The 144179-nt window shown below is 44.8% G+C and overlaps 2 protein-coding genes across 5 annotated transcripts; both read left to right on the top strand.

Annotated features, from left to right (window-relative positions):
• The first annotated feature begins 79330 nt into the window (after positions 1-79330).
• Positions 79331-90158, top strand: CAV2 (caveolin 2). The gene is made up of 3 exons (XM_006265775.4): positions 79331-79540; positions 79669-79856; positions 88025-90158. Exons 1-3 carry the CDS (start codon positions 79403-79405, stop codon positions 88173-88175), a joined length of 477 nt encoding a protein of 158 aa, XP_006265837.1. The 5' UTR covers positions 79331-79402; the 3' UTR covers positions 88176-90158.
• A 9099-nt stretch (positions 90159-99257) lies between these two features.
• Positions 99258-138237, top strand: CAV1 (caveolin 1). 4 transcript variants are annotated; one of them, XM_059725951.1, is made up of 4 exons: positions 99268-99481; positions 99862-100026; positions 102487-102583; positions 135976-136064. In XM_059725951.1, exons 1-3 carry the CDS (start codon positions 99452-99454, stop codon positions 102538-102540), a joined length of 249 nt encoding a protein of 82 aa, XP_059581934.1. In that variant the 5' UTR covers positions 99268-99451; the 3' UTR covers positions 102541-102583; positions 135976-136064. The 4 variants fall into 4 exon arrangements, with proteins under 4 accessions (XP_059581933.1, XP_059581934.1, XP_059581935.1 ...); XM_059725952.1 differs by lacking the exon at positions 102487-102583 and adding an exon at positions 110531-110564 and having other exon boundaries at positions 99271-99481; positions 135976-136062; XM_059725950.1 differs by lacking the exons at positions 102487-102583; positions 135976-136064 and adding an exon at positions 116213-116398 and having other exon boundaries at positions 99258-99481.
• The last annotated feature ends 5942 nt before the right edge of the window (positions 138238-144179 follow it).

Raw genomic sequence — 144179 nt, 5'->3', positions numbered from 1 at the left:
TGTTTTCAGCAGAAAAGGAGTATTGAGCTTAAAAGCAAACAAACAAGCCCCTAACGTGCACACACACACACACACACACACACACACACACACACACACACACACACACACACACACCATCCCCTCCCACATTAGATTCTGAATTACATTATATTTGCCAGACCTGTAGATTTTTCTTAAAGGTCTAGATATTACTGTATATGTGTATTCAGAGTAATACTACTCAAGGTCTTCGCTCCATTGACATTTATACAACTCTGCTAGTAACATAAATCTGTGTTCTCAAAACAATATATATTTAAGAAATTGCAGTCTCATTTGCAACAGTTATTTGCAAAATATGAGTAAAAGGTGAGTAGCATACATGTAATCCACCAAGTACATCAACCACACATGCCACAATCCCTGATGGCATACACTTCAGACTTTCTCTCAGGTGAGAGCTTCAAGGAAATATTTTGAAAACAACCATAAAGTTTCCTGGGTCACTGAACAGTGTTTGTTTCATGTTGTATATGGAATGAATGCAGAAGGCTGTACCCTCTGTAGCTGAGCTCTAATTTTTTCCATTTTTCCTGGTTTCTGAGTTGAAAACTGGAAAATCTCTGAACTGCGCCATCTGTTTGACTCATACTGATGTACATTCCAACCTCTGTGGAGCAGGGGGCTGGCAGCAGCCCACCAATAAAACTATGAATTACGTGGGGCTGACGGATACTTGCAGAAAAGACCAAGATAAGCTCTTTTAATTTTTCATTTACTCTTCTCTCCCAAAGTAAATTATGGTTACACTTTCTGAGGCCTCAGTGAAGTTAAAAGAAAATGCAGCACAAAGAGATCTTTCATTTAATTATGGCTCACATTGGCAGTTCATGATGCTGGAATCCCTGAGTCACACAGAGCTAGGACAACAGACTAGCCCTTCATTTTCATTCATTTATGCAGCAATCATCGTTCTGCTCTGCACAAATATCTTATGATTTATAATGCTCTCTGAGAAATCGGAACCCAAGTCAAAGCAACATCATGTTCAATCCAGCTGGTCCCCTCGCCTTAATTCATCCAGGCACTACCTAGCTCTAGGGAGAAAAATAACTCTCTGCAATACCCCTCCTACAGTATTACTTATAAAAGAGTATCAGGAGTGCTCTTACAAGGCAGCTGATAGCATAAGCTCTACCAAAGAAATGTGTTGCATAAGAAGAAGAAGAAGAAGCAGCAGCAGCAAGACCATCTCATTTGTTATTTTTAATTGAGGAAGAATGTTTTGAGAGATGTTTTTAAATAAAACAATGATGCTGATGAGCCTTTAGCAAGGATTTTGACACCATCTCCCGTGACATTATCACTAATGAACTAAAGAATTCGAGGTTAGATGAAAGTATAGTAAAGTGAGTACGTAACTGTTTGGATCATCGTGCTTAGTGAGTAACCATCAATGGCTCAATATCTAAATTGGAAGGAAGTACCAAGTGGGGTTCCCAAGGGGTATGTCCTAGGTCTGTGTAACAAGAAACTACACACTAGCCTTGTTGCTACTAAAGGACAGAAAGGCAAGGAAAAAAGAGTGAGCCCCTTTAAGGACCACACTTCTGCGGCCCTGAACAATTGAGGCTCCTAGGCAGAGCAAGGCATAAGTTATACTCCCTGGGTCAAAAAACTGGGAAGCTGGACTGTCATAGTTAAGGCTGGAAGATCAGCAGCTAGAAGGATAAGCGAGCTGCAGGGGAAGGCCCTTTACTGTTGGGTTGTATTTTTGTCCTGGTTTGTGTTGACTGGTGACAAAGGAGCAGAGTTGAGGGCTCCCTGCCCTGTGGTACAGGTTCTGTACTAGGCCCCAGGAGTTTTTGTGTGAGCAGGTCACAAAATCCCCAGGACTTGATCTATAGGTGAGGGAGGTATTAAATAGGCTGGGAGGGGGAGCTACGAGGCCACCAGGCTACCAGACCACCAGGCCAGACAAGTACCTGGGCTGGTAGAACACCATCATTATATACCTATTCTCTGTGACTGGTCCATGAACCAGGAGGGCCACAGCCAGTTAAGGCCTGATTCAGCCTTGGGATAAGAATGAACTACAGTAGACCTGGGAATCCAAAAGGCAGCTGTCAGAATAGTCTATCACATCTGACACTGAGTGAACAAAACCAAGAAGGAGTATCCCTGTGAAGAACTGAAAGGATCCTTCAGATTATCCAAAGGTGGTATTAGCATCATCATCATCATCAAGGTGTGGAAGGTGAGAACAGGAGAGGTGGTCAATGAGGAACCACAGGGTTGAACAGGCCTCAACAGGCCATACAGAAGAGAAGAATGGAGGGGGAATTTGATAGTAGTCTTCAAATATTTAAAAGGCAGATATAAAAAGGATATAGACTCTTCTCAGTAGATGTAGGACTAGAAGTGATGGTCTCAAGCTGCTGTAGAGGCAATGTAGGTTGGAGATTGGGAGGAACTTTGTGACTATGAAGGTGGTCAAGCATTGGAAAAGGGTACCTAGAGAAGAGAAGCCATGAAATCTACATCCCTGTAAATTTTCAAAAGCAGGTTAGACAGACTGGGATGGTTTAGTCAGAAATGATCCTGCCTTGTGCAAGGGTTTGGACTTGATGACCATATAAGGTCCCTTCTAGCTCTGTTTTCCTAGGATCCTATGAATTGACCATTCATAGTCCAAGTTGTCATTATGTCACTCAAAAATATGACCAAATCTTGTAATATTATTGGGGACGATAAATGTCAGTCAAAATCTGAGTACACCAAGTAAGAGGGCCTTCCTCCCTGCCATAGCAGTTAATTTGGGACAGATGCATTTCATCTATGCAGGGACAACTCTAACCTAGTGTTTTGGTACATGGCAATATTCAGGCATAAACATTTGGCTATCACTGATAACAGAAGCAAAAAAAAAAAGTAATGCAGGGAGAGTTCTGACAGTTTAAACCAACATAGTATTAATTAAGTCTATCAATATCAAGAAAATGAATTTTTCCATGTCATTTATTAATTTTGCTTATCTTAACATGGAATATTTTTGAGACAAGGTTCTACAACAAGCAGTGCTGTCAATACTAAACTAAACTTCATTATTTGTGAAATTCTTTAGATATGTACTTTATATATCTGAACAGCAATGAAAGGACTAATAATCCTGATGCCCCTTGGGGGAAAGAAAACTTCACACTCTTATCTGCTCATATAAAACTGTCTTACTGTGTGGTTAAAGTGAATACTCAAAGATCCAAACTTCTCTCTCCCACCTATGATAACACAAACCACTGTGAATCATACCTGTCATATAACAGTTTAGAAAAATGCATGGATATGTTCACACACACACACACACACACAAAACATGTTACCAAAGGCATAATCCAGGCCTGATACTCAAGGGAGACTGCTGTAAGTAGCAGGATTTCTACAACAGCTGTGCATTTTCTTTGTGCTCTGCAATAACCTTAGGGCAGAGGGCGTTAGGTGTTGTGGCTTAGTTTCCATTGGAGTTTCTAAAGAAATCTCATTAAAAACAAATTTACTGGCCATAACTACAATGGAAAAAGGTTGCAGGCCAAATTTGATGCCTACCAGGAGACAGATTTCAAAACTGAACATTTTGACTCTGTGGACTCAATAGACGAGAGGTTCCAAACTGTGAGAAATCCACAAGAAGAAGTGTCTGCTCTTTTACTCATTTAATCTCTCTTAACAAGGGCAAATACCCCATTATGTAGAAAACCAAATACTGCAGAGAACAGTTCACTGTGCTTTTTGTTATTGGATAGTAAAAAATAAACCGAAGAACAGAATATGCAAGCAGCATTTTCAAATTAGTATTGGAAATCAAAGTTGACTCACTCTTTCAGCTAGAGAACATATCCTTCCCTCCTGGGATCCTCCTCACTGATGCTATTGCCACTGTTTCCTAATAATGTTTTCTGTGCTTTTGCAGATTCACCTCATGCTTTTTCTTTGATGTTTATCAGTATAGTCAGATTCTGGGCTAGCGTCAGGTGAGCAGAGAAGTGGTTCCAAAATATGAAATCCAGCCCTAGTCACTGAGGAAGATTCAGGTTTTCACAGTGCCTCAGTAAGGTAGCTTGATAAGCAGGTATTAGGAAAGCCTGTTGTCTGAGGAGGTGTTTATAAATACGGCAAGATCTGAAAACAGAGCAGTACCTAAGCTAAAAAGAGGATAGTGCCTATCTTTTCCCTTTCTCCCCCGTTACTCTTCTCTTCTGATGTATATTTTACTTGTTCTCCAGCTTTAAACCAAATTCAGCAGATTCACAATAAAACATTTCTTTAATTAGTATTGCTAAAAATGACACATTTGCTCAAAATGGTCTTTCAAGGAATCTTAAGGGACTTACTTGAAATGACTGATTATTGTAGGGATGCAAAAAAAAAAAGAAAGAGAAATCTGGATTCTTTCTATTAGAAGGGAAAACTATTGACTGAGAATTGATAATCTTTATTGACTGAGAGGAAAAAGTGCATTAACAGTTCAAGCTTTAAACACTTTCTAATTAAAATGCTAATACCTACAGCGTTGACAATTATGATGGTCTTTCTGTAAATCTTATCCAAACTGCTATTTGCATCTCACATTATTCCATTTTACAAATTCTCTGGAATGAAATCTAAAATGAAATCCAAAAGAAAGAATTTGAAAATTCCTTAGTCTAACAGGAAGAATAAAAGTCACCATATGAATCTGGGAAGATCCACTTGCTCATTGTGGTTTCTTCCACAGGGATTTGGTGTATTGGAAATACTTCCAACAACTACTATTATAGTGTGCTGTTTTATAGGAAACAAATGTTTTAATCATTGCCAGGAAACACATAAATGACAGGTTTTTTCCCCAGGAAGCTTTACAATGTAAAGGATGGATATCATAGGTAACATATGCCAGAAGCAAGGAATGGCATCGATTAGAAACAAGTAAAGAGATGGTTACACGGTGTAAGAATATATACATTGTGGTGTAGTCCCTGACGAGGTTAAAGGTATCCGTTTATTGAAGGAAAATACCCATTGGGTACAAAAAGATTTCTTCATCATAGTAGAAGAAAATGATAAAGGTTTTCAAAAATCTCTTTTGCCTTTGATATCCACATGAACACAAGCATACATAATTTAAACCCTCTTGACCATCACTCTAGTATGGAGTATCCTAGACAATCAGTAAATTTATAGGAAGCTAGTTCCCATTATTCATTTCCTGTGAGGAATGTTCATAACTCCACAGCTAAACTGTCAATGCCCATCTTTGTGTTTTATTGGCTTTCCAGTGAACTCCTAGGGTGAATAACATAATACTTATTTAGGCATTAACTTTAAAATAAAAGGAACCAAATGTATTTATTTGAGTAATTCATTTTTGAGACCATTTCAATAAAAGAAAATATTGTAAAAGCTCTGACTCCTCCCTTTAGTTAGGGTCATTTGTTCTGTCAGGAAGACTAATGTATTTCTGTATTAAAACTAATGGATTTTATAGTTTCATAGTTGGTAAGGTCGGAAGGGACCTGAGCAGATCATCAAGTCCAACCCCCTGCTATGGCAGGAAAGAATGCTGGGGTCAAACGACCCCAGCTAGGTGATTATCTAGCCTCCTTTTGAAGACCCCCAGGGTAGGAGCGAGCACCACTTCCCTTGGAAGTTGGTTCCAGATCCCAGCCACCCTGACTGTGAAGTAGTGCTTCCTGATGTCTAGCCTGAACCTACTCTCAATCAACTTGTGGCCGTTATTCCTAGTTACTCCTGGTAGTGCTTGGGGGAACAGGGACTCTACAGTTCCCCGCTGGTCCCCCCTGGTAAGTTTATAGACAGCCACCAGATCCCCTCTCAGCCTTCTTTTGTGGAGGCTGAACAGGTTCAGGTCCTGTAGCCTCTCCTCGTAGGGCCTGCCCTGCTGCCCCTTGACCATGTGAGTGGCCCTCCTTTGGACACTCTCCATGCTGTCCACATCCCTCCTGAAGTGCAGCGCCCAGAACTGGATGCAGTACTCCAACTGCGGCCTGCCCAATGTTGCATAGAGGGGGAGGATCACCTCCTTGGATCAGCTCATGATGCATCTGTGGATGCATGACAAGGTGCGGTTAGCCTTACTGACTGTGTCCTCACGTTGGCAACCTATGTTCATCTTGGAATCAATAATGACTCCAAGATCCTTTTCTGCCTCCATGCTGATAAGAAGGGAGTTCCCCAGCCTGTAGGTATGCTGCTGGTTCTTTCTCCCCAGGTACAATACCTTGCACTTTTCAGTATTGAATCCCATCCTATTCTCATCTGCCCACCCCTGTAACCTGTCCAGATCTAGTTGTAGCCTGTCCCTCCCTTCTAGCGTGCCCACCTCTCCCCACATCTTAGTGTCATTTTAAGCCTGGAAGAACCACTGTGATAGCCTAATCTGACTTCCTACATAACACAGGCTGTAGAACTTCATCAAGGAATTCCCTCATTAAAGCCAACAATTTGTGGTTGAACTAAAGCAAAATTTTAGAAAGGCAACTTTTCATTTAAAGGCTTCAAATGATGGAGAATCTACCCCCAAAAATACTAAATTTTAGCAATGATATGGCCATAAAAAGGTCACCTATTAATGAATACACCTAAGCCACCCATCTCTTTATATGATTCTCTTTTTCCTTGTTGACAATACACTTACACAAAGCAGGTACCTAACCTAAGCAACACGTGGTAGTTAGTCTTATTGTATTATTACTATTAATATTTTTCCCCAGTTATGGGCTTCCAGTTGGCATTTCAAATAGATGCACATAAATTAGAGGCTATCTATAGTCCTACAGACAATTACCAAGGATTTTTACATTAGAACAACATGCTTCCCTTTTTCCTTTGGTTATGTTTAGTCATATGGAATTACATTCCAGACATCTAAATTATTTCTTTTTCTCACTACCATATAAGCATGCTACTACTGAATATTGCTGACATTATTACTGAAATCAATACCAGGAAATGAGTTTCCATTTTTAATTCATTGCAGTCTTGCCTTGATTTGGATGTAGATATAGCCATAACACGCAATATTCTGAGACAAGAATTAAAATAGATTCATAGATGTTAGGAGCTAGAAAAGACCTCACAAGGTCATCAGCTCCAGACCCGTGCACTTGAGCAGGAAAAACTGCTGGGATCAGGTGACCCCAGCAAGATGCGCATCAAGTTGCTTTTTAAAGATCTCCAGGGTAGGTGATTTTACCACCTCTGGGTAGGATCTGTTCCAGATCTTTGCCACCCGAACCAAGAAATTTCTCCTTATGTCCATTGTTTCTTGTCTTCCCCTAGGGGGGGCCTTGGTGAATAGTTGCCCCTTCAGGCTCTGATACATGCCCTTTACATGAATACTGCATGCCCCCAGAGGCTGGGGGAGCATGGTGACTGCCCACAGATGGCAGCAGTGGCAGTGGTGGGGACGTGGCAGCAATGACCACAGTAGTGTTGGAGGTGGGGGGGGGGGAGTTGGCGAGCATATGCCAGCAGTTGGTGACCACCCACAGATGCTGATGGCAGTGTTGGCAGCAGGGGGCGGCAAGCAGTGACTGCCCGCAGGCGCCACTGGCAGTGTCAGTGGCGCTTTTTGCAGGGGGTGCACCGCCAAACTTAGGGGGTACATGTGCACCCACATGCACACCCTATGCATCACCAATGGCCCCTTTTATCCTTTTATACATATAGGGTGCTACCAAGTCTCATCTAGATCTTCTTTCCTCGAGACTAATTTGAAGATTCAGCCCAATTCAGTGGCTGAGTCTCCAAATCCAAATCAAATCAGGAGACCCTTTAATCTCTCTGAATCAAATCGGAACCCTCCAAATTGATTCGGAGAGATTCAGAAAGATTTGGCAATTCAGACATAGACACAGCTTTAAATGTTTTGTCTACATACCTCAAGGTACCAGGCGGTTCATGAATGCTGCAATGCTGGGATGGATGGAGTGTCCCACAGGAGTGTGGGGGCCTCCCCAGCACACTTGGCAGCAGACCCAGAAGTGGACCAGAAGCACTTCTAGTCCACTTCTGTGTCCACTGGGGAGTGTGCAGGGCCCCCCCCCCCCCCGTGCTTCCCCGGCTCAGTGACTGGTGCCTCCTGGGCACTTCTGGGTTTGCCACTGAGTATGCAGGGGGTGTCCCCATGCTCCTTTGGGATGCTCCATCCACCCCACCATCTCAGCATTCACGAGCTGCTCCTGGTACCTCGAGGTATGTTGAAAAAACATTTAAAGCTGTGTCTATGACTGAATCGCCAGGTCTCCGAATCAGCTTCAAATCTTCAGATTTGGATTCAGCCGAATCAAATCAGGGACAGTGATCTGAATCAACTAATCGAATCACTGTCCCCAATTTGGGCCAAATCCAAATCTGAATCAAATATGGCCTGTTTTGCACACCCCTACTAAACAGTCCCATGTCTTTCTGCCTCACCTTGTATGACCTTCTCTCTAAACCTCTAATCATGTGTGTGGTCCTCCTTTGGACTCTTTCAAGCTTCTCCATATCCTTCCTGAAGTTTGGTGCCCAGAACTGGATGCAGTACTCCAGCTGCAGTCTCACTAAGGCCAAGTAGAGCAGGAGGATGACATCCGTAGTTTTGCTTGAGATGCAGCAGTCAATGCATGCCAGTGTTTTATTTGCTCTACCAGCTACGGTATCACATTGGTGGCTCATGTTCATTCTATGGTCTATCACAACCCCCAGGTCTCTTTCAGTTGTGATGCTGCCAACTTTACCCAGACATCTGCTGGGAGACGCAGACAGCAAAGTCCCACCATTCACGCAGGTTCCTATCCTGTGTACAGGACCTCCACCTGACACAGGAGGTACACGGTCCCACTAGGGGGAATGCCTTACTGGATCTGGTATTGGCAATGGGGGATGATATGGTAGGGGACCTACAGATCAGTGGCCATCTGGGGGACAGTGATCACCTAATAATAGAATTCTTCATAAGACATTGAGTGGGTAAAGTAACTAGTAGGGTGAAAGTGCTAGACTTTAGGAAAGCTGATTTCAATGAACTCAGGCAATTAGTCAAGGACGCACTGCGGAGTAGGAGTTTTGAAGTGATGGGAGCCCAAGAAGGGTGGCTGTGCCTTAAGGAAATGATCCTTCGGGCACAAAGGGAGATGATCCCGATGCGAGGAAAAAGAGGGAAAGGGGCCAGGAGGCTTCCTTGGCTGACCAGAGAAATCCAGGGCAACCTACAGGCCAAAAGGGGGGCACATAAAAAGTGAAAACGGAGAGATCACCAAAGAGGAGTATACCTCCTCTGCTCGTGCTTGTAGGGAGGCAGTTAGATGGGCCAAAGCTACCATGGAGCTGAGGATGGCATCCCAAGTTAAGGATAACAAGCAATTGTTTTTTAGATATATAGGGAGTAAAAGGAAGGCCCAGGGAGGAATAGGACCCCTACTAAATGGGCATAAGCAATTGGTGACGGACAGGGGGGACAAGGCTGAACTCCTCAATGAGTTCTTTGCCTCAGTGTTCCTAAGAGAGGGGCAAGACGAGTCTCTCACTGGGATTGTAGAGAGGCAGCAGCAGGGCGCCAGACTACCATGCGTAGACCCTGAAATGGTGCAGAGTCACTTGGAGGAATTGGATGCCTTTAAGTCGGCAGGCCTGGATGAGCTCCATCCGAGGGTGCTGAAGGCACTGGCCGACATCATTGCACAGCCACTGGCGGGAATATTTGAACGCTCGTGGTGCACGGGCCAAGTCCTGGAGGACTGGAAAAGGGCCAATGTGGTCCCCATTTTCAAGAAGGGGAGGAAGGAGGACCCGGGCAACTATAGGCCAGTCAGTCTCACCTCCATCCTTGGCAGAGTCTTTGAAAAAATTATCAAGGCTCACATTTGCAAGAGCCCGGCAGGACAAATTATGCTGAGGGGAAACCGGCACGGGTTCGTAGCAGGCAGATCATGCCTGACTAATCTAGTCTCTTTTTATGACCAGGTTACGAAACACCTGGACACGGGAGGAGGGGTGGATGTCGTATACTTAGACTTCAGGAAGGCCTTCGATACGGTATCCCACCCCATACTGGTGAACAAGTTAAGAGGCTGTGACTTGGATGACTACACGGTCCGGTGGGTGGTGAATTGGCTAGAGGGTCACACCCAGAGAGTCGTGGTGAATGGGTCGGTTTCAACCTGGAAGGGTGGGGGCAGTGGGGTCCCGCAGGGCTCGATCCTTGGACCGATACTCTTTAATGTCTTCATCAGCGACTTGGACAAGGGAGTGAAGTGTACTCTGTCCAAGTTTGCGGATGACACAAAGCTGTGGGGAGAAGTGGACACGCCGGAGGGCAGGGAACAGCTGCAAGCAGACCTGGATAGGTTGGACAAGTGGGCAGAAAACAACAGAATGCAATTCAACAAGGAGAAATGAAAAGTGCTGCACCTAGGGAGGAAAAATGTCCAGCATACCTACTGCCTAGGAAATGACCTGCTGGGTGGCACAGAAGTAGAAAGGGAACTTGGAGTCGTAGTGGACTCCAAGATGAACATGAGTCGGCAGTGTGATGAAGCCATTAGAAAAGCTAATGGCACTTTATCGTGCATCAGCAGATGCATGATGAATAGATCCAAAGAAGTGATACTTCCCCTCTATCGGGCGCTGGTCAGACCACAGCTGGAGTACTGTGCGCAGTTCTGGGCACCACACTTCAAGAGGGATGTGGATAACCTGGAAAGGGTCCAGAGAAGGGCCACTCATATGGTTAAGGGCTTGCAGGCCAAGCCCTACAAGGAGAGACTAGCGAACCTGGACCTTTTCAGCCTCCGCAAGAGAAGGTTGAGAGGCGACCTTGTGGCTGCCTATAAGTTCATCACGGGGGCACAGAAGGGAATTGGTGAGTATTTATTCACCAAGGCACCCCCAGGGGTTACAGGAAATAATGGCCACAAGCTAGCAGAGAGCAGATTTAGATTGGACATTAGGAAGAACTTCTTCACAGTTCGAGTGGCCAAGGTCTGGAACGGGCTCCCAAGAGAGGTGGTGCTCTCCCCTACCCTGGGGGTCTTCAAGAGGAGGTTGGATATGCATCTAGCTGGGGTCATCTAGACCCAGCACTCTTTCCTGCCTATGCAGGGGGTCGGACTCGATGATCTATTGAGGTCCCTTCTGACCCTAACATCTATGAATCTATGAATCTATGAACTGTAGCACTGCTGAGCCCATCAGTGTGATGTGGATGATTTCTCCCCAGATGGAGAACTTTACATTTCTCCAGATTAAACATCATCAGGTTTTGATCTGCCCACCTTTGGTGTCATCCGCAAACTTTGCCAGTACACTTTTAACACCCAAATCCAACTAATTGATGGCCATGTTAAAAAGCACTGGTTCGAGTACTGAACCCTGAGGAATGCCACTGGTCACCTTCCGCCATGTTGACTTAGTTCCATCTATTAATACTCTCTGGGTCCTACCTCAGAGCCAATTTCCTAGCCATTGGACTGTAAAGTAGACAAGGACACATTTTCCCAATTTTACCATGAGCACATCGTGGGAGACTAAGTCAAAGACCTGTTTGAAATCCAAGTATATGTCATCAGCCTCATTTCCCTTATCCAGGTGGTGAGTTAGACACCCATAGTAGACATCCATCTTTGTCTGAATACATATATCCACCTAAAACTGGGGAACGAAAAATTGTTCCAACTTTTTATCTCATGTAAAATTGACTAGAGTTTTAACGACAACGTAGCCTGTATGATTCTGATATCCACAACAAGAAAAGAGGTTGCTGAGTCTGAGGAGATCCCAAGACTTCTTGGGTGGGGTCCATCTACTTATTTGAAATGGATCCATGCAGTTGCAATCATAAAAGTTTTATGCTCTGAAAATCCTGAATGCTAAACCTATATCTGGCATGCTTTTGGATGAAGAATACACTCTAATTTAGCTACAGAACTTTGCTTAACAAAGTTGCAGTGCTAATCTGTAAAACCTCTAGTAGACAGCTGTTGGACAAGGCAGAAAGTAAAGAGAGAAGAAAAAAATGCAAAATGGTATGGAATCTAAAATAGTTAATCACAGTAACATTTGTTGCTCTAAGGGCCTAAAATCATCCTATTGGCTACAGCTTCTTTAAGCATAACAACTTGAAAATAATAGCAGTTATAAATATTTAAGAGGCTCACATGCAAAGTCTGGCTCTTGGAAAAATCACAAATATCAAAATAAAGATACAGCTCTGAAGTCTGAAAGAGGAGTTTTAAGATTCTGTTATAAATAAGGTCACAGAGTCTTCAAACCAGCCATTGGTTTTTCAGTGTCAAGCTCATTTTTGTAAGTGTCACATATGAGGATGAGTTCTTGGCAGTAAGTGTTTGCTTGCTGATCACCTCAGTTCAAAATAGATTTTTGGCTACAATCCTAGTCCTACAGCAAGGTTCCCTTCTACTCAGGTGGGGAACAAATTAAAAATAGCAGCTGTTTAGTCTTTGCCTATTAAGATACTGAATAACAAGCATTAATATGTCTAAAGAGATGCTCACATAAAGCACAGTGAATGAAACTGTATATTACAGGAAAAAAGTGTGTGAATGTGAATAACTCCAAATTTTAACTTGGTTTGAAGCAAATTTGGAACAAATCTCTGTAACAGCCTGAGTATTATGGTCAAATCATTACCAAAACTATTGACACAAGGAGGATCAGGTGAGAGCTGAAGCATTTTTGTCTCCCTTTTTAGTTCTATCTAGAAAAAAACACGAGTCAATTTCTGTACTCTTTCAGTTCCACTGAGGTCACAGCATCACAGAAGGGCATACAAAATGCAGATTAGCCTGTTAAGGATCCTGTTGAGGATTTCTTGCTTTATTTTTGCGCATAGTTTTACTCATATTTAATAATAGGTCTACTTTATTTCTGTTTGTTATTCCTGCAAGTGGTTACTTATGCCTTTTTAAGAAGTAGGTTGACAGGTAAAATAAAGCTTGACTGAAAAGGTGTTATGATTTCCCCCTCCAAAAGCTTACTGCAGGAAAATGCTAAAATCTAAGGACAGGATTGAAAGTCAGTGGAAATACTTTCATTTCTAATTATTTTAGAGGGTGAGATCCCTGCATCTTTATTCCCCATGAATTCAGAGGGAATGACAGTTTTTCCAAGTAAAAACAACTCAAAAAAACCCCACAACCCCCTCCCCCCAGAAAGTGGCCCATGATGATTCTCATGTTTTTCCAGGATAAAGAGCAAGGATAAAGTACTCAGAAAATCAAGCCAGATACAAGTGATTGCTAACTTGAAAGGTGGGAAACATCATTTCTGGGTGCCAGCAAGGCCTTGCAAATGTATAGGCAGATGTTTGGTGTCTAAAAAAGAATATTCTCCTGAATAAGCAATTAGATGCTAATACTTTAGAATGCCAAAGCATAGTACATGGATATTTCCTCGTGTAGGCCAACATTTTTATTTTACTATAGAGATGATGAAAAACTCAACTGGTAGTCAGTTCATCATCTTAGGACATGAAGATAAAACAGATTGTTAGGGTGAAGCCTTGATAGTTAAAAATTGCTTTTTACCTCATTTTTTTATTTGACTTGAAATTGTTTGGAAATTATCCAATTACAGCATGCCTTACGTTAATAATGTGTATTGCTCAAGTGTATGCAATTACTCTATTAAAAGGAAAAGCATGTAAAAATGTGGAGAATATTTGCTGTGCCCTAGCTCTTGCCTAATGTATGTAAAAGTCTCCACACTGTTGCAACAAACAAAATATATTGCTCTAAAAATGGGTGACAACAACCATCCAGGAAACTCAAGGAACATAAGCTCAGGATACAGAAAGTAATGGATGGATGGAAAGAGGCTATTCAGCTACTGAATATTCACTAAGGGGGGGTTGAGGAATTTGCAAAAATAACTTAAAAGGGTGTAGTCCAAGTAAACCTGAAGAGAGAAAGGACCATTAACATGCATCTGTCTCCAGACTGCAATGGGTGTGGACATATTGCTATGATTTATGAACAGCATTTCTGTTAGTCCAGTAGACAATAGTCCAGCACAGAAGCAGTTGTGAATGTTTTAAGGAAGTGACAGTACAGATACATTTCCAAAGAATTAGTCCCACAGTTCCAGCTCAATATGGAATCCAAGGAACACCTAATCTGGGATAATTTACTGAGAATTCAGTCTAGCATGCAAACGCACACTGCTGCCAAATCCCAAGGATTTTACAGCCACATCCAAAAAAAGAGAAAAGACTCAGATGCTTAATATGGGACTTTGGTGGAATTTTATGACACTAAGTCCAACCTGCAGTCCTGAACTCCCCTGGTCAGCTGCTGCCTAACTAGATAGGAGGCCTTACTTTGACTTAAGGTTCTCTAGGCACTTATGCTTCTACACATGCCCAGAAATGCCTTGTTCTTTACAAAGGTGAACAGATCAGCACCTATTTTTAATCAGAATCCAGAAACAAAGTTTTTCCAGGGAAGTCCCCTAAGAAGTTCAACATGGTAGGAGCTCTCAAACCATGTTTAGCACACACTGATAGGATCAGTCTCCTCTCATAGTGCATTGGCAGCTACCTCCTTGCAGCAGCAGCCTCTTTCTCCTTTTATATCATAGCTTACTGGTTAGAGTACTTGCTCAAGTAGTAGAAAATCTATGCTTAATTCTGTGTCTAAGAGGATTCAAACTTACAGCTTCTTCATCTTTGAATCTAACAACCTGACTCTTCTCAGATTTGGGTGCTCCCTACCACTCCTGTTGAAACCATGTCTCTCTGTAGAAAAAGAATTTAAGATTCATTGGGTCAAAGAAACCCAGAATGAGCACGGTTAGTTCAGATTGAAAGGTCAACCTAGGTTCTGGTCCCTGAACCAAAGATGGTTTATGCATTTTATCCAATGACCATTTATTTCATGGAAAAGAAACAGCCCATCTTTGGAGAATGGACAGACAGGATAGTCACAGTTTTAAGAAACAGGCACTGAGGGAGATAGGTCAGGAAGTGATAGTCTCTGTTCAGGCAAGTAATTAAATACAATTTGAAATAGGACCTCAGAAATGAACCTGGCCAGAAACTGGACAGCAATGAAGTAAAATTATTGTCAGAGAAAGAAGGCCAGCGTGAAGGCCAGTATGCAAAGGCAAGGAAGGGAGCAGTACAGTCCAACAGCTTGACATTTGTCCAAAGGAGAAATGGCTAGAAGATAATTAGCTGACTGTGGACATGAGGGGAAATCTCCTTTCTGCTGTCATTGTTCTTTACCTGACACAAATATGTTTATGGTTGTGAGATGAGTATTGCTGGTGAAAGCTATTTGTCCTTCTGGTTTGTTTGTGGGCATCCTATAGAAACTATTGAGAAAGACAGTCGTTCAAAGTGATGTTAGATATGAAAGGAGGAACTCTGTAGGCAGATGTTGGTATGACGACTTCACCCTGGCTGATCACAGACACATTCAAAAGCTGAAACTTTCACATATATCGTAACTGAAAGGAGCATTCATTTATGGCCTCAAACACATGGCATATGTACCACAAAGCCTCCAGACACCATCTCTACAGATATGCATCCACAGTGATCCAACCATATACCAAAGCAGTGTGCAGCCTAAGGGAACATTAGTTCCGCCACCATTCTGAGGAAAGTATCAGCCAGGCAATAAAAAGTTGGGAAATATGTCTTCCTTCTCTGCTGCCTTGCCCATTCCCTGCAAATATGTGAACGATCAGTATTTGCATAGTCAGTGTAACTACCTACAAACACAGTGGGGTCCAGAAAAAACAGTTGCTAATACAAGATTCATTGTACACGTGATTATCACCAGATGCTCACCAAGCCACTCAACTTCAATGTATGCCATAGAGATACTGATGGAACATCTGTTAATAATAAATACATAGGGATGGATTCAGTAATGAACTTAGATACCTACAATGGAACTTAGATGAAATGATGCACCTAAGAAGAAAACTGCAATCCAAAAAAAACACCAAATCCCTCTACTCATCTGCCACCTAACTCACTAGGTATCGCATTTTATAATGTTAACATTCTCTAGGCACATAAAGGTCTGATTTTATCTAATAATAGCTGAATGAAAATTTAAAAAGCAGTAACTGGAACAGGAACTAGAACCCAGGATGCCAGCTTTCCAGGTGAGTGCTCTAATCATTATACTACATAGTCATGCCCATCTTACAGTGTATTTTCTTGGCTACATGAATGCAAGATTGCTTCAGTAGTACAGCATCAACAGGCAGAGTGAAAAATGCACTCACTTTGCCCCTCTCCCCCCAGCACACCTCAGCCAACATACAGTCTGATGGCTATGGCATTCTCTTGGAAGATGTAGGTTTGAAATGTCTCAGACAGAGGTGGAAATTAAACCTTGGTCTCCCACTTCCAAGTCCTTTAAGTGCTAGGATATTATAAAATCGGTGTGATAGCAGCAGCACCTCCTTCTGAGTCCATTAAGATTGGTGGGATTTTGGATATACCTTTTCCTGCACCATCTCCTATTGAATGGTGGTTCCCTAGGTGCTTCCCTGCTCGGCATGAAGTTTTTATAAATTGAGGCACCCAATTCTCCTTGGTTGTCTAACCAAAGTTTCTGGATTCCACTCGGGGGGGGCAGGTACCTAAAAGGGCATCTATGTTCCTTATTAGATTTAGCCTCTAGTTTTGATACAGAAGGTATACATTTCCCATGAAAACACCAACCAACAGGGAAGACAAAAAAGTGACCCTGTAATGAGGAAGGAACTGACCCTTTGGTAAGCTGGGTTTTGTTCATCATCAGGCCCTTGTAAATTTGCTGGCTCTTCATGGTCATCCAGAGGTTAGAGTGCCCTTGGCAGCGACTGCCCAATGTAATGGAATGTTGCAGAGCTCTGCAACATTTTTTGTGGGTCTGATAGTGGTTGCATATGCCAGAATAACTAACAGGCATGGAAGAAATCTAAATGAAGAGGAGACTGGTGGCACAATAAGAGGAGATTAATTGACACAATAAATAACACTTGCCATGGGGAGCAATGACATTCACAAGTTGTCTAAAAGGCACAAAACATTTTAATGGGATTTTGTTCACTTTTTAAGCATAAGATTAATGGAGTTTTTAGATAATGTATCAGGAAGGAGCTTGGCCCCTTTTCAAGTCCATACCCTTCCCTATAGTTCTGTTATGCTAAAATAAATATTGCCCTATTTTGCTCGTCACTTTTATTCTGTAGCATTGATCCCCTAGGTGTATAACACACCGATACTGCAATCATCTGTATATTTCTGTTAAATCCCAGATAATATACCCTTGTTCTACACTTTCAAATGCTTTGGGTCCATAGCAAAGCAATATTATTAGCCTTGCAAAAGTGTTTGACGTTCAGTTGAAAATAGCTCTGAAAAGGAGGCTTAGAACTGGAAGCTTGATAGTCATTTATGTGGACTTTTTTCTCCAAATACTTTAAAGATGTTGATGTTTTTGCTAAGGTTTTTACTTGGAATGAGTCATGGTTATGGCTTGATATTACAGAAGGGATTCCTTGCTGGACTCCTTACAAGGCACACACACTCTATTTACGTATGAAGCAGGAAGAGATTATCAGCTTCATTTAATTAATTGTAAACAACCCATGTCCTCCAAAATTCAAATTCAGTACATTTTTACAAATAAAGTTCTGTGGTCTGTACAAAACAATAAGGTGATCACTCCTGAAAAAAAAAAGAACTATTGATTCAGCACATGGGATTATTTCTGAAAAGTCAGGAGGAAATCCCAGGAACAAGAGTGAGCCTGTAATGACATGAAATAGGTCAAACATGCTGGGTGTGTTTCATTTTTCTGCTCTGGAGTCAAAGAAACAGTAAAAAGTCAACCCCACTGCTTATGATTGGAAGGAATGCCCCATTTACAATACCTAGTTTCCAAAATATTATCCAGTGAACTTTGCTCATGGTGGTCATACCACTAATAATAATAAAGAATAGAGGTAAACAGATTGTTAATTCATTTTTCAGATGATACAACAATGCACTGAGCATGAGGAAAAAACATGAAGAGACTTAGTAGAGCAAGTGGCCAGGAAATAAGATTCAATTCAGAATAACATAAGGCTGAAATAATGGAGGTTCTTTGGGATGCAGTAGAGCTGAAAGAAACCATGGGCTGACCTGAACTATGGCACAAAAGTAGCTACACACTTTTCTGATCATGAGAACATGCAAGACCAGTCTGGTGCCCAGCACAGAATGAGTGGGAATTTGGGTGATGACTAAATAAACTGCAAAGAATAAATATAAGCATTGGTGCTTTTTGCATGTATAGAAATTTTAATTAATTATACCTGTGTTCCTTTAAAATATAAATGTCTGGCATTGTATGGATTTATATTAAAAACAGGGATCAATTTTCCTTTTTCCCTATTGGAACATTTCCTAATTACTCAAGACCTGATTTTGATCTCATACTACCAAACATCAGTAGAGATATACCAATGTAAAATAGCTATTAATAACATTAGAATAAGCTTGTTATAAATTGTTCTCAGTAAAATATGTGTTTATCTATGACAGCCAGCAAGCTTTGCTCATAAAGCTAGCAAAGAAAAAAAGCAAACAAAACAATTTTATTTGAAAAATCTCCAAGTTATGCATTCCAGCAGTGTAAACAAGATTCTGATAACTGAAGTGCAATTTTGTGTCTCTACATGAGATCAACATGGAATTTCACTGAGTTTGTCATTCAATCCTCCCTGTTCCTTTACAGATCTTTTTGTCAATACCAATATTTATAATGCAGATATTGGGTTAATTTTATGTAGCGAGAGCTGGAACTGAAACAAGGTAGGCCTTATTCAGCAAGGCTTTTTATATGGCATAGCTGAGAAGGCATTTGCCAAAATTATTTCTCCAAACGCATTGGGTGGCTGAAGGCTGCCAGAAGGTCATGTTTGCATTTTAGTTAAGGTTGGATTGTTTTTTCCTTTGAAAGGAGGAGCAAAAAAAAAAAAAAAAAAAAAAAAAAAAAAAGCATAGGAAGGAAACAGAAGCTTGTAAGTAAGGCACTTAACCAGGGCATAGGAGATCTAGCCTCAGTTTTTAACTCTGATGCAGACTTCTGTGGCCTCTGGCAAAGAATTTACTTCAAGATCTAAAAAAGCATGTGGATACCTACAGTTTAAGCAGAGTTAACACACCTAAGTCCAAATGAACATTTCATGAAACCCCTGCCAAACTACCTATGTATCACAATCCTACCTAAACTCTTAGGCTTCTAGGGCATTTTTACATGTGCTTCAGGAGCCACAGGGGTGGGGAGTGGGAGGAGGGGGGATGCTTTAATTAGCGAGCCATGCTAATTAAAAGTGACTGAACGTCATGTGTATCAGGGTCCTCCACGCTGAAAAATGGCACCGGGGTGCTTTAAACTAAAGCTCATTGAACGAGTTACCGTAGGTAGGTAGGTAGGCGTCATGCCAGGTTGCCATTGCAGATCAAGTCATCAGGCCAAGGGTTGAGGTGGTATCATGGTCAAGATGAATAGTCAATCAGAGCTGGGAGGTCCAAACACAGCAGGGGCAGGGACTGGTGCAAGTCTGGGATCAGACGGGAGAAAGGTAAGCAGGACTGAGGCAGAGGTCCAAGAAGAATACACATGAGTGTTGTTGCTGGGACAAGACCCACAGGAAGTAGGAGGGGTTTTATAGTCCCCGTCAGGGGCTTGCAGTTCCCATAGATTCTTCCTAGTCACCTGACTTGTCATCAGTGTCTTAATGAGACAGACCAGGCTGGGCTGGGGCTGACATCTGACCAGCTGGCTGGTGGTACTCCAGACTTTACCTGCTGACTTGGCCACACTGGGTTTGAATCCCAGTAATCCTAACAATTATGTTAGGAGATGGAGGAAAACTCATCCCACTTATAAACATCTGCATTTTCTTAAGGGATATATGTTATAGCCGTGTTGGTCTAAGAAAGAGAGACAAACAAAGCTCTTGGGTCAGAGGTGTTATCTTTTTTTAGACCAACTAAATAGTAGCCAAAAAAAATCTTTTTTTGCAAGCTTTTGGGTCCAAACACCCTTCTTCAGGTTGAGAATTCAAAGATTGTAAAAGTTCTCTAGTTAGAAAAAAATTGCTAACCAAGAAAGAAGAAATTTTCACCTCCCTGACTGACATTGGACACCTCCAGGGAAGAAGCCTGCCTAATCTGCTCATCACACAACAAAAGGAGTTTGAGGAACCCAGGGGAATAAACTTCCACCCTCTACCTCCCCTTTGCAAAATGAAGTTTCTTTTTCCACCAAAGAGAACTTTTACAATCTTTGAATTCTCCTCAGCCTGAAGAAGGTTGTTTGGACCTGAAAGCTTGCAAAGAAAAAAATTATTTTTGCTACCATTTAGTTGGTCTGATAAAAGATACCACCTCTGATCCAAGAGGGATTTTTTTCTTACATTTTGCTTGGGTATTTTAGTGCAAACAAATAAATTATCTCCATAAAGCATCAGATTTCTGTTGCTTTATTTCTTAATTCTTGTCTCCTGAAATCTCCGAAAGAATCCTTCTCCATCCCTAGCCTATACCCAGGGGCAGATCTAGAGGGTTGCAGTGGTCTGGTGACTGTGCACTGCATGTGTAATGAGCTTTTTGCCAAGAACTCTGCATGTGCCGTGGGCTCTGAACTCACCATCTTGTGGGCACAAGATCTGGCCAAAACCCTGCTTTCACACAGCTCCGGAACCTAAGGGTGGAGCACCACTGGCGTTCACTCTCCCTCTTTCCCCACCATCTCTTCCTTTAATTCTACAGTAGGAGAAGAGGGCAAGTGATAGTAACAATTACCCACAGGGATCTGGAGGTGCATAAAAGCTGGGTCTTGAGTGCCACTACCGCTTTTTCCCTTTTTTCCTCTGCCACTGGACAGGGAGGGAGGAAGGAGGGCAAATGGTATCAGCATTCACCCCATGGGTGCTGGTGCCATGCAAAACCAGGAATCCTAGCTTAACCCTGCAACAACCAGCTGGTGAGCTCAGAGCTCACTGACATCTAGGATCAAGCTAAGGGGGTGTGGCCACACACCCTATTGTCATAATCCTGGATTTGCCCATGCCTATACACACCAATGAACTCATCAGCCTTCTCTGTGAGTTTAAGGGGGAAAAAAGCACATGGAGTTTTTTTCATTCTTTGTTCTTAAATCCTTAATGGCAAACCTGTTTTGTCTCTAGTACACTGAATGCTGGTTTTTAGTTGAAATACAGAGGCTTGGTGTGTTTCTCATCTCAGAAAATGAGTTATGACTGTTGATATCCTTGCCAAAATAAAATGTAATTCTTTAGTCTTGTCTTCCATTCTTCTTTATTTAGGACCAGATTGCAAATTGTTCTGTCCAGTTGTTCTGTATTCAGTTCAAGAAACACCCTTTTTATACTAAAGAATACCTGGTCTAGTTGTTTAGAACTTCAATTCCTTGCTTCATCACAGTCCTCCATTGTGAATTTGGCCCAATAATAGCCTAGCTTCAACCAGAAGGATGGAACAATACTTTATCCAACCTAATTATGAGGGCTTTTTCCTGGGAAGTGAGAACTGTAGATTGGAAAGACTCTTCGGCAAAAAATCTTCCTTGTTTTACACTAACTGGTGTGAAAGAGTTGAAAAACAGAAGTTTTATTTTCAATAGTCACTTAAATTCCAGATTTCTTCATAGTATTATTTATTATCTGATTAAAGGTAGAGAGGAGGCATGGAACTCCCCATAATCTGAATTGTATTAACATGCTAGATTAAAGGTTACTCTCAGATCTAGGGCTTGGTCAGATTTGGAATTTCCTTACCACAAAAAATTCATATGTCCAAAAATGTTTTGTATCAAACTGGAATGAAACATCAAAAATGGGAATTTTCCATGGGAAGAAAAGTACTCAAAAAAATTCTTGGCCAGCTGCGTTGTTGAGGAACTGGTAAGGAGGATGGGTAGCTGGAGGGGGGACATCTGCCTGCCAATCTGGTTTGCAACAAATGTTTCAAAAGAGTCAGCATGTTCTGGGAGACATTTCACTTCCAGCCCCGCAGTGTTTTTAAACAGAAAACTATTCTGCCTGAAACATTCCAACCAACTATCATCAGAACAAAAGAGAGCATCAAGCAGGATCTCCACAAAGCAATTGGCTTACAGTTGCTACTCCCTTTGAAAATGCATATGGAAAGCAAATGGGAGTTGGAAACCTTGATATTAAATTTACAAATTCAATAAAAAGGAAATAATTATTATGAACAATTTCCCTTTCCAGCGTTAATGAAAACATTTCTAAGATTCTTGTTATTTTCTATTGCACCAGGCTTTACAAAACCTATTTCCTAATAAGCCAGTGATTAAGTGTACAGAGCACTGACTCTCTGTTGCTGGTTTATTTCTCCTTGCAAAGAAATAAAACATGTCTTAATGTGTTGGGAGAGACAAACATTTCCCAAAATAATGTGCTAGAAGCAAAGGACTTGATCCTGCTCCACTGCTCTGTGAGTTTTGCCACTGATCTGAGGGACAGCAGGTCCAGGACTAAATTAAGGACAGTAGAATATGATTCTGTAAAATGTATTAGTCACACACTAGAGGTATTAACTTCCATGAATATGTTTCCCCTTTTATCTTTTCCATACACAGAGTTGTTTAGGACAGCAACCTTTACTGATTTAGTCAATAGGTGTGAACTGTGAATGGTATGTCCATTTTTTAATACATAAAACAGAATACATTGTTCCCAGTGAGTGATCAAAAATGTTTGCCTCCTAGGGCCACTTTTATAGTTGTCCCTGGAAAGTATGCCTCTCTTCACAGCTGCTACCTGGCCAAAAAACAATGTATAAGCATAGCCAACAAGTGGGAAGGGAAAAAGCTATTTATTTCCTTGGTATGATCCAAGGTGTTTTCAGATTACTGAATATCAAGTTTCCTGCTTATCAGACAGTTCTCAAAAGTAGACCTTTGGGAACCAAATTCTTCACACTAAACTGAGAGTTACAGCACTGACTTTCCTGGGGCTGTTCCTGGTTTGCATTCATGACACAGGGAGCCCTTTAGATTTTATGAACATATATTGTTCTCATCTTTGCCTAAATCCAAGCAAAAATCATGACTTAACTATTCTTCATCTCCTCCATATTCCAGTCTTAATATTATTGTTAACTTGTATTGAGGTACCGTGGAGAAGCTCCTGTGATTTTATTCTGCTAGATGAGATTTTTTTTTCCATTTCAGTTTTTTCAATTTCTAATTGTATGTTCCAACTTATAGAGCAAATAACAAATATCATCTACCAAAAGTTAGATCTTTCTACAATGCTTGGCTTCTCAGTTAGTAACCTCAATACCTCCAGTATATGGATTTTTATAGTGTATATCAAAGCTGTCCAACTGGCGGACTGTGAGCTGCATGCAGCCTACAAGAGGTTCATTTGCAGCCTCCAGGCTCCTACCCAGCTGCCACTCCCTCTACCTCTCCAGCTTTAGCAGCAGCCATGGTCTCCAGGCTCCCCCTCCCTCCTCTGGCTTCCATTTCTGCCCCAAGGGGCAGTGTGCTGTGGTGCAGCACAGCCTAGTACAGCTGGTGGTGCTAAGAGGTGGAGGGTAAGGCTGCAACGCCTGTGACAAAGGGGGGAGGAGGGAGGACCCAGGCAACTGTAGGCTGGTCAGTCTCACCTCCATCCTTGGTAAAGTATTTGAAAAAATTATCAAGGCTCACATTTGTGAGAGCCCGGCAGGACAAATTATGCTGAGGGGAAACCAGCATGGGTTTGTGGTGGGCAGATCGTGCCTGACCAACCTAGTCTTTTTCTATGACCAGGTTACGAAACGCCTGGACACAGGAGGAGGGGTGGATGTCGTATACTTAGACTTCAGGAAGGCCTTCGATACGGTATCCCACCCCCTACTGGTGAACAAGTTAAGAGGCTGTGATGTGGATGACTGCACAGTCCGGTGGGTGGCGAATTGGCTAGAGGGTCGCACCCAAAGAGTCGTGGTAGATGGGTCAGTCTCGACCTGGAAGGGTGTGGGCAGTGGGGTCCCGCAGGGTTCGGTCCTTGGACCGATACTCTTTAATGTCTTCATCAGCGACTTGGACGAGGGAGTGAAATGTACTCTGTCCAAGTTTGCAGATGACACAAAGCTATGGGGAGAAGTGGACACGCCGGAGGGCAGGGAACAGCTGCAGGCAGACCTGGATAGGTTCCACAAGTGGGCAGAAAACAACAGGATGCAGTTCAACAAAGAGAAATGCAAAGTGCTGCACCTAGGGAGGAAAAATGTCCAGCACACCTACAGCCTAGGGAATGACCTGCTGGGTGGCACAGAGGTGGAAAGGGATCCGGCACATGAGCCGGCAGTGTGACGAAGCCATCAGAAAAGCCAATGGCACTTTATCGTGCATCAGCAGATGCATGACAAATAGGTCCAGGGAGGTGATACTTCCCCTCTATAGGGTGTTGGTCAGACCGCAGTTGGAGTACTGCGTGCAATTCTGGGCGCCACACTTCAAGAAGGATGCGGATAACCTGGAGAGGGTACAGCGAAGGGCAACTCGTATGGTCAAGGGCCTGCAGACCAAGCCCTACGAGGAGAGACTAGAGAAACTGGACCTTTTCAGCCTCCGCAAGAGAAGGTTGAGAGGCGACCTTGTGGCTGCCTATAAGTTCATCACGGGGGCACAGAAGGGAATTGGTGGGGATTTATTCACCAAGGCGCCCCCGGGGGTTACAAGAAACAATGGCCACAAGCTAGTAGAGAGCAGATTTAGACTGGACATAAGGAAGAACTTCTTCACAGTTCGAGTGGGCAAGGTCTGGAACGGGCTCCCAAGGGAGGTGGTGCTCTCCCCTACCCTGGGGGTCTTCAAGAGGAGGTTAGACGAGTATCTAGCTGGGGTCATCTAGACCCAGCACTCTTTCCTGCTTATGCAGGGGGTCGGACTTGATGATCTATTGAGGTCCCTTCCGACCCTAACATCTATGAATCTATGAATCTATGAATCTATAAGCAGTGCAGCGGAGGAATGCCCACATGGTGTGCAGGCCAGGGAGCCTCTGGCTTGCACTGATGCAGCCCACAAAGCACGCAGCCCACATTGCCCACCACATGGGCCATGCAACCCACACTGCACACCCCATAGATTAACTACAGTGGGGTAAGTGAGGCACCCACCCTGGGCACTCACTAAGAAGGGGTGCTAGGACCCCCTCCATGCCCCACCAGGACTCTTCACTATGGCAGCAGCAGCCCTGCACAGCCCTTGCCTGGCCATAGGAGCCAGGTACAGCAGCACCACCCCGGGTGCATCTACACGTGCTATTATTGTGCATGAATAAGCTCCACAGTTTATTGGTTTGGAGTTTGTTGTTCCTGGGTATGCCATTTGAGCATGCACCCAGGAGCAATTAACTCTGGAGCAATAAGAGCAGCAGTTTATTCATATGTTGCACATGAAACTGGGTCGGAGGGACTTGGGGGGTCAGCCCACCAGCACTCGGCTGCTCTCCCACGGGCTTAACATGTTGCAGAGGGGCTGGCTGGGACATGAGAAAGCTTCTGTGTGGGGCTGGCTGGCAGGTAGCCCCCACAATGAAGCACCCTTGTGTCCCAGCCAGCCCCTCCATCATCTATATGTATGCTGCTCTGGAGTTTTTTACTTCGCAGCAGAATGTATTTATAAGTGCTATCCTGCTACAGAGTAAATTTGTTTACTCCCGCCTAATAGGGGCACATGTGTAGACACTGAGACATTTACTGCATGGCTAATTAGTCAACTGCACAGAAAATGTCTTGTGTAAACGTGCCCACTGAGTGTGTATCTGGGGCTGGGGGTGGGGCGGGCGAGTGGACCAAACAGAATAATGCTCCCCTCCTGCCCTGGGGAGCCTTGCAGCCCTACATTCAATATGTACATATGGGGCAGGAGTGGAGTGAATGGGTCATGGGCTCACAGGGAGCCCTGCCATGGGGCTGCTGCCACTAGAGTGGAAATGACACTGCTATAGCAGTAGCAGCAGCAGTACCCTGGAAGAGAGCCTTCTCTTCTCCTCACCCACATCTGTCCAATCCCAACCCCCTCAGGTCTACAGCACACAGAATTGCCCTCTTTTCAGTTCTGGATACTCAGTGAGCTGACTATGCCTCTGCCATGAGGCATATAGGCCACAGCCACTTAGAAACTGGAACTCTTGATCAAATGCAATGAATTTAAAGACCAGAAAAAAAGTGATTGGGTAGGAGAGAGAGACAAAGAGGAGGAATGGAGAAGCAATGCATGAATGTGTCTCCTACCTGTCTTGCAAGCCTCCTGCAAAGATCCATATTTGATCAATTCTTGGAACTGTCCCAAAAGCACTCACATTTTTTCGAGGATTTGCCTTCTGTCACATGTGAGCTTTTCCTCTGCAAATGAGTCAGCCCATCCAGGAAACCAGTCTTGTCCATAATACCAATAGTTGATTTTTCACAACCAGGAAAGCTCTATTTAGCCATATCCTTTGGTAGAGCAATTGCTTCCTTCTGCAAGATACAAAATAACCCCACCTGCATATTTCTGCTGTAAGCAGAAATCTTTCCGTAGGCCTGCTTACAGTCTCAAACTCCTTTGTCACCATCCACACTCAGGATCATGCCTTCTCATGCTGTCTCTCTTTCCCTGCCTTTAGGATCATGTTAATTCTGATTTTAGTACCATGCTAAAAACTTCAAACAATGGAGCATGACCAAATTACCTGTGCATGTGCCATTCCCCCTGCTTAATCTCCAGCAGCAACAATTTAGAGCAGGTTTAATTTTGTAAAATCCTAGAAGTGACACTGTACCCTAAAGATAATTTTTCCTAGATGTAATCAGAGATTAGGGGCTGCTGCTTGAAATTACTCTTAATGCTCCACTCCGCACTTCTTTTTTTATGTCCTTGTGACAAGGTATTTAGCAGAACTTGCAGATTTGTTGGAATCTGACAGACCACACTGTAAGCACTTCTGTTATGGCCTCAAACTTGTGACCTCTGGGCTGTCAACCACACACCTTAGCACCCAAGCCTCTGAGTCCACGTAGGGAAAGAGATATTAACAGTTCTTTGTTCCCAAACTTCTTTAATGCACTCTTATAGTGGAGCTGCTTGCCTGGGCACATAATATAACTCTACAAAATGTGAGGAGCTTTGCCACTTCACAGAGCACAAGCACTTCCATGCCAAATGCTGAGATGACAGGTCAGAACATGCTGCCATACTGCACTGTGAGCAGAGCCAGTGCCTACTTGGGCTGAGATATTTGTGGGGCCCTCCCCCTCAGTCAGTCTCATGCCACCTTCCCTGCTTGTCTCACTTGTCATGTCTTATTGCTTTGTCAGTGATTGGGAGAGGGAATCTTGCTCTTTGGGCTGAGGTACATTGGCTGAGGTACATTGGTTGGCTCTCCCTGGCCCTAGCAGCCTGAGCTGGGTTCCTCCAAATGCTGGCCTTTCCGTAGGCTGGCTTATAGTCTCGTGCCCCTTTGTCTCCCTCCACATTCAGGGTCATGCCTTTTCTAGCAAGGTCTCCTCTCTCTTCCCTGCTGTCTCCCTCTCTTACATACCTGAAAGGGAAAGGCCTCCCAGCCTGAATTATCTTTATTAAAGGGACCTTAACAATTTTCCCTTTCTACTTTTTAATGGGGGAACAAAACCAGCACCCTATTACACATAACAGGCATGTCTACATATGCATTTACTCCAGCCTAGATTTACTCTGGTATATGTTAAGCTGGAGTAAGGGTTTTTCAGTAGGTGTCTACATGTGCAAGGATTAGGGAGTAGATTTGCTCCCAGTTTCCTGCACCCCTGCAATGGGCCTCTGCTGCCACCAGAGGGATCTTCAGGCTCCCCCTGGGTGCTAGCCCAGGGGATGGCAGGGAGTACCCCAGAGGGCTGCCTACTGCTGGAGCAGGGACAGGCCCCAGCAGCAGGGAGCTCCTGGCCCTGACTCCCCAGTCAAGGTCATAGGGCTTAAGATGAGCTGCAGGGGAGGGGCAGGTCCCAGCCCCAATCCACTGCTCACTGCTAGGTGCCACACCAGTAAATCAGGGGAGGGAGCTAGGACCTACCCCACCCCCACAGCTCGTTCCAAGCCCTGTGCCTCAATCACCTGATTGGGGCATGGGGCTGGGACCTACCCCTGACCAGGACAGTTCCCAGCCAGCTCCTGTGATTGTGGTGATGGATATTGTAACAGCAAAGCCACTGCTGGGAGATAGGGTCTCCCAAGCCCCATGACTGCTGAGCTCGTGTAGACTTACACATGCACATATAGACTTACATGCTTACTTCACAGTAAACTGCTAATGAGAAGTTAAGTGTCTTGTGTAGATGCGCCCAATATGTGGTAACCTACTGTGTATACACATGTAGAGAAACAATCCTATTACACCCAAGGTTTCCACAATGCTATGTTCCATAGTTTGTACCATGGCATGTCCTCTGGTTCAGGGTTTCAATATAAGTCCCTTCAAAAAAGGAGGGACTTGTCTTAGTGTGCTAAACTGGCCTAAATCTCACGGACCATAAGGAGGGCTGCTGCTGCCATGGCTGCTGCAGCTGTAGAGCTGCTGCTGCTGCCATGGCAGAGAGTCCTAGTGGGGGTGAGAAGGGGGTCCTGGAGGTGGGGAACCACACCCAAGAGGTAGATGGTAGGGAATCAGATCTTCATGCATCTACATTACCCAGGACCCAATATATTCATAATTTCATCTCAGAAATTCAAAAAAATACTGGACAGGTATCAGAATCAGTGTCTTTGAAATTCTACTCCTGCTGGCCCAGCCTCACAACAAAAACTCATGTGAAAAATCCTTTCTTTTGTGGATGTGAATTAAAGATAGCTACATGTGTATCTGTAGACTAGGGTGACCACCTTTTCAAAAAGGGAAGGTAGGACACATGCCTGCCTTTCCCCACTACATCCCCACCGCTGCCACTGCCACCACAGCTAGATGAGAGCCAAGCCAAGCAGAGCAGAGCAGGGAGGCCTGTTGTGGGCTTGGGGCACCCCACCCTGCTGTCTTTCCCTTGAGAGTCCTGCACAGGCCATGTATACTGTGCTGGCCAGGCACCAGCAGTGCGCACAACTCCAAGCTGCTGCCACCCCCACTGCTGCCAGGTGGGAAGGGGCACCTCGCCACGGCAGTGCAGCCAGCACAGTGCCCCCAGGGGCAGAGCAGCAAGGCAGGGAGCCCTGAGCTCACAGCAGGCAGCCCACATCTGCCCCTGCCCCGCACAAATACCTGGGAGGGGCACGTGCCCCCCATGCCACCCACTGCTTGGACAAGCCACCTGCAGCTCCATCTCACTCCCCACCCTGTCCCCATGCACCACTCTGGCCGGAAAGCATGCCCAGGCCCTGCCCCACTCCTTCCCTCACCATGGGGGCCTAGATCTGTCCCCCTCCTGCCTCCCCTATCCTCCTTCCCCCCCATAGACTTACTTACAGGGAGCTGCTTACTTACAGGGAACACTGCCAGCCTGCAAAAGGAAACCCGCTGTTTCCCAATCTCTGTAGATGTTGCAAATCTGGGACAAATGCTGTCTTGGAGTCACGCAGCCCGGGACTGGGACCTGAGATTCCCATTGCAGGACTGTTCCGCCCAATTAGGGATGGGTGGTCACCCTACTGTAGATACGTTTAGTGCATTCTTTTATTTGGCAATAGCCATTTCTAATTTTATATGATAATCAAGGAATCTATCTAATCAGTAATGTCATGAAACACTTTACAGTGTTTTAATAGAAAAAATAAAAAAACATGAACAATTCATTTAACATTAATATTAAGCGTATATTCTTTTGTACTACCAATCCTATTTTTGCCATCCTTAAAAGGAATTTATATTATGTGATGATAATTTCAGAATAACATTATAACGATGCATTTAACTTTTCCATACTCTCACTCTGAACTTCTCAAAACACTTTGAAATGCAAATGAACATCTAATGCAAGATAAATTAGAAAGACAAAAGCAATGTGGAGATCAGCAACATGAATGGCATAACATTTCTAAAAGGGAATATATAGTATATACTATTCTTTCAATGGAATCATATTAATATTGTTTTATTTTCTTATTATTTTATCATGGTACAATAAAAAAATGTATATATACTGCATACTCTGAAGAAATGATACAACTTCCTGTTCATTCACGTATAGAACATTTGCCAGCTGGAAATCCAAAAAAACAGCTAAATAATTGACTATGCTGTTTATTCCAAAGGGCCCCTTCCAGAATCAAAGGAAATTAATGTGCACATTTCTGCAGGCATTGTTCCTTCAGCCTGTGATGTTCATCATTAAATGTTGCTCCTTTTGTTCTGCACTTTAAATAAATATAGTAAGGTTTGGAACTTAATTGTTATCTCAGTGGATTTTTCTACTAATATTGTGCAGGGATAAACAATAGGAAGCAAAGAATGACTAATTTCATGAACATCAGGCTATGAAAGCAAATAACATTTATACATTCATTAATTTTATTTCTTTTTTGAAAACCAATAAAATTCCATAATTTTATGTCTGTCATTACCAGTTTTATATAATGCTCTTTATTTGATTACATCCATTTGTTTTTCATTAATTTACAAACCTTCTACAGTATATGCTGCTGAAAGGATATTAGGGAAGAAATAACCACTAAAATATGGTAGTTGAGGTCTGAATAGTGTATCTACTTAGCCTAGAGGAGAAAAAGAATTATAAAAATAAAGGAGGTAATATAATCTAATGTTTGTAAATTTCCATAGTCTCCTGAATTGTTTTAAAAATGATATAATGCTGCAGAACAATTACTATTTCATATAGACATTATCTGATTCCATTATGTAACCAACCTGTCAAAGAGCTCTATAACTAACATGAATGCCCAAAGTCCCTTCAGAGAGACAATAATTCTGAATTGTGACTAGAACCACGAAGGTAGCAGAATTTGCACGTGGAGGAAATTCTACAATTTCAAACTTAAAAACAAAGAATTTAAAAATTTTCCATGAATCAAAATGATTTTTAATATCATTTGGGGTCAATTAAAATATTGTCTTTTGATGAAAAAAGTTAATACTATGTGTCCCAGGAGAGAATGGGAGGAAGGTCCCCAAATAAGAAAAGAAAGTTATGGGGAACAGAATAAATGAGAGGGAGAGGGGACAAACGGAAAAAGAAAAATAAGAAAAAACCACTTACCTGCAACAGGAGCCACGGCGCAGCGGGAAGAGAAACCCAAGCAGCTCATCAGCCATGTCTTTATTCAACTGAGGCTGGCCAGTGACGTCACCAGCAATCACTGGCCGGGGAGAATAAAAATCGTGGTCAACGGAAGGAAAGGAGAGGGGAGAACAGACTGGAGGAGCTTGTGGCCTCACGACCCACTCCGGGAAACCCTCAGGAGGGGAGGAGCATCGGACGAGGAGTCAGAAGAGGCTCCTGATCTGAGGCTTGGCAGCAGCAGCAGGGAACAGGGCACCAGCACCGAGAGCAAGCCAGAAGCAGCCCCTGTGAGCTGCGACAGTGGTAGCAGCAGGAGCAGCGGGGAAAGATCTGCAAGCTGCGATGGCGGTAGCAACAGGAGCAGCGGGGAAAGACCTGCGAAGCCTCACCGTACCGCAGGTGGGAGTATTGGGAAAGATTGGGAGGAGGAGGAGGTGGCCCCAGCAAAGAAATCCTGACAAGAGCAACAGGGAGGGCTGAGGATGAGCTGGGCACCTATACTGTATACAAAGAGGAATGAACCATACATAAAAGGACTACGAGACTCTTGGACAGGGATGCTCCAGGAGGGAGAGAAGTGGTGTGGCCCAGGGCTCGCGAAAGGAGCCAAGAAGGCAGAGCGGACGACCCAAGTAGGAGGACACGTGTGTTCGATGCCAACAGAAGGCGTACCCCCTAGCTAGACTAGGGGAACCAGGCTCCCAGTGCTCGGTTGTAAGGAACTAGGGAGGGAAACTATCTAAGTTTCAGCGAAGCAACAGAGGTGTCTTGTGGTTTACTTCTGTGTTTTTCCTTTTTGTTTCCTCAGTTGAAGGGGCTGAGAGACAGGATGGGCCTAAGTATATAGAGTAAGTGTGGCACAGCCCTAGGGTGTCTTGGGGTGAGTTGGTCCTGAGAGCAGGAGTTTGCTCTGGACGAGGGTAGGTTTCATGAGCAGGACCACCGAACATAGAAGACCCACAAAGGGGTAAGTGAAGCAGGCTCCAGGGCTGATATCCCAGACAGGAAGAAACTCAAGAGGCACCGCAGCTACAGGAGAGAAGGGACGTGGCCGAAGATGTGGAGGGATCCATCAAGGTGGCATGAGGTTGGAGTGTGGGTGTGGTGGAGCCCCATGAGTGACCGTCGGGCAAACCATGTGCTGCAGAGGGGCCCCAGATAGTCAACCCCCACACTGGGAACATTCAAAGTCGTGGCAGGCGAGATAGGGTAAGACTACTCCTGGAGTGAACAGCTACGCGGCCAACTACGGGAGCCTGTAAGACATACCTCACCCGTCACTCAGACCAAGGCTGCACGTGACCAGGTGTTGGAAACTTGGCGGTCACAATATGAAATAAAAGTTTTTGTTTCAATTTTCACTTTTTAAAAGATTTTATATTTTGCAATATAATATAAGAGACACCTTAAAATTAAAGGTAATTTCAAAATGAAAAATCAAATGTTTTGTTCTATTTTTTTCTAAAGAAAGTTTCACTTAACACTGGCATTTTCCCACTAAAAAATCAGTTCAGAATTGCCCTCAAAACAATATGATTATAATCATGGAATTTAATTTGTATTTTGATATTGAAGTCACTGGGACCAGAATTTTACCTAAATCTATCTATCTATCTATCTATCTTTGTGTTAACTAGTTTAACATATATGGAACAATTAAAGGTGTTTCATCCTTAAAAAGGTTCTCATCACCTTTAAAAATCAGATGCTCATGCACAGACTTAGAAGGTTCTGAAAGATGTCTTTTCAAGCAAGAGGGTGAGCAAAGCAATAGCAACAGTTGCCGAGGAGACAGTCTTTATCCACAGGCATGAGGATGAAATTCCTTTCTTAGGCACATCATACAGGCTAGGGACAGACATTATACAGAAGCTAGTTTCATTGATCAGAAACTGGTTTAAACCTGTAACAAAACAGATGTTCAGTGCACATAAACCAATTTGAAAATGGCTGAAACTGGTGTGAGATAAACCTGGTTGAATGTAGTATCAGACTCAACTGATTTGGCTCAAACTGGTTTATGCAATGTCTGTCCTAGACCCCTTCCTGGTTTAAGTTAAATCAAAGTTCCCCAGCATCCCAGTTGCTTTGCAGTTCTGTGTGGAGTTCTGCTCTCTGCTCCAGCCCAGCAGGGCTGGCCCTGCCCCTCTGTTCCCTGGCTGCAGCTCTGGTAGAGAGTATAGGTACAACTGAGTCTGCTTGGCTTCCTCCTGCTCCCTCCCCTCATCACTCCTTGCTCAACTTCCCCTCTGCCTTATGCAGACACCTCTCAGCATTAGCTAGCATAGCACATGCTAGCTACAGTCTGTGCTGTGGGAGAGGGACAAAGGCAGGCAGGACAGTGTCAGCTTAGGGCTTTTTGGAGCTAATCAACAGGTAGCTGGTAATGTCCCTCTGTTCCTTCCTTGGAAAAAGTTGTTAAAGAAGAGGGTGAATTAATGAGAGAAGCTTTTGTTTTGTTTGATGGGATAATAAATGCTAACAACTCCCTGTGTAATTCCCTGCTATGTAACTCAATGCTCTGTTATCAACAACAAGGGGGGAACCCCTCCCTAATCAGAGCATCATGCTGGGGCCTGGCCATGCTCCCTTTCAGCTGAGCAATGTGGAATGGAAGGGAGGGTTACTCTAGTGCTCCCCAGCTTCTAGCCTGCATTTCTTCAGTCTAGAGGAGATGTCTGTACAGTTACAAACCAGTTTAGCCTGGCCAGGTTCAACTAACCTACAAAGACTGAATCAATTCAGGCTCAGGCTTTTTGAATGTCTATCCCTAGCCACAAGGATGTTTGTATCTGATGATCAGAAGATTTAGCTCACTATCTGCACTAAGTGTAATAGAAATTAAATTTAGTGGCCATTTGGTCTACAGTGAACTGACAAATTGAAAAATTCTGATTAGCTGAATTAAAGCCTAGTTTTGATCACAGTTATGACTATAAAATGGGCATAATTTAGATTATAGGAGAAAAGTTTGGAAGAAAAAGGGGAAAATCTTAACTGGAGTTACAGGTGGTGGTCAATAAAAGGGTACTGAGAAGAAGGGTGAGATTTTTCCATTTCCTTAAGATACTGTTTTAGCCATTGAACTTTGAACACTGAAATAGGCAACTGGAATAGTTAAGATGGGAAATGATTAAAGCATGAACATACTGCAGCTGGAAAGTGCTGCAATCTTCCATTAAGAAATAAAAGATTGCAGTGGATGTACCAAAGGGCCAAATATATTTTCTATTGACCCAGGCAGGCCCAAGATTTTTGTGTCCCAAAACACACAATTAACTGAAAATATGATGTTTGTTGTAGCTATGAATAAAATTCAAATATAGTGATATTATTTTACACACCTCTCCTGAATGCATGATATTATAGACAATCTTATACGGTACATCAATTCAAAATTGATTAATAATCAAGCAAACAGATTTTTCCTGCTGCACAGTAAAACTCTTGCCTGAATAAATACCAAGAGAGTGAGCCTTAACACCATCATCTGAGATAAGAGAAACGTATCAAAACTTTACTGGCAGAGCAGCAGTACAAAGAAAAACACCCTACCACATAAGAGGCTCTTTCCCAATATTCTCAAGTTAGTGCAATTCAAAATTTGGAAAGCTATTTTGATTAGAGACTGAGCAATCCTTTGACCAAGTGCCTTTCAAAGACATATTGTTTCTAAGTAAATCTGTACCAAAGGTTATGCAGATGTTCAGTTCTGAAGCAAGGCAATCATGTCACTCACAAAAGCAATGTATTTATTACAGAAATGAGCAGAATTTAAGGTTAATTTTTTAAAGGAGCCTGAGGAAGAGGAACCTGCTGAATTTTGTAAGGTAAAAGCATTTCTGACAAATGTTAGAAAAGATCTTTACAGGCTTCACTAAATATTTTCACCACTCAATGAGACCAGAGTAAGGTTTTGAACTATATTTTGGAACTACAATCAGACATTTTACCCATTCCACTATGATACCCCAGCACTAATGTACTAATGACTTCTCTTGTATGTTTTTTGTGGCTGTATTTCAAAATACTACAAAAATCAGGGCAAAACAGAGTACGCTCAGAAGTATTATCTGAAAATTTGCTAGATGGAAAGGCCTGCATATTCATCTGCTACCTTCAAGCTCCATTTTGTTAGGATAGTCTTACCTTTGGCCTTCCCATTACCTTAAACAGTAATGTCATTTAGGCTAGGTACAGATATTCAAAAAGCCCAAAGCGGTATTGATCTAAGTTACGTGTTTTTCTGTAAGCAGCGTAGTTTAGATTGGTAGCAAATAGAACACACATTCGCCTGGGGGGTGGGGGCACAGAACAGAACAGAACTTCTCTTCTGTTACAGGTATAGACCAGTTTCCAATAACTTATACCAGTAAAAGTGTGATGTCTGTACCTGGCCTCTAGAACCAAATCTTTCTCAGACAGAAATGGTTTTGCTTACCAAGTTGCTTACCAATTGTTAACTGCTTACCCCATTACTGGCACAATCTTATCTATTTGAGGCTGAGTATAGTGCAACCTTCGGATGTCTGTAGACAAAACAAGGGGCATTTAACACTTTAAAGCAGGTTAAATGCTTTTGCACCACTTTAATGGCTTTGGTGTTCGCATGCCTCGGTGACATATTGCGCATTAATTCCAGATGTAGTACATTCGGCAGTGTAATGCGCCTTAAATGACTTTGGGGTTCAGCAAATTAAAACACCTCTGCGGAGTTTTAGTTTGCTGCCCTACAGCTGCAAAGCGAAGCACCAGGCTCCGTCCAGCTCAGGGGCTGTGTGGGCATCCCATGCAGGCAGCCTGGCAGCAGCCTAGGAAAGCAGGCTGCACTGAAGAAAAAAAGAAGCAGCGAGCCTGATCTCCCCCTCACCCCCGGAGCCTGCCTGCCTGCCAGAGCTGCACAGAGACCCAGTCCTTTCCTCCGCAACTGTAGTGCCCCCAGGAACGCCCAAGCCTGTGGGTGGGTGCTGCCTGGGGGGGGCCATCGCTGCCACAGAGCACCAGAAGAGCCCAGGAACAGCTCCGCCCACTGGCAGCTCATCCTCCCCTTCCTGCTACTGGAGAGGCAGGTAAGACACAGATGTACACAACACAGAGGTTTACTTTGCCCTAAATTGTAGCGGTGTTTTTAAAAACCCACCGCTTCAATTTAGGGTGAAGTAAACACATTTCATCTACACACGCCCTTTGGTTCCAAATCTCTAAGCCATGGCTGTGCCATTTAGGCACAGCTATGTATTGTGTGCTATAGAGCCTCATTGTAGCATGGGGAGAACAGTGGAAGCAGCTTCCTTTTCTGTGCACCAGGAGCTTACAGGGAAGCAAGCAGGAAACAGCTAGAAGAGTAATTCAACCTAGCCCTTCTGAAGACTGTTTAGCAAGGAAGGGAGCCTCCTCAATTCCTTTCCTAACACTGTACAACCATGCAAAGTCCAGGAAGTAGCTTTCAAGGAATATGGGATCAGGCATTACGGGCATGTCCAGATGAGCAGGAACATGCGGTATGCAGTGCTGCAGACCTGCCAGCAGTGCCGCACACCACAAGCGCTGCACATACAGGCATTCTCCTCACTGCTAATTTGCAGCACGGGGAGGGAGAGGGAAGGGGTTGGCATAGGATGACCCCAGTGTCAAAAAACCCCCACACCTAAAAAAAGCATGGCAGAGCACGTGGCAGCAGTACTCACTGCCCAAAACTGGAGCCTAGCCAGCCGAAGCCATTCTTTGGATACTAGCCAGGCTTCCTGCTGGCAGATCTCAGTGGCTGCAGCCTCCAGTAGCCCCTAGGGCCCCAGTAAGGTGGCTGGGGCCAGCAGCCCCTACCCCACCACAGGCAACATGCTGAGCACCAGAGTGTGCATGGCACATACTATGCTGCTGCAATTTGTCCCAGGGGAAACACACATTCCTTCTCATGGGGACATGCACTACATCTCTGTTTCTGGCCCTTTTCCCCTTAATGGCATAAGTCCTGATGATCTGTGTGGTCCAAGATGCACCTTTCAGTGGTCACAGGAAAAAGAAAAATGAAAACTTTATTGAAACATACTAAATATCAATGAATAGTTTACATCTCATGATCAAGGTTGTCTGAATGAGAAATGAATAGGGGCAGGCAACTGATCTGGAATGTTTGCACTTGGGCTTCTGGTCAATTTGATCCTCATGGTCCTAATAGTTCTTTAACTTAATTCATCATCGTTAACAGATGGATACCTTTTGTGTAACACTGTAGCTGAACATACAACAGGGCACTAGGACTCTCAGCACGAATAAACAGGAATTTGTGTTTATACATGATAGAAAGACTTGCTGCAGAGAATTCTTATCATTAGAACAGTAAACTAAATCCAAGTTTTCTGGAGCACAGAAGCTGAAGGAAATCATGTTACTATCTTATCCTGTAGGGCACAAGGTGATTTCAAAAAGCAGCAGCGTGCCAGCTGTGTAATAAACAAAAAGGAGGAGTTTGAAATTTATCAATAGTGTTTTGGAAGCTTGAGATCTGCAAAGATTCTTCCAATTTCTATGATGCTATCCTGTATTTAATAAATATAAATAGAAGGGACAAATTCAGTTTTAGAAACCACCCTAAAAACATCTTGGGGCTACAGAATCCTCTCCAAATAATGCTGCCAAATTAGTGGCACCTCTTTGTTGAAGTTTGAGGCAGGGGATAAGGCAGGGGAACTTAAAAATATCTAGCACAAAAGATCTAGGCAGAAGTCCTAAAATGAAACACAGAGTGAACAGTGTTAGGAATAACAATGGTTTCATAATTCTAATAAGATGTTGGTGATAAGCAATTATTTCTGTGCATGTGTGTCCTTATCGTATGACACATGCGAAGTGTACTGGCAACAGACCTATTATAGTATCTGGCAGTAAAGAGTTTTGTCTAAAAAAAGCTACCTGATTGGGCATCTGAATATAGTAGTCAGTATGACCAACAACAGCTATTAAAAAATCCCAGTCAGACTGCAAAAAAATCAGGAAATTGTCTTAAAAATTGGAGGACTTGTCAAAATAACAACAAATGTGGAGTTTACCTCATCAAATCATCAAAATCATGGTTGGGAGTGTCAGCAGAATTTGCAGGTATTACCTGACAAGGGTTGTGAAGTGAATGCTTCTGCTCTGGCCCTCAAGTCCAGGAGCTTACAAACCACAGCAAAGGTGGTGATGTCTCAACTGCCTCTGCACTAGAGTCAGATGCTCCAAGGAGCTCATGAAGAAGTAAGGCTATACCACTGGTTCAACCACCTATGACTACAGCACAGACCCTTGTACTATATAGCACCTACTGCAATGCCTGCTGCTTGAAGGCATATGTAACCTGGGTACACACAAGGGCATGCCCTATTCTCAATTGAATGGGATGGGTAGGTAGGAGGGGGTGCTGTGAGAGGGATCCCAGAATTGCAAGCAGATCCCTCTTTCCCCTATAGAGTTAGCCCACGCCCAAAGTTCTTAACTATATACAATTTATTACATTATAATATACATAAACATAAAACTAAATATCATATACAGATATTTACACAGAGAACACTAACCAATAGCCAAGGTCAACCCCTAAGTAACACTCTTTATAACATCACAATATAACATTTCAATTACAAAATATAAGTTGCAAACATGGACAATCTTAATAACATCTATTCCTTAATATAGTCCCTGACCCATGGCAAGAGATAGTCCTCCTTCCAATGGGGTCCCTTGCGGGGTGTCCAGGAAGCACCAGGGGCCCCTCCCCTCAGGGCCTTTACTAGGCGGGGGGCTGCTCACCCAGCCCCTTCTCTGGATTTGCCCACCCCAAATGAGTTTCCCCTGTGGGACCCAAGGGCCCAATGACTCACACTCCCTCAGGTGGCCGTGGTCAGGGTGCAGCTCGATGGGGTCTCCTCTGCTGGAGCGCCTCTCCAGGCCTCTCCCGTGCCACTGGGCTCCTCTCCACCCCGTGCCCCGCTCTAAGGGCTCAGCTCCTCTCAGCTGCTGCACCACCACTGCTGGCTCCTGGGTGCTGGGCCTCACACTGCAGCACTACCATTTCCCCATGCCCTGGCTCAGCAATGAGGGCTCTCTTAGCACAGTCCCGGCCCTTCAGGCTCTCGCTGGTTGTCCTCATGCTGGGTGGCTAACCCAAGCAGCCTCCACTGCTCCCTGGTTCCCAAGGCTCCGGCCCATGCGCCACCCTGCATACTGTGGGACCTGGCCGCTTGCGGGGAGATGGGGCCTGAGCCGCCTCACTGCAGCCCCAAGGCCTTTGCCCAGTGCGCTGCCCCTCGCACTGCGTGGCCCACTGTCCCTGCTGGGGTTGCAGGCTTGAGCTGCCGCTTGCGGCTCCCAAAGCCTGGGCTACATGCACCAAACCATGCAGCGGATGGGCCTGAGCAGTCTCACACTGCTCTCAGAGCCAGATCTCTGTGCACCATCCCTGTGTGCTGTCAACAGCCCGAGCGGTCTCGCACTGTTCCCAAGGCTGCTCCTCCAGTGGCAGCTTCAGGAGCCTTGGGCCTATTGCCCATGGGAGGAGAGCTCCCCAGCTTTACTTGGCTCTGCTTTTCTTGAGTCCCTCACTGCATCTGCCCCTTGTGCTGGGCACGCAGCTCCTTTTATACGTTCCAGGGCTCTGCCCCTGAAGCCTTCCAGACCTGATAGTTTACAGTCTTCAATCAGGTCCAGGAAAGGGGTGTGACTTTATTTCTCCTGCTGCCTCCTGATTGGTGGATGGGCTCCACCAATCAAAACAGCAGGATCTCAAGCCTGGGACTCAGCCCAAGCTCTGAAAGGTGAGCCTGCTACACACATATACAATGAAACACTTTGTCACATACAATAAGCAAGCACAAGCATGCGTAACAAAATGGACAATTGTGGTGTAGAGACATGAGAAGACGACCTCATCAAATGGACAGGTAAAATACTCAGAAAAAATGGGACCTCTTTTGCAATGTTTTAAACATTTTTTTTCATAAAGACATATACAGTAAAGCTTTGTTAACCAGAATGAGTGGGATAATGGGGGTGCTCGTTATATAAAAATTCCAGTTACTTGAGGGCACGGGGTTTCAGCTGGACATGGAGTGGGGGGTGGGGGTGGCGGCCGCTCACAGAGCAGGGGGAGCATGCAGAGCAGCGGCAGCGCAGGCTGATGGGTGGTGGCAACCGCGGGCAAATTTCCCCCCCCCCCCCCCCCCAAGTCCGACTGGCTGGAAATTCCAGTTAATAGAGTGTTCTGGTTACTTAAATGCCAGTTAACACAGCTTTTACTGTATTTAACCATAGGATGTAACTTTGCAATATTACTTTTACAAATAGCTCAACTGAGCTCAGTGGAACCATTCATAAAAAAAAGTGTTATCCATACTTTTTATTGTTGTGAGACTGGGCCAATAGACAGTAGAGTGAATTGATACTTATGCAGTAGCTTTTGAAAATTTCTGAGGCACAACATAGTATGCATTTTTAGTTTATTTTTGACTGATAAAGACATAGTATATGCTGTTCCTTCACTTTAAAATCTATTTTTCTACTCGTAGAGTAGAATGTAGGAGGCTTAACTAGTAAATAACATAAATTGAAATGTAAATAACATAAAGAAATGTATTAGAAAAGATGAAAGATCCAGTGAACTGGATCAGTTGCAGTGAAAAAGATTGTAAAAATAAGATTAATCTAATTGAAAAATATTTAAAAGGTTTGCAATAGTCTATACAGAAAGAAATTTCAATGAAAAGGAAGTTAAACTAGAAATGTGTTAACTATCCTATAACATATCAAAATCAATCCTATGCAAAAACAGCATTAGTCAAAAACTTATGGTCCAGGCAGCATTTAAGCTCATTATAACTAAAGGAAGAGGATTCACTTGCCTGTTATTACATCCTTTGACCTGAATTTGCAGAAATCCCCCAGGCTTCTGCAGAGGGACCTGCACCTGAAAAGGTGGTGGAAAAAGAAGCACATGAATTGTGCTGTGTTTTACCTAAATATGCACAGACTTTTCAAATAACAAAGTGGAGCTGGCCTACCTCTTCTGTTGATTTACAAATAATTTTTTACTCTTCACTCCCAACTAGTGATGCTGCCAGGCAGATGAAGGAAAATAACACATTCTCTGGTTTCACATACTGTTTCATATGGCCATGAGAGAATGGTTGGTACAGCAGGTCATAAAGATACAAGATATGCTACTACTTTGTATCCTGGAAGATATGGTGGATTAAGAGCCTGTTGATTTTAAATACCTTTGTACTTTCTTTTGTGCTGGAGACAGTTTAGTTATGTGTCCTGAAAAAGAAGGAGGAAGATGAGAAAACTCACAACTAACAACCAGCCTACCAAAAAAAAAAAGCCTCTATAGTCAACACATCCTTTCTTTGCACAGCTATTTACATGTTATTTATTACTGGTGTTATTTATTTGTATTATGGCAACACTTAGTCATGAACCAGGACTCTATTGTGCTAATCGCTATACATACATAAAGCATAAAGATGGTCCCTGACAAAATAGTTTACAGCCTACATAGAAAGAAATTAAGAAATAAAAGCTATCTTTGTCATAAATGAGAGATTATGATCCGTTTCAAAATGAGATGGTATTTTCTGTCAGCCATTAAATTGTTCCCATAGTTGGAACAAGTGGGCTTTTTTCCATTGCTTCTCAGCAGGTAGTATTTTGGTGGTAATTTGGTTTAGTTTCTGTTTTTTTAATATTATTCACCGAAGCTTAGTCTGAAAAGACTTGAGGAGGGTGACTTAAGTACGGCCATTTTAGCTGGCAGATGAATTCATAATTCACTCTAAAATATGTTAGACATATAGAAAACTGCCCCTTACTATTCAGTCCTCTGAGAAGAAGCTACACACACATTAGACTAATTAGTGTATCCGACTTCTTCTGTTTGTTAACTTCTTCCCAAAAGTGTCTATGATGGCATTGTGGCTCTCAACACATTCAACATACTGGGAAGCAAACAAAGGAGTCATGAGGTACTGATCTTCAGTTTCTGAAGCTCCAAATACCGAATCTGTGGTAGCAGTGAGGGAAAGGAATCCATCCTCACAGCCAGAAGAGATTCCCCAGGGTCCTACCACCATGAGACAAGCCTCAGCACTGAAACAGCCTCTACAGAATTTGCACTCCTTTAACTTCCTCCTTGCAGTAGCTAGTGTATCCCTCTGCTTTGGTTTCATACTATGTCCATCACCTAGGTATCTGTAGAGAAGAAGTGGGCAAAATATAGCACATCCAGACTGCAGAGTGATTTTGCCTGGCCCGTAGAGGGCCCCTTGTCCCTGCCTGGCCCAGGTGCAGGGACATCCCAAGCTATGGCATGGCACGGCTGCTGGATTCACCGCCCAGCAGCCCCAGTGGCGGTGGCAGCTCCTTTCAGTTCCCACTGCCTGCAGACCCAGCTGTGCTGCCTGAGCATCCTGACCTGTTGGCCCCACACCTGCCACCCAGGTGTTACCTGTCAGCTCTGTGTCCCTGGGGAAGGCTGGGTACGGCTTCAGCGTATCTCATTTGCATCAGAGATGAGACAAGGTGGCAGCTCCCCTAGTCCCATTTGCATCAGAGTTGGGGAAAGGGGGCACCATCGTTAGCATTCAGAATGGAGAACAGAGATTCCAAGGCACGGACTGCATTGAACTCTGGGACCAGAGAAGCAGGGGAGCACTGCATGATGGGGGATCCCTGCTCCAAATGCTAATCAACCCATGTCTGCACACACCCAGCTCAGCATTTATCACACCAATTCTAGTGATGACTCCTTTATTGGTACCCAAAACACTGAATCTGCCCATTTGCACTGTGAGATCCCTCAGGGTAACGCTGCCCATAGCCAGGAATGATTAGCTCCCATTGTCCAGCATAACAAAACAACTTAGGTATACTCCCTTGAGTCATCATTTACCCATAAAGAAACCTGGTGTTTTCCCTTGAGCCATTGTTATTTCCTACAAAAGCCCCTATCCAAGCTCAAGTTTCTGTTCTGGTGCTTGGATTCAAAAGCTGCACCGGTTCCACTAGGACTTCACCTTCCCCTTTCCTGCCTGGAATACCTTTGCTGATTGCGCTGGGGGCTCTGCCTGTTTCAAACCCCCTGGATCTGAAGCTGCACAACTTGTCTGCAGCTCCCCAAACACCTGGGAACCTCAACTGGTTCAAGCTTCACTGAGTGGTGAGACCCCAACTCTCTCTCTCGCTCCTCTCTTTGTATAAACCCATTCCCCAATCCTCAAACTTGTTTAATCTCTCTCTCTCTCCCTCTCTCTCTTCAGGCACAGCTTTTTAAACCTGACTTTTGCTGATCAAACTTGAGCTAGACTTCCCCAAATAACCAATTGAAACTGTGTAATATTGTAACTGCTTTGTTTGTTTGTCTCTCTCTGCACGGCTATTACTACTAGTGTTATTGTAAGTTTCATATACCTGGCAATAAAATAACTTTTATGGTCAAGCTGGTTGCTATACTCTCTCCGAACCTCATTTGCTCTTCCTTCTCCTTAACCTCCCCATTTGCTCTGCAGCAGTGCTTCTTTTACCGAAGCCAAAAATCTCTGTAAAGTCCCCAAATCCTGTGGGGTCTGCTCATCAAGGGAGTTACTACTAGGACACTTGTGACGTGAGATTGGGGAGGGGGTGCTGAGTCCATGCCTCATGAGGCGGTCAGCTTGGAAGTGCTGATTGACCCTGCCAGCTCAGATGCGCTCTGTTAGTGTGTGTGTGTGTGTGTGTGTGTGTGTGTGTGTGTGTGTGTGTGTGTGTGTGTGTGTGGTGTGCGCGCACATGCTTGTATTCGATTGATTCAGTAGCTGGAGGAATCCAGCCCCATTGAAACTAAGCTCTGCAAGGTATCTCCATTGGGGGTGAGGACTTGCAGAAAGGAGAGACAGAGCTCTGTATAGAAACACAAGTGACACAAGCAGCACATTGATAGAATTAGAGACCCCAGAAATGTAACTCTAATAAATGAGCACCCCCCAAAGGGATGGGCAAATCTGGTAACAGAGGACAGGACCCACACAGGCACGACACTCAGCCAAGCAGCTGGGATGGGGACATAGGCTGGCAGTGTTTGGGAGCAGTATTTGGGAGTGGAATGGGCTGTTGGGGACAGGGAGGCCCCAGGATCTTGGAGTGGTGACAGCGTGGGGTCAGGGCTGGGGCAGAGGAGTGCTGTGCTCAGTGTATGTCCCTGCTCAAAGAATCAGGGCTCTGCCCTGGCCCCAGTGCCACGCTGTCACCGCCCCAAGGTCCTGGGGTCTCCATGGAGACCAGCCAGAAGCTGCACAGGCAAAGTGCTCTCCCAGGCAGATGCAATCAGAGTGCCCTGCCATATGGCTCCTGGCTGGTCTCCATGAAGACCCTGCCCCAAGATCCCAGGGTCTTCATGGACAGCAGCTGGGAGCTGCATAGGCAGGATGCTCTCCTGGGTGGATGCACTTGGATTGCCTGCCCATGCAGCTCCTGGCAGGATCTTGGGGTGGTGAAAGCGCAGGGTGGGGCAGAGTAGCGATCTGTTCCCTGGAGCTCCTTCCAGCAGAACTGTCACAGGGGCATGTGGTCAGCAGATCATGGCTCTGCCCTGGGTCCCAGGCCCTGGGCACTAGCCCCATGCTGTCACCACCTCACAACCCCATCCTGTGATCCTAGCCTCACCTGCCTTTCCCACTCCTGAATACTGCTCCCAGCCAGCCCATGGCTTTATCCCACATAGGGAGCTTTGGTGAGTTGTTCTGGGGTGGGAGTGCTGACTTGGCCCCTGACACCTCAGTAAAACTCCCTATGTGGCCCATGGACCCAAATAATTGCCCACCCCTGCTATAGAGCAACAGATTAATAGGGCCCATTCTGGTCTCTACTCCACTGTATCCCCAAATCCTTTGCAGCATAGAAATAGCCTTCATGGAGCATCCTAAATCTGCAAGGAAAATACAATTGCACCATTCTATTGTGCAGGAAATTGAAGACTTTGCCTTATGTGAATATTATGCCTCTTAGGTGCCTTCCCCTTACAAATCCCCATTAAGTGGGGATAATGTCAGTTACTTCCAATATTCCATTTTAGTTAATCCCAGATCTGGAGTATTATTCATGTTCTAACTGTATGCATGTTTTATTAATTACTCTATGCAAAAGTTAGAAAATAATTCCCAAACCTAAAACATTTTGCTCTCCATTTATCCCAAATGGAACTTCATTGGCTTCCTAGGTGACCTACTAAGCATATTTTTGGCCCTCTAATGACATTAAGCTGAAAAATAAAGCAAACAAATTATTTCTATGCACAGTCTGCTTTCCTTACTTTTTGTTCAGCACTTCTCCAAAAATTAATGAATCCACAACTCAAGTAAATTCAGTGTGATGCTGGAGTTAACACATGTCAAAAAATAATCACGGTAAAGGCATCATTAGGATCAGCAGGGTACACCTTCATTAATATTGGTAATTCATTTAATTAGGAGTTATGGGTAAAAATAGATCAATGATATTTGGAAGCAGAGTTAGGCCTGTGCTAAGGACTTTTGAAAATCCCACCCTAATCATATGATTGGAAATATTTATTAGAAAGCAGTCTGCATAAATGAATCATTATTATTCATAGCCTGTCCATTTCTCTGTTTCTCATCTTTCATACGTGAACTTCTTAAGAAGCGTTTTCACATACAACTGATCTTTTATTCTACCAGAAAGCTTTGTTGTGTTGTAAACAAGTTAAAGCTGTGCTTCTCTTCTCTCTTTTGTGTTTATTAAAGCTGGAAGAGTAATTAAATATAGTCCTAAATATTCTTGTGAATAGAAGCAAAGAGATAAGTTTGTTATGAATCACTGGCTCGTATTATTCATTGATGAACTGTCTCCATGCCCCACCTGCCTCTCTATTAATCCAACTCCACTCTCTAGCTCATCAGTAAACTCAGGTATGTGTATCTTGTTATGGTCTCTTGTCTTATACTGTAAAATCTTTGGGCAGGGATTATCCTTTTAGTCTGTATAATTTCACAAGTCTCAGAAATATCATAAACTTTAGGACGAACATGTATTTGCCCAAAACTTCAGACCAAAAATATCAACTGTTATTACCTATTCTCCTCTTTTAAGACCCTGGGCTCATTCAATTGAGGAGGAGAAACAGTGCTCTGTGGATTTGATTGGCTAGGCATAAAATAAAAATGACAAACAGTGAAGAGTTGAATGAAGCTGCTCAAACTTCACTGAAAATGTAATTGAGAGAAAAATCTTTTCAGCTATGAGCAAACTATTATTTTGATCATAGTTGTTTACATTTTTCTCTCCCCCACTGCTGTAAATCTAAATTAACTCAATAGATTTAAACTATGATTCTGTATTCCAAGCTAGAGTGGTCATGGAGGCCAGTTGTATAAATAAAGTAGTCCTTTGCTGTGCAAAAACAACCATTTTGTCAAAATTTCACATAAAGCAAAATGTGGAGTCTGATCAGTATTACAAGATCATATGAAAATATATATAGGGGAGGTTTTCCATATGAAACTCCACAACATGAAATAGTGGAGTATCTTTTCTGAAGCTTACTTCACTCACTGAAATTAGAATAGGCCTACTGCTGGGATGAGCAAACTGGAGCCGGGAGCCACAACTGGCCTCCATGGTCACTGTAGCTTGGAATACAGAATCATAGTTTAAATCTATTGAGTTAATTCAGATTTACAGCAGTGGGGGAGAGAAAAATCTAAACAACTATGATCAAATAGCATTTATATATCTTTTACCTGATCATAAATTTCATACCAGACTTGATCTTTTCAGTTTCCAAAACATATTTGATAAATAATCTAAAGTACTTATTGGTTTATTTTAAAAACATACTTAGAAGCATAAACATTGCTTAGAGGCATAGAAGTGCTTATTTTTATGTAGCAGAATGTGTGATACATAAAGCTAGTATTTAGATTGGCCCTTTTGGGTTATGAATTGAGGAATCCCCAGAATCTGACCCATTGAATGGAATTTAAATGTTTAAATAGCCACCGGGACAGATATTAGTACAGTTATCATCATCAAACAAAAGCTGCTTCTGGAGCTCTCCAAAAACAATCCTTATTCCTTTGTAACAAAAAGAATTTGGTAAAGGTGAATCGGAGTTCAACAACTTAGTGAATTATAAAATTCATTCACTGGATCCTTAACTCAATATGGGCCCACTTAAGTACAGTTTAAGACAAAGCAGCAGAAAAGCATTTCTGCCTTTGTTTACCTGAAAAGATCTGAGCTCAGGGCTCAGTATTTCCTTGGCAACAACTGATAAAACACTAATACTCAATACTCTATGAGGAGTTTAGCTCCCTACTCTGCATACTGTGCTGTAAGGAGATCCTGATCCCTTGAGGTCCTGACTGCCCTCAGCCCAGTGGTAGATAATAAGCACATTGTAGGATCATTCCACTAGTGTTGTTAGTAAAATACACAAGTGGTAAAAACGCACAATACCAATTTTTACTAGCAGTTGGTAGGTAGTTCACTTTTAAATGGAAGTGCCTAAGGGTGATTCTCAAATTCTTTTTTTTTCTATCTCCTGGTTTCATTTCTATGTTTTCTTGCATCTTCCTTTTGTATAAACATAAATGCACTGCTATGTTGAGACCCAGTTTAGAAGCCAAAGTGGGAATTTGAGAAACTTTAAAGATAAATCCTTTATTGAACATTCTGTTCCGACTGCACAGATTTATATCCATCTACCTTTGTCAAACACTGGTCACAAATATGGTAACAAAAATCACTTTACACTAAACACATTGTATGTGCTGTAAATTACAGATTACTTATGCCAGTAGGAATCATTATGAACTGAATTTCTGATTTTCAAACACTCATCATATAAAAGGTCCAATTTGCTGCTATTCCTGCTTAGTTCTTGCGTTCAACTGGAACCTCTACCTCACTGACCAACTAGTCAATCGCGATACTCCTGGAGCCTCTAACAGTCAGTCTCAATCTGAGGGGCTTAGCATGCGTGCGCACGTGTGCGCATGCACTCTTCCTGCTCCCTGCCACCCCCAGAATGAGATACAGAGCTGCAGCACACAATGCCATGTGTGTCCCACTGCTGGGCTGAGCCACACCCCCTGCCCTGGGGCTGGGCCAGTTGAGTGGGATGATCCCACTCCACGCCCGGCCATGCCCCGTGCTGCTGAGTGAGTGATCTCACCACCCTCGTGGAGACAGAGGGAGTGGGGCAGGGGCAGGTGGTGAGAGGATCAGAGCCTGGGCAGCTAGTTCAGGCACGTGGTGGGGCTCCTGCCACTGCATGCACCCTGGCAGAGGCCAGGGGGGCACGTGCCCCCCACCCATCTGTGCGTGGGGCAGAGGCAGCTGCTGCTGTGCACTGGGCTCTGTGCCCTGAGCCCCACTGCAGCTGCTCTGGGAGTGGTGCAATGCCATGTGTGCCCTGCTGCTGGGCTTAGCTGTTCCCCCTGCCCGCCCAGTGGCGGGATGCACGTGGCATCACACCACTCCTAGGGCAGCTGCAGCAGGGCTTGGGATGCAGAGCCCAGCGTGCAGTGGCAGCCGCCTCTGCCCCATGCACAGATCGGGGGGGCCTTTGCCAGGGTGCGTGCAGTGGCAGTAGTCACCCTGCGCCCCTGAGTGAGCCACCCAGGTTCCAATCCTCTCACCACCTGGCCCCACTTACCCCTGCCCCCCTCCCTCTGTCACTGTGAGGGTGAAGAGATCACTTTTTTCATTAAAATGCAACCCAGGATCTACTGCACACCCCTCCCACCCCCACCCCCCTTCCCTCTAACCTGCTGGGGGGGAGGGGGATGGTACATCCTGGGTTGCACTTTAATTTAAAAAGTGGTCTGGTACTTAGAAAGGTTGGAGACCACTGTTCTACCTGATAAGGAGCCTGTCTGTGGTAGGCAATCAAGTTAGGGCTCTTGGCCTTCCAGACTTTGATTCCTAGGTGAATTCATTCATGCTTGACATGCTTCTTTACTTTTCATTCCATCCAGGAAGAGCACATACAAACTGCTGAAACTTCCTTAGCCTAACAAAGGGTTTTTGAACCCGAAAGCTTGCTTAATAATTATTTTCCAACTATTTGGGTTGGTCTAATAAAAGATATCAGATTCACCCAAGGAACCTTGTCTTCAAGCTTGACAAACATTTAAGCTGGAGATTTTTAGTAGTGCAGATGTGCACACACGGTTCCACTCCACAGACTTCTTAAAATATGAAGCCAAATCCTCAAGTGGTGTAAATTGCCTGAAGTTGGATGAACCCAATAGAGCCTTGCTGTATGTACCACCTGAAGATCTGCCTCATATAGCTGCATATGGAAAGTAAACAAGTACTTAATGCTGCACCTGACTTGCTTTCTCTGGGCTTGAGTTGACTTGAAATACTTGGCCAGGCTGTACAGGGACTCTAAAACCTAACTCATTCCTCTGTATGCCAGACATTCCTAGATAAAGACATAGATATGAGTTCTCATTTCATTAGCTTATGTACTTGAAAAGAATAATGTAATATATACACAGCTCTCACCTGCTTTGTGGATTTGCCTACACACAGAGAATAAAGGAGGACAGAATTTAGCCATGTTTAAGTCCTTCTATTCGAGAGCAAACTATTTAACCTATTAATGGATTCTCAAATTCTTTTTTTTTCTATCTCCTGGTTTCATTCCTATGTTTTCTTGCATCTTCCTTTTGTATAAACATAAATGCACTGCTATGTTGAGACCCAGTTTAGAAGCCAAAGTGGGAATTTGAGAAACTTTAAAGATAAATCCTTTATCACATAAAAAGTTAATATGCTATGTATTTTGATCTCTTTTCTTGTCCATACACCTCATTTTTGCCCATTCTCTACCCCAAATAGGCATCTAATCCGCATTGCACCACAATGCACTGCATAGCAGCTGACAGACACTTGTATATAACAAACTCTCCTTGCTTTCAATGTGGAAGGTAAAAAGAATAGTGTTTCAAAAGGAAGTATATCTTATATGCATAGGCGACTGGTAGGGTGGGCACAGAAGGGCACGTGACCCCCTGACACGGCCGTCCACGCTTCAGATGCCGCTGGCGGCTTCTGTGGGTGCTCACCAGCCCCAACCCCACTGCCGATATGACTTCTGCAGGTGCTCGCCAGCCCCGTCCCCACCGCCAATGTCGCCAGCAGCTTCTGCGGGTGCCCCCCCAGACTCAAGAGGCACCGGTCATCCATACTTATATGGGCACTATTGATCCTGGATTACCTCTTGGTGCTTTATGGATGTTACAGGAAGGTAATTTAGAACAACCCTTAAAATGCTGTAGCAGTTTTCATAGTAGAAGCATGAATAAAAAGGATTAGGACTAGAACAACATAAGTAGGTCCTTTGTGCCAGCTTTACCTACTATCCCCTGACTTATTTTATGAGATCCAGAGGATCTGAACCATTAAGAATTTATTCCTAATAAACAGAAAATGAGCTTCATGTTAAATACACTAGACTAACGCTCTAGTCCTGATTTTTTTCAGTACATATCCACCATCTGTTCATGGCCAGAAAGTATCCATCTTTGTTCTTTGTGAATGCTGAGGCAAAGTGTTCACATTAACTATTAATAGTTTTTCTTGCATGGCACTATTTGTTTTTTGAACAACGCATGAGCAAAACCACCTTTACTCGATTGGAATGATGGCACACCTTCCTTAAGAAATGACTGCCTCAAGATATATTTTGTCATAAATACTTACAGTAATGTTTCTATAAAAACATGTTGTATCATGCCATAACTGCCTGTGCATAAAGTATCTTAACCAAACAAAGTAATATATGTTCATAGGTCTCAGTCTTCAGAAAGTACTAGGTATAGACCACTAAACTAAGTCTACTATGTCCTGTACATGACTAATTTCTCTCTATATGATGTCTCTCTTGACACCCCTCACCCTTCCTTGGACCTATGGAATATATTTTAACAAATTACTTCCTGGCTTTTTAGTGGCAGGACATTGGCAGTACCCTCATCCCTCTACTTTTACCTGTGAAAAATCAGGGTGTTCTTGATGTTTTTGGGCATTGTGCCTTGTAGTTATGAGAGAGTTGTTTGTGCAGTTTTGTTTGGAATAGGCTAGACAAATATGTGTATGCGATGATTTACACAGGGATGATCCTAGCTTGAGCAGGGGATTGGACATATGACCTCCTAAAGTCGCTTCCAGCCCTGCTTTTATATAATTCTATAGGAAATCAGGTTTTTCAGCTCTTCTTTTCTGTAGTAACCCCATATTTATTTATTTATTTAAAAATTACTTTCAGTAGAGCCTCCGGCAGTTGATTGGTTGGTACTCATCCTGGTTGGTATGCAGTTAAGGCAAGCTTGTGGCTCTCCCTATGTACCTACATAAAGAAAGTAAAGGATTATAAAGTGCCCTTTTGTTCCTCTGCTTGTTTACTTGTGTAGCCTGGGTACACCCAGGGAGTGTGCCTTCTCCTCCCATGACAGTGGTGGTGGTCAGGCAGGGTGCTGAGAAAGGGGTCAGCTACTAGAGCAGCTTCCTCCCCCCTCTATAGAACTAAGCCAACACCAAGTACTTAACTATGTACAATTTATTACAAGAATAAATACAGACACTTAATATAAAACAGAATATTTACAAGGCTTAACATATAATACTATATATAGTATTCCACAATTCACATATAATACCAAATATGAACCAAATAACTTACAACCTATATAACATAATTAACACATAGGGATATTAACCTATATAACCCAAGTAAATTAATAATAATCTTTCTTTAAAGCTTCACAAATAACAATACCAATATACACATTGAGGCATTAAAACACATAAACCCTTTAAACCCCCTTAAAGAATACCCCTAACTATATAACCCTTAACACAATGACAACCTCAAAATAGGGACTGCACTCAGCACCTCCCCAAGGGGTTTCCCTGAAGGCCCTCCCCTTTAGGGCCCTGGGATGCGGACACCCCCTCCTGCAATGGAGGGTGAAGGCAGTAGACCCTCCACATCCATGTCAGTCTCCCCTGTGGGGCCTGCTTCCCCAGTAAATCATGCTTCCTTTCTGGAGAAGTCAAGGCTTGTCCCCTGGTGGCCAATCCTGCAAGAGCCTCTATCCAGCGGCACCTTCAGCAATCCTTGATGGCCCAGCATCCTGCACTGGGCATCCAGGGGTCTCTCTCTCTCTTGCAGGAACCAAGCCCTTACCAGCTTTGACTCCATGGTCTCAGACCGGGGGTTTTTCCCTTTCCTGGGCCCTGCTCTGGGCACTGGGGCTCTTTTAGTTAAAGGTGGAGCCACACTGCAGGGCTCCAGTCACTTGGCCTGGGGCCAGGGCCAACATGAGCAGCTGTGAGCTGCTTCCAAGGCAGTTCTTCGTGCATTGACGCACGCACCGGGTAAGGCGCAAGCAGCCACGAGCTGCTCCCAGGGCCAGCTCTCCATGTCCTGATCTGCACACCAACTGCCCAGCCGCTTGCTGGGTTTGCAGGCCCAAGCCTCCTCGAGCGGCTCCTAGAGCCTGATCCCCATCTGCTGATTTGCTGAAGCTCAAGCAGGGTACCAAGGATGCCTGTCTCCAGTGTTCCTCTCTCCTTGCTGTCCCTCATTGTCTCTCCCCCAGCTTGCCAAGCACAATCCCCTTTTATACTCTTCAGGGGCTCCACCAGTTCTCTGGACCTGGCTGGCACAGTTCCGATTCAGGTCCAACTGCTCCTTGCCCCCTCCCTTCAGAAAAGGGTGGGGCATTGCTTCTCTTGTGTTGCCTCCAGATTTGTGGGCGGGATCCACCTATCAAACAGCAGACCCTCAAGCCTGGGACTCAACCCAAGCCCTGAAAAGGTAATCCTGCTACACTTGCCTTGATGATGTTCATCACAGGTTATAGTGCAACAGGAAGAACAGCCACTCTGTCTCTTTCTGAGCAGATCCACTGGGAGTGGGCAAGAAAGAGTAATGGTATCCTGAGCACCTCAACCCATGTGCTAGCCTTCACAGCTTCAGTGATGCAGAAGGAACAATAATTTGCATTAAGTAAAGGACTGGCAAAGGTGATTTGCTCTCTGAAGTAAGGTGTGAACAAGGAACCAGACAATTGTGCCACTTCTTACTCAGGAGTTGTGGTAATTCCACAATTGAGCCCTTACTGTATCTTCAAAGCTACCATAGAGTACCTTAAGAATCAGTCCACAGTCCTCTCACCCCATAAAATATGTAATCCAGTTTTAACAGCCTTCACATTCCTGATAACATGCCATTTCAAACACTCTGAACAGTAAATTACCTTTATTACAAACTAGTTAAAATAGCAATACAAGGTTATTTAGGTAAATGTGGTATCTTTTATTAGACCATCTGAATAGTCCAATAGCAAAGTCTAATAGCAAACCATTTGGGCATCATAATAGGATGTAATTAAAGCAACCATAATGGAATGTAATATAGTGTTGCTGGGAATTAGTGTGTGTGAGCAATGGCATCAGGGTGTACACCATAAAATTAAATCATAAGTCATTCCATTATCACAATACACTTGGGTAATTATGCTATCTGTAATATCCAGGCTTAATTAAATTCAATATAGGTTACACAAGAGCTCTAGGTTACACCTAACAGTCACTAAATAGGGACTGATGCAAAATCGAAAATGTATTCCTCAATGTGCATTAGATGTAGACTTACGCTTTGGGTTAATGAACATTTTCTTACTGCTTATTAATGATGATTTATTTCTCATGGAATTCAGTTAATATTAATGAAATTTATAGGAAAGGGCCAAGCAGCACAGAGAGGTCAGATGACTTGTCCAAGCTTCTATAGAAAAAGCAATAAAAACCAGGTTTCCTAATTCTCAACTTACTGTCTTGCCCTCTGAACCATTCTGGCATTACTCTCATTCATACCAGGACACCTTTAAACTGTATATACTTTCAGTCTCATGCCTCTTTTTTTTTAACTAACAAATCTGAAGACCACTAGAAATCCCATAAGGAAAAGAGCTTTTTAAAAAATCTCAAACTGGATTATGATCCCAGAGCAAAACTGGAGCTACTGAAATGGAAAACAATATGGATCAACAAAAAATGCCTCAGGCTTACCCTGTCTTTTGGCATAATATTTCACTGTTATTTAAAACTTGTTAAAAATTCTCCTAGTCTCCAAGTACTTTTTTTTAAAGAGTCACCGATACCAGAAAGCAGTGTGGGAAAAGGACAACAGGCTGTTGATGATCTTTTGAATATGCTATGTTCCTTTGGCCTGTTCATCAGTCTCACAGACCCGCCCCTTGGGACTGAGCACTGAAGAGCCCTTCAGCCATCATTTTGCAACACATGGTGAAGCATTTAAGCACAGATGTGAAGTGAGATACACATTAACCCAAGCTTAAGCTACTTACATACTTAGGTACCGATTCAAGTCCCTTTGTACCTTCTCCTTTAGTTTCAAGAGTTCAGTTAGAAAATGGGCAAGATGGGATGGAGAAAGAACTTGGCACACACATAGGGGTGTTGGAAACTTAATGCTTCATGGCTTACTCCAGCTCTGGGAGGGGCTAACAGCAGATTCTTTACTTGCAAAAAACCAAGATGCAGTTGTTTGCCAAAGGGCATGTTAGGAGGAGGGAGAAAAATAAGAAAAGGATAGACCTGATCAGTAGGATGATGACAACATGCACAAATGCAGAGAACTGAAGAAAGAAGGAAGTAAAAAAAATAAAATAAAGAAAGATGAAGGATAAAGTGGCCAGTTTCTCTGCTTGTACAAAGGAATGCAACTCCATGGAAACTGAGCACCTGACCCAAAAATTTTACTGAGTCATGGCACAAGATTGTTAGGGTTATATATCTTTTTCAGGAAAAGGGTAAAAGCTCAAAACCAGTAATGCTAAAAACAGCCCAAGGTGAAAATATGCAGAAAAATAGTACAGTATGGCCACAATTTGTGCAGTGTGGCCACAAAAGGATTTACTGCAATTTGGGGTTTAACACACAAGCACCCCACATCACAGATTAAGCAGGTAAACATGCTTCTTTATATGACCTCTGTGTGTACGTGGAATATTACATGCCATTACATCTGACTACTAGAAAGGCCAAATGATAAACTAGTGGGAGTCCAGAAGAAAGCAACAAAGACTTGGAGAGACTGACATTTGAGGAGGGAAGTTAGAAAAAAACTGGATTTAACAGAATTTGACAATGTGACAATTAAAAAGTCATAAGAATCAACTAGTTCTCACCGAGAAACTAAGGAATTACTGGACGTAAATTTGTGATAGTAAGAAAAGGAAAACATAGGCAGGATATCAGGAAAAATCTCCTGGAAAAATGAGCTCTTTCAGGCTGTGGAAAGAGAGCAAGTTGAAGGTCCATAAAGCAGGTGAGCACTTCTTACTTGAATTATCCTTCCCAGCTTTGCCTATACAACACTTTCCCCTAAATCTTTCTGCTGTGCTGCACCAGTTCACCTCTGCAGTCCTATATCCACTGGCAACATACTTAAAGCAGTAGTGCAGATAAAGCTCACCCAGTGTTGGCATTTTAACCTCTGAGCAAAATAACTTTGCTCAGAGTAGCTGTGGATAGCCATGTAATTCAAAATCCAGTATTTGGTCTCCACTACCCCTTCTACCACTGCTTCCCCTGACCAAACAATATTTGGAGTAGGTATGATGGGAAATGTCAGGAAGAAAAGTGGCAGAAATAGTTGACCTAGCTCCTTTTAGTAGATGCTGAACCCACAGAGAAAGTGTTATTTTGGGTTCTGCTGACCCCCTGAGGCAAGGATATCATTATCTCATCTGAATATAAAGATGGAGAATGGGATTTTTAGGGAAGGAAAGAAAGAGAACATCTAAGCTGCAGACAGAGCACTCTGGAGGGAGAAATCCCAAGAGCGGCTATGGTTGAGCTGACTTTTTATGTTGAAGGCTTAACTTCTGTATTAATCAAACCAATCAGAAAGTTATCTTTAGACTCTGCAGCATGTATGTCCTTTGTTTAAAAGTAGGTTTAAAAGATTCCTGTTCCTTCCCCATTTCTTGTAACTTTTCAAACAAAGGGGGAAAACACTAGCAAATGCATATTTATAGCATGGAACCACCCTGTATAAGTAGGCTGGTGAAATCTTTCTGCAAAAATCTGAAGGAAAAATGCAGTCTAAATCAGCAGACAACAGCAGAAATGTCACTGTGACTCAAAACAAATGTCAGTTGCCTATCCTGAAGACTCCCCACAGAATTCTTAATGATCTCCACTTAATGATTTAATGGGTCTTTTCCATTTTTATGTGATTCATTATAATTTCCAAGAGATCCCTAACAAATTCAGAACAACAGCTACATCTGAAGTTTAACATACATATTTTAACATGTAACAACACGATTTTGAGATGTTGTTGTTGCTGAGTAACAAAAAAAATGGTTTTATTCTGGCCAGAACACATGGCCATTTGTGCTCCATTATCTAGTTGGAGTTTTCAAACCAAGCAATGTGAGTGAGCTGTGTGCCCTTTAGAACAGCATTCTGCAAATTCTACTTTTTCCAAATAAAGTATGTAGTTTTATCAACACAATGCTGTTTTACTGCTAAAATTACTTACTCAACGATTTGTTTATCCAAAGGCTCAAACTTTAACCAAAGCCATCAGTTTCTTAAACCTTCCACTCAAAAATATAAGCTGAAAATAAGTATTACTGAAAAAGGAGAATAATGTGACTGTTTTGTAAAACATCATTTGTACAAGTAAAAGTTGGTATTTACTCACACTGCTATAAACCCTAAATGCATTGAAAACTGAAAAACTAATCATTCTGTACATTGCTGATCTCTATTCATTTCTGCCTTCTGGTGAACTTACTAGAAACCTATGCTATAAATATGGATGTTAAAATAAATGTTTGAATGTCTTAACTAAAAGAAGTTTTACTATTTCTTCAGGGTTGGGTTTACTATGCTGAGAATGTCCTAGATTCTCTAGAGGCTAACATACTGCAGACATGCTGAAAATTTTGCTCTTAGAATAAGTACTTTATCAGATCATACAGCATTTTTGTAGAAGCAAAAGAAGTCAAGAGAGTGACCTTGTTCAAGAATAACATACTCAAGCCTTCCCTTTCACATCCAAAGTATGGAGGAAGCAGGAATGTATGAAAGAATCAGACAGGGATAGAAACAGAAAGTCATTAAATAGTAAATTGTAGGGATCTTTAGCAAACCTTCATGGTACTGACCACAAAATGGCGATTACAAAAAGCTATGTGATCAGTCTCACTAAAATCAGATTGAAGTGGGACACTTTACAAGACTAGGTTTGAGCTAGATTTGATCCAACTTTTGTTCAGAGCAGTAAGCCATGATTAGTGGGTCATAAAATGTGCTGGCAACTGGAGGAGTTGAGTATCCAAGTATTTAATTTACTTAACAGATATAACTATAGCAGCTTTAGACTCTTTAACATTAAAATATACTGTTTCATTCTATTTTATTAAATTGTAAAACTCATTTTAAGATTCACTTTAAGTAAGCCACTTGCCAGCGAAGTATTCACACATTGCTGTTGTCATTATCACCTACCTGTGTCAGTTAGTGAGGAGAATTTGCATTCATTAACAATTAAAAAAATGTACTGATCCACTCAGTAAATGCTGCAAGCTTCACTTTTGCCCCTTACAATGCCTTGAACTGAAAAGCATGACCCTGAATCACTAACTAGATAGGCCTAATATGCTTGAAAGTCCATTGCTGTGTACACTGAGCACCACTGAAATATAAATGGCTGCCAAACAGTTACTACTGTTTAGGATATTTTTCATCAAAATTTATGCTTTGTTTCCAAGATAGTGTGGGCAGCAGTTTGGCTTTCCCTGGCCCTTCCCCGTCACAGCATCATTTGCACATCGCCTGGCAGTATCATTTTTCTCTTCTATTTTACTGGATTATCATACTAATTTGGAAGTTTTGATTAGCACTTAGGTTTGGGGGCTGGATTTGGATAAATTAAGGTGGTATCCTTTCTTTCATTCTACAAGGAGATATTAAGAGAATGTCTATGCTATCAAAGGATGTTCTTTTGGGTATATGTGAATTGGGTGTGCACTCAACACTGCCCTATGGAGTCCATTGGTTTCAGATTGTAGCATGCAGGAAGGGCACTCAATGGAGCATTCCCTAGGACAGTCCTTTGATAGTGCAAACATGCCCTACATTTCTTTCTTTTAGAACATGTAGCTGTTCCACTTATATAGTTTCTCTCTCTCTCTCTCTCTCTCTCTCCTACTTTCTTCCCCAGGGTCCATTTACTGCAGTATATGAATATGGTTCTTCTCATGAGAAAGTATTACCCCCATTTGACCAATGTAGAACTAAAGCACATGCATGTAAAGTTAGAGGTGAGCTGAGAACTAAGCCCTAGCTTATAAGCGGGTACCTTAAATGTTGAACCATGCTTCTTCTCTGTCGCAGGGCACCTCGGTGCCCCTGCTTCTAGAGTGGAGAAACTGCCAGGGAGCGAGTGAGCGCGCCCTGGCCTGACATAACGAGCCCAGCTGAGGCTGCTCAGGTAATGAGCGCAGCTGCGGGTTGCCGGAGCAACTAAGTGGAGCCAGCTGCCTGTAGGGGGCAGGGCCTGGCCCTTATAAAGCTCAGGGCTGAGGCTAGGTTGGCAGTTCTCTGCCAGCAGCCAGAGAGGCAGGAGCTCCCTTGGCTGAGATATGGGAAGGAGCCTAAGTTGTGAGTACAGCTCATGATAGCCCTGGAGGCTTGAGCTATGATGATGGGTTATGGCCATGCGGCTTGCATTTGTGTTACAGCCTAGGGGCTTGTGGTTTTGCGTTGTGTTATTACACCCGGAGGCTTGGGTGAGGCTGTAGGGGTTGGAGGAGGCCTCAATCACTGGGACCCCAGAGAGTGTGGGGTGCCCTAGTGCCAGGAGGGCGCATTATTGTTCATAGCGCCAGGGAAGGTGCAGCTCGCACGCCAGTGTATGAGCAGCTGGCGGCGAGGAGCGCGGCCAGTGGGTCGCAGGCACAACCCGTAGGTTGCGGACGGGGACCGAGACCCCGGATTGCGTGTGGGGGAACATAGACCCCGGCCCCAGGAAAGGGGCGGTATTACTGAGTAGCCCAGTATGGGCACGGTGAGCCCCAGAGAGGGGGGACTGCCCTTGTACAATATTGAGTAGCCCAGTGTGGCTGTGGCGAGCCCCAGAGAAGGGGGGAGCACCATACTGAGCAGCCCTAGAGAGCGGGGCCATACTGAGTAGCCCAGCGTGGGCACGGCGAGCCCCCAGAGAGGGGGAACGCCCTTGTACGTTACTGAGTAGCCCAGCGTGGGCGCGGCGAGCCCCAGAGAGGGGGGGAACGCCATTGTGTTTTATTGAGTAGCCCAGTGTGGGCGCAGCGAGCCCCCAGAGAGGGGGAACGCCCTTGTACATTATTGAGCCCTGAGAAGACAGGGAGTAGCAGCGCGGGGAGCCAGAGTCAGGGAGGGTATCCATGCGGTTGGCCCATAGGACCGGAGGCCCGCTAGAGAGTCCTCGAGCGGAACCACACCGGCAGGGGAGGCCCAGAGTGGGCCAGACAAGAGTCCCAGCAAGAGGCTGGGCATGAGAGGGGGATCCCAGGGTGGGCCACAGTAGAGAGACAGACCGGACAACGTCCTTTACATCTGCGAGGCTTGGGGCGTGGTATTAGGGGTTGGTAGGAGCCACGCATAGCTCATAAGGCTGGGGCGCTTAGGTAGCGCCATTGTACGGGGAGACCCACGAGGGGTCCAGGAGCTGACAGGCCCGAAGAAACACAAGGCAGCCTCCCTATTACATATTACATCAAGACGTGGCGGGCGAGAATGGAGGGTGCCCTCGGGCCGGAGTAGCGCGGTGAGAAGGCCTCAAGGAGATCACGGCCCTCCGTGAGGACCCCGCTGTGACATTCTCGTTGATCAAAACTCATAAATATCAGAAGCTTTACATCCTTGACAAAGGGTGTTCATAATAGCTATGCCAATACTGGCTAAACACTGTGGCCAGGAATAGATATTCAGCATGCATAATAAAAGAACAAAAATAGACAAGTGTGATTATGAAAACATACTAGAAGATTTTCCAGAATTTTATTGATAGAAAAAAAAACCCTTAAAATGTCTCAGCCCAACCCCTTGGCTGCTTCCCAGGCTCTCCATCTGCTTAGTAAAACTTGATTCCCATTGCTAGTATTTAACAAAAAATCTCCCAACCCCATACTATTTAAATGTTTTGAATACTGAACTGGTACACAATTAAAATAACTCAGGATACTCCTTCTTTCTTTCTCTCATTCTCAGCTCAGAATGTATACAGGGAGCTGAAAACTTCTGCAAATATCTCTATTATCACCATTTATTTTTAATGAAATGGGAGTCAGAGGGTGCATCTACATGTTCATTACCCATAGTTACTGCACTTTAAGTTTAGTACTTGTATTACCAGGTACAAAAGCAATGCGCATAAGCAGCACTATGTCTTTTAAGTGATGCTAATGTGCCATAGACTAATATTACTGTGCATTAGTGTATTAGCACAGCTTTTGCCATGATGCACAGTAGAATTAGTCTACTGCACATTAAGTGTCTCATGTAGATGTACCCAGAAACTCCCAAATTCTAATCCCAACTCTGCTACCCATTTGTGGTCTAGCCTGAGGCAGGGACCTAACTCCTCTGACTTGAATTTCAGCTGAGTTTCCATGGATTATTTTGGTTCAAATTCAGTAGTGCACAAGGTGTTGAAATTGTGTAACTTGGCAAAACAAATTAAGTGGTAAAGTGCTGGAGCTTGCCTGGACTTGCGTGCAGTGATCATGGAAAACAAATGATAATCTACACTCAAAAGGGAAGCTTGTGTAGCAATAAAAGCAGCTGACAGGACAATGATCACATACAGAGGCAGTTTGACTCTCCTCTCCCTTCCATCAGTAAAATCAGATGCCCCTGTGCCAGTGCAGTTAAACTGGTGTACAAGAGGTACAAGCGCTTATTCTAGTACTTGCCCAAAAGTAGTTTGTCTTAGTAACCCATCCCTAGATTCTACTGAGGTAAGAAAATAATATTGGTTTACAGAGAGGTGACTGAAAAGAAGCAGTGGCTCTGGGTTTGCAGATCAACCCTGTGTGTATAATGGGTCAGACCTGAATATCCAGTCTCCCCACTCTAAATGCTGGGAAAGTTTAGACTCGGATCTAGCTCTTGAATCTTCACATCCAGGAGCATCAGCAAGTCCAGGATTTTACAAAGGGAGGTGGCAAGGAACACCCAGGGGGGAAAAAAGGGGTGGTATACTCACCCATCTGCCACTGACACAATTGCCACTGTCCCAGGCTGGGCCCAGGCCCCATGCAGCCTAGCTGCAGTGAGACAGGATTTCCCCTCACCTCCCAAACAGCAGGGACACAGCAGCAGGTAGGGAAGGGAGGAAGGGATATGGAGGCAGTGCTGTAGCAAGAAAGTTTGGCGCCCGGGGCAAGACCGAAAAACACCGCCCCCAAACTTTAATAAAGCCTTTATTGCATTCATCACCCCCTTTATGTGCTCTTTAACAAGTCAGCAATTAAAGTAACAAACTCAAAGTCTTTATAGGGGCATTTAGGCTGATGCCGTTTAGCCCCGCTAAGTAGCTTAATTCCAAGCTAGTCACTGACCAGGAGAAGGGGGATCTCCTGACTCTTCTCTCACATGAGGTTTTATTGTGCATTAAAATGGCACTTCATTAAAGTAGTGATGTGGGAGTGCCCACCACACCACATGGCCAGCCAGTGACAAAAGGAGGAGCGAACAGGTGGAGGCCCAATGTCAGCTTCCCAGAGCGGAGTGGCCAAGGAGCGGCCTCAGGTGACCCTGGCAGCAGGGAGCACGCACATGAGCTCGGCGTGGAAACCAGCTGTGAGCCCTCAGTGGCCTGGCTCGGCTGGCCACCATGCAGGAGGAGATCCACCCCCCCTCCCCCCCAGCTGCAAAGGGACAATGCTGCAGGTGGGGAGGCTTAGCCCTTTCTTCTCCATGCTCCAGGAATAGGACTAAAGCCAGGCAGGGCAGGCCCCATGGCCACTGCTTTAGCCGCCTCGCCCTAGGTAGGATTGGGCTTGCGGACTCCAGCACCGCTCAGGTGCAATCTCTGTCCCCCACCCCTAGCAGTGTCTGTGTGCCAGGGCTGCACCACCCACTAGAGAGAGTGGCCCCTGCAGGCTAGCAGGGCAGGGAACACCAGGCTGCACTACGGAGGGGTGCACCTGCCTGTGCAGAACTGAGCGCTGGGTGGGCTCTGAGCCGCCAGGCACAGCCTGCATCCGTGCCACAGCCCCTGTGGTTGCCCAGCCCCTGCAGCACCCTTACAGCCTCCTGCTCGACTCGCAACTTGGCTGCTCGACTTGTGACTCACGTGTTGGCGCCCCTTTGCTTTGGTGCCCAGGGCGGTTGCCCCATTTGTTCCTTTCTTGCTACAGTACTGTATGGAGGGAATGTGTCTCTAAGCAGGACTTAAACTTGCAGGATCTTTAAAAACTCCTGCTCCTAAAGGGAGGTGTACGCTATTTGGATCTACCACTCTTCAGTAGTACTTGGTTCTGGAGTTTTATTTTGTTTTGTTTTAACTCACCTTGCATTCGCTCACACCTGATTCCTTTGGAGCAACTTAAACCAGGCCTGTAAATTATACCACCAGTAACATCCACTTCCAGTCTGCAGTGTGTTAATCTGCCTTAGGCAAAACAGAGATAACATCGGTAAGGGGGGCCAAAATTTGGAATGGGCTTCCAAGGGAGGTGGTGCTCTCCCCTTCCTTGGGGGTCTGGGAATCTGGCTGGGGTCATCTGATGCCAGCACACATTCCTGCCTAGGCAGGGGGTTGGACTCAATGATCTGTTGAGGTCCCTTCTGACCCTAGTATCTATGAATCAATTTACCAGATACATCATAGATGTATGCAATGAGAATGTAGAGATCATTAAGACACTCCAAATTACATCCTGCTCCCACTGTCATCAATAGGAGTTATACCATTAACAGTCAGTGGGACAGGACCTCACCACAAGCACATACAGTATGTAGTGCAACCCCAGGTTAATCAGTGAACTTACAGAAGGAATGAGTATCTTCCATTGCCTGTGAAGCCATTTGCAAATATAAACTAGTATTAAAGAGGTAATCATTGTTATTTTAGATGCAGGATAAAAGTATTCTTTAAAAAAAGGAAAACATGAAAAGACTCAGGCAGATTGGCAGATGCTCTGTAGGATATGAATTAGCATCTCAAGGCAAAGATTGAAAAGGTCTTTCTTTTCAAAACAAAGTTTAATTTTAAAAGTTTTAGCCAGAACAGATCCAACTGACATCCTTTTTATGTTCAGGAAAGATAGCTGCTATTTGTATATCAAGTACTAAAACAATCAATGTGAAGTTCAAAAGACTAAACAGGAAGATCCTTTACTTATAGAACAAAGGATAAACTGACTTAAGAGGTTTCAAGAAAAGTACACACTGGCTGAAGTTACAGTGAAATTGACCTGTCCATTTTTTGCTGTTAAGAGATAACAAAATCCAATCAAAAATAAAAAAACTAGGAGGAGAAAAGTAGAGTGTATTTACATGTCACCCCATTACAGGCCTGAGGCTTAAAAAACAAAAAAAGAAAAAATTAAGAACATTATAAACCTTGTATATCTGGCCGGATTTGTATTTACATTGAATAAAATGGCGTGAATTTTTTGTTTAGATATATTTTAATAGGAAAAAACATATAACATTATCAGTGTGGTAAAGTTATGTATGTGGTCATTCTTACAGATCAAAGTATGGCAACAGAGTAGTGAATCTGTCTTGTTACAACTCCATATGTGAAAGTCCTAGACTCATGCCAAAAGGCTGCTCTTAGTCAACCCAGCTGTAAGTGAGAACTTCATCATTCAGGCTGGAGAGTAAGAGTCAAAAAAAAATATGATCCTAGCCACAGCACTCCCTTTTGTGCAATTGGCTACAGAAACTAGTATGTCTTAACTCTACTAGTCATATGGGCTGCTAGATATGAGAGGACCTTTGACCTTCTCTTGACTTGACTCCTCTAGATACATACAGGCAACAATCTGAGATATACAAATTAGGCCACACATAATAAGAGCAAACACATGTCCCCACAAAATACAAACCTATTGGAGTCCCATAGGAAGTTTTATAGTCCTGATGCATCTCCATCTCTATTCCTTTAATAAAAGGAAGGCATTCTCATCCTAGATGCTTGGAAAATATAGTAACCAGAAGAGTTCAATATGTTGGGAAAACAATGGATCACTGCCTAAGAAATGGACTTAACAAAGGTGGCTTTGGTATGTAGAATCATAGAAAAGTAGGGCTAGAAAGGACTTCTGGAGGTCATCTGGTCATGCTTAAGGTAGGATTATTCCTATCCAAACTGTCTCGGACGGCCAGAGCCGACTCGAGGTGATCTAATAATTACTCGTTCGTTGGGCGGGCTGGTGAATAGAGAGGCCGACAAAGCGTAATGGTTGTAAACTTTACTTACGCCGCTTGTGGTTGCGACGAAAATGGTCCGGTCGTCTGAACAACTATGTTAGTTGTTCCAGCTGATAAGGCTCAGGCTAACTCATCCGTCCACAAATCAAGCCGGCTGGGAAAGGGTACATCTGGGATTGCGCTCAGCGACGGGGAGAAGAATGGATAGGTGATCAGTCTATCGATCAGCTCAGCCGCAAGTCAGATCTCTTTTAGAAGCACTCTGCAGTGTGCTCAAAGTTCTCCGACTTGGGCGGAAGTCGCACGAAATTTTAAACGGCTAGCAAGCCAATTGCTAGCCGCCACGCAAGAATAATTTAGAACTGGCCAATAGTGGGACACAAATTTGCATTCGAATGGCGGGAACTCTCTTGCACCGGGGTTTTTCTGCTGCAACAGAAAACCTTTACTGTGCAAGAGGCTCTCATGTGGCGGGAAAATTCCATCGTGCCAAGGCACCAAAATCACTGGGTTGTGACATGCCCCCTTGCCGACAGCACAACTGGAATTTTAGACACATGAGCACATCATACGGCATCTTTGTTTTGGGATTTACTGACCTGGCAAAGCTTTAACAACCAATAATATATAAACAAACAATTTGATAGACCGGTCTTTTCAACAAATTACAAAATACAACAACTTGAACATATAACAACAACTACTGATCATCGTCTGGTCGGAGAACATGTGCTTGGGACTTCCTTCATCTAGTAGTCAGTCCATCTTCTCCTATTAACAGACAATGTCAATAAAATACTTAATAAAATGAGGAAAATAGTGTTATAGCAAATCCTGAGCGAATAGATATTCACTGTCTCAGTGTCCCCTTCACAACCATCACTCTATTGACTCGAATGAACGATAGTTTGGTACTCAATGAATCTCACAATCAGGCAGTTGTGGATTACTGCTTTTGCTGGGGTTAAACCTGTGAAGAAAGAAAACACCAACACAAAACAAAAGAGACTCATAATTGAATTTACTGTAAGGATACTGGGTGAACGTTGGAACGGAGTGTCATCCAGTTGTGACGAACGATAATAGGAGGACGATTGGGCTTCTCTTCCAATTGGACAGAATAGGTATTAGGATATTGTCCCGACCATTGAACGGTTCCTTTGTGAACTTGTGGATGAGATTGATGGGGGTGCGGTATTGAGATCCACACAAACTCATCTGGCTGGAACTTGGGTTCCCAAGGTGGGGGTTTCTGGACATTAGCTTCATCCCATAATGGAAATTGTGGCAGAGTAGAAGGATTAGGTTGTTGAAGTACTTGACACCTTTTGTTGACTTCTCTATAGTCCACAACGAACCGGGCTTCATTAGGCTTTCCAGGTTTCACAACTCCCCATCCTGATGACAAGTAGGTGCTGGCAGTTACGGTCTTAATACAGCCTCGTCACTCGAGTCGCTGCAGGAGGTCAGTAAGGGACTGTTTTAGAGGACCCTTAGTTGGGATCGGTCGATATCGCCAGGTGGAGGCATTACGAAGCGTTGGCCGATGCCAATCCTGTTCTGGGATAATAATGGGTAATGCCTATAGCACTTGTTCTTTAAGGTCAAGTGCTCTTATCCCCAGGATCCCTAAAATGTTGATGCCCCCTAGGACAGCCTCTAGGGGGTATTGGTGGCCTTGGACCCAAAATTTGACCTTCGTTGTGACGGCGATAGCGTTAAGCCCTTGTACCTTGATCGTTTTGGTGGTCTTTTGATGAGTTATCATTGAGGTAATCACATTGGTTTGAGCTCCAGTATTGAGAAGGAAGAATGCTTGTTGCTGGTCATCTGGATCGGTAGGGTTGTAAACAGTGAGTTCGGCATATGGTTGAGAATCAGTGGGTTCAGGTTTGAGCTGGAGAAGGCCACCAGCAGAGCCGACGGCCATTACTCATTTTTTGGTGGGTCCTCGCATTTGAATCCTAATGCTTCGGCCAGATGAGACTGGCCCCTTTCTCCCAAAATTCGTAACTGAGTCTTTGTGAGTCCGGAGTAGGTGAGGAGAAAACCAAACATGTTCCTTTCTTTTGTCGTTCTTTCCTTCAGGGTTCTTGGAGGTGACCACCATGGCTCTCGCCGGGGGGTGTACTCTTGACGTCTAGGTCTCAGTGTTTCAGATGGGTATGCTGAAGGTCGGTCCCTTATATTATCAGAAGCTTCTTCACCTTGCTTCATAAGTGCTTGTAGTCGTGGGAGATGGCCTAAGAGATTTCCCACTGGTTGACCTGCCATTGGGTTCAAAAAGAGTCGGAGTGTAACGGCATTTGCTCCTCCATATACCTCCACGCAGGCATCTATAGCTTCCAGGGGCGTTGGAATTGCCCCAGGGTCCGATAGGTGGTGGTGAGCCCATCTCTCTTTGCGTTGTACAGCTGTTAGTCCCATTGGATTTGTTCTCGGGCTCCACGAGAGATATGACACCCCAACTATAGCCAGGAGGAGTTGCTCTGCAGTAGCCTTCTGTGGACGACCTTCATGCCAGGTGTGAAATTTGTGGGTTACCTGTCCCACTACGAGCGCCGGGAGTGGGATGGGCCAGTGGGCACTGTCTGTGACCACATTCAAGTTGGTAGCTCGCCCTCCACTCCATGCCGCTTGTCGGGTCAGGACACTCGCTTCTTCCTTGTCTAAGGTGTCAGATCCAAATTCCACTATTAATCATCCTAACCACATGGCCAAGGTTTCTTCTGGTTTTATTTTAGATTCTCTACAAAGTTCCTGAATTTATGGTCGGGTGAGTGTGAGAGAGATAACAGTGGTACGTGTAGTACCTTCTTTATCCGCAACTTGCTTCATCACAGCTATCGGGTGAGCTGCGGTAGAAAACAGTTAAATTCTTCATCTGGGAGCGTTGGGTACATCCCTCCTCCCATTGCCCCCTCCCCACGGCAAGGAGGCGGGGCTGTTGGGAACGATGTCACCTCAGGGGGCGGAGTCACTAGGCAGATCCCCGCCGGGTCTTCTGAAACTCCGCCCCTCTTTTCCAGGTTCCCTGGATGGCTTGCACTTCTTTCGGCGCCATTTTCTGCTAGCGGCATCATGCGGCCGGTGCTTCTGATAAGCGCCGCTCCGGAGCTCTTTGCTGTCCGCTCCAGCAACTCCTTACCCGCCGTATGCATCTGTGCCTCTAAATTTGCGTATTCCCTTAGTAGATCCGCTACTGTTCGGAACAGCACATTCATCATTTTTCCCTTCTTCCATTTAGTTAGACCCCATCTCAGCACATGACGGCCCTTAGTTTCCAGATCCTCCCGGAGCTGAATGAGGAGCTCATGGCCCCGCAACTCAGGCACCAAATCCAGACAGTTGAACCAGTCCATGGGGGTGGGTTCCCCTCCTTCCCTTAAGTATCGAATGCATTGAGCGAACTCCTGAGTGGGGGTCAGCTTTTCTGCCTTCCGCGCTTTCACCCTGGCTAAGGATATGGTTGAGGTTTCCTCCAGGGGTTGATAATAGACCCGGTCACTCCCCATTATGCATCCGAACCCCCCAAGGGATAGCTTAGTTCTCCATTCCTTCACTACGGCTTCTTCTCTCTTTACGGAGAAATAACCATCAATATTTCTTTCATCCCCTTCTACAGCCTGGTGGGTAAGCGACATGCGCCCATAGATTGTTGGCATTCTCTACGTGGCGTGTCCCGGTGCACCAGGGGCAGCACCCGATTAGGTTCTTCTCTATCACCGTGCCCTTAGATCCCATCCTCATCGCCATGTCTTGGATGGCCAGAGTCGGCTCGAGGTGATCTAATAATTACTCGTTCGTTGGGCGGGCTGGTGAATAGAGAGGCCAACAAAGCTTAATGGTTGTAAAACTTTACTTACGCCGCTTGTGGTTGCGATGAAAACGGTCCGGTCATCTGAACAACTACGTTAGTTGTTCCAGCTGATAAGGCTCAGGCTAGCTCATCCATCCACAAATCAAGCCGGCGGGGAAAGGGTACGTCTGGGATTGCGCTCGGCGACGGGGAGAAGAATCGATAGACTGATCACCTATCAATCATAGATTCATAGATGTTAGGGTCGGAAGGGACCTCAATAGATCATCAAGTCCGACCCCCTGCATAAGCAGGAAAGAGTGCTGGGTCTAGATGACCCCAGCTAGATGCTCATCTAACCTCCTCTTGAAGACCCCCAGGGTAGGGAAGAGCACCACCTCCCTTGGGAGCCCGTTCCAGACCCTGGCCACTTTAACTGTGAAGAAGTTCTTCCTAATGTCCAATCTAAATCTGCTCTCTGCTAGCTTGTGGCCATTATTTCCTGTAACCCCCGGGGGCGCCTTGGTGAATAAATACTCACCAATTCCCTTCTGTGCCTCCGTGATGAACTTATAGGCAGCCACAAGGTCGCCTCTCCTCCTTCTCTTGCGGAGGCTGGAAAGGTCCAGTTTCTCTAGTCTCTCCTCGTAGGGCTTGGTCTGCAGGCCCTTAACCATACGAGTGGCCCTTCTCTGGACTCTCTCCAGGTTATCCACATCCCTCTTGAATTGCGGCGCCCAGAATTGCACGCAGTACTCCAACTGCGGTCTGACCAGCACCCGATAGAGGGGAAGTATCACCTCCTTGGACCTATTCGTCATGCATCTGCTGATGCACGATAAAGTGCCATTGGCTTTTTTGATAGCTTCGTCACACTGCCGACTCATGTTCATCTTGGAGTCCGCTAGGACTCCAAGATCCCTTTCCACTTCTGTGCTACCCAGCAGGTCATTCCCTAGGCTGTAGGTGTGCTGGACATTCTTCCTCCCTAGGTGCAGCACTTTGCATTTCTCCTTGTTGAACTGCATCCTGTTGTTTTCTGCCCACTTGTCCAACCTGTCCAGGTCTGCTTGCAGCTGTTCCCTGCCCTCCGGCATGTCCACATCTCCCCATAGCTTTGTGTCATCTGCAAACTTGGACAGAGTACATTTCACTCCCTCGTCCAAGTCACTGATGAAGACATTAAAGAGTATCGGTCCAAGGACCAAGCCCTGCGGGACCCCACTGCCCATACCCTTCCAGGTCGAAACCAACCCATCCACCACAACTCTCTGGGTGCGACCCTCCAGCCAATTCGCTACCCACCGGACTGTGTAGTCATCCAAGTCACAGCCTCTTAACTTGTTCACCAGTATGGGGTGGGATACCGTATCGAAGGCCTTCCTGAAATCTAAGTATACGACATCCACCACTCCTCCTGTGTCCAGGCGTTTCATAACCTGGTCATAAAAAGAAACTAGATTGGTCAGGCACGATCTGCCCGCCACGAACCCGTGCTGGTTTCCCCTCACCATAATTTGTCCTGCCGGGCTCTTGCAAACGTGAGCCTTGATAATTTTTTCAAAGACTTTACCAAGGATGGAGGTGAGACTGACAGGTCTATAGTTGCCCGGGTCCTCCTTCCTCCCCTTTTTGAAAATGGGGACCACGTTGGCCCTTTTCCAGTCCTCCGGGACTTGGCCCGTGCGCCACGAGTTTTCAAAGATTCCCGTCAGTGGCTCTGCAATGATGTCGGCCAGTGCCTTCAGCACCCTTGGATGGAGCTCATCCGGGCCTGCCGACTTAAAGGCATCCAGTTCTTCCAAATGACTCCGCACCATTTCAGGGTCTACGCATGGAAGTCTGGCGCCTTGCTGCTGCCTCTCTACAAACCCAGTGAGAGACTTGTCGTGCCCCACACTTAGGAACACTGAGGCAAAGAACCCATTGAGGAGTTCAGCCTTGTCCCCCCTGTCCGTCACCAATTGTTTCTGCCCATTTAGCAGGGGTCCTATTCCTCCCTGGGCCTTCTTTTTACTCCCTATATATCTAAAAAAACAATTTCTTGTTGTCTTTTACTTGGGTTGCCATCCTCAGCTCCATGGTAGCTTTGGCCCGCCTAACTGCCTCCCTACAAGCACGAGCAGAGGAGGTAAATTCATCTTTGGTGATCTCTCCCTGTTTCCACTTTTTATGTGCTCCCCTTTTGTCCCTTAGGCTGCCCTGAATTTCTCTGGTCAGCCAGGGAAACCTCCTGGCCCCTTTCCCTCTTTTGCCTCGCTCGGGGATCAACTTGCATTGTGCCCGAAGGATCGTTTCCTTAAGGCACAGCCACCCTTCTTGGGCTTCCATCTCTTCAAATCTCCTACTCTGCAGTGCGTCCTTGACTAATCGCCTGAGTTCATTGAAATCAGCTTTCCTAAAGTCTAGCACTTTCACCCTACTAGTTACCTTACCCACTCGCCGTCTTATGGTGAATTCTATTATTAGGTGATCACTGTCCCCCAGATGGCTACTGATCTGGAGGTCCACTACCATGTCATCTCCCATTGCCAGTACCGGATCCAGTATGGCATTCCCCCTAGTGGGACCGTGTACCTCCTGAGTCAGGTTGAGGTCCTGTACGCAGGTTAGAAACCTGCGTGAGCGATGGGACCTTGCTGTCTGTGACTCCCAGCAGATGTCCGGGTAGTTTAGGTCCCCCATGACTACCACCTCTTTAGCTTTTATGGTCTCTGAGAGTTGCCTCAGGAGCCCCGCATCTATTTCTTCCCCTTGATGTAGGGGTCTGTAGCAGACCCCTACCACCAAATCCCTTTCTCCTTGCCCCCCATGTAGCCTAACCCACAATCCTTCTACTTCCTCATCCTTGGATTCCGTCTTGATGAGGGTTGATGTATAATGCTCACTGACATAGAGCGCAACCCCTCCCCCTTTCTTCCCCATCCTGTCCTTTCTATACAGTCTATAGCCCTCAATATGTACCACCCAGTCATGGGATGAATCCCACCAGGTTTCCGTTAGCCCCACTAAGTCATAGGTGTTTAGTGCAAGCAGGAGCGCTAGTTCATCCTGCTTGTTTCCCATGCTCCTAGCATTAGTATATAGGCACTTGAGCCCTGCGACTGGTGCCTTTGCTGCCCCCCCGCTCCGAGTCCCAAGGGGCCCTTTGATTCTTACCTTCTCATTTCTTACCTGTGTCGTAGTACTGGCCTCCCCATGGCTTTCAGGTTCCCAATGCTCTCTTTCTTCAGGCTGGGCTGTCCTTGTGGGTGCCACATGGTTTGGTGGTCCACAGCTTCCCCCGCCCTCATCTTCCCCTCCGCCCGGCGAGCCTAGTTTAAAGCCTGCTGGAGGAGATCCGCCAACCTAGAAGAAAACACACGCTTACCTTTGGGGGACAGGTGAAGCCCATCCCACCTGAGCATGTCCCTCATCGTGATGTGTGGGTCGTTGTCCAGGAAGCCGAAGCCTGCCTCGAGACACCACTGCCGAAGCCACCAGTTGGTCTCTCAGATACAGTTCTCCTGCCGTCTTCCACGTCCGTTCACTGGTAGGATGGAAGAGAATACCACCTGGGCACCGAACTCCTTCAGCACGCCGCCCAGAGCACTGTAGTCCACCATCAGGTGATCGGGGGTTCTCCTGGCCGCATCATTAGTACCCACATGGACTAGGACCATGGGGTAGTAATCGGTGGGCTTGATCCTGGCCTGGATTACCTCCGTCACATCCTGAATCTTTGCTCCAGGGAGGCAGCACCCCTCTCGTGCTGAGGGGTCCTGGCGACAGATGGGCCCTTCCATACCTCTCAGGATGGAGTCGCCTATGACGAGCACTCGTCGCCTCCACCTCTGGGTCCTCTTGGATCTCTTGATCTGTTTGGAGTGTGAAGAATGTGGTGTTTCTTCCTGCCCAAGGGTTTCCTCCTCCCTTTCCATCTCCTGCAGGATCGCCAGGGCCTCGTACTTGTTCTCCAGTCGAACTGGAGAAGCTGGTACCGATTCTCTGCAAGCTGCTCCGGTCCTGGCTGTGACCGTCTGCCACTCTGCTGCGGAGGGCGTTCCCCGGGCTGCTTCTTCCTTCGGTGCCTGGTCCTGCAGGGAAAGGAAATATCTGTCAATTTCATCCTCCGCCTCCCTGATCCCCCTCAGCCTGCTAACCTCCTCCCGGAGCTCCCTCACCTGTGCCTCCAGAGCCCCAAGACGGGCACCTGCCAGACAGGTGTGGGGGCCCCCAATCTCTGCCCCCCCAGCCCTGCTGGGGATCCCCCACAGGCCAGGAGGTAGGGGGACATCAGCTCCCCCATGGGCTCAGTCTGGGTGGAGACCTCAGACCAACCCCGGTTAGCCTTGTCCCCCTGGGCAGAGGCCCTAGCAGCACTCCTCGTAGACACCGTTCTGAGCTGCTGTTTGTAGACCTGTGTGGTGTCTACTCCCTACCCCTACAGGAGTCTCACTCCTGGCCCGCCCGCCGGTGCGAACGCCTGCACAAACGCCGGCGCGCTGTTACAGAGCGCGCCTGTTTGCGCACTCTGTTCGCGCTGCGCGGCTCCCTACCGGCTCAGCTATATGAGACCCGGGGGGCTTCCCCTCCGGATCCGGCTCAGCTGCGCTGGGTCCCTCCGCCCCACTTACCTTCGGGGAATCAGCTGTTGCTGCCCCCGCTGCCGATTCCTCTGCTGCTGCTGCCTCCAGTCAGTCAGTTGGTTAAGGGGGCACACGTGCGTGTGGGACACGTGTGCCTGACTCTTCTCCTTCCCGCTGCTGGTTCCCAATCAGCTCAGCCGCAAGTCAGATCTCTTTTAGAAGCACTCTGCAGCGTGCTCAAAGTTCTCCGACTTGGGCGGAAGTCGCACGAAATTTTAAACGGCTAGCAAGCCAATTGCTAGCCGCCACGCAGGAATAATTTAGAACTGGCCAATAGTGGGACACAAATTTGCATTTGAATGGCGGGAACTCTCTTGCACCGAGGTTTTTCTGCTGCAACAGAAAACCTTTGCTGGGCAAGAGGCTCTCATGTGGCGGGAAAATTCCATCGTGCCGAGGCACCAAAATCACTGGGTTGTGACACAAACTACCCCATACAAATCCTTGTCTAACCTTTCCCTAAAGCTACACAATCAACCCTGTTGTACAGCTACAAGGCATATTGCCCCAAGACATCAAAAACATACTAACATGCCAAAGGTAAAACAGGAGAAAAAGGACTGTCAATGTCCTTGTTGCAATGGCTGTTAAAGTGAATTCAACAGATCCAAGGAAGAGGAAGGCAGAAACCCCCACAATCTGTACCAGTCTGACTGTGGAGTAAAATTCCTTCCTGATCCCAAATGGGTCTGACCCTGAGCAGAGGAGCAAGAGCATCTAACCAGGAAACCTCTGAGTTTTAGTCCCAGTAAGAGCATTGGCATACCCCAGTCAAAATCCTTACCCTTGGTTGCAGCCAACACCCAATGCTTCTGAGAGAGGTGAAAAAACACTGACATATGTAATAACAGAAAGGAAAAAATGCCTTTTTTTTTGTACCTGCCTCACTTCAGATTCATATTGAGGCTGTGTAATCCATCAAGTTGCCTAGATCCTTCTCTATAGTGCTACTATCCAGCCAGTTGTCACCTACTTTTGTATTTGGGGGGTTTTTTATTATTATTCCCAAGGTGTAGCACCATTACCAGCACTGAACTCCATTCCCTTCATTTGTCAGCACTGAACTCCATTCTCTCAGTTGTAGCCCAGCTTTCCAATCTATCACAATCTTTCTGAATTGTGCACCTGACCTACAATGTATTCACAATTCTTCTCAGTTTTGTGTCATATTCAAACTTCCTCAAGAAGCTCTCTAGTCCAACACCCAAATTGTTAATAAACACACTGAACAGCACCCAGCCCTGCTAGACTCCACTGGAAACCTGCTGCCATTCTGACATGGATCCATTTATAATTGTGCTTTGCTTGCAGCTACCACCTTGACATAGTTTTGTCTATCCTACATTTATCCAATTTTTTAGGAAAAGGTCATGTGGGACTTTGTCAAAAGCCTTACTGGATTAGTGTACTACAGTCCAGGGGTACATAAATCCAAGATGAGGTTTTATTCAGTTCAACATGGTGGGGAAAGCCCCTTGCCTTAGATTTGAGTACAAGTGAGGGGGCAGGCAGCTGCTGCAACTCTGACTTGGGTCAGAATTGGAGCTGCAGCTGCTCTTCCCACCCCCAACACCCACCTCTGCGCGCCCCCCCCCCCCTTCCACCCTGCTCTCCTGCCTATCCCCTTATTGCCTTCCCCGCACTATCTAATCCTCCCACCTAACACCCCAGCCTGAATAAATCCACTGGCTTTCAGCAGGCATATTCATTTTGTCGACACCACTGTGAAATTTGATAATGATCACATCACCACAACATTGTACTGGCAAACAACTGATTGCTATAGCTACCTCCACACCATCTATGCTCCAGATCTATATGCCAGCTCTGCCTTCTACCTACACAGACCACATCATCATTGGACCAAACAACAGAGTATAACATATGAGGCTCATTCACTTGCTCCACTACCAGTGTCACTGTAGTGTCATGGCAGTCTGGCATGTTAAGTGGGGCAGCCAGCCCTGGGATAACAGCATAGCGGTGAATGATTAGCTGGCAATTAAAAGCCCAAGCAGGGAAAAAACAAGGAGCTTAGGCTATGGAAAAGAGCAGTTTTATGGCCAGTAAGCAGACTGAAATCCAGAGAAGCTAGCCCCTAGGAAAGGACCAGTTCTATAGGCCCTCTCCTGAAAACTTTGCTTTATTTGTTTGTTTGGACCAAGGATTTTTGTTTTGTGTTACAAGGACTGGCTGAGGGGCTCCCCACGAAGCAAAACCACACAGGGAGGCTGCAGGCACACAGGCCCATTTATGGACTACTGTTTGGACTGTCTGAAGGACTCCTAAGGGTGCAACGCCCCACATGCACAGTAACAGGCACCCCAACCCACTTACAATCCCATACACCATCACCTGCTTACAGTGCCCCTCTGCTGTCTACGCTGGATAGACAGGGCAATCCTTACAGAAAGAATAAATAGACATTGATTTGACATCAATTCCAGAAAGACACACAAGCCCAGGACAAAACACTTTAAAGTCTCTGGACAGTACACTGTTGACCTCAGAAAACTGTTTTTAAACAACAAAATATAAAATAGACTTGAACACGCAACTGCAAAATAAGAAACCATCCAAAGACTGGATTGTATTAAATATGGTCTAAATAGAGATTATGGATGCTTATCCCATTACCTGGACTAGTTTTTATAACCTCTATGTCCCTTAGTGGGTTAATTACCTTGTTTATCCTGATTAACCTATGTAATCCATGTTAGCTTCTCTCAGCAGTGCCCCACCCCCTTATCATTTGTATGTACATTTTCTTCTAGGTAGAACCCCTACTTCTGCAAATCAATTCATAGGTAAGGACCTACTGAAATCAGGGTGGCTGCCATCTGATTTTGTGGTGCAAGCACAGCACCCGGCACAATTTTTGCAGCAAAGCATAGCAGTTCCCCTCCCCACCCCAGCCTGTGATTGACCAAGGGGCCCCAGAAGCCTGGAGGCTGATTGACAAATGGCCCCAGACCAGGGCTTGCTAATGCAGCAATTAATTAAGCCCATGGAAACCATTAATTGACACATTATTAAGCAATCTAGGATGGGGTTAATGGTTTCCACAGGCTTGATTAAAGACTACTTTTCAGTGAGGGTGACAAAGTCCCACAATAACTGGGACTTCTAATACATGCCTTTACAAGAGAGTAAGGCATACTTAAGATGCCAGCTAGGCTACCCAGAACTTAGTTCTGGGGCTATGCATCCACAAGTCCCTTGACAGAGTTACCTGGTAGAAAAGGCTGGAGAACAGAGCCAGAGCCTGTGCTTTGTCCCCTCTTCTCCCAACATACATCTGTGCATGCATGCATGCACACACACCTTAGCTACAGCATCTAGCATGAGTAAAAGTAAAAAGCAGTTTACTGTAAGCCAATAGGAAATCATAATGTCCCTTTCCTCCTTTTCCTTTCCCTCCAAAAGCAAGGAGGAATCAAGCAAAGGACTTGTGACTCAGCAGTATGTCTTGAGTCATCATGCTCTCTCCACATACAGAACTGGCCCAAAGTAAATTCATATTTGTAATTGTAGTCCTATATGATGACTGATCTATAGCCAAATCACTGGATTTAACAATATGTAGGAGATTATGTAAATATTCCAGGCAAACCATCCAAAAAGAAAAAACAACCAGTTCTGTGCAACATGGAGATAAAGGAATGACGTGGATACTTTTCTGCAAGAGCTGACCAATCCTCCAACACTACAAACAATGTCATTGTTTTGGGTGACTTCCTATCCAAATCTGATATTGCCAGGAATGTCATTTTATTGCAAGCTATTCAAAGTCTGAAGCAACTTGTAATTTGAAGTAGCAATATGAATGAGTGAAAATATCACAGAGACCTTCCTTTTAAGTTTAGCAAGCATGGATTATTAATGCACAGACTGTTTTGTTGGTTTTGATTTTTTTTTTTTTTTTGGACAGAGTTGATACAATAAGCACTATTACTGGTAAATAGCAGCAGAAATTAACTAGTGTGACAATAGGGGTATCAGGTTTTTCAAACAGCTACAGAAGTCCACCAGTTACTGTTTTAGTTCAGAATAGCTAATGTTAAGATGATATCATTTCCAAGATGAAACAGGAATTAGTTATACAAAATGGAGAAACATAGTGCATGAGAATGAGATGTGGAGGACTTAACAAGGACATGTGCATCATTTGACATTTATTTTGCATCTGATGCTAGGCAATAGGTAGCCTGAACGTATAAGAGGCAAACAAGTGTATTCTGTGACAGATCCATGAAGTTAAACTGCACAATATGGATGGATTATGGGAAAACTGGGTTTTTTTTAATTCTCTAGCACATGATCTTGGTACTACCCTAACATCATACATGATCACCTGAGCCTTATTTTTCTGTATCTGTTATTAGTAATAAAAATGTAAGCCCTACTCATGGGAACAGTCCATAGTCCAACACTTGTCCATAGCAGCAGTCCTCAATCTATGTACCACATGATTAGTCCCAGGGAGCCAACAACAATGAAGAATAGGAGTGTGCAGCCTCTGGCCTCTATGTATTGTGGAGCTGATCTTAAGACAGGGAACGGGGCTCAAAGATCACTTAACAGCGTCCGTATTAGCCAAGTGACAACTCAGCAGCCTGGGACAAACAATTGATTACACATGAGGGTATGTTTTATGTGTGTAGTAGTGCCTTTCCTTTACTCTAAGGCAGTGATTCTCAACAAGGGTGTTACAGCACCCTGGAGTGCCTTGAGATCCTTTCAAGGGTGCCATGGAGTTGTTAGGTATGCAAACATGATTCACAAGATTAACCAGGGGAGTATTTCAAAGAGGAATCTTAGTGTCAAAATCCTTTGGTCTTTCTCAGGGGCGGATGGAGGGAGGGGGGTGCACTTGCACTCTTTTGACTCCATTGGTTGCCTTTTGCCACCCCCCCCCTCGCTGCCAACACTGCTGGTGTCATCTGCAGGTGGTTGCCAGTTGCTGACTGCCAGTCGGTGTTCGCCACCCCCACCCCACCGCTCACACCTCTGTGGCCGCTTGCAGGAGCTCCCTGCCGCCATGCCCCCACCGCTGCTTGTGGGCAGTCACTGTGGCCCCCTGGCCACCCAGGGCACGTGTCATTCATGCTTGATTCCTGCTCCACCCAAGTTGAAAATCAGCACCCTGGCTGTGACAGCAACATTTCTCGTCAGGCAGTGCTGAGGCAGACACTTGACTTCACAGCTCATCATCCTCTATCTACCTGATCCCTTTGAAATGTGTCATTCCTTGGGTGTTCTTTTTACTGATCTTATAGATCCATCAGCGAAGCTAGCCTTTGTTCTGCCATTCTGCTGCTGCTTAGCTGCTCCTGGTCACCAAGCTCCTATTTCCCAGGCCTGCAGAAGGCTTTTAACTCATGGTCATGATGTCCCATTTGTGTTTGTCTTTGACCATGGCTGATTGGTGCCTCCCAAGTCTGAGGGGGCACCCGCAGATGCTGCTGTCCATGTTGGTGGCAGGGCTGGAGCTGGCGAGCTCCCACAGGCGCCACTGACGGTATCAGCCCTGTCAGGGGGGCACGTGCCCCAACCGTGCCCTCCCTATGCGTCGCCTATGTCTTCGACCTTAAACTCAATAGTCCAGCCCTAGGCCTCTTGCTTATTACTAAAGCTTCTAGTTTCTTTGTGAACTGGAGGAAAACATGAGTTGTGGTACATGGGATGATGCCCCCAGACCCCAACGCAGGCACGGCGGAACCGGGTGGCTGCCCTGGACCCGGACAGAAAGGGGGCCCCAAAATGGCAATGTTTTCCCCCGTTGTCCTATTATTATTGTCATGATCTCTGGCAAAGCCCGATACTAAAAGTTCACGGGGGCTGCCAGGTATGCCTCTCGCCGTCTGCACCCTCTTCTCCAAACCCTCGGTGCGCCCGTGCTCTTGGTCACAGGTGAATGGCTCCAGCGCTTCTCCGCAGCCAAACGGCGAGCGGGCAGGAAGCGCTGGGCCGTGTCTGAGGGGCTGGGCCGGCGGGCCGGAGGTGCGGGTCCCGTGCAAGGCTGCGGCCGAGCCGCGTCCTGCCCCGGCCGGGCCCGCGCCAGGGCGGCGGCGGCGGCGGCGGCGCTCGGGGCGGGGCGGGGCGGGGCGGCGCGGCGCTCGGGGCAGCGCGGCCGCCTAGCAGCACTGGGCGCGGGGGGAGCCGGCGCGGCGCGGCGCGGCGCGGCGCGGCAGCAGCAGCATGGGGCTGGAGAAGGAGAAGGCGGACATCAAGATCTTCATGGACGAGGACAGGCTCAGCCGCGGCAGCGACCCCGACCCGGCCGACACCAAGAAGAGCCTGGACCGGGACCCGCACGGGCTCAACGCCCACCTCCAGGTGAGCCCGCGCCGCCGCTGCCGATGCCCGGGGGAGCGGGGCGGAGCGGGGCCGGGGGCTGCAGCCGGGCCGGGCGCCCCCCGCGGTCTGCAGAGGCGGGCTCAGGGCTGTGGTGTCTGCCCTTGCAGCTGGGCTTCCAGGACGTGATCGCCGAGCCGGCGTCCGCCCACTCGTGTGACAGAGTGTGGATCTGCAGCCACGCGCTCTTCGAGATCAGCAAGTACCTGGTCTACAAGCTGCTGACCCTGCTCCTGGCCATCCCGCTGGCTCTGGTGGCAGGCGTTGTCTTCGCCCTGCTTAGCTGCCTGCACATCTGGTGAGTAGATGGCCTGCAGCCTTTGAGAGATGGAGGAAAGGAGAGCCCCCTGCCTGGAGAAGTTGGGGGTTAGGTTTGTCAGCAGTTGTCCTCAGGGGGCCTAGCAAACTTAGGCCACTTTAACTGTGTGCAGAGGTTATATATAAAAAGATGGAAACATCACGCTGCCCTGGTCCCTCTGCTTTACCTGCGGCAGCTTAACGTCTGTGCTGTGTCAGGAAACACCATGTATCTGGGTCTGTGAAGGCAGTTTTCCTTAAGAGCCTGGAGAATAACTGTTTTTCTGGCATGGTTTAGTACCCACTGAGGTGTTGGGGCTTAAAGCCCACCATATGGAAATGGGAGGCTCCTCCTTAGCTTGCTCCTGTGGCCATATGGCTGAGGGCAGGCAAAACTTGGGGGCATCCGAACCCCAAGCCTCTGGGCTTGGGCCTACACGTAGGATGTCCACCAAAAGACATTGGAAATATCTGAAGCGCCAGGTCAGGGTGGAGGATGTTTGCCAGTTGCAGGGCCACTTATGCTTCTGGACTGACTCATGGATGTGGACTTGATTTGGCTTGGAGAACAAAAAATTTCTTTAAAAATAAAAAATGTTTGTGCTGTCAGGGCTGACTAGTCTTACACAGAGATGATGGTTTGCATAGGATGGTTTGGATAGGGGGTTGGACTAGACCAGCACTTCTCAACCCATGGGTCGCAACCCAAAAGTGGGTCATAAGAATATATGAAAGGGTCGTGAACAAACTTTAAAAATGGATTCTCCTTTACAGGAAAAAAACGTGGGAAACTCTGGCTTCTCATTTGCAGGCTGGCAGAGCTTCAGCCTTGCAAAGAGCTGCTTGGCTCCCCCTGCCCCACACAATGGGGGCTTGGGCCTGGGGGCAGGGAGCAGCAGGTGGGGAGTGAGGGGCAGTGGGTCGGGACTGGCCATTGATGTTTACAGATGGGTCCCGGTACAGAAAAGGTTGAGAACCGCTGGACTAGGTGACCTCTTACAGTCCCTTCAAGCCCTACTTCTCTACGTTTCTGTGACTCTTGGTTCCCCTCTGAAACACTTCTCTTAGCTGTTGTCTGTTCAGACTGTAAGCTCCTGGGGGCAGGGACTGTCTCTTGCTTTGTGTTTATGCAGTGCCTTCCACCCCTAACTTGCCTGGGAGTTCTAGATGGGACTGAGATAGAACTAATAGCAGTTACTTAGTTTAGCAAGGGCTTGGCAGAAGTACTATGCCAGCTTGGCAAGAGGATCATGATTCCTTCCTTCCCATCTCAAATTTTCTCATCTACTTGATACCCCTGTCATACCCTCCTCCTTTTCCATGACAGCAAAGCTGACAAAATAACTGGGATTCATTGCTATTAACATGAAAACTGTCACTGCCACATTTGACTGTGCTGCATGGTCATGGCTTTGTGCAACAGAATGCAGTGTACCCACAGGCACTGCCCAGCAAGGGAAACCCCACTGAGTTTAGGAGGCCTTGTGCCAGATTGACAGACAGACCCAGTAGCTGTAGAAACTCATAATTCATTCAGCTCATGATTTAAGTTACATTTGTGGCAACAGTGAAGTGAAGCTTGAGAAACAAAAGGCAGCTGGTTGGATGGAACTGAAGAAAAAATGAAATAGAAAAAAGGAAGGCTTGAGATTCCAGCTGGCCTTCAAGGTAGGTAAAATGAATGAGATGACTGACCAGGTGCCCGGGACTGTACCTACAAAGCAAGATTTTTCTTTGCATGTCATTTTTAGGTGTGCTTTTAATAACTGTGGAATGGCAGAGGATACAGATTAGGTAGAACAGGACTGTCCAGCTGGCTGTATCCGGCCCACAAAGGGTTGAAGTGTGACCTGCAGGCTCCCTTCAGGCTGCCACTCCTGCTATTGCCCCTACTGCTGAGTCTCTAGGGCAGGGCAGTGCAACATGGGAGGAGGGGGACCAGTAATCTGGCTGCCTACAGCATGGAGGGCACAGGCTTGAGCAGGGAGGGAGGGGAGGGGAGCTCCCCCTTATAATGGCAGCAGTGGGTGGGGCTCGCAGTACAGTGATGGTGGCAGCACCAGGGAATTTGTATTGCTCGTGTGGCAAGAGGGCTTCACATGTGGCCCCTCCAGTATGCAGCCTGCATGGTACGCGGCCCAGGGTCCACTATTAATGCAACATGCAGTCCCCAGCTGCTCTGAAGTTGGACAGCCTGCAGTTGGAATAATATTTCATGAACCCCCTAACTCAGTGTGCAGTGGTGAAGGATGGTTAGAGGCAGTGAAATGGATGGTTGGATGGAATGTTTTTTATTTTTAACCATATTCTGCTGTTTGCAAATATACGTTTTCAAAAGTGCCATGGTAATTCAGGTTCAAGCAGCTGCATCACAAGCTATTTGCAACTTTGGGCAGTTGACGTTTAAGCATTTTCATATACAGAATATCTGAAGATGCTGTAGTCTACCATACTGAGTTTCAGTTCATGAACACTGTTCTAGGTTTCTGTGCCACAGAAGGGCCTTTTCTCTAGATTCCGTTGGCTGGAAGTCTGTACATTCATTTTACTAAATCAGACCTCTGAAGGTCTGTTACAAAATCAAATTGTAATTTTCTAATTAGTTCCCATTAACTTTACCAGAATCTGTGAGTTCATGATGTTTAACCCTAGGCATTCAATCTAAAATATGGGTATTAATATCTTGCTTTAATCTCATGATTTTCCCTGCCAAAAATATTAGCAATATAATGGGGTTCTACATTCTGATCTTCCTTTGTTCCTGGGATGATGTGAAAAAACACTGACCTTTGTGGCTGTGTCTGTAGCCTTGGCCCATCCATTGTTGAGAACCAAGGCCAGAGAAATCCATTCTTCCTGCAGGAACTCGAGCCCAAAGTTAATGTAACTTGAGCATGTGTTAGTTTACATGTGGTTCTCACTGTCCACAAATGTTCTTGGAAGTCTGGATTTGAATACAACTGAACTGCTCAGGATGTGGCTTTCAGGACTCCAGAGCTACTATCAAGTGGAAGCATATACATGAAAATGATAACAGGAGATTTTACTACACCTTCAACTCTCCTATGAAATATGAACTTTTGTTTCTACCCAGAAGAACTTTTATGATCTTTTCTCCTATGCCTGAAGAAGGATGTTTGTGCCCAAAAGCTTGCAATTAAAGAATTATTTTTCCAAAAATCTAGTTGGTCTAATAAAAGACATCATCTCTACCCCAAGTCCTGAATGCTTTTTATAAAGCACATGCATGCATACTGTAACAACTACAGTACCATAGAAAAAATTAATGCAGACCTCACATGGTGTTCCTGCTGCACCTAGAACTCCCCCTAACTTCACTGGCAATTACTATCTGACACCAGTAATTAAAAGAATTCTAAAGAAATGAGCAGCATTTCATACAACATTTGATCATAAGGAACAGAAAGAAAAATAAGAAAAAAGCAATAGTATGCATTTCAACTTCATTTTTTCCTAGAAAAAAGTAACTTAATCTGGAGCCTCTCTTATTGCCTGCATTAAATTGGTCTCCATAGTTACACTATCTGGTGACAAGCAGACACTGTGCCAGTGCCAGCCAACAGTTTAGTGACCTGAGCACAAACTTGTTAGAACAAGGTTTTTGCTCTTGAATTGTTTTTCTGCTCTTGGTATTTCTTTCCCTATCCAGACTAAATTTTGGGAAATGTTTCAGGCCAGCTATTCCTGGTTCCATGCAAGTATCTGAGTAAACTTTCAAAAGTGCCCTTAAACTGTATCTGTTGAAGTAGCTGGTTGCATAGCAGTGACACAGCAAAACATTGCTGGCATTCCAGTGAATACACACAAAATTCTGAACTTTTTTGTTGAATATGCTGACTTGAATATATGCAGCAGCATTGACTTTAAGCCATGTGTCTTACAGCCTCTAACTAGTCTTGTCTAAACAAATTTTTGTTGTTTGTACACTGAGATCCTACGCAAAAGCTGAAGATTCACAACTCCTTTTGCAGAACCTCCCATGCTATTGTAGCATCCAGAGCACAGCTCTGAAAATGGCTAACTCCTGTGTGTCAAAGTGAATGTCCCAGGACGTAGACAACTTCGAGCTTCTGCCTTTGTTTAGGGTGGCAGGTGGATTTCCATCCACCGCTTACTAAGGTGCACAGCCTGTGATTTAGCTGTAAGGAATTGGGCAGGTATACAACATGTCTATCCCCTTGCTCTTCACAATTCCATTAACACAGTTTATAGCTGTGGCACTCAACCTTGCATCCTCACCGACAAAATCAGATTAGAGAGAGCCATAAAATCATCGTGGTACGGAGTCCTGACTTTATGTTGTGATGCTGCCCTACTATAAAAGGTGTCTCTCCTCTCATCTCTGCTACCTGGTTCTTGGCTGCCGAGGTGGAAGCAGATTGGATGGTTTTCCTTGCTATACTTCTGAATGCTACCAAGGTGCTTGTAGGGACCATAGTTTTGGTTCTACTTTGTTGGCTCACTTATTATGTTATACATCAAGGGACACTCTCATAAATATAGTAATGCTCATTTTGAGTATTTTCATGAATACCCCAAGAGATAGATATTGCAGTCAAAAAAAATTGCGTACATAGAATGGTTTAGAAATGGCATCTGTGCAGGGCGTTGGGTGCCTGGCTGTAAATGGCCCACCCGACCTTATGATTCTATAACTCTAGACCCAGTGACTGACTTTTTGACTTGCAGTGGGCTATGAAGAAGGTTGCTTCTGTTACCTTAGCACCAATTTTATTCAAGGTTTCCATAATGCTAACCCTCTCCCCCCCAAATAGTGACAATTCATGCTCCCAAGAGTTGATGATTTAAGAGTTAAATAATCCTAAAATATACTTCCTTCTATAGAGTGGATTTGATAGGAGTCCGTGGGCATTACTACAGTAAGTAGTAATGATAAAAAAATGGAATAATCCAACCACAGAATGGTTCAGATATTTGAAACCTTGATTAACAATTTCACGTTGAAAGATTTTGTGAGAGGAGCAGTTTACAGGGACAGATCTGAATGAAGAGATGGCAGGCTGTGTGTTCAGAGCAGTCATATTTATCAGTGAAGTCAATGGAAATTGAATGTTCTCTGCTCTCTCTGAGCGGCACCGAACTCCTGACGTGAGATCCCTTAAGAATTAGCATAGAGTAAAATTTATAAACAAAGATACTGGGGAAGTAGCTTTGAAGGAGACTTAGAGACCATAGGGAAGGAGATGAAAGAAGGTTGAAATGGAGTTCAGCAGCTGTATGGATTCTTGTCTACTCAAACTTGCTCTAAGATTAGTTTATACTAAGATTAAATATTAACATTAAAGCTTAGCATATTATGGCACAGTGCCTGGATTCCTTCCCTTCTCTGAGAGCTGAAGTAAGAAGGAAAATTACGGTCACCCAGAGAGTAAGAACTGTCATCAGGGCACCCAGAAAATGTTGTGGTATGCCTCAAAGTCCCGAGTAAAGGAAGGAGGATCTAATTGGAGTATGTTATGAGCAGATGTGTGTAACTACTGTTCTAATACAGCATAGGGCATAGATGCCAGACACCCTCCACTAACTTCAGCCTAGTGATGGAGTGGGCAGCAGTGCCCAATAGACTGTCTTTTCAGAGGCTACACAATTTAATAGAACTTGGCCTATAATATGCCAGCTTTGCTCACATTGGTAGGCACTTACTCAAGTGAGCTGTAAGGAGAGGAGAATGCAGGGCATGCAAAATCATATATATTCTTGGAACAATGCTAGGTTATTGCAAAAAATGCCACAACATATTTTAGCACCATGCAGCCTGTCACAACCTACAAAGCCTTTTCAGACAAAACTCCCACTGACTTAACAAGAGTCTCCTCTAAGTAAAATCTACAGAATCAATATGGTTTTCTGTGGGGTAGGTTTGTCAGTAATACTTCTATATTGCTTGAAGCTTACTGAATCTGTTATGATTCTTTAATGTCACGTGCAATTAAGTCTTTCACTCCATTAAAACCCTATGGGCTTGATCCACAACTTGAAACTAAGACTGTTGGCTCTCAGTGAGGGGAAGCCTGTCCTTGGGGGAACTGCAGTGCCTGTACACCCTCCAGCTTTGATTTAGCAGGCCCTGCAGTGTCCCACAAAATAGGTGGATCTAGTCAAGGAGAGAACTGGTGGAATACATGTGAGATTCTCCAGTACACCTCTGTAGAGCCCCAGCCTTAAATGTTAAACTGCTTTTCTCTGATAAAACCCTGTGTAAGGATGGCTATAGGACCATAACCTCAGTTCTTGGGCAATTAAACAAATTTATCTAACAACCGGTCTACTGAATATAACATGTAGGGCGTCTGTTTGTAAGTACTTGTTAATTTTATTTTTCAGGCTTTATTTTAGGCAGGGTTTTTTTGGTTATATGTAGATATCCCAAAGTTGGAGGTTTTGAAATCTTTTGTTTGTTGGAAGATATATTTTTCTTCCAGCACTCTTTCCAAAATTCTTGTCTAAATAAGAATTACCTAATTTTTTATAATTTTTTTTTATTTATTACGTTTTTATTATATTAAAAGACTTGCAGTACCATTTGAACTTTGCATCATTGTTCTTGAATCCTTGGCTTAACATGTAATGCATCTTCCTGGCACTAACCCTACACTGCTTTTACAACACACATTTAGTATGAAAAGCAGCTATAATATTTAATAAAAAAGTAACTTGAAGGTATGTTTAGCATTACCTAGCAATTTTGTTCTGACATATCACATATTGTAGCTCTGCGGTACTTGCGCCTTAGCATTTTCTTGTATTTGTTGCCTTCTGCAATGAAATCCTGATAATCATAGACATGTTATTCTGAGGATTTTGCCTGTCAGGGTTTTGAGGGTATGTTGCTTTTTTTTTTTTTAATTGCTTCTCCAGTTTTTCAAAATCTTCCATATCAATGAAGCGTCCAAAGAAATGCAAGCATTTGCAGCCACTTACCTCAAGTGCATTTGCGCTGGCTATGAAGGAGAGAGCAGTGTAAACAAACTGTGCTGGGAAAGGAATGGAGTCAACACAAAATGAGCAAATGTTTCTGGGTTTTGTTAGTGTTTTTTAGAGAGAAACTGATTTTTTAAATGTGTGTTTCTATCAGTATTTTCCAGTTAAAACCCCAAATCAGTCACGGTAATATATGCTCTAGAGCAGGGGTAGGCAACCTCCGGCACAAGTGCCAGAGTGTGGCACACAAAGGCGTTTTGCTTGGCATGCACACCTTGGGGCAGATGGTGGGGAAGGAGCCAGGGCTGTGCTGCCACAACAAGGATCGAGCCCCTTGCAGCCAGTCTGACCTTGGCATGCCAACATCTTTACAAGCTGAGGTTACGGATGTTTTTGGCACCCTGCCCAAAAACATTGCCAACCTGTGCTCTAGAGTTTATATATCTAGTACACTGTGATACTACACAGTCATGGTAGTCACCCACTGCAGTCAAGCATGCAGTCTTGCATTACATGCATATTGCAGCATTCACAGTTGTTTAGGGTGTGAACTATACATGCTGTTTTAGCAGAGATTCAATAATGGCTCAGAAACCAAGCAAAGAAACACTGCAAAACTCACTTCGACATAGTTGTTTGAATCTGGGGACATCCCTTTTTAAGTTTTTAAATGTAATCATTTCTGTTCCATCTTTGTGTTCAGACTGGGACTGCCTGAAAATATATAGTATTTACATAGCTGTATCATTAGACTTGGTAGGAACAGTTTTGTTTCTTTCTTACTGCTTCTTTTGGAATCTGTGAGAGTTTGGCAATTAAAAGGGAGCAGAACTGAACCCTTATGTTTTAAAAGCTAATGCAATTAGAATAGAGTTTGACATCCCTGTCAAGGAGACTATAGCTACTTGACATAATTTAGCAAATCAGTAAGACTTCCATTAGGTATAATACAGAATTTTACAGACTGTGACTTTATTAATTTTTACATTTGGTGTTTTTGGTTCTTTTTGTTATTTACATTGACATTATAAAGAATACCTGCTTTATTGAGATGGAGCTTACCTATAAGGGCCACAGTGCGTGGCATAAAATGCTTCCCAACACAGCTAAGCTTTCAGTTTTCTGTGGTTTTAAACTATCTTTAAAAACCCTTTGATAAATTTGGATTGTATACAGTTGTTTAATCTTCCATTTTCTTCTTTCTAGGATTGTGATACCTTTTGTAAAGACCTGTCTCATGGTCTTACCTTCAGTGCAGACTGTATGGAAGAGCATGACAGATGTTCTTATTGCACCATTATGCCAGAGCATGGGCCGTTGTTTTGCTGCAGTCAATATACGCCTGGACCAAGAATAAACATCAGGAACACAATACTGCTGTAATCTTAAATGGTATTATACCTCTTTGCTAATGTAACATAAAAGCAATTACTGTTCATTCCAAAACTTTTAGGATTAAAATGGCTGGTTTAAAATGGGGACACAGTATTTTTCTGAAAATTATTTACTTTTCAAGGGATCAATTTAAGATAAACTAGATAATTTTCTTGTCTGTTTTAACAACAAAAAATATGTGGGCTATGTTGGCAACACTTTATTTCAATGGTACAAAGATTGTCAGATTTCAGGAGAATTCTTGCAGAAGTATATGTAAACTCCCTAATAATAGCACATTAAACTTCTCTGACTTTATTCATACTGCAAATACTAGTTGCTGTATTTTCTTGCATACGCCCTGCCCTGGAATATAACATATATCCTGTTTCTGAAAAAGTGTCATGAAAGGAAAAAATTCTTACCTTTAAGTATCTGCGTAGCAGCTACAAAGGAGCCACGCCTGTTCTTGAGCCTGCTGCCACCCCCACCACCAAATGGGGACTGAACCAACCCAGTGAACGGGCCTGACCCTGCACGCCAGACCCAGAGCTGGTGTGCTTCTATGCTGGATAGAGGTAGTGCGCAAGTCCACATCACCCAGTTGAGGTACTCTCCACAGGTCCAGAAATGTGGTGACAGGGGAGCCATGGAAATTAACACTACCACTGCTTCCTCACTACCAAATTTCTGAACCCCGAAGAACCTTATACCTCACATATATGTTCACCCCAATTTCTACCAGCTGGTTTGGGGGGCAAGGTGCAGATTATATGCAAGAACATATGGTAATTTAGTAGTGATGTGACACAACCCCCCATCTAGGGTTTCACAATGACTTCAGTGGCATGACACTACCATGGGTGTCACTCATACTGTTCAGAATTGTGTACGGAGAGAGGAATGCACGGTACTCATCAGCAGGAACTCTGCTTGCAGCACTGTGAGGAAAAGGAACCCTATTCTATTGAAGCACATGGGAATTAATAATTTACCTTCTTGTTGTTGTTCAATCTGCCACATGAGAGAAGTTTCGCAGAAGTTTACCCCTTAAAATAAGGTGTTAGTTTAATAGCTTGGGACAATCAACTAATCTATATATTTGTATTTAATGAGACTTTACTGTTGCTGTATATTTTGTACTTATGTAAATGTCACTTTATTGATTTTCCTTGATGCATAATTTCTATAATACTTGTATTCTTGCAAAATTATGTAGAATATGTGGGACAGTGCAGAAAATGAAACTAGAAAGTTCACTGATGAGGTTGTATAGATCTTCGAAACTACTGTTGTGCAATTCAAGTGTACCAAGAAAATATATTTTTTCATATTTGAGTGTAAAGTAGGGCACATAAATGTTTTGCGTCAAGAGAGGTATGCAGAAGTGTTGGAAGTAAGTATTTATGAGAATTGTTTATTTTCTGTTAAAAATGGGCTGTGGTAAATGCAGCCCTGCCTATCTTTTGTATTATCAGCAACATTGTGATATTTAAAGCATTTTTTTTTTATCCCAGGATTTTGATTAGATAGATGCTCTTACATATGTCAAGGGGTGTGGTTGATCTGCTTGTCCAATTCTATCCACTTGTTTAATTCACTTTTTTAGCTGGTTTATAACTTTAAACCTTAACTATAAAGGAACATTTCCCCTATGTACCTAATACAGCTCTGTAAACCAGAATGACATGTATACAAAGGTATATGAACATTATTTTCACTTTGTGATGGGTACGTGCTGCTGATTTATATAAATATAGATTATCTGGTTACAACTGTTAAGTGTCTATAATATGATGTATTATGTTCTTCACTGAAGCAGTGTCACAGATTTCTTATCACACACGAGGTATGTAATACAATCTAGCCTTTTCAATTTTGTTGGCCACCTTTACTCAGTCTTGCTGTTATGGTTATTCACGTGGCATGTTTTAAAAAAGAATAAAAATTAAATGTTTAAAGTGAACATAGATTCAGAATACATATACAACTTTTTACTAATAAACTAGGAAAAAGAAAATGATGTAAATGAACACAGCTCCGGTGGACTTCAGTAGAGTTTTGTGCATTTACAGAATCAGAGCATCTGTCTCTGCATGTTAGCTTTAGAACCACTTTTAAAACTTAACATATCCTGTTCTCTGGAACAGGTATACTTTGTTATAAAAGGTTGCCTCCATTGGCTTAAGAAGAGTATTAGATTTTTGTGGTATAAACTATTTATATCTGCTAAATTTTTTAAGTTACATATTCTCAAAAGAACAGAAAGACTGGCAGTTTTTATATACATCTTACATAGATCACACATGGTGTTATAATTTTCATTGGCTTCTGTTGGACAACAATGGAAGTAAAAATGGAACTGTGTTTCTACCTTGAGATCTGTCTGTATGATAATTCATGCTCATTGTGGCAGTGCTTGAGTGGTGTCAATCTTAAAGTTATATGCATGGAAGTCTGCATAGAGCTTAAGTTATGGAAAAAATAATTATTGCTGTATGAGTATCAATTCAGCAATTTTTACAACTATGAACTTAGAATTTGAAAAGCTGTGAGGAGGATGAACAAAATAATGACTTTGAGGAAAAGAAAGAGTAAAATTGATGGCTTAGCTGAAAAAATATTACCGTTCTAAAATTTACATAAAAAGGCTTCAAGCATATTCCAGCTACAAATATCTTTTAACTCTCCCAAACCATCCACTGCCCCAGAATACACACACCTTCCACTACTTTCAAAACCATCTCTTTAGGAGGAGTTACTATGTCTGCTGCTTTTTCTTTATGCCTTGTACAAAAATCTGTTGTCAAATGCACAGACTGATATTTGAAATAATTTGATTTCCATGGAACTACTCAAGGTTGGTAACTGTATTCAGAGAACAAGCCGAGTATTCAGGAGACCTCTGTTCAAGCCCTTGCTCTATCATAAACTTCCTTTCTTAGTTAAGTCTTGAAGGTGCCATTCCTCTGCTGTTTAAAATAGTCATAGTTGCAGTTTACAGATGGGAAACGAGACAAATAAGGGAGCGGTCAGAGCTTCAACCTTGTTGACTTCAAAAGATTTATGACAATTTATAACTGCTAAGAAGTTTCTGCAGTGTTTTTTCTGTGCCTCTTTTTCCATTAGTAAAAGAAGAAGAATAGTATTTCCCTCTGTCATAGGACAATTATAGAGGAGCAAAATTGTGAGATACTCAGATGTTATGGTAACTAGAGACAGACAGACCTTTAGGTAGACACTTATCTTTATGAACTATGTAGGTTTATTGTGGAAAGTACTCTTAGTGCCATGATTTCCATTTAGAAGATGCTTCAAAATAAACCATAACAAGATTTGACTTTATTTTTTAATCTTTCCTTTAATGTCCAATCTTTCCTTTTAAATTGTCTATTCACAATATTTAACACTGTCCTTTTAATCTGACTTTTCAGAAAATGTTTTGTTGGCCTTTATAATGATCTTTATACTTGACTCTTATCTTTCCCCACCCTGACTCATTAGAATAATTGTGTGTTTGAAAAATATCCCAAAAGAAACGTTAACTTATGACTAAATAAGATCTCTCTCCCACCCACATAAGAACACTTAGGTGCATCCACTTTTTTTTTTTTTGAGACAGCTGAGAAGTTTGGACACCCCTTCAGCTTTGGGGCACTGGACCACACACTCACATCTAGCAGAAGCCAAAAAATGGTAACACCATTATTTTTACTGGGTGTGATCTTTTTCCCACCTGCAGAGATAAACTGTTGCTGTAAAGTTAAATGAACTTTGCTTTCTTAAAAAAATACATTGTTGGAAAAATGAACAGTTTTTGAGAAAAACAAATACAGCAAGGTCAAACACTGGACACTTTCTACCAAAATCATGCATTAATAGCTTGAGCATATAAAAGTTAGAATTTACTCCAAATAGCCAAAGTGAATATACTCAACTTGAGATGATAAAAGACATTGGAGTATATAGTGCAGTACACAACCTCAGTGTTGTAACTAAATCTCATCCTATAAGTTATTTCATATTTATTGATTTTGGACCCAGAAATGGCAAGACTCCTTCTGGTCTTTGGTTGAATAAAATGAACATGATTATGCTACAAATGTTTTAACACAAAGACATCTTCCCTCCTAAGATCTTTTTACTTAAATAAATCTCCAGAAGCAGCTATGAGGATTTCTTTTACTATTGTATTGTTCTTAGAGAAATACTGGTCATGTTCACCAATTCTCTTATGCCAATGGCCCAAATCACACAGTTTGGCACTATAGAAACTCCCCCCTGAACTCGAAGCAGTGTTCATGTAAGACTGTACACAAGGTAACTGACACTGCAGTGCTAATTAGCCATCCTGCAGTCCAAAACACATTCCAAAAGTTACTTCTAGTTCAAGAGATGGCATGGTTACAGCTGTACAACCTGTGAGGATGCAGTTACCTTGCACAACATGTTTCTGGTGCATACATGCTCAAGGAGTAGTTTCTTGGATACAAATAGGCAAGAAATACAGATTCACTCTAGACAACTTATCTTCTTCCTACTAAAATCAAGGGGAATATGAGGAACTTTTTCCATGCTCCAGTGACTGGCAATTGGAGGTGGCAACTGGAGGTAGGCAAACTGAAAACAAGGAGCACATAAGGTAATCAGTGATGGAACAAATGAAGTCATGAAGTCATCACTGAATGACTTTCAAGCAAAACTGAATGCCTTTCTAATACTTGACTTCCTTCAAAAGTTATGGGATTTGATGCAAAAAAATTATTCTATGGTCTGTTATACAAATTAGACTACATGATACCCACAATCTCTTCTGGCCTTAAAATCTGAAACAGGATGAATAAAACATGGCATATATAGTGAACAAATCATGCTGCTTGATACCACATACCAATTTGAGCAGAGCATCAGAGATGATAAAAGCAAAGTAGAAGAGTTATTGGGCGCTAAGGTACTTTAAGTATATGATTAGTTTGACTAAACTCTAAACTATAAAGCTATATTATGTACCTTTTCTTGTTCATCAAATTTGTTAGTACTGTATATGTTTAGTTATTGGTAGTTACTATTTGGGAGGAATCTGGCCAGTTCTTGTTAAAAATTAATTTTAAAAAAGTGAATCTCCAGGGGCTGATTCTGATCCCAATCACACTTTCAGGGATCACCAACCTATAGCCCTCAAGATTGAATTCTGCCTGCAGCAGCTTGGGGGGTCAGCAGCACACTGTAGCTCAGGTAGCAGTGTGGATATCCCCAGTCCTCCCACCTGCTTTGTTCCATTTATTCCTTCTTCAGAAACTAGGGTCCCAAACTAGGGGACTTTTACATGTGCTCTGGAGGTGTGTGGGGGTGGGGGTGCTTTAATAAGAGCAGCTCTCAGAGCCCCTCTAATTAAAGCGCCACAGCGTTTCATGTATTAGTGTCCCCACGCTTCAAAATAGCAGTGGCGGCACTTAAACTGAAGTTCGTTCAACAAGCTTTAGCTCAAACACCCCTGCTGCCATTTTGAAGCACGGGGACACTAATACACAAGATACGGAGGCTGGCTGAAGCATGGTAGTTACCACGCTCCAGGACACTTGATTAATCAAGTCTGCTCTGATGCATTATAATTACAGTGCATTGGAGCATCCCTGCAGCACATGTACAGGCAAGAGGATCCAACTGCCTGCCTCATCCCATCTATTCCTTCTGCAGCATCTCTAGACCGCCCAGCTGTCTCTTCTCTCTTCCTATGGCACTGCCATATTTAATCCTCAGTATCATTGCTGGCAACTTGAACCAGTAGAAAGGATGTGTGCAGTTAGCTTGGGGATTCTGGGGAGTAGAGATCTGCAGCCCGTGACAGAGTTCTGGATTGCAAGCAAAAGCAGATGGCAACAAAAGGTTACCAACCCCATGCACTAGAATATAGCAGGAATAGGCCTGGTGACCCCCATAAATTACCCATATGTCCATAGAAGAATGATTCCCAATGAACAGATACACTTGTGAAACTGTTACAATCCAGTCTCTTAGACTGCTGTTTAGAGAGTTTTGAGTAGCCCTGAGGAGGACTGAGGAATCATTCTTTGTATCTGGTAATCTAGTCATGTGCCCCAAACCCTTCACCTTAATATGAACACGCTTGCTTGATCTGCAAGCACTCTCTTTAATTCTACATTTAGCCTTCAGACCTGAGTAGGTTCCTGTCATGTTTTATTATGTCTTTAGATTTTTTTTTTCACACCACAATGGGCCATATAGAATGATAGAAGTTAGGCTTGGAAGGGACCTCAGGAAATTATCTATTCCATCCCCCTGCTCACAGCAGGACCATCCCCAACTAGATCATCCCAGCCATATAATCGCAAAATAAATCATGCCGATTGCAGAGCTCTTGCTTAAGCATGTTGTGTCTATGGATACTACATTTAAGTTGCTTTGGTTGCTTGGCTCTTATGAACAAAGTGACATTGGTGGAGGTAGAGATTACTTTCACCATTCTTATCTGTACAGAGATAGATACAACTCAACAAAGTTGTTAGCATTTATGCAGTTTCCTCTGGTCACTCCTAGCTTCATGAGACAACATGGTTCCTTTCAGTTTGTAAATCCCTTGATCTGGAACTCATCTTGCAGAGTTTATACATTCTGCCAACTTTGAATATTCTTTGAATTGCAGTGATGTTATAATCTTTCTTGACTTAGAGACTTCTAAGGAATGGGATTAAAGCTGTGCAGAATTAAAAAAATCTGAGACTACTTAGCTTTGCAGTTAACAAATATATGCTTAACTTACTGCTAAATCACCCTTAAGGCATGCAATAATACTTGAATAACGCTATTTGTGAAACTGACAGATTTAAACATCCCTAACCGAAAAAAAACAGCTGTTCTTCAAGCTGGTCGAAAAATCTCAGCAAAGCTAAATTTCTAGTTTCAAGGGTTCTACATTTATACAAACATATTTCTTAATGAAGCTCATGGATATATTGGATAGGGAGGGGGCAGTATTTTCCTGGTACTATTACTAAGCTAATTAATATTTTCCTGGTTTAAGGTAATAACCAATAAAAGAAGTTCACATGTTAGAGCACAGCTGGTTTGAACTGTGAAAAATAACAGCCTTAAAATACTTTGTTCCAAAAGCTTATTAGCAATTTTAAAAAATGAAGGGTGAGAAAAGAGTTAAAACCATAAGAACTGCCATTTGCTGGGTTACACTATAAGTCCATCTTTTCCACAGGTCCATTGTGTCAAGTGGCAAAGTGGATGCTGAAAGAGAGAGTGAACTGGGTATGACCAGGGTTTTTTCCACTGTTTGCCTCTCACTTGCAGGCTCCAGCATGTAAGTTCTAGCAAGTTCTGCTTCAGAGGCTGTATCCCTAACTCCAGTGCTCAGTACAATAGCTACTGATGCCCTTTTTCTCCAACAATCTGTCCAGTCCCTTTTTGAATCCCTTTTTGAGTTACTACATCATCACTGGTAACTATTACTATAATGTGTTCATACTGCTTTTCTACCATGTACATTTGTGTATATGCCTGAACTTTCATTTTGGGGAATGAACCTCAGGAGTTGGGTTTTTTTTCCTTTTTTTAATAGCCCAAAGGCACTATATGAAGTTTGCCTCTATTCTCTTTGGTGTCCAGCTGTGTCAAATACCAGTACACTTGCTTTCACTACGTGTGCATTAATGCGCCATTCCTAACACACATTAAATTTAGTACCTCCAATATGAGGTATTAAATAAAAGTGCAGTAGGCTGTGCTAATGTACAGTAGTGCAAGCACATGCATTTTAGATGATTTTTTAGAAGTAGGGCTGGAAGGAACCTCCAGACGTCACGTAGTCCAATCCCCTGACTGAGGCAAGATCATCCCTATCCAAACCATCCTATATAATCCATAATCTAAACTCTTCATAAAACTACTGTCAACCCTGACACAACACAGACCTAACACCCTAACCTGCCACAGGTAAAGCAGATGAATCATGGCAGCCAACATCCTGCTTCATAGAATCATAGAAAGTGAGGGTTGGAAGGGACCTCTGGAGGTCCAACCCTCTGCTCAAAACAGGACTGTCCCCAACTGTATCATCCCAGCCAAGGCTTTGTCTACCTAGATCATAAAAACCTCTAAGGATGGAGATTACACCACCTCTCTGAGTAGGCTCTTCCAGTGCTTTACTACCCTCCTAGTGAGAAAGTTTTTCCTCATATTTAACCTAAACTTCCCTTGCTGCCACTTGCGAGCATTTCTCCTTGCTTTGTCATCTGCCATGGCTGAGAACGATCTAGCTGCATCCTCTTTATAACCCCCCTTTAGGTAGTTGAAAGCTGTTATTAAATTCCCCCTCAGCCACCTTCTTTCCAGGCTAAATAAGCCCAGTTCCCTCAGTCTCTCCTCATAAGCAGGGATCTGGGTTTTCTGTTTCCCACAGAAAAACAGAGAAAACCATGGATTTCCCATTTTTATCAGAGAAAATGTGGATTTTCCCTTTTAGAAGAGAAACCTCTGGATTTCCCCCTTTTGCAAAGAGCTCTGCAGGCTGGCTGAGTTCCAGCCTACAAGAGCTGTTTGCAAAAGAGGCAGGAAACCCTCAACCCTGCCAGGAGGGGAAAAGAGGGGGGAAGGGTGAGGCCTGATACTCGCACTTACCGGAGGCTGCTTCAGGCTCACTTTTCTTGCTGGAGATAAGTGGGGCTTGGGGGTTGTGGGGCAGGGCTGAGGAGGGGGGGAGGGGGAAGCTGGCTAGGGGCTGAGGGAGCGGGGAGGTTTGCAGCTGGCCAGGCACTCTGGCCAGGAGGGGGTTTGCAGCCTCCCCACTCCCAGCTGGAGTGCCCAAGCTGGCTGGGGGCTGAGGAAGCGGGGAGGTTGGTAGCCAGTTGGGCACTCCGGCTGGGAGGGAGGGAGGAGGGTTTGCAGCCTTCCACACTTCCTCAGCCCCCAGCCAACTTGGGCACTCTCTGGCTGGGAATGGGGGGTTTGCAGCTGACCAGGCACTCCGGCCAGGAGCGGGGAGACTGCAAACCCACCATCCCCTGGCTGGAGTGCCCGGCCAGCTGCAAACCCTGGGTCACAAATGCTGCACTTCCCGCTCTGCTGCCTCCCCCAGACCCTCTGGAGCGCAACATGTGTGACTGGTGTGGCAGGACACAGCAGGGCCACACACGAAAGCTGCCTGCCACTGCAAGCTCCGCGCTGCCCTGGCGATGCTTCCTCTGTGTGCATGGGGGCAGTGCAGGGTTCTGCCCCTCACAGCTGCCCTCGCCTGCAAAGGACGAGTGGCCAGGGCAGCACGGAGCTTGCAGCAGCAGGCAGCTTTCGTGCGCATCCCCCCCTGTGCGCTGCTGCGCTGGTTTGCACATGCTGCACTCCAGAAGGCCTGGGGAAGGGCAGCACGAGCCCACAGCACACACCCACCCACCCTCCCCCCACCCCATAGATCTGGGGGTCACAGGTCCCCCCTGCCCCCCAGGAGTGCATGCTGCCACTGGGAGCTGGCCCTGCCTGAGCCTGCAGCAGGCAGGCAGCAGGGGGGGTAGCCGGCTCATGCTCCTGCTGTAGTAGTTGCTGCCTTCCATTAGGGGCAGGGGGCTGCAGACCTGGGTCCCTGGCCCCATAGCCCTGGCAGCTGGGGGGCAGGCACTGTGGGTAGGGGGCAAGAGGCACAAGCAGGGCTGGGAGGATGGAGGGGGAGGGACACCAGCAGGGCTGTGGGGGCATTTAATTTTAACCACAGGTTTGGGGATTTTTATCAGAGAATTTGCATTTTTTTATCATGGAAAACCAGAATCCCTGCTCATAAGCCATGTGCCCCAGCCCTCTAACCCTTTTTGTTGCCCTCTGCTGGGCTCTCTCCAATTTGCTCACATCCTTTCTGTAGTGGGGGTCCTACACCTGGACATAGGACTCCAGACGTGGCCTCACCAGTGCCAAATAGTGGGGAGTGATGGAAACCAACCACAAAGTTGATTAAATACAGCCAACCCTGACTCTGACTATAAAACACATGGCCCAAAACGTACAAACATACTGATGAGAATCTACCACAATGACAGTTTAGCACAACCCACTCCTGAACCCATCTCTATGAAACGTTGTCAATACAGGTTTCCCTCACTTTATGCGGGTTCTGTATGTGCAAATTCACTCTTATGCGATGACCCTTTTTATACCAAAAATTCATTATATGCATGGCAAATTCACTTTTATGCAATTGGTGTAGTGGAAGCCCGCAGTCAGGTGCTTTGTGCAGTGCAGTGTGGGAGTGGTGTGCACCAAAATATAGTCTCCTGTGTCGACCTGTGCTCCTCACTCGGTGTCCGTGACACGTGTTTCTGTCATTGCCATCCCCATTATGATAGTGCCCTGTGCTCGTGTCTGCTGTTGGGGAGTACCAGAACTGTCTTGTAAAAATGGGTCTGGGGGTCAGTACGGTCAAGGTCTTGAAATGTATCCCTAGTTGTTACATTGTAAAGTAGGTTTCCTTTATGTGAATTTGAGTTATGCGCCGTTTTCCAAGACCGCATGTACAGCATAAAGCGAGGGAAACCTGTATGCACTCAAGAGATCAGGGGTAGAGAGGGCCATGCCCCCAGTGCAGAAGAAGGCAGCCTGCCAGCCACAGTCTGTAGCAATCTGACCAGGGGGTCAAATTGCTTCTTGACCGCAAATCTGGGGATGGCTCAGACCCTGAGCGGAGAGACAAGACCCTCAGGCTGTGGTCCCAGCAGGAGCGTTGGCACAGCCCAGTCTAAGCCCCCGGCCCTGGTGGCTGTAGCCAACACCCCAAGCCTCCGAGGGGGGCTTACAACCACCCTGCCACATGCACGCAGCAGAAGGGTGGACGGGGGCCATCGGTAAAGCCTCCCATTGAAAACGTCGCCTAGGTTTTTTCCCCCTCGGACTCTCCCCGTGGCTAATGCCAGAGCGGACACGCTGCCAAGCGCTGGCACGGACGGGGCCCGGGGGAGGAGGGCAGGACAAGCGCCGATCGCGACAGTAATCGCCCCATTTTGGAGGACTCCCAGTTTCCCCAAGCGCCGGGGGCTGCGTGTCAGCGCCTGTCGGCGGGGACCAGCCCAGCTCCAGCCGCGCCGGGGGCGGGAAACGTCCCGCTGCAACACCCCGGCCGCCGCCTCGGGGCCGGGCCGGGCGGAAACCGCGGAGGCAAGTGCGAGCGAGCGGCGGGAGGCGCTCAGTGTGCCGCGGTCCCCGCGCCGGGCCGGACGGGGCGCCCAACCCAGCCCCGCGCTCATCGCCGCCAGCATGTCCGGCAGCCACTACGTGGACTCCGAGGTAGGCGCTGCCGCCACCTGCGCCCGCACTTGCCCGCGCCCACCCCCGGGATGAGGCGCGGGCGAGGCTGTCTGCAGGGCAGCGGGGCTCGTCGGGGCGGGAGACCCGCGCTCGCACCGGGGCGGGGGGGGTCGCGTCCCGGCCGGCCGGCGCTGCCCGGGCCGGGGGTGGGGGGGCCGGGGCCGGGGCCGGGCCCCCTGGCGGCGGGCGGGCGGGCGGGCGGCCGCGCCTGGCCCCGAGGGGTGTGGTGTCGGCGCGGCGCTTGGTTAAAAGCCGCCCTGGAGGCGGCGGGCGCCAGGTCCCCGCGCGCCGCAGGCTGCAGGCAGGGCGAGCCCGGCGCCCCTCACCGCCTCCGCTCCGCTCCGCTCCGCTCCGCCCAGGGGCTGCTGCACCCCGCGCCCGCCCGCGACCAAGGCAACATCTACAAGCCGCACAACAAGGCGATGGCCGAGGAGCTGAGCGAGAAGGAGCTGCACGACGTGCACACCAAGGAGATCGACCTGGTCAACCGCGACCCCAAGCACCTCAACGACGACGTGGTGAAGGTAAAGCGGGGCCGCGTCCTTCCCCCTCCCTCCCCACCTGCCGCGCGGCGCCGCGGGACGAGCCTCGTGCTGGAGCTGCCGCCCGACGGGCAGCGGGCGCTGCGGGGCGCGCCGGGCTGCGGGGCCGGGCCGGGCCGGGCCGGGCCCTGTGTTGGACACAGATCAGGTGCGGGGCTGTCTCCCTGAGCCACTTTGCCTGTGAGCTAGCTTCCTCCCCACCCGGCGTCCAAATGCAGACCGCGGGCAGGGCCGCCTTCTGGCTTTGTGTTCCTGTGCTCCAGTCCTGAAATGGTCAGGGAGCCAGAGCAGAGCAAACCACCGGCTGTCCCTGTGTATGGGTCTCTGCTCAGACCTGGAACTCAAAGGCTGATGGGTTTGGCAGGCCTGAGTCCATGGGTGTGTGCTGGGCCCCTCTGGATCAGAGAGGTAGCAGAACGGATCGCCCTGTTAGCAGAGAGATTTGATATCCCTCCCTCTGCAGAGGGATTTTATATTGCACATGCAAAGGCTGTGGACACTGTTGTCCAAATTTGTCAGCGGCTGGGCAGACGGCCACTCTCCAGGCATTGCTAGCGTGGTTCAGACCCAGCAAGGTCCAGCAACATAGTGCTAAATCAGCATTTCTCAACCTGTGGGTCGTGACGCTAACGTGGGTCGCAAGAATGTATGAAAGGGTCATGAAGAAACTTTAATAATTGATTCTCCTTTAAAGGACAAAACCATGGGAAACTGTGGCTTCTCCCTTGCAGGCTGCTTGCCACTGCACCCCCCTCGCCCCACACACTCACCCCTTGCCCCACACACTGCAGGCCTGGGGCGGGGGACAGTGGGTCGGGACTGGCCATCGATGTTTACAAATGTGTCCTGGTACAAAAAAGGTTGAGAACTGCTGTGCTAGAAGACCCTGTCTGTAGGTCAGGAGATAAAGTCTACCTTTCCAGGTCTGTGGATACAAAAGAAGAGACTTTCAGAAAGGTTTTCCGTTCTTTCCCTAGACTTTCTGTTATTCTGTCCCCAATTTAAATATATTTCCACTTTGGTCCCCTCTGAATGCAGGTTGGTAATTGATGCCTGTTGGTCTGAATCCAGTATGATGCTGGGCACATCTACACATTCATTAATGTGTTTTTGCCAATGCACATTAAATTTTAGTACCTCCATTGTGAAGTAGCAGAACAAGGCACTTGGCCTATTTTAATGCATATTAGCGAAAGCACAGTTTTTGTGACACTTAAATGCACATTAAAATGGGCTAATGTGCATTAAAGTGCATGTGTAGACAGGCCCACTGAGTGTCAGTCAGGTTGCACTAATTGCAAGGTACTCGGCACAGCAGGGACTCACCATACCGCTGCATCAAGCCCTGCAGCTTTTTTCAGGGAACTCTTTAAATGTTACTGGATTTGCAGAGAAGTAAACGTTGTTAAACTTCTGTGTGCAGTAAATCAGCCTGCAAACATTATATAACAGTGCCAAATTTAATTTGCAAACCAGTAATTATTTTTAAAGAAAGAGAATTTTGTTTTCCTTTCAGTCATGGAAGAGAAACTGTGGGAAGGGGAATGAAAGAGTTCAGAGAGGAGTATCCATTATTGCCCATTGCAAGCTGCAACAGCACTAGAAGAAGCAGCAAAACCTTCTAAGGATGAGTCAGAGCCCCCAGGCAGCCTGGAATCTGGGTCTCAACAGCACATAACTAATAGAGAAAGAAAAATCCTACTGGGAAAAGAGGTTACCATGGATGGAAAAAACTCATAACTATCTTAAAAGAAACTGAAATGTACAAAGTGCATCCCTTCCTGCCTCCACAATAATTGAGGATGGTTGTTTGTTACGGCCAATGGCCCACAAGGTTAGAACATAAGAGGACCTTAAAGAAAATACTTTGGTCCCTCTCTCCAAAACCATCATGGATTCCTTCCCCCCACAAATGCACTAGTTGTGAACCAAAGAAGACAGCAGGTGAGCCCTGTATTAAATGACAAATAATGTAATCAGTTGTCATATCAAGACACAGAAACGTATCAGACTAAGTAAGATATTTTCAGTCTTCAGATCCCCATCCTGACCAACAACCTGCACATCTGTTTTTGACAGCAACGATGTCTGCAAAACTTGCCACTTCTGGAGAGCAATATTTTTCTATCTAGCTACAACACAAACACATATGCTGCCCTAGTTTCTTGTATAAAATTCAGTTCAGATCTGAATTCAATAAATTCAATACTGATCTGCATTTTACCAAAGTTTAAGTTTCTTTGGATATCTTTGAAAGCTTAGCTCAGCGGGAGGAATTTGAGATTGTTTCTAGTCCCAGTGAGCATGACAAAAAGTTCCTGGGGTGGCAGCCAAACCTAGGACCTTACTCTGGAGCTAGCCACTGGCCTCCTATGTCATTCTGGACAAATCATTTTGCTTTTTTTGTTTTCTTTCCTGCCATTTGTCTGTCTCGTGTACTAGTTGCTGAGGGCAGTGTGTCTCAAGAAAAGCAAGAAAGTTGTGACCAGTACCTAGCACAATTCTGCCTCAGCCTCATTTTGGGTCTCTAAGTTCCAAGGCAAGTAATAAACGAATTAACACTTCAGAGTGTTTGTAGTGAGAATTATGGCTGAGGCCTACCTCTACTTTAAGATATTTTTGTTTCTCCAAATTCAACCTCCATGTGTTTCTTGCCTCTTTGCTGTGAGATTTGTACAGTAAAATGGAAACGGGGGGCAAGCAAATCAACCATGAGACATAAATGATCAGACAAGGGAACAAGGAATCTGCTCTGTAAGCAACTCTTTAAAAGGCCTCAGTGTTGCCTGCATTCAAATAATTCCCATAACAAGTTTTAAAAATAACCCTAGCTTGGGAGAAGCAAGGGACGTGTTCCCCTGATGTACTGCGCAGAGCAGTGCAGTTAACTGTGTCTGTACAGTGTCCTCTGCACCAGATAAATTAGCTGCATAGAGAAGGGCGGGGAAGCAGAATGATGCCAAATCAACAGGAATCATGAAAAGGGGAGTACCCCTGTTCCAGATCTCTGTAAGCAGGACTATTACAGAAGCTCTAAGCCCATACTAAAGGTATTGGATCTTGGCTTCCATTACAATATGTCTTTAAAGCTTCTATTGCATGGAAACAAAGTGCCATATTATTTTCTGGAAAGCTGAAAAGAATAAAAAAAAATGCATTTTAACAGACAGGAGATAACTAGAACTCGCTGTACACAAGATCCTCACAACTAAGGTGAAATGGCAGCACTGTTTGGACTTCTTTAAGAGGAAGCAGCATCTAGTGGTTTGAGAATTAAATTGCTAAAGAGCTGCCTTCTTTTCCAATCTAATCTGTTCAGTCAGAAATCAGTCAGGGTATGGAGGAGGGGTGGACTAGAAGGCAAACCCACCCTCAGCCTTGCTGTCAAGCCAGTGCAGTCCAGTCAGAACTCTGGTCCCTACAAACAGGGACAATAGATAATTTTCCCTCCTTTCTCTGCCTCAGAGGAGGAATAAAGGGATGGGCTGATGGCTTCACTCAGTGCAATGGCCCAGGGAATTGGTTAACCAAACAGAGAGTAGTAAGAGGATCTAGCAGCAGGCACACTGTCCCTGTTCATGTGTATGCTCCACGATGCTGCCTGCCATACATAGAATAGCCTTACAGTTATGTATAGCTCATATGCCACCACTAACTGAAGAACTGCACTTTGTGATTTCTATACTGCATGTGTCACCTATATGAGAAGAAACATAACTAATAGGTCAAAAATATTTGACCTTTACCACACAGTCTGCACTGAACAATCATCTGCCTTTCATCATTTCTGTAGGGGGTCAAGAATCATTTCCAGTATACTGAAGAAGTTTACTTTATCCTTTAGTGCTTTCTCACCCTCTGTTCTTCTTAGTATTGTACCCCACAGCACAATGGGGTTTTCTTCATCTTAGTGCCAAATTATGGCTCTGCAAGCCTGTGAAGTATTAGGGCACAGAAAGTACCTCTAGTGGTTGAGTACTTGAATAAGACATAATGGCTTTCACAGAGGCTGGTCACAGCAGGTTGTAGAAGCGAGCAACCTGGGCAATTACCCAAGACTCCGCTTCATTAAGTTAATGCAAGTAGGGTAGGGGAAGGAGGGAGGGGCTAATGTCTTAGCCTTTGACCTGGGCCTCTACACATTTAATAAGAGGTCTGTTGCTTGGTGAAGCACAGTAAAGAAAGACGTAGCTTGTGCTTCCCTATTAAATTGCACGAGGTGTGTTGGCCATGGCCAAACTCCTTAAGTCTAGGTATGCCCCAACCCTTCTGGACCAGGGAACACTACCAGTGATACAACTAGCTGTTTTCTACCATTGTGGTTATGAGCGCAGCCAGATAATGACTGTCTTCTCCAAAGGGAGAAGGAGGTTCTTGTTGCCCCTTACACCCTCTCAGAAATCCATGTTTTTTCTAATTTGTTTCTAAAGGATGTGAACATCAACTGTTTAGTACTCAAGAGATCCTTCTTTCCCGGAAAACATCTGATTTTAGAACAAATACAAAAAAACAAGGAACTTCTGCACCCATTTTAATTTGCAAAAATGCACGTCATTTTGGCTTAAATACAATTGTGTATTCAGTCCTTCTACTTTAACCACTTACTCAGCTAGAGGTAGTTCAGGGTAGAATTCTTCTTCAGCAATCCCGCACAGTCAAGAATGATTGTCTTCCATTGTTGTCTTATCTGTGGGTCTGAAGATGTCTGACAAGACTGATCCAGGATCAACAGAATTAAATCTATTCCAGAATCTTTGGTCAAACGTTAGCAAACAGGACATACTCCATTTCCAGTGATATCTGGGACAGAAGTCCTATTCAATCAGTCCAGTGAGCCTGGCCTGGCATTCCTTCTTTGTATACTTAAAACTATTTATAATTCTCAGGCCAGTGCACAAAGAGCAAAAGAGTAATATTAAGGTAAATTAACTTCTTATACAAATGCTTTACACTTAGCTACTCATCAATTACCATTGTGTTGAGAACAGTATAAATATACAGATAGGCATCTAGGGGGACAGAGCACTTTCTCCAAGTTCTGTCAAGGAATATTTTAGTTCACAAACTTCCTGTGAGAAAAAGCAATCCATCCTCTACAACTGGGAAAATGAAGGCGCAGAAATATGGTGACTCATCCAAAATCGTGTAGGGAGTCAGTGGCAATCCCAGCAGTGGAATTCAGATACAGTGGATAAAATGCTGTGGTCAACCAGGGCACCTTTCTGTCAGGAAAAGATGGTATTTTTGGCACAGGCTCTTTCTTCATTTCTTCATAGTGTTGGCAGTTGAGTCAAATATTAGTTGTTGTTTTCAGGTTGGTTTTAGTTCTTGGCTTTTAAAGTCAACTTAGATCCAAGTATTTGAATAAACTTTGGTTGTACATATAATGTAGATGTTTATTTTATACACTTCTTCCATAATAAGTTCTACTTTTCCAATGCAGAGACTAGATTCACCACTTTGTGTTCACTGATTTACAATTGGATTAATATAGTGAGAGAACTGAGGCAGGCTCCACCCATTTCAAAGCACCAGTCTTCCTTTACATAGAAGAAGGTGGGCGCTGGACATGGAGTTCTGAACATTCAGCACAACATTCATGGTGGTTTATCAGTTCTTGCATTTGTTCTAATCAAAGCCTTATTCTCAGATATTTTGTTTATACTTAAGCTCCTGGCATAATTAAACCCTTATGAATTGGCTTCCTGTTTAACACGGTGGACATGATTCATAACTGAATAGGAGAGTGTTTATTTGTTTGCTATGGTGACAGAGCTAAATATCCAGTATTGAGGCTTCTTCACAGAATACAAATGTTATCAGGTCTTACTATAGTCAACATAATTCAACAGATTGGATTTAACAAGAGAAATTTAGAAGCTATTTGACAAGCTCAAGTTAGAATTTTCAGTGACAATGTGTGGCTAAATATTCCCGTTAGGGACAGAATTTCCTCTGTTATATACAGTGTGGATGTCTTTAGCTCAAAAGTTTCCATTAACTAAAGCAGAAAGAATCAGTGGCAAGAATCAGTAAAATGTATACAAGAGAGAGAACTGCATACCAAGTTCAAAAAGAGATTTATTTCCTTTAACTTTGACAGGTTTAAGGTTGCAATTAGCAATAAACTCAAATAAATAGACTGGAAAAAATAAGAGACATGTGCAAACTGGAGACAAAAATCCCTGTAAATCAAGGTCTGTCTGTTTCCCTCTATCCTCAGATGCCTCTGTTAATAACTATAAACTGTAGGCCTCATGATTAGAGCTGCACAGTAATTGATTTTTTCAGTTCATGGGATTTTGGTTTGGGTTGGTTCAAAACGCACTTTTTTTGCTTTGTGCAATTTCATTTTATAATTTTAACCTCTATAACCCTTTACTAAATGCTGTTGATTTTCTCAATCAAAATATTGCTTTAAAAACTTTGAAACAAAGTTTTGACTTTCCTGAATTGTTCTTCTTTTCTGGCTGAAATGATTCACCGAATTTGGTACAAGTTCATGAATAGTTCGAAAGTTCCCCTAATTGCATTTCAGGTGAATAAATTATTTGCCAAAAAATTCACCCATTTTTACTTGTGATAGTCTCTAATGGCCACCCTGCCTTGCCCTGCCCTGCCCTGCCCTGCCTTCTCACTGGTTCAGAGGCATAAGCTTTCAAAGGCAGCAGCCTACTTGATCACTTATGAAAGCTTATATCATTCTAAGCCACTTATACTGCTCTGAACAAGTTAGTCTATAAAGGTACCACCCTGCCCTGCCTTCTGACCAACACAACTCTATTGTCTGACCAACACAATCACTCTATTATGATTAGAGAGAGCCAAATTCATCCATAGAGTAACTCTAAAGATTTCAGAGGAGTCATATCTGGGATGAATTTGGTCTGTAGCCTTTTGCTTGTCCGTTATATTTGCTATCTTTTCAAATAAATGGGAACTGATACATTTTATATATGAAGTAAGAAGGCACCATCACAGCTTAAGATAAAAGTACAACATTACTTGTTCAGACTGCTGCTGTGCTGAGTTAAGTCTGGGATTTTCAGGAGAATGTAAGGGAGTCTTAGGGGAACATATAATTCCTTTCATCTCCTTTGAAAATTCCTATCCTAACTCTTATCAAATAGAAACAAATCCACTATAAGGCTATGCTAATATTTCTTTAAGCCCACATTTCTAAGACCTCAATCCTTTTGTGACCTTGGACATCCATAGACATACCTCTCCAGTCCTGTTCAGAGTTCATTACTGATCAAGGTCAGGGATATACTGTCTTCATAAAATGTTGAAAATAAGTTCTTTTAATTCTTTATCTGAGGAGCAGAAACCATTACAAATAACTCAGTCAATTTAAGGGAAGGGTGTGTCACAGAATACTTAGCAGAGGTAAACCGGGTATGGGAAAATATACTTTTTCCAAAGATGTGTTAATACAGTCTTCAATTAGTTTTTAGTAACTAAGTCAACTGTGCTATATATGTTGAGAGGAGGAGGAGCTTTACATGTGAAAGCACAAAGTAATTCATGTAGAACCTGACCCAGCATCCAATAACATTAGTGTGGTACTTTTTTGTTTTAGGGGGCAGTGAAGTCTGTCAAAATTGTTTACTAAATGTTTTAGTTCTCATAAACAGTACCTAATGCTGTTTGTTTGAATATTTATATTATGCATATACTTATTTTCAGATTCCCTAAGTACAAAGAAATTAATTAAACATTTCAAACTAACACAGTAAAACCAAAATGCAACTTAAAAAAGAGATTCAGCTTTTGAAACATGTAATGGTCTTGCTGGACACCAGCTTCCAGAAAAGGAAACAGCAGCTTCATTTCCTCTGTGACAAGTTTATTCTGGCAGTATCAGAGACATTTTTCCAGAGGAACTGGCTGGTAGGACTCCACCACCTGCACAGGAAGCACAGCAGCGTTTCAGATTGTTGCAGGAGCCTCTTTGGGTGGCTGTTCCTTAAAATCTCATAGCTCATATTGGGATAGGCCAGATGAATAAAAAGAAACCTCTAGAGAGAGTCTTATTATGGCAAAAATTGTATTGGTAAAAGTTGGTGAAGCTATTCCAGTGAACACATAAATACATGTATAACTTTACTTGCGTGGGCAGTTCCAATAATGTAAACTGTACTGCCCATCTAATCGGAGTCAAGCATGTGTTAAATGCATGCTGCATCATGACCTTGGCTGGAATCAAAAGTCCAGCATAGTGCCAGGGAGCAAGATGCTTTTCTTAGAAAGACAGTAACCTTGGAACTTCCTGAATAATTAGTAGCAAATCACTACTTTGATGGATTTCACCTTTTTTTTCAGTCTGTGAAATGACAATGTGCAAATCACAATTTCCTAACTTTCTCAAAGTGTTCCATTATTTAAATTATCCTATGAATGTATCAATTACTTGCAAGTAACATGATGAAATTATTTGATATTAAAAAGTGAATATTTGATCAATGTTATTTTTGATTGAACACATGGAACATATCTCTTCCATGACTGGAGAAGCCTATGCCTTAGAGTCAGTTTTCCAGTGTGAATACCCTTATTTACAAATACACCACTTGCTTTCTGGGAATACTTTCTAGCACTCACTGAAGATTCACTATTTCCATGAACTTTCTTGCCAACAAGCTCATTTATTAAATAGTATGGAAAGAGAACACAAAGCAGGAAAGCAATACAAACAAATTCATTTAAAAGTTGGAACTAACATTTCTGGTCAAATGTTTTTTATTTGTTTGGGTTTGTTTGGGGTTTTTTTTTTCCTTTTTGATGGGTTAGAGTTTTGTTCAGTTTTGTGTAAAACCAAGGTCCTGCCCATCTGTGGTCTCTTTTCTTGTGCTAAATTAAGAGTGCCATCCCTGGTAAGCTGGCCAGCTTCTATGAAACCAGTGTACTCAGGTGGACTGAGTTCAGGACTGGAAGCCAGGTTCTAATCTGAACTGTTACTCTCTTGTTGTGTGGCCTCAGGCAACTTACTCTTTGCCTCATAGGCTAGAGACAGCTCCTGGGACACCTTTGTTAAATTTCTGACACCAAATTTAAAGTCAAGGTGATTTCCATGCTTCTGATGGAATTCATGGCATCTGTATAGTACTAGAGATTCTTTATATCTAATCATCCTTGTTAGACTCTGCGAAGCATCAAAATACTTAAAAATAGATAGAAAGATGTTTTACTTTCTATTGCACAAGACTGTACCAAATATATCTGCTTTTAAAAATGTGTTTAGTGATGAAGCTGAACATCTGGGCATCAGTGAACCGTGTCGTCTTCTTCTTTTGTATGGCTTTAAGAGCAAGAGCTATTGTCACAGTTTTAATTCCAAATTCCCCAACCAAACCAAAGCCTTGCTGGAAAGTGAGTATAACTCCAGGATGTTACCCTCAAACTTGTATCTGGGGCAGGATGTTATTATGTGCTCCGTGGTTTGGTCAGGGTTTCCACAGGCAGAGCTAGGCACCACAAGGTTTTTAGGCACCACTTGTTCATCAGGTGGCCACACCAGCCATGTCCAGTGTGTAGCTTGTTAAGGATTGTCCACATGCTCTGTGGAAGCTTGAAGACCGGTTGTTGCATTGTTTGGTTGGAGACAAGTTGTTTATTTTGGAAAGTGTTTTCTGCCCAAGCTTTCCTCCAAGATTCTTCAGTGTTGTGGTATAGGAGGTGCTCAGTTCGTGTCCAAAAAGGTTTTCATGAAATCATGTGACAAGTTGAGATCTTGAAGGTCTCTGTGGATGGGAAGATCCAGATTACTATTCATGCTCATTATTTCTCCGTATGTTGCTACATCCCGTCAAGTAGACGGAGGAGTAATATTTGAAAGTACTTATAGCCACTGCACTGGAATTGATATCAAGGTTCCATAGATAGTCCTCATTCTTTACGGAGTAGAGTTCTGTGTTGATGAGTTTGGTATGTCGACTTGAATCCTAGACAGGTGCACATTACTCAGCTGTGGAGAAGACCGTGGCTATGGCAGAAGCACAGAGGATGGCAGCTTTGCACCCCAGCTTGTGCTGGCAAGCTTTTGGATGACGTTCACTTGTGCCTTTGTTTTCACGGCAGTCTTTCAGAGGTGATAATGGTAGGTTAGGGAGTGGTCAAGGATCACCCCAAGGTAGGTAGGAGTCAGGTCACAATGCACTTTTTCTCCACAAAAGGTGACATTGCTAGTGTTATTTGCCTTGCGAGTGTCAAGATGAAATGCAGAGATGATGGACTTGGTTGAATTTGGTCATAGTCTCCACTTATGAAAGTATTCATAAATCAGAATTCAGTGTGGCCTTAATATCCTGAAAAGATTTTGCTTGTGTGGTCAAAGCGATATCATTGGCGTAGATAAATTTCCATGATGATGTGTAGTGCATGTCACTTATGTAAATGTTAAAAAGTGTCAGTGCCAGAACACTACCCTGTGGGAGGCCATTGTTGAGTATTCTTGGAGTGCTGACCTTATCTGTCTATTTTTCAGGAATGGAAATATAAACACATCCAAAGAACTACAGGTGAGCATGTTTGTTTGCCCTGTGGTGCTGCTTCCCACCTTAGTTTGAGTTTGAGAGAGAGAGTTTTAGTTTGAAATAAAAAACACCAAGAGATTTCTCAGATCCCTCGATTTTTCAGATCTTGGATTCCTCAGATCCCTCCTGTCAGCAGGCATAAGGACCCTTTAGTAGGGTAGTGTATTTCTGGGTGTCTTTTCTATAGTATTGAAAGCAGTTGACCATGCCATGTTCTCTTTCATAAAGGTTTTATCACACTAAAGTGCTATATAATTCAGGTGTTTCTATAGTATATCCCACAGATGACTAGTAGGGAGGGTATGGCGGGGCATGTGCCTCCCCACCCCGACTTGGCACCACTCAGGATGGCAAACTATGGCCCTGCAGAGCTGGGACCATTGGCAGCTGCGGTTGAGGTTTGGGCCCACACCCCCACCCGGGGGGTGAGGTAGCTTTACATGTGTTCCAGCTGGTGGCCTACAGTTTGCTGGGCTGGCCACTTCTGATCCACAGTTTCCGGTCTGCAGTTGTGCCCCCTCTGACACTCAGGAGGCACCAGTCAGCCCTGGTATATCCCTCCCAACATACACACAAATATCAGGTAAATTACAGGGTTGCAAGAAGACAAAGGGATGGAAGGAGCACCTCAGTGATCTTCTCCCTTGCTTCTTATTACTGCTTAAGCCCTAAACCAGCCCACTGCCTTCTCCTACTCTTCTCTGCTCAGATTCTACAGGGATAGCCTAATATGCTTTTCTATCTTCTCTGTTTTTGTGATAACCTGGAGTGATGATCAGGAAGGCTGTTGCTTATCTGAGAGGAAGTATGTATATTCTACAGGAAGTAGGAAGGTTATATTCAAGGAATGTTTTAAAGTTTGAATGATTAGCTGTAGTTTATCTGCAACTATTGGAGGCTTATCACATAAGTTGCTCCTACTTGACACCAGGCACCAATATTCTCAGAAAGGTATAACTGTAGATTTTCAATACTCAGACAGTATGTGCAATCCACAAAATCCTCTGTGCCTCCCCCTTTTCCCACTATCCCTCTGTGGTAATCTTGCAGCTGGCATGGACCTTCCCTTCCCAGTGTGACTCATAACACTGTGCAGCCCTGATCATTTTGTACTGTATATAAATTTGCTTCAATTGAATTGTTTTTAAAGGAAGTTGAGTGCAATGAGAAAATTTAAAAGCTAAGTTTATCACAATAGGGAAAGATCTTATCTTTCTGCTTTACATCTGTTTGCTAATGGTCTAGTACAGATACAATATAAGCATTTGGAATGTTGGGTTTTATTTAAGTTCTTAATGCAAGCAAAACTTGCTATGAAACAGAAAAGAGCTGGCAGTAAAATTAAGCTACATACTTTGCCTTAAAGAATATAGAAAGCCTCTTTTCACAATTTATTTACATGACTATATGGAGTCATGCACATATATTACCCATTAAAGGCTTTCAATCAGGCCCTACAGCCCTGATTCAGCAGAATGTTTCAGCACACTGGCTTCGGTGGCACAATTCTCAGGCTTAAGGAAATGGGGCAGTGTCTTAAAAAACCAGTGCACGTGTTTTGCTGGACTAGAAGGCTAGGGACAGAAGTTACACATAAACCAGTTTAAGTGATCAGAAACTGCTTTAACCCTGTAACAGAACAGAAGTTCAGTGCACATAAACTGGTTTCAAAATGCCCCAAACTGGTTTAAGATAAACCTGGTTGAATATAGTATCAGACTTAACTGATTTAGGTCAAACCGGTTTATGGAACTTCTGTCCCAGATTCCTTCCTAGTTTGTTAAATCAGAGTCCCCCAGCATGTTTTGCAGCCCTGGGTTGGGCTGGGCTGGGCTGGGCTGTCTGCTCGAGCAGAGCAAGGTTGGCCCCATCCCTCTGCTCCTTAGCCAGAGCAGTGAGGGCTCGCTGACAAGGGGTTGGGGGTGGGACACCTGGCTGGTGCAGCCCGGTCTGCCCAGCAGGAATGGAGCACCCCCCACCAGACTTTTCCCCGCTGGAGTGGAGGGGGTGAGGTGCATGGGCCAGCAGGCTCGGGGTGAGGAAGGGGATTAAATTCCCCTGTCTCCTCACTCTCCCACTGGCACAGAGACCCCAGCCAGGGTCTGCACAGCCCATGCCCCTCGCCCCTCCCCCCCACTGGCCACTTGCACGGTAGGGGGTGTGGCTGGAACCAGCCCAGACCCCTCAGGTGAAGGGAGGCAGGGAGGGAGATTCAACTCCCCTGTCTCCCCTCTCTCCCCCTGGCATGGGGACCCCAGCCAGGGCCTGCACAGCTTTCCCCTCCCACTGGCCGCTCACGTGATGGAAATCATGGCTAGAACCAGCCCAGGTGGGGAAAGGGTATACAGGAGAGTTCAATCCCCCTCCCTTTGCCTGAGGCACTGCCTGGGCTGGCTCCAGCCATGTCCCCTGCCGCACAAGAGGCCATCAGGGGGGAAAAGCCAGCCAGACCCCAGCTGGGATCCCCATGCCAGTGGGAGAGATGGAGGGTGGGGGCATTAATCTCCCTCCCTCCCTCCCTCCCCCCCCCCTTCACCTGAGGCACTGCCTTGGCCAGTATCTGGTCATGCCGCTCTTTGGGGACAAACCTGGCAAGGGCAGTTTCTCCCTTCCACCTCCAGGCACACCCTAGCTGGGGTCCCTGCAGGCCAAGGTGGGGGTTTAAACCCTTCCCCAATCATACTCAGTGGCTTGCCAGGCCCTGACCATGCCCTGCTTGCCCTACCCCCTCCAGGTCAGCTTTCCTCCAGTCTTGCAGCTGCTGCTGAAGGGAAGGGAGGGCTTGGTCTAGCGCCTCCAGCTTCTAGCCCGAGCCACTGCAGGCATGTGGTTACATTTCCAGAATCAAAAGTGAATGTCTATTCACTTTCCAATCGGTTCAATCTATGCAGGTTAGACTAACCTGGAAAGATTAAATCAATTCAGGCTCAGATTTTTTGAATGTCTGTACTTAGCCTAAGAAATCAACCTCAAAAGATGTTGAGTGCTTGCTTCTTGAGGAATTGAATATCCACCTAGTGGGATTTCAGAGGAAATGGAGGGCACTTAGCATTTTGTTAATGCTCAGCATGTCTCTGGATTGGTCTCAAACTGAGCATTAATGGGTTTGGGATATATAAACTGAAACTTCTATAACTCAAGCAAAAGTGTGCAGATACCATGGATGGAGGATTTGGGGGTATGCATAGTTGCACGTGAAACAATGTAGGCCAGGCTGAAGCCTCTTTGTAAAGGGACAAGTTTGGTGGGAACTGATCCAGGACATAGTTGAGTATGGTTCACAGATCTCCGGGACTAGAATTAATTTACATCTCATTTGGTTCCACTTACTACATCTCATTTGGTTCCACTGATAGCTGCCTTATGGTGGTGCTGCACATGAGCTGTTAGCTCTCCTAACACCACGTAAGTATGGCTATACTAATTCCAACTTGGGATATAGCCACTAATTAGTTATCTGTTTAGCATGCTATTGTATGGCTGTGACTTTACTGGCATAGCTAGGGGTCTACTTAATTTGCGGTTTCACGATTTTTGCAGAAACTGAGAAAAATTGCATTGTCTGCGATCACCAGAAAATAGTTTATTGGCCATGATTTCCCTCAAAATCAACCTAAAAAGAACCCCCAGTGTATTATTCATATAATATGCTGTTTTAGAATGTCCCCATGCTTACCACAACACAAAGACAACACAACAATCAAGGAAAAACAAACCTGGCAAGGAAAAACAGCATTGTTCTCCATTTAGAGTTTGAATCACATATAAAGCAAAAGGCTTCTGCAGAGGCTGAAGGTCAGAACAAAAGAAATCCGACAATGTCCTCAATGTTTAAAAAGAACCACTGAAAGCAGTTTAACAAAAAGAGAAGCTACATTTGAGCTACTGGAGGCATTCACTGCTGCCGACATAGCTTTGTAAATAATTGATAACCTGAAATGAAGTGAATACCTCAACAAGCATGTACCAGATGCTGGCAGTTTCCCATGGGCAAACAAACTTCACCAGGATTATCTACCAGGAGTAGTTGCTTTGTATATTCAGTCTAAAAAATCTGCACTGGCAGAAAATGAATCAATTTTGATTGGAGCAGGCAAAGCAACAGATGTACAGGATAACTCTGTACCCTATATTTTATTTGTACCTGGAAGCTGGAAAGGCCACAACCTGCCTGTTTTTCAAAGAGTCAGTTCAGCTCGCATCTGTAAATCTTTCAAGTGTAGCACAAGTTGTAGTGAAAGCTGTTGTAAACTACGTTGTAGAATTTTAGAAAGATCTCAGCATTCAGTCTGATAATGCAATGTATGTGTGCAAAGCTTTCTCTGATGTGCTTCATGGAACGATGCCCAGTGCAATTCATGTTACCTGCAAGGCACACATTCTTTCTTTAGTAAGTGATATCTGGCACACGTTTTCCTCATGTGGGTAGACTGGTTTTCTCTTTTAAAAAAGCATTCAAACATTGTCCAGGCCGTAAGCTTTGATACAGGAGGTGCATCTACATGTGCAATTAATATAAGGCAATAAACTCTGGAGCAATTTGAGCTGGAGTAAACTACTCTTGGGCACAGTGTTTACATGTGCACCTGAGACAGCAGCAATTTAAACTGGGGCAGAGCAGGCCCGGGCTGGCAGGGGGCTGAGGGGTTCAGCCCTGGGCTCTGGGCAGTAGCATCAAGCAGGAGAGGAGCTGGCTGGGGCATGAGGGTGCTGAAAGTGTGAAGCTGTGTGGCTAGGCAGCAGGCAGAAGTTTGGCCCTGGCTTGCTGTGCTGACTGTTGCCCACGGTCAGCATCTACATATGCATCTAATTGCAGTAAACTACCCCACTGTAAGATAGTACTATCTTACACTGGCATAAATTAATTTACTGTGGCTTAATACCATTGCACGTGTAGACGGTGACACCTTACTCTGCAGCTAATTAGTCTGCTTCATAGTAAAGCACATGTAGACATGTTCAGGGAATCCCTCACCAATCAATGCAGGGATCTAAATGCATGTCACTTCCACCAGAACCAGTGCTTACAAGGTGGCTAGCAGGGAGCAGAGAGGGTCAGCATGGAAAGGGGAATTTATGGTTTAACACAGTTTATTACCATACAAAGAATATTAAGTACTACTAGCAATTTATGTGTGACAAACTTGAAATTACACCCAGCACACAATGCATGCTTAAACTATGCAGTCTTTTAAAACAGGGCGACATTGAAGATCAAGTTAAGTTTGTCACTGAAAATGTGATCAGATTCATGGAGCTTCTTGTGTGGCTTGAAAGGCAGCAGGTTTTGAGTCAACAAGCACATAACAAACTGATGCATTTGATCAGTTGGGTCAAAGACGTTATAACAACTTTAAAACTGTCAAACTGAAAACCAGTGCAGAAGCTGTAACGTCAGCCCTACAAGTATGATCAGTCACTGCCACCTTGATTTAAAAAAACCGCTGCTGACTTTTTAGTGCTGTTCGTATCTGATTCGGGTGCCTTTTCTGAGTTTTGACCCTCAGCTAATTAAATCCATCCCTGGATGGCAGAAAGAGCATGACAACGAATGTGCTGCTTACATGAACTTTGACAAAAAATGCCAGATGCCTTTGAATGTAACTGAGTTTGGGGATTTTGTTTCTGATCAGTTTCCACGGCTCTACAACTTGGCAAAATGCTGCCTTATAATTCCAGCCAATTCAGAGGATGCAGAACATTCAGTCTCAGTGTATGGACAAGTCTTCACACCATAGAGACAAGAGGATGTCAGCTGCAACTGCTGGTGGATGCTGCATACTGGCATTTAACTACTAAAATGCATTGTTTCTATTAAGGTTAGCATTAATTAGTTTTTCTAAACTTTTTTGGGGACAACCTTGGGGATAGCTCTGTCAGGCCTTCAGTCAGCACAGATGTAGCTAGGGATCTTCTGGAAGGGCTGGACATTTTAAAATCTGCAGGTCCAGATTCCCTGCACCCAAGGGTGTTGAGAGAGCTGGCAGGGGTCATCGCGGAACCCTTGGCCCGGCTGTATGAGCATTCGTGGTCATCTGGCCAGGTGCCGGTGGATTGGAAAATGGCTAATGTCCCAATTTTCAAGAAAGGAAGGAAGGAGAACCCAAGTAACCATAGGCCTGTAAGCCTCACCTCGGTGCTCGGGAAGATCTTGGAGAGAATCATCAAGGAGCACATCTGTGGGGGGCCTGCAGGGGAGATCATGCTCAGAGGCAATCAGCATGGGTTCATCAAAGGCAGGTCCTGCCTGACCAACCTGATTGCCTTTTATGACCAAGTAACTAAATCCTTAGATGATGGTGTCACCATGGACGTAGTCTTTCTAGACTTTAAGAAGGCCTTTGACACTGTCTCTCACCACATCCTCATCAATAAATTAAGCGACTATGGCATTGATGCCTGCACAGTTGGATGGGTAAAAAATTGGCTGATGGGGCACACCCAGAGAGTAGTGGTGGACGGGTTGTACTCAACCTGGCGAGATGTGAGCAGTGGGGTACCCCAGGGCTCGGTCCTTGGGCCCGCACTGTTTAACATCTTCACGAGCGACTTGCACCAAGGGGTAGAAAGCACGCTGTCCAAGTTTGCTTATGACACTAAGATGTGGGGCGAGGTGGACACACTTGAAGGGAGAGAGAGGCTGCAACTAGATTTAAACAGACAACAAAAGTGCGCAGATGAGACTAGGATGGGGTTCAACGTAGACAAATGCAGGGTGCTGCGCCTTGGGAAAAGGAATCTACAGCATACATACAGGCTGGGGAGTTCCCTTCTTGAAAGCACAGAGGCAGAAAGGGATCTTGGAGTCATTATTGACTCCAAGATGAACATGAGCTGCCAATGCCAGACCACAGGCAGCAAGGCCAGCCATACCTTGTCATACATCCAAAGGTGCATCTCAAGCTGGTCCAGAGAGGTGATACTCCCCCTCTATGTGACTTTGGTCAGGCTGCAGTTGGAGTACTGCGTCCAGTACTGGGCGCCGCACTTCAAAAGGGATGTGGCCAGCCTGGAGAGGGTTCATAGGAGGGCTACACGCTTGGTGAGAGAGCAGCAGGACAGGCCCTATGACTAGAGACTGAGGGTCCTGAACCTGTTCAGCCTCAGCAAGAGGCTTTTTTTTTCTTTTTTTTTTTGGTTCCCCCATGTTCTGTCTATTCTCAATTTAGGGTTTTTCTTCTCCAGGAGATGCGTTATTTTTGTAAAAACATACATTGCTTTCTGCAAGTTTTCTACTAATGGCAAAGAGTGGAAATAGAATCAAGTTTTACTGATTTTTGGAAAAAGCTTCCACTCTGGTCACCCCTCCTCCTTTCTGAGTGACAAGGAGCCAGACCTGGGAGTGATGCTGAGCTGCTGCTGTTACTGCTGCTGCTGCTTTTTCCCTGGGGTAGCAGGGAGCTGGCAGTTTTGGACCCTGCTCACAGTAGTGCAGCACTGCAGTGCCCAGGCTGAGGCCCAAAAACCAGCAGAATGAGGAGGTTGCAGGCCAGGCTGTCTGGCAGGAGCCCGGGGCTCCCTTTGCTGCCTCCACCAAGGAGGGCATAGCTGCAGGGGGAGCCCAGGGAAGGGGGCTCTGAACCTAGGGCTGCGGCACTTGCTGCACCCACCAAGCAGAGCCCAGACAAGCTCGCTGCTCCTGCCAGCGTTTGCTGCTCCTGCCCAGCAGACAAAAGAAGCTCCAGGGCTGTGGCGCTTGCTCTGCCTGGCGGGAGTAGCAAGGCAGTCCAGGTGGTAGCAAGAGGTACTACAGCAGCCAGGCACTGCAGCACTCACTCTGCCTGGCATGCCCAGAGGGCAAGGTGCCATACCTGGCCCTGCTGCAACCTAGCATCCCTACTGTCCCTGACTTGGGAGGGGCTACTGCATCCTTGGATGCTGGAGAACTTCAACCTGGGCAGAATAGCTGTAGGGCATGGACACATTTTAATGTAACAGGAGCAAAATTAGGCAGACTAAATATAATCCTGCCCTGGAGTAGACTAACTTTAAGACTAATAATGAGCACTTTAAACCACTTAAAAGTGTTAACACACAATTAATCCTGGGGTTCAGAGCTCCAGAAGCCACCTAAAATTACCATGTAATAAGACGCACAGTGACTAAACTCCCTGGGGACCTAAGGGGTGGACAGGGGGGGACACCAAGGAGCAGCACTCTATTGGCACCTGGCAAGAGAGTTTGCAACTGCATAGCTCTCCAGCCAGGGGACTGGAATGCCAGTATGGCCCCCTTCTTGCCACATTTTCATGGAGGTGGAGATTTTTAGTGCTCTAACTTGGTGCATACCCAAGCTTTCAAGAGACTGAAATGTTATAGGGGATTGGAATTAATATAAAACACTCCTCAACCTACCAGATTTTGACACACAGCTCTGATGCACCCAAGTTTTTTATTTTTCACATATGAGCACGCCATTCTTTTTTTTTTTTTTTTTTAACAGTCTTCCCCTAAGCAATAGCTGTTATCTCGAACACTGTTAAGCCTCTGTAATTAATAGGCATTTTCTTTAAACAGACCTTGGAACCAAAGACAAGTTCTCCATATGATTTCTTTCCTTCCAAACAAATCTGTGTTCAGACCAGAAGGTTTTCTTAATTAGCTGATAATACAATACAATAAACACAACCAGAGCAAAATAAGTTGCAGTATCTCTCATAGCAAAACCAAACAAAAGCTCCAAGCAATGCAACAACTGTTTTTACCAACTGAATAGTAGGAAGCAAAGAATCGCTGATGTCAGGAAATGTATTGTAGGCATGAAATAAAAGTTGGTAATGTTTAAAAGCTGTGACCCAAACACAAGGTTATAATGAATTAATAGCTTCCTTTAATTGGCCAAAAGCATAGTTTCTGTTCTTGTGTCCTTGCCATAAGGGAACATTCCTGTTTTTTCATTTGCTCTACAACTAAGTCATGGGTATTTCATGACACGCCCTGGCAGCTGTAGAACAGTAAGTTCCCTAGAATATGCGTGATACAATGAAAGGGGCCTGTGTTTAAATATGGACATAACAGCAGGTTGCTAAAATAAGTTCTTCATAGATTCATATTCATGTGGTCCATTTTACAAACCAAGCAGAACTCAGACAATTATCCCCCCATAAAATTTATCTTATCCTCGTGAACAAGTTTGTTTCAGTTCCCAAAACTCCAGGGAAGCTGCGCCATATCTCTCTGCCTGACTGTTCATATTTCTGGCCACTTGTTTTCTTCCTACTCCTCTATTTTTACAATGCTTAGTTCATTTTGGCCTTTGTTATCAATCTGATGACACTCACCATCACAGAGTGTTCCTGAGATGATAATCAGAGGTCCAAGATGTGAGACATGAACAAGCAATGGGGGAAGCCAAAGAAGTTAGTACATTGATCAGTGGAAATGACATTAGAACTATAGCTTTGACAATGAAAAAATGCATTAAATTGTTATGCAGGATTGATCCCTCATACGTTTGGGTAATTCTTAAAGCTGCTCAACACAAGAGGAGTCATGGGGATGGTTACTGCACCATTAGCCTTTATTTTAGGAGCTGATCACTGACTGCAGTGTTAGAACATTGTTGAGGCTGCTCTATCTTATGCAAGCTGGTATGGCTGAGAAGTGGCAGAGCTCTGTTGTGTTCCAAAGTTAATAATACCAACAAAACAACAACTCTTCTGTACTCCCACTTATTCTCAAGTATGTATAGACTATAATCTATCAGGGTACGAACTGCTTTTTACTAGGTTTTGTACATCACTTTGCATCAGGGAGCTCCTATTTGAGCTGAGGGCTTTAGTCATTCCTATAGTTTCATTAACAATGCTGTTTGGGGCTTAGAGTAAACCAATGTCTATATATTAAAATCATGTATATCTAAAGCTGTCCAAATTTGTCATGCTGCTTATTGGTCTTCTCACTCCCAAACAAGAGTTTAAGATAACTGTCAAATCAATGTGGTCAGTGGGAGAATGGAGTGGAAGGGATGTGGCAGTAGTAGTTGAATTATGATTAATGTAGACTGGGTAGCCACTTCCATACAACGTTATAAAGCTAATAGAAAAGTTGCCAGGATTGTTAGTTACTTTGAAAAAGTTATGTTTTCACAAGTTGCTGAAATTGTGAATAAATATTATACACCCTGGTCAACCTTTACATAGATGCATATGGGCCACTGAGTCCCTGAATCATTTTAAGACATCTGAATGCAACTTGAGCCATGAAAATATGATTGTGCAAGGTACTGTGAAAGCCTAACACACCCTTCATCCCATAGTAGTTACAAAACAAGAAATATGGTCTGAGTCACCTCTTGTCTCCTCATGCGCAAATCCATACAAGCAGAGTTAGATAAAGACCAGCACTTTTTGAGAGTCATAGGCCACGTCCAGATGAGTGATCACATGCCTGTTGTGGCATCTCCAAGCAGTTTGAGATGCCACAGGAGGCATGTCAGGAACAAAAAAATGTTCCCTGCACTGCATATTTGCAGCATGGACTCTAAGTTTGATACCGGGAAATCCTGGTATAAAAAAAAAAAACACCATAAAAAAAGTGGGGCAGCCGGAGGCTGGGTCCTCCAAAGAGATGCTCTGACACCTCGCCAGAGCATCTCTGACTGCTGCGTGCCCCTGAATATAGCTTGAGCCATGGCAACCTGAGCCTCCTGCACCTCTGGGCCAGCAGCTGGTGGGCTGTGACTGCCCAGCTGGCCTTTGTGCAGCACTGCTGTCATGTCATCTGGTGCCCCTGCCCTGCCAGCTGGGCAGCTATTGCCTGGAAGTTGTGCTCATTGCAGTGGCCCACTTTGAACTGTTGAAGCATGTCCTCCTGGCCTCGCCTCGTCTGCCCTCTAGCTGGGTCCCTTAGTGCTTGCCCTGGGCAGGCTCCTCTGTCTGTGTCCTGCCACTTGCCTCACCAACAAAGATCCTGGTGTTCCCTGTTTAAAAATTGTAAATTCTCCAATTAAAAAAACCCCCTCATTCTCTCATTAAAACACCCAAAATCTGTGTTCTTCCACGATTAAAATGAAATGCCACTATATATAGAAAGGGAAATCAGTTGGGCAATGTTTTATTGATATTTTTACAATTTTAAAGCAATTTGGAAGCCTAGCAGTGCCTCTGTCACCATAATAAAATGAATTTTAAATATCTGTACACTTCATTTGCTTTTGGTTTTTTTATAATAGAAAAATCAGAGCTGCCCCTGCCCCTTCATCTTATTCAGATTAAACTTAAGCACCAGGATGTGAGACACTGAGCAGCACTGCGATGCCAGTGCCCTTCCCATGCCCACGCCCTTGTGCCTCACTCCCAACGCACAGCCCTGCCAGTGCCCCTCATTCCTGATCCGTAACCCCTTCCTGCCACCACTAGCTCCCTCCTGGCAGCAGCTGTGTCCCAGCACCAGGATGTGGGTTCAGCTGCAGTTGTCCCACCTGCTGCTTTGTGGCTCTCAGCAGTGCCAGCCCCTTGCTGTTCTGCTCCCTGTACCTGTGCCCAGGTGCCAGCAATCCCCATGCCGTTCCTGGGAAGCCCTTAACTGGGGCTCAGGAACTGGGCTGATCAAGCCCCTTCCATTCCAGGCTGGGCTCCCCCTGCACAGCCTGCTCTAGTGGGGCAGGGAGACTCTAAGCCCAGCTCTGGTGGCCTCTCCAACCCGGAGAACTCCCACATCCCCATCCCCTAGCTCTCGCTCTCACACACATACCCCTGCTGCCACCTCCATCCTTACGCCCAGCCTGTCTCATCCCCCAAGTGGTTCCTGGGACCAGAAGTCCCCTCAGGCTGGTGCTGTATGTTCCAGCACCTGTGTGGGCATGGGGCAGGGATGCAGTGTGGCAGTGTGCTGGAGCATCAGGGACGTATGGCAGTAGGCACAGAGATGCTCTAGCATGTGCTAGAGTGCATCTGTGGAGGACCCAGCCTCTAGCTGCCTGTGCCACCTTTTTCAAGCCTGTTTTTTTTTGTTTTTTTTTTTTATACAAGGATTTCCCAGTATCAAATCTGATTATTTTAACAAACCCATGAATTACATATAAACATAAAGTGGGATTCTGTTGACCTTTATATACCTAAATGCCAGTTTTCCAAACATGTAAGAGGCCTTTTCAGCATTTGCACATAATTTTTTATTCTGTGACTTTTGTGTGGACACAAAAGTGTGTGCATGAAACTGCACATAAGCAGCAAGTTATGTATTGGCTGGGTTTGTACGTAAATACCTGAGTTTAAGTCTTGGGGACAGAAGGAAGAGGACCCTCCTATGTTTTAGCCCCAAGAGCTTAGGAAATGTACCTGCGTAGTAGGAGTTGTAAGACCCCTTTATCTAAAGAGAGTTTGAATCTACATCTCTTCAACTTGCCAGCACACTGCTCTAACCACCATACCAGGCATTACCCAGACCCGTTTCCAGCATTCCTTTTGAAACCGAGTCATTGCACCTTGCATTTGATAGTGATAGATAAAATGTGCACATCCCCATGAGTGCACATGTGCAAGGATGCATGTTTCCCATGGGACAAATAACAGCGATACATATTTGTGTCACTGCTATTTGTTCCTGGGCATGCCTCTGCACATTTGCTTTGGTCTTGGGCAAATTGACTTGAGTGGAGTCCTGGGGGCTTCCTGGGGCAGCAGTGACAATGATTTTGGCACTTGGAGTGTGGCCAGCAGCCAGAGTGTGGTTCTGGCCAGCCAAGCTCCTTTTCTGGTGGTGCACACTGCTGCCATGTGCACTGCGCTGCTTTTTTCAGCATCATTTATTTTGATACTGGGATCTTCCAGTGTAAAAAAAATAAATAAATAAATAAATCTGTTGTGCTGCAAATTAGTAGCTGTGCTGCAAATTAGCAGCACCTCAGACTGCTTTGAAGTGCCTCAAACTGCATGTGCACATTCATCGGGATGTACCCAATGGATGCAGAGTGGTGTAATGTAGAGTTTCTACGCTACTGGATGCAAGGCTTCAGGCTAGAACCTAGGGCCTGCTCCTGTCCATCTCAGTGAGCCACACATCTTTGCTCCATGTATCTCCCTTTCTTGGCTACCCAGGGGCCCAACTTTAAAAAGGGCACTGGAGAAGGCCCTAACCTGTGGTCTGGTATTTCAAGAGCTTTAATAGTAGAGTAGGCATCTGTCTCACAAGACAGTAGAATTGTGCTAAGTGAGACATCAGGTCACTGAACATAATCCATGCTTGAAAGATAAAGCAAAACTGGAGTGACCTCTCCAGGGTGCAAAAGCCTGGACAGTGTATATGGAGATACTGAGTTGCCTGCACAACAGTGTCTCCCTCTTAGAATTGCTGGTTTAATCCAAAGAAAAGGCAAGTGCTATGATAGAAGGTGGGAAAGGTACAAGTTCAAACAGCCTCTGGGAGAGGGTGGCCTAGAATATAGCTTTCCTGCTTCCTGAGTGCCCTAACGAGTTATGGTTAACATGTAAGCAGGCTCTATGCCTTCACTGTCTTAACATCCATTGGGGATAAGGTGTAAAGATTTGTACCATATCTAATGCCCATTTGTTACAGGTTTTTGTTCGCTTTTGTTCAGCTGTATTGTTGTGACTTATGCATCTACAATGAGCTCATATACATAATCACATATGTACCAGGGCAATATGTAGCCTATTGTGCATGGTAAGTCCACACATCCACAGGGCAAGGGTAGTAAACTTGTATTAAGTGCCTAAGTGCCCTAAACACCACTTATGCAGACAAAAAACAGCCATTTAGGTGAAGGGCAGTAGAATTCCATCCATAGTTGTTTTTTTCTGTATGCCAAATAGGTCATGCATGGCTATAATAAAGATGCGGCCTCAAAGGGTTTGTGGAACCCCGTGCAAAGTCATTTTCCCAGTAAGATTTAATGCTTCCTCTTTGAGCCAGTTTAAAAATAATTCTCCTTTCAGAATGATAAACAGGCCCATTCTTGCCATTCTTTTAAAAGAATCAGAAATTTTTACATGATTCTGAAAGCCCTTAATATACAAACGTGAACAAATTAGAGAAGTAATCTGACTCACTAAAAATCAAAGAACTTTATATTACGGAATAAATAAAGAAATGTTGTCTCAACGACGACATGTGTTCAGTTATTTGATGCAAATTGAAAACTGATGACAGGTTTTATGCACATAGCTATATGGTTTAGGAAATGGCTATGATAATCAGTAACTTATCTTCAAAAAGATATTTCTGCAGTGGCTAGCCTTTTTTTTCATATTTAGCAATAAGGTATTACACGTTAGGGCTGTGCAAAGCTTTGGTAGCCAATTTGATTCGGAGGAGGTTCAGCCTGATTTGGTGGCCAAATCTATGAATCTAAATCAAATTGGGAGACCCATTAAAAGGTCCAAATTGAATCGGAAGTCTGCGAATCAATTCAGAGAGATTTGGAAGACTTGCAGCAAACAGAAACTGAGAAGAGGGAGGGGGATGGGGTGATCTTCCATATATGAAAAGGCTAAGGGGGGAGGGGAAAGACTGCTCTGATATTCATATCTGTAGCTGGCCAGTGACTGATCTTTCTCTGAGTTCCCTTCCAGTCACAGTGCTCTGGGGGAGGGACATAGAAACAACATATAAAGCTGTGTCTGAAGTGATCTGTGCCTTCTGTGAGCTGTCTCTCTCTTGGAGCAGCAGCATCTGAAAGGCTTAGTCTTTTGCTAGCTAGTCTCTCTTCTTGTAAATTGTATCCAATCCTTTCCTACTTACTCTTGCCTACAATCCCTATTGTTATCCCTATCCAATCCTTTCAACTAATTCTTCCCCTCAAATCCTCTTATGTGTTCTTGTTAGTCTGTCTTGATTCTTTCCCCCCAACAAAAAGAAATCTGTGTTTTCCCTGACAGTGTGTCATCACTGCAGGAAAGCACAACATATATTACACAAACACACACACACACGTTTTGCAGCACACCAAACATTATGAAGCATGCTGGAAAGTTAGTTGCCAGGTCTTCTGTCAGGGGAGGAAGAGCTACAAACTCCCTCTGCCCCAAACATAGATGCCCCCTTTTTTCCTGGCAGCGATGAGTCTTCTGCTGCTAGTGGGAGCAAGGAAGTGGTAGCAGTGCCTGCCCCTGCACCACCACTGCTAACACCACTAACCAGCAGCAGCATGACAGTCTTGATCCCAATTTCAGTTCCCAGTGTGAGCCTTCCAGTGCCAGAGGAGGAGGTGGATCTGGAAGAAGAGGAGCTGAGGACCATAGCGAAGGAAATTGTGGGGAGGGAGGAGGAATCTGAGTTTGTGCTCAACACCCCTCAAAGTTCCCCTACAGGCAGGTCTCCTTCTCTGGAAGGCACTTTGAAGGAGGTTGTGGGGGCAAGTGGCTCAGCTCCTCCTGTTGTTGTGCCTCTGCTTGGTGAGGAGGGGGATAAGGCAGGACCCCCACCTTCAACCCAGAAGCGGGTGGGTACAGTAGTGTGGGATCATTTTCAGATGATCCCAGGTATAGTACCTGCCAGCACTGCCAAAGGCAGATCAGCTGGGTCAAGGACGTGAAACAGTTTCATAGTTAGTAGGGTCGGAAGGGACCTGAGCAGATTATCAAGTCCAACCCCCTGCCACAGGCAGGAAAGAATGCTGAGGTCAGACGACCCCAGCTAGGTGTCTATCAAGCCTCCTCTTGAAGACCCCCAGAGTAGGAGCCAGCACCACTTCCCTTGGAAGTTGGTTCCAGATCCTAGCTGCCCTGACTGTGAAGTAGTGCCTTCTGATATCCGTCTCAGCCCCCTCTTGTGGAAGCTGAACAGGTTCAGATCCTGTAGCCTATCCTCATAGGACCTGCCCTGCTGCCCCCTGATCATGCAAGTGGCCCTCCTCTGGACCTTCTCGATGCTGGCCACATCCCTCCTGAAGTGTGGCGCCCAGAACTGGACGCAGTACTGCAACTGGGGCCTGACCAAGGTCACATAGAGGGGGAGGATCACCTCTTTGGACCTGCTCATGATGCATCTGTGGACTCATGACATGGTGCGGTTAGCCTTTCTGACTGCATCCCCACATTGGTGGCCCATGTTCATCTTTGAGTCAATAATGACTCCAAGATCCTTTTCTGCCTCTGTGATGACGAGAAGGGAGTTCCCCAGCCTGTAGGTATGCTGCTGGTTCTTCCTCCCCAGGTGCAGTACCTTGCATTTGTCAGTGTTGAAACCCATCCTATTCTTATCCGCCCACCTCTGTAACCTGTCCAGATCTGATTGAAGCTTGTCCCTCCCCTCTAGCGTGCCCACCTCCCCCCACATCTTAGTGTTATCTATGAATTTGAACAAGGTGGGACTCTCCATACCTCTCAGAATGGAGTCACCTATGACAAGCACTCGGCCTCTCTTCTTCCAGGTCAACTTGCCTCCTTCGGCCTGCTCCGTGCGTGGAGCGACCTCCTCTCCGGGGTTATTCTCCTCTCCTTTCTTCTCCAATGACACCAGGGCCTCATACCTGTTCTCCAGCTGGATTTCACCACCACGGCAATGCTGCTGTTCTCAGGAGACAGCACCCCCTTGCCCTTGTGCCTCCTCAGCCTGGCACCAGTGGAAGCTTGCCCAAAAAGAAGTCCCCTTCTCACTCCGAAGACCCCATCCCCAAAAAGCAGAGGCAGGCCACCCTGGACCAGTGGGGAAAAGGCAGAGACAGAGGGGGACGCGTTCCCAAGGTGAGCGAGGTCACCCAGAGCACTGGGGGGATGCTTGCTCTGGATGGCCAGCTCTTTTGCTTTGTTGAGCATCCAGGGTTCAGGCGGCTCATGGCGCTCGTGGCCCCATCCTACCAAGTGCCCGCACATACCACCTTTAGCAAGACAATGGTGCCCTCCCTGTATGAGGCATGCAGGGAGTACTTGAGGAGCTGTGCAAGGCAGGTCTGCAGGTAACCTTGCACTTCACCTCCAACATCTGGAGCAGCTGGGGTAGAGATCATCCCTCCCTCTCCCTCACAGGGCACTGGTGCGATCAGTCAGGGCGTCAGTTGGCTTTCCTTCAAGCGGAGTTGATGGATGAGTCCCAAACGGCAAGGGAGATCATGGTGATTGACCATGAACTGCATGGTACAGGGGTGGCTCGTTGGGCAGGGAGTGCTCACCCATGGGTTCATGGTCACTGACAATGGGGCCAATATGGTCAAGGCAGTGCGTGATGCCAACTTTGTTGGCATCTGCTTTATAGCACACAAGTTCCACCTTATAGTCAGGGATGCCTTGGAGGTGGACAGGGCTCTTGGTGACAGCACCATCACTACCAGCCAGCTCATTTTGAAATGCAGGAAGGTGGCAGGCTACTTCCACCGGAGCATCAAGTGGGGGCAAGATGCTGTGGGACAAACAGGTAGATCTGAGCATCCCGCAGGATCATGCAGGATGTGGAGACTCAGTGGAACTTCACATACTTGATGCTGGAAAGGCTGGTCAAGCAAGCCTTGGTCGGAGAGATTGGGATCAGCAGCCCCCTTAACAAAACAGTGTGGGCTACCATCTCCTAGATCTTGGTGGTCTTCAAGCCATTCCCTCAAGGCCACCAGGAGCCTCAGCACCAGGTGATCCCTGTAGTGAAGGAGCTTGAGAATGAAATGGAGAAGTTCCAGGGGCATCCTGGCTGGGGCAAGCTGCTTTCACCAGAAGTGCAGGCACTGGTAAAGCAGCTGAAGGAAGGCATCAAAAAAACAGCTGGATCCATTGTGGTCCAGTACAGTCCACGTGCTAGTAGGCATGTGCAACCCAAGGGTGAAGAGGAGCATTTTCAGTAGCAAAACCCTCAATCACTGGATGGAGGTGCTGGTGAACAGAGTCAGGGAAGCAGAAGGGCAGAGGTGGGGGGACCTGGAAGAGGTGGATCTACTTCCCTGTGCCAGCACTCCAACCACGAGCCAATCTCCTCTACCACAGCCGTTGCCAATGCAGACCAAGGGCATGGCTTCAATGTTGGGGTCCAGAGGCACCAGACCCCACCATCAGGCAGGTAGCATAGAGGCCTCAGTGGCTACCTATCTCGCTGAGGACGTGGAGCCACTGCACTGTAACTCTTTGGCCTATTGGGCAACCCACAGCTAGATGTAGCAGGATCTGGCCACAGTTGCCCAGGAACACCTGTCCTGTACACCAGCTGGTGTTCCAAACAAGTGGATGTTCAGCATTGCTGATGATGTTGTGGCACCCCACCTCACCTTCTTGGATCCTGGTTTGGTGGAGCAGCTGGTGTTCCTGAAGGTGAACCTCCCACTGCTGGGGTTCACCAAGCTCCCTGTGCAGATAGTGAGTGCCACCCTCCTCACTGCATACCCATTTGTTTTTTTATTTGCTTTCAGAACCTCGAGGTGCACTTTCACAGAAACCCCTGTACCACTCTGCCTGAAACCTGGCAGGCCACATGCCTGCAGGAGGGATTACCATCCCTGCTGCATTCATCCTGCTCTGCCTTAACACACACAAGTGATATGAGTTTTGCTTTCAACAGTTTGAGGTGCACTTTCACAGAAACCCCTGCACCTATCTCCTTGAAACTTGGCAGGCTTGCTTCAAGCCCTCAGGAGGGGCTACCATCCCTGCTGTTTTCATCCAGATCTGCAAATAAATGACAAAGTTATAGGTATTTTACCGTTATACTCTATGGCTGAATCTCCGAATCGGCACCAAATCTCCGAATCCGAAAATTGGCCAAATTGAATTGGGACAGTGATTCAAATCACCAAATCGAATCACTGTCCCTCCAAATCTGAATCTGAAGCAAATACTTGCTGCTTCGCACAGACCTAATACACGTTGCATAGATTCACACACATTTTCTACTCAAAAGCTCATAAGTCTGGCTATGGAAAATCAGTGTGCATGTTTTAGACCTAAACTCCAGTATATAAATTACTGAACTCCAAGTTTTCTTTATATAATAGAAATCAGATATCTAGACTCTATCAGAGTGAGAAATTATGTTTTGGAGGGTTTTTTCCTTTATACACACATACATTTTTCTCCTGTAATGTAGCCCTAAATGGGCAGAATGTGAAAGCATTTGATGGTCCAGGTTAGCCAGCCAGTGTTGCAGCACATCCAGTGCAGATCATTTTTCTCAATGCATTTTGCTAGATTTTGGTTGCAAACTGGCAGCATACATACAAACTCATAACATTATTTTATGGACCAGTGCTTCTTAAAAAAGTATTTTGCATCATATTTTAAAAATCCCAAAGTCCATACTTTTCAAACCTAATACATTCTCAATGGGTTCATCTACACGAGCCCCTCAGGGTGCAGTCGTTACTGCACTGTCATTTAGTATTTGCTTTAAGAAGTACTAAATGATGGCGCACAGTTATTTTTAGCAGCTACGTCACCGTAACAATGCACTAACAATGATGTAGTTCATCACTACAGTGACATAGTGTCTCACATAGATGCGCCCAATAGGAATCAGCAGAAGTGGGGTATATTATTTCATTTGATGTTACTCACAAATTAAAAAGTTCTCAGCATTTATAAATAAATAAATGTTAATTTATTTTAGTTCCAAAATCCAAGATTTCCACGTCCTGGTTTTGCCCACTAGTGGTGTTGAACTTGAGTAACCTTGGAAATTTACTGGTGAGAATTCATTAGTTTTATATGTTGATTTCACTGGGAATTATTTTCCATTATGAGCTAAAACAAAACAGAAAAAAATCATTTATGTGAGGTAGAAAAACACATTATTTTACAGTGAATGTTTCTACTGAAGAAGAGACATATAACAATCCAATATATTTTTGTAATTATGTTGAAGTACAAATTCCTTATAAATTTCTGGCTTTGCATACCTTCTATAGGGAAAAACAGAGCTGCAGCTCCATTAAATGTGTGCACATAATAAAAAATCCTGGAAAATCAGTCATTCTTATTAACTTCAATAGGGCAGGAATTCAACGTGTGTCTAGACAAGCCAGGAATCTATAGATTATGCAGTATCGCTTTGGAATCACCTTTCTGTTAATAAAAGCAGATCACAGGTTGATGATAAAGCAACTTTTCTTCACAATAAGTACATACGCTTTTGTCTGGAGCTGAGTGGAGACTATTGGTTTACAGGAATTTCACTGAAAAATTTTAGAAAACACAGTTGTAAACTTTTAAGACAGATTTTTCCCCAGTGTTGCAAAAAGAACTGACCTCCATGAAAATATAAAGGTTAAAACAAGAGTTATTCTTGCTTCTCCATAAAGAATATGTACAGGGTTTTTTTTATTTTTACTTATTTCCAGAAGAGGTAAAGATAAGGATAATGCAGAGTGCGTTAATATTATACTAGAATGCTACTAAGTATAGGAGTTGACCATTAAATACCAATCTAAAGGACTGTTACCTCTGTTTCTCAGTACCATTTTTGTCTCATTCTGTAAATTAATGGTTCTCAACTTTTTTAGACTTGAGGTACATTTGGATGAACTCAAAGCACTCCTCAAGAAATGCAGCTCTTAGTTTTCACTTATTTTAAAACACAGAAACATAATAGAGCAATTCTTCTGCTGTAAAGGACTCAGAAATACCACAACAGGGCAGAATACTTTTAACACTATAGATTTGAAATCTCTGTGTTTACCTTTTTAATCATGTTAACCCATATAACACTGCTAACATTGTGTGGCACTTCATGGCATCCTTGAAAGGCTCTCAAGGTATCCCAGGATGTCACAGCACCCGGGATGAGAATCACTGCTGTTCACCCTCACACATGGCAGCTGTCCCAGTTTAACTTGAGGATCATGTCTTGTGAGCATCCTGGTCTTTCCCCTCATCTGAGTATTCAAGTTCTTGGAACAGTATACTGTTGTGATTTTTTTTCCCTGTGTTGACCTGCAGTACCTACACTGTTTGGTTATGTTGGCTACATCAAATATCCTGTGCTGTGGGTTATATCAAGCACATGTTTCTGTGATGTGGGGATGAACTATTATGTCTCAACATGTTTCTGTTAATTTTCTACTGGAAATGTTTTGACAATAAAACTTCCTGCATGTTTTGGCATTTCAACAGAGATCTGTAAAATATTCATCCTGTAGTATAGTGCTTCCTCAGGTTACTTTTTATGCAGGTTAGTAATAAGAGAGATGAACTACAGTAGCAGAATGTCATCCCATAAACATCATGAGCACAAAGAACTATAATGTAAATAGTATCCTTATGTTTAACTCCACCAATACGTTCCAAAAGAGCTGCACTATCAGAAGCATTAAATATAATTTTCAGATGATATATATGTTTGTTCCAGAGTGTATATTTAAATAAGCATCTTCCTCATATATTAACTGTCACAATTCAATAATGGTATTAAAGGTGATATTAGACACTTCAGCAAAATGGAATTTCTTATTGAGTGCATGTCTTATGAAATGGCACAAATCAATGCAGTCACTTTACCTAGCAACATGTATTTCTTTAGATTGCCCAGTAAGTTTGCTGGGCAGTGGAGACCCTGATGATACCACAACCCAATGTCCTTCACTCTTTGAAAAAAGGCGATAGCCTGTGGCACTCCAAATCAAATGCTTAAAAAAGGGACAGTCATAGTTAGTTCTGTGTCTCCTTTTTAACAAGCCCAGACGGAACCAGTTCCCTGCTCCTTCAGGGGATGATCCAGTCCTTTATGCCATCAGAAGGAGTTTTCAAAAGAGCTGGCCTGTAATGTGAAATATAGCTTAGGTTTAATTTGAATAAGATGAAAGTGATGCTTGTTGAAAAGAGAAACATGTTGTGGAATTTGTGCAGGCTGTGGTTAATAACTCAGCTGAACACATCTAAAATAGCGGTTCTCAACCTTTTTAGACTCAAGGCACCCCTCAGAAAGTGTCAGCTTTTAGCTTTCACTCAGTTTTTGACTACAGAAAAGTTCTCTGCAACAAATTCTTCTGTTGCAGAAAACTCAAAGACCACAACAAGTCAGAATGTATTTAAAACTTTAAATTCCTATTCCTGGATTTATCTTGTGAAACATGTTTGCACGCCTAACAATGCTAACATTGCCTGACACCCTTGAAAGACACCCCAGGGTGCTATGGCACCTTGATTGAGAATCACTGATATAAATTTGGGATCACAGCAATTAACAGTCTGTCTCTGTGGTGGATTCCTGCGCTCCCTATTCTCAGAAAAAAAATGATCCTCAGATAACTGATAACTTACACCTTTTGTCACTCTTGCCATCCATGCATTTGCCATTTTAAGGTTGCCCTGTAGTAATACACTGTATTGAGGGACAGTCAAAAGGCCGCTTGGAAGCTTGTGATAATGTCAAATGTGGTTTCTTACCTTTTGAGTGGAACAGTCTTGTGACACCATATTGCCTCTGTGCTCCACCTTACCCAATAGCTGTCAATTCACTGCTAAATCAATGTAGGATTCTGGTAACCACCTGTAAAGTCCTAAATGTTCAAAGATCAGCTATTACAAAACCCCCTGCCCTCTGTGCTTTATCACCAGGGATCCTGGTTTTCCCTGTTTAGAAACTGTAAATTGTCTGATAAAATCCATGTTTTTCTGCAATTAGAATGAAACACCAATATATAAATAGGTATCAGTTGAACACAATGTTTTATTGACATATTTAGAATTTAAAAGCAATTGCAAATTTCAACAGTTCCTCAATCATTATAATAAAATACATTCTAAATACCTGTATATATTGACATTTAAATTTTGGTTTATCATAGGAAAATCAGACCTCCCCCTGCCCCCTACACTCATCAAGATGTGAGTTCAGCTGCAACTGCCCCCATTCCTACTTTATGGTGCTGAGCAGTCCTGATATGCTGGTGCCCTGCCCATGCCATTGCCCCTCACACCCAAGTCTCAGCACCCCTGGCCCTGCCAGTTCTCCTTGCTCCTGATCCACAGCCCTCCCCTCCCCCAGCCCTGCTGGCACCCCTCACTCCCAAGCCATAGCTCCCTGGCCCTGCCAGTGCTTCTCACTCCCCAACCCACAGCCCCCCTATCCTTGCTGGTGCCTCTCACTACCCCCAGCCCCCTGCCTCCAGTTGCCAGAGCTATGGGGCCATGGGCCCGGGTCTGCAGCGCCCAAGCCCTGACTGCTACCTGTGGGAGGTGACAGCTGCTGCAGCCAGAGCAGACCACAGAGTCAGGCTCCCCCACCCCCACAGTTGGCATGGCTGGAGTGGAGTCCATTGGGGGGGGGGGTGGATGCAGGCTGGCAGCTGTGGGCATGGGGCTTGCTGCCCAGCTGCCCACCCTGCAGGGGCTTTTGTGGCCCAGTGGTTAGGAACCGGCACAGCAGGGCAGAGCTTGGCAGGGAAGCTTGGTGCCATCACCGGGAGCCCCATGTGCTGCCATGGCGAGGCACCCCCTACCCACCTGGCAAGAGTGGAGTGCACAACTCTGCACTACCACCCCTGCACCAGGTCCTGCCTCCAGGGGAGGGCAGCAGGGCATGAAGCCCCAAGCCCATAGCAGGCAGCCTGCACCTACCCCAGACACAAATCTGGGGGGCACGAGCCCCCCCATGCATCCCCAAAAGTGCATGCAGCAGCAGGGAGCCAGCCCCACCCCCACCATATCCCCAAATGAATTGCCCACGGCTGTGTCCTGCTCCCTGCCTTGACCCTGAAGCCACACATTCCTGACCCAGGCCCCACACACTGTCCCAGTTGGGCAGCGCCCCTAGCCCTGCCCCAACTACCCCTTTCTCTCTCCCTCACTCTGGGGGTCTCAATTCCCCCCCACTGCTCTCCACTCTGCCTGGCTGCCACATGCATGTATACATGCGCACATGCATATCCTACCCCATGCCTGACTGCCCTGTTCCCACTTCCCCCAGCCCCTTAGCGGCTGGAACTCTGCATGCCTGCAAGGGGAAACCCATTTCACATGTTTTTCTTAGAGGTGCATCAATACATCGGTCCAATATCAGATCAGCACTGATATAAAGAAAATTGGCTGTATCGGAAATCGGCTTGATGTGGCCAATAAATGGGTCATGCATGCATGCAGCTGCAGCTCAGCACATAGGCAGTGAGGAACACAGCTCAGCAGCTCAGAGAGCTGTGTGCAGCTGGTAAGTCTGGTGTGCTGGAAGGGGAGGGAGGAGGAAAGGGGCATGGGGGCGCAGATCAAGGCTCCCATGATGCAAGAGAGAATGGGACTGGGGCAGGGGCTGGGGCAGGTGCTGCCCAGCCAGGGTAGGGTAGGCATGAGATGGAGCCACAGCTCATATGGTGGGACATGGGAAAAGGGGGCAGCTCCTGCCATTGCACACACCCCGAGAGGGCACAGGAGGGGGTGGCATGTACTTCCAGATCTGCATGTGGCAAGGCAGGATGCCACTTGGGGCTGGGGCTGCGCCAGGCTCTTCCCAGTGGGGGCTGTGCCAGGAGCAGCCAGCAGCAGTGCTGGGAGGAAGGGTTGGGGGCAGGAGCTACAGCAAATTTTGGGGTGGCTGCAGCCACCCCCTGCAGGCCCACTCCCAGCGCCGCCACTGTGCGCTCTGAGTGCAGCCTGGCCCAGCCTCCTTCCCTCCTTCCCCCCCCCCCCCCCCCCCACCAAGAAGAACCCAGTGCAGCCCCAGGCTCAGACCCAGCCTGTAGCAACAGCTGCCCCATGCAGATCCAGGGGGGCACACCCCCCATGCCCTCCCAGGGTGCACACAGAAGTGGGAGCCAGCCCACCCTCCCCATGCCCCCCAGACGAGCCACAGCTCTGTCCTGTGCCCCACCCTGGATGGGCAGTGCCTGCCCCACCCCCTTTCCCTCCCCCCTCCCCTTCCACCACAACAGACTTATCAGCTGCACAGCTCTCCATGCTGTATTGGATTGCTATCAGGCAATATGCCTTCTTAAAAATCAGCTATCAGTATTGGCCCCCAAAATCTCCATTGGTGTACCCCTAGTTTTTCTCCTTTAAAAGACAAAATCCATGTTTTTGTCCTCAACAAGAAGAAAATCCTAATTTTTCTCCTTAAACAGAAAATCTGCACTTTTCCGTGACTAACGGAAAGCCCAGATCCCTGTTTATTACAATGCTTACCTGTTCAGCTAGAGAAACAGATTCTTTAGCTTCAGTTAGGGGAGGCTCACTTTACATTATATTGGTAGTATCCTGAGTTTACAAAGCTTGCAAGCCTTTTCCATGCAATTCAAAGATATTTGAAGGTCCTAATGCAGCAAATTGCTTTAAGTATGTCCTTAACTTTAACAACATGAGTAGTCCCTTCCTTGTTTAGTTAATCACTTTAAGTGCATTCATAACTTAAGCATGTGTGTAAATTTCACTGTAGTCAATGGGACCTACATGCACAGTGTTAACATGTTTAAGTGCTTTGTTAAATTAGAGCCAGAGTAAGTAGGTAACTTTTAACAGGCACAGAATTTGGAATCCATGTATTGTGATCAGCTGTGAAGGTCTGTCTAATTAGCTTTTGTGTTCTCCTTTCCCTGCAGATTGATTTTGAAGATGTGATTGCCGAACCAGAGGGAACACACAGTTTTGACGGGATCTGGAAAGCTAGCTTCACCACCTTCACTGTGACAAAATACTGGTTTTATCGCTTACTGGCAGCAATCTTTGGCATTCCTTTGGCTCTCATTTGGGGTATTTACTTTGCCATTTTGTCATTCCTGCACATCTGGGCAGTGGTGCCTTGTATAAGGAGCTACCTGATTGAGATCCAGTGCATTAGCCGGGTCTATTCTATCTGCATCCACACCTTCTGCGACCCACTATTTGAGGCCATCGGCAAAATATTTAGCTCAATTCAAGCAACAGTACGGAAAGAAATATAAGTGACACTTCAAGGCAAGCTGTCAGTATGGAGAGGGATTTTTGTTTTCTAGGGAGTTTTTTGGTGCCAGTTTCAAGGCTCCCTAATTGATCTACAATAACAAATGGTGAATAACCTGGCCCAGAGCAGAGAATCACTTATTCACCATCCATTACTACTATTTATCCCTACTGGATTTGTTTTTATCTTTTTTAGTCGCATTTTTCAAAGTAATCTTAAATTGCTACTCTCCCATTCCAGTTGCATATCATTTTGCTGACTATTCAATAAACAGATTGATGTGCTGTTGTTGTGGGTTTTTTATCCCTCCATTCATTCCTTGTAAGATACATTCACAATGATATAGTAAAGAACTGCTAAAATGCTTTCCAACACTATAATGCCACTCATTTTATTGTGGCTAGAGAGTATAAAGCCATTGAAGCAGAAAGAACATGAAAGTTGGCAGGTTTTAAAAGAATGTTCTTTTTCAATTGTATAATCAGTTGACTACAGCCATTTACTGTAATGGTCAGATATGGCCTAGTATGAACAGATAGATATAAACAAATTAATTAATATATGTCCTGAAAAAGCTAACACCATATTAGGTCAGAGACTTTGACACACAAAAGCTTTCCATGTCCAAATGCCGAATGTCCATAGAAAGCTAGTCAGTGCATTCCCGTGTCATTATCTTTTTTGAAAGTTTCTGCCAGCTGTTTGTTGGTCTTCACTGTGATTACAGAAGCAAACTAAAGAAGAAAGCTAGAAATGATTCCTATGAAAATGTTTTCCTGACAAGCACATTTCGGTGCTTATCACAAAGTCCTCTTTTGCAGTGTTCATTATCAAATCAGTTTTATAAGGCCTGAGCCAATCCTGAGTTAAAAATAAAATCAAGGTGTGCCATGCCAGCTATGAGCTGTCTCTGAGAGAAGCCAGCTTTCAAAACCTTCCTATCAGCTGAGGTCAGCATGCCATTAACTCTCAGATTATTTTCAGGAGAATTCATGCATCGCTGAGTCCAAAACTAATCCCTCACAAGAGATGGTTTAGGAACTACATATTGTGTTCTATTCTTTTAGCTTAGCTGCAGCCATTGGGAAGTCTTAATGGAGGGTATTGTGTGAAACTCAAATGTTGCAAAGTGTGAGCCCTAGAAAATAAAGCATTTTTGCAACATGTTTTTTTATGCTGTGACCTGCGGGTGTCTTTGCCCTCACAATAATATTACTGTGTTCAGAGAATACTGTCATAAGGTTTGCATGAAGCTTTTAAAAATAGTTGTGAGGTTAATTTAGCTGGAATTAGCTTTCTTCTAAGCCCAACTTGGGAAATTTAGGGCCTAAACCTGTTCTTTTTAGTGTTAATGACAAAACACCCTTTGATGTTTATGGGTGCAAGATTGGGTTTTAAAATCCACATAAAACTGCCTTGTACACCTGAAGTTTTTCTTGTGCTGATACTGTTTTATCATGTTGCTTTATATGAATCAGGAGTGCCTTCAGTTCTATTTCTGCCATAAATTCATTTAAAGTTGTTTTAGAGGATGCATCTGCTGCTTTTTTGGGGGGCACATAAATTGCAAACCTATTAATGACTTTTGTTTGCATTTAAAACAAACACTGGTATGGATAAAGTTTTATGTTTTTCTATGTACATAGAGAGTGTACTAGTATTGTTTTTTTCAATATTAAAGGCAATATTATAAACAAGAAATATTTTATCTTTATGTGAGGAAAATCACTTTGAAAAAAAAATGTGTATCTTGAAAGATGTCAGTTCACTTAAATTTATCAGCCCCTAATAGAAATACATTGCTGATCCAAAATATTTACATTGCTTTTATGTGCTTACAGATATAACGGACACTTTCTTTTTATTCTGCATGTACCATAAACACTACAGTCTGTACAATAAAAAACAATGCTTAATGGTAGTTACTGTCTGAATTTTTATTTTTTTTTTTACCTGAGAAGTTACTTTAACACAACTCATGTTATTTGGAAGCTAGCCAAATATTTCATGAATAAAGCACAAATATATCATGTAATGATTCTTGAGAAAGATCCTGAAAATAAATCTTGGGTGGTGACTCAGGGCTGATATGTGTAGATTTTCACAGTAGAAAACAATGCTTTCTTCTCACATTTGGATATATGTATTACAGTAAAACACTGAACAATCACACTCCCATTAACTGCATGTTCGGTCAACCAAATGTGACACCTGCAATGTGTTTTTTCCCCATCTCTTAAAGGTCTATAAAGACTTCTTGCGCCTTTTTGATGAGGAAATTTTACTATTTGTGAGAGCCTGGAAAAATCCTTTCCTGTGGGTTCATTTACACAAGATGTTTACTGCACAGTTCTTGCACAGTAGTATGCTGCACAGTAAATGCTGCACATCTACATGTGCATCCCTAATAGGCCAGAGTAGATTGATTAACAAGTACTATCCTGCTGCAGAGTTTTTACTCCACAGCAGCTCACATGTAGACACTGTCTTGGCTGGCTGGGGCATGAGAGTGCTTCAGTACGGGGCCTGCCTGCCAGCTGGCCCCACATTGAAGTACCGTCATGCCCCAGCCAAACCCTCCTCAGCACGTTGACCCAAGGAGCAGCTCTAGGCTGGCAAGCTAGCCAGCCAGGGCTGCTCCAACTCAAATCAATGTGCTGCACTCCTGGGGCAAGCTTCTGCCCCCAGAATAAAATAATTATGTGGAACCATCCCTACATCCTTAAGTAACAAAAATTGATCAAGATAAACCCTGCTCCAATAGACAAAACTGCTCGAGGGCTTAGACTTAGGCTTTTGAGCATGCTTACAAGCAATCCAGTGTGAGTACCTAGCTGCCTAACTCCTTCCTAAACTCTGGTGCAACACAAATCAGAGCCTGGGGCTGCCTAAAGTATGCCTAGCCATCTTATTTGTCAGGTAACCATAAAGCACACCTAACATAAAAATCATTGAGTGTGGTCCAAAGCCCAAGACCTGCAGCCCCTCTCACACACACCTGGTGATAGTGGTGGTCTTTTGTACAATGTCCTAGGGCAGGGAGCAGCAACTCACAGCCTGTAGGCTAGATGCAGCCCATGAATAGTCTAGATCTGTTCCATGGCATCTCAGCAGATCAACAGCACACTCCAGCCATAGCAGCAGAGGTGTCCCCAGAGTCATCTTGCTTGCTGCATTCAATTTATTCTCTCTGCTACCTCAAGGGAGACATCCCCAGGGTCCTAGCACCTGTCTTTTTCCTATCTATTCCTTCACAGCATCTGCCGACTGCCAGGGAGGGGTATAAGAGTACGGTCTGTGGTGAGAGCTGGGTCACAACCAGCAGCCAACACTGGCAAAAGGTTGCCAGCCCCTGCCTTTGATCACTTACCCAGGAGTGGAGCCCTCTAGGTTCTCTTCAGCCTAAGAGGATTCAAACCCACATCTCCCACTTTCCAGGTGAGTCCCTAACTACTAGTTTACAAAATAGACTGTGTGGGTATACTCTCCACCCATTCTGTAAAATCTGAGTAGAAGATTCATAGGCCAGCAGCAGGGGTATATGAATCTATAGACCAATGATGAGAACATTGCTGTGGGAGAATGGAAACCTGGATTCCTGTCTCTGCTTTCCAGGGCTATTTATCTGTTTTATATTAATCATTATTTGACCACCCACTCCCAGGGGAGCACCCAAACCAGTCAGGGGTCCTCTTGTTCTCCTCCTTGTCCTATGAAGCTTGCATTTTGGGCTGTCTTGTAGCCCAGCCAGCCCCACCCTTCCTGTTCTCTAGCCTTGCCATATGCACTCACCTGAGATGTGGGATTTATAAGTTATTGTGAAAAAGTTGATCACTCTTGGCCATATTCAGTGAGTGAAATCTGCTGTGTGTGTTGTGTTCTGAACTCAGTGGTGCTGTCATTGTGCAAAAAACTCCAGCCCTCTCGAAGCTGTGGAACCTGAGATGACAGAGAAGCAAGGGTTGAGAGATGCCCCTCTGCCTAGTATTTATCATTGGAGACAGGGATATCCTTGTCTGCTCAGCATCTGGACCCTATGGATTGCCCATCGGAGGCAACTAAGTCCCCCCTACCCCCATTGGTTGTATAAAGAAGCATAGAATCTCATGTTCTTGTTTTGGATCACCCTCCTTGGGCAAAGCAATTAGGGCATTCATACACATATTTTTTTTTCCAGCAAAGTGCCAGAGATCCACTGCTTTGGAGCAGACTCGATTAATCAAGTCTGCTTCACACACAAGCTGAGGCGAACTGCACTGCACTGCATGCAGTTGTATAAGTGGCAAAATGCACATCAGTGAGCAGAAACTGGTGGTGGTACACTTTTGAACTAAATCACCTCTAGGGTGTTTTAGTTCAAAAGCACGCCACCGCCATTTTCTCAGTGCTGACACGTATTTCACCACTTATACAACTGTATGTGTTGCAGTGCCAGGCGCAATTCAAAGCACCCGGAGCTGCGACACATGCATGGATAAAAATGCCCTTATATTTAAGCTATTGCAACACTTGAGATGGACAGGGGTGTTTATAAGAACAACTGGGATTTGACCCCTAACTTCTTAAGCTCCATCCCTTTCCTCAGCATTTCCTATTATGACTGTGGGCAGGTCCCTTCTCAGCTTTCTGGTTTCTGTGGATCTTACTCTAACTTTTCATAGATTGCACAGGAGATGCCTCATTCCAGAGAGAATTCCTTGAGTCATGAGAGCACCTAGAAGTTAATAAGGTGTGCTTAATGCAAATCTGGGGTAGGGGGAAAATAAACAGAACTTTAGGTCACCTTTGCATTCTCTGATCCTAGAGCTTCTGGGAGCAAGCTGGGTCCCCAGAATACATAAAGCAGACTGAAAGCTTCTCTGTTCTATGCAAACTGCCAACTGTTTGGAAGATCCTGTGGGAGACAGGGATCAACCAGTCGTGGGGCTGTCCCAGCTATGCCCATTATACCTGATCATATCCTTAAAATGGCAACCAGATTTGGAGGCACAAAAAATCCTTTAAAAAGTTTGAAGTTAAAAAAATCCTTCAACAATCAATTAAATCAGATATATAAGGCTACTTTACACCACAGAATGAACACAACACAGCCTTAATGGCCCAAATAATTTGGCCTAAGTGTACAGGTATATAAAAGAAGTTTGAGAGAGTGTAGAGGAGAGCCATGCGCATGATCAGAGGTCAGGAAAACAGACCTGATGATGAGAGGCTGAGAGCCATGGGACTCTTCAGCCTGGAAAAGTGCAGGCTCGGGGTGATCTGGTTGCCACCTACAAATTTATCAGGGGTGCTCACCAGGATCTAGGGGAACATTTGTTCACCAGAGCGCCCCAAGGGATGACAAGGTCAAATGGTCACAAACTTCTCCATGACCATTTCAGGCTGGACATAAGAAAGAACTTCTTTACTGTCCGAGCCCCTAAGGTTTGGAATAGACTGCCACCGGAGGTGGTTCAAGCACCCACTTTGAATGCCTTCAAGAGACATTTGGATGTTTATCTTGCTGGGATCCTATGATCCCTGCTGACTTCCTGCCCCTGGGGCGGGGGGCTGGACTCAGTGATCCTCCAGGGTCCCTTCCAGCCCTAGTGCCTATGAAATCTATGAAGAGTCCAGCAACTGACAGAATATAAGGCACAGACTGAAGTGCAGCCCCCCATCTAACTTATGGCACTTTACAGAAAGTGCCACGAGTTAGACTGGTCCTCCCAACCCAAAATACATTAGCTGTTGGGTCGGGAGGGTGTGGGATTGAGCTCCAATTTGAAACCAATGCAGTGAGAGAGACTGTGGGTCTGCATCCTCCTCCCCTAGCTCTGCCCCCGCCCCCCAGGTCTGGTTCTGTCTCAGGATGGGAGGGGGAGAAGGCAGGGGAGGGAGATCTGCTCTGGGGTTTCCCCTGCCTTTGCTGGAGGGGTGGGGTGAATAAATTGGGGTCCCCCACCTTGGGGAGGAGCTCCAATCCAGCTGCCCCCCCACTTCCAGGACAGGCTGGGGAAACCTCAGAACAGACCTCCCCCCCCGCCTTCTCTCCCTCCCATCCTGAAACACCACTGGGGACAAGGCTGGGCTGCAGCAGCCCAGTCGCCAGAGCAGACAGAAGTTAATGCACGCGCTTTGCTTTGGAGCCCCTTCATCTGAACCCTCATATTATAAGGGTTAATTTGTCACATGATTGGAGTAATCTGCAGCCATGTAGTTCAGTAAAGGCATGGCTGTAGTGTGCTTTCAAGGGGATGATCAAGTGACAAATGTAATTTCTGTCTGCACCTATAGACATTCATCTGTGACTGTTACTTATCAAAACATTAATCTTCCCCATCTCTTGCAGTTGGAGCTCCAGACTTACTCTTCATCAGAATTCCTATTGGCAGGACATGCAAAATGAAATTGGTGGTAAAGAAATGAAATATGAAAAGAGTGACCCTAGTTACTAGTAAAGAAAGCAAAACCAAATAGTATCTTGCAGTGGCAAGGAATAAGCTGAAGAGAGAATGAATGGGCACTATATAAATATTTTAAAGAAAAATCAAAACCTAAATCAAAATCAGAATCTAAAGAACGAAAAATGAGCAGAGGACAACTGATATTGCCTCGGTGCGAAGGGCTGGACTAGATGAACTCTGTTATGTATTAAGTGGTACATGTGTGTATGTGTCAAGATAACTTCTAGCTTTATGTCCTGGACAGTCTGTTCAGCAGCTAGAAAGAGGTTACAAATGGGAAGACTGGTCAGTTTGGAGACCAAGAATCAAATGCAGGAGATGAAGGATTACACCCTATTCAGACTCTGCATGCAGCCCCAGCCCCATTTTTCAAGTGTACTAAAATAGTAGTGAAACAACACAAAATGTTGACTTTTAATTTTTTTTTTTTTTTTTTTTAACTAGACTTCAGAATTAGCACCCCCTTGAAATGGATGTGGCAGTTCATACCTCTTACAACCATTGATTCTACATACTATGGGTGTGCGAAATCAGCCCCATTCAATTCAGATTCAGCCTGAATTGGAGACAGTGATTCAATTAATTGATTTGGATCACTGTCCCTGATTTGATTCGGACGAATCCAAATCTGAAGATTCACTGCATCAGCGATTTGGCCATAGACACAGCTTTAAAAGTTTTTTTCTACATACCTTGAGGTAGCAGGTACAGCTCGTGATTGCTGCAATGCTGGGGTGGATGAAGCGTCTCACAGGAGTGCGTTTCCCCCAGCCTCCCCCCCCACCCCCCCCAATGCTCAGTGGCAAACCCAGAAGTGGACTGGAAGTATTTCCGGTCCACTTCCAGGTATGCCAAGGAGCATTCTGGAGGGCCCCTTGTACCCACCAATCAACCACAGGGGGACCCCAGGTGCTCCCCCCAAACCCAGGAGGCACCAGTCACTGAGCTCCTGGTCCACTTCTGGGTGCTCCTGGTCTTCCACTTCCGGGTCTGCTGCCAAGCATACTGGAGAGCCCCCGTGCTTCTGTGGGATGCTCCATCCACCCCACCAAAAGTGCACCTCAAGCTAGAAATAGATGTTGCCGAATGAAGCAGGTCAGCTGTACCGTGACGTATCTTATTCACTTCACTGGGTGAAACACACAACACCCCGACTCCCACCTTTGATGGTGCAGGAAAAAGGGCAATGTGATCTCCCCACTTTTCCCATGGCAAGTTTCTCCAACACTGGGGCTGTTGAAGGGCCCCACAAGGATGGCCCTCACATGGAGAACAGTGAGAACAGGAGCAGGAGAGGTGACTTCACTGGGAAAGCAAAAGGGAAGGATTATGAAAACATTAGAGGATGGGAGAGTAATGGAAGGATCCCAACAGATTGGAAAGCTGGGCTGGAGCTAATAGGATGAAGTTCAATTCT

This window comes from Alligator mississippiensis, chromosome 4, assembly GCF_030867095.1.
Source record: "Alligator mississippiensis isolate rAllMis1 chromosome 4, rAllMis1, whole genome shotgun sequence".
Classification (NCBI taxonomy): Eukaryota; Metazoa; Chordata; order Crocodylia; family Alligatoridae; genus Alligator; species Alligator mississippiensis.
This window is presented reverse-complemented; position numbering and strand designations above follow the sequence as displayed.

Excerpts from the sequence above, each read along its gene's own strand:
- CAV2 (XM_006265775.4), top strand. The coding sequence starts at position 79,403 with ATGGGGCTGGAGAAGGAGAAGGCGGACATCAAGATCTTCATGGACGAG. Across the intron at positions 79,541-79,668 it reads GGCTCAACGCCCACCTCCAG|CTGGGCTTCCAGGACGTGAT; the intron begins GTGAGCCCGCGC and ends CTGCCCTTGCAG. Across the intron at positions 79,857-88,024 it reads CTTAGCTGCCTGCACATCTG|GATTGTGATACCTTTTGTAA; the intron begins GTGAGTAGATGG and ends TCTTCTTTCTAG.
- CAV1 (XM_006265774.4), top strand. The coding sequence starts at position 99,452 with ATGTCCGGCAGCCACTACGTGGACTCCGAG. Across the intron at positions 99,482-99,861 it reads GCCACTACGTGGACTCCGAG|GGGCTGCTGCACCCCGCGCC; the intron begins GTAGGCGCTGCC and ends CGCTCCGCCCAG. Across the intron at positions 100,027-135,975 it reads TCAACGACGACGTGGTGAAG|ATTGATTTTGAAGATGTGAT; the intron begins GTAAAGCGGGGC and ends CTTTCCCTGCAG.